We start from the raw sequence: 144,179 nt of genomic DNA on the forward strand, positions 1-144,179 counted from the left end.
TACACCTCCCTCCAGTCCAAAAAACAACCATTCACCACTACTCCCTGTTTCCTGTCCCTTAGCCAATTCTGTATCCACATTGCTACTGCCCCCTTTATTCCATGGGCCACAATCTTGATGATATGCCTTCCATGCGGCTATTTATCAAACGCCTTTTGGAAGTCCATATACACCACATCAACTGCATTGCCCTCATCAACCATCTGTTACATCATCAAAAAACTCAATCAAGTTAGTTAAACATAATTTGCCTTTAACAAATCCGTACTGTCTTTCCCTAATCAATCCACACTCGTCCAAGTCACTGTTAATTCTGTCCCGGATTATCATTTCTAAAACCACCACTGAGGTTAAACTGACTGGTCTATAGTTGCTGGATTTATCCTTACACCCTTTTTTGAACAAGGGTGTAACATTTGCAATTTTCCAGTTCTCTGCCATCACCCCCGTATCTACGGATGTTTGGAAGATTTTGGCCAGTACCGCCGCAATTTCCACCCTTACTTCCCTCAACAACCTAGGATGCATCCCATCCGGACCGGGTGACTTATCTACTTTAAGTACAGCTAGCCTTTCAAGCACCTCTTCATCATCAATTTTTAGCCCATCCAGTATCTCAACTATATCTACAACTCCAAGACCTTTTCTGTTATATTTCTGTAGAGGCAGGAGGAGCTGGCTCCATATAAATACTGCAGACCACTCATCCGCCTTCCCCTTCCTCTCCCAGGACCTACCTGCAGCTGGTGTGATGTCCAAACCGCCTGATATTGCGCCAGTCCGGAGCCGGCAGAGGCTCAGGCCTGCCACCAGCAGGAACATGCAGACGGCTGGAGCACACCGTTGGTCAGCCAACTGAAGGTTAAAATCTACCCCTTACTGTTTTGCATTGATTACTGTTCATTTACCTGTTCTATGTTAAATAAATTGTCTGTTGGTTTATAGCCGGAGTCTCTGTCCGACATGGACAATCACTATAACTTCCTCTAGCCCTACAACCTTACCCATCCTGACCGCTCCATTCTTCTGACTCTGGTCTCTTGTGCAACCTGTTCTCCCCTTGATCTACCATCAGCTGCCTAGAATTCCCCCACTCTACCCTTTCTTCCTTTAAGACCCTCCTTAAACCCACCTCTTTGACCAAGCTTTTTGCCACCTCTCCTAATATCTCCTTCTTTGGCTCAGCATCTATTTTTTCCTTACATCTGTGAAACGCCTTGAGACATTTTTCCACATTAAAGGCACTATATAAATGCAAGTTGTTGTTGTTGTATGAGTCATTGGGTCAGATTTAAAATGCAGCTCCATCTGCGCATTCCCATGGAACATTTTCATAAACTTCCTCATCTCCTAACTCCTCTGGGTGCAAAGGGAATTCCCATTCTACCTGCATGAAGCCAAAATTGAGGTTGAAACTCCCTTCAATGATAGGTGAAAAAAAAGTAAACCAGTGCAAAAATGCAAAACTTAAAATTGAGGGGATTAAGAGGGCTGTCGTATGTGGTTTTAAGTGGCATGTGCATTCAATCAATTGCTCCTTGCACCTGTGGGAATCCTGCGAGTTTAGAATTGGATAGCTCTCTCTCTCTCTCTCCTTGTTTGACTGCTTCTGTTCGGTAGGATATGAATTGTGCAACCCTCCTGAATAAAGCATCAGTTACCTAGTTACTGATAATACATCATAGGGTTGAGGCTAAAGTTGAAAGTGTCAAAGTGGATGTGGCTAGAATAAGGGATCTCAAAACAGACTGGCCTGCTGACCCTGATAGCATTCATTCGAGGGTACTCAAAGAAATAGGGTCTGTGCTCTGCAGCCCCATACTTATATATTTAACAGCTTAGGATTGTTCCTATGGACTGTAGGGAGGCCCATGTGGTGCCAATATTTAAGAAGGGCAACAAGTCAGAACCAGGAAATTATAGGCTCATTAGTTTGACTTCAATTAGGCAAGTTGCTAAAATGGATCATTAGAGGTACAGGGGTTGAACTTCTGCAAGGGTTTTCCCGATCATCTACTATAACTTTGGTGGAAGATCCACGGAGAAATGGCTTAAGCAGCATTTACACCATTTCCTCTGGGTTTCAGAACATCTTCTCCTGAAGTTATAGCGGACAATTGGGACGGAAGTTCAATCTCATACTGCACAAGCATCTTGACAGAGAAGTAGGTATTAGAAAATCTCAACATGGCTTCTGGAAGTTACTGGGTTGGTAAATGTCGGTAGCTCGGTCGACATTGTGTATCTTGATTTTCAAAAAAACTTTTGACAAGGTGCCACACAAAAGGCTACTAAATAAGGTTGAGTCCTGTGGGATTAGCAGCAGATTTTGAGTTATATAAGGAACTGGTTGCATCTTGTAGACAGAAGGTAATTATTAGTGGTAGTAGTTTTGCATGGAGACCAGTTATCAGTGGAGTCTCACAGGGATTGGTGTTAACGCCATTGCTTTTCATCATCTTTATCAATGACCTGGATGAAGGCATTGGGAGAACTGTACCAAATTTGTAGATGATAAAAGGATTTGTACAGGTGTAAGAAGCTTAGATGAGAAAAATAGATTACAGGCAGGTTTAGATGTGATGGGGGAATGGGCCAGATGTCTTTTAATATGGATAAATATAATGTTGCACACAAGATAAGAGCAACACCAAGCAAGTGTGCATCATGCAGGGTTGCATGCTCAATGTGGCTGAACAAAGGACCTGGGTGTTACAGTGCATAAAACTTTGAAGGTCCACAACCAGTGCTGCGAGCCGTTTGCAAAAGCAAATAGAGTGTTAGGGTGTATTGCCAGGATGATTAAATACAAACCAAGAAATACAACCATCTCTGCCCAAGACCTTGGTTAGGGCTCATCTAGAATACTGGGGCCGATTTGAACTTGGGGTGTAAATCAGTGCCCCTAGAAGTTGGAAACAAAGTGAGGCCCAGCCGAATTTAACCGCCGGGCCTCATTATCATGTTGCAGAAGACCAACCTGTCTTCCCATTGTACCTGCTGTCCATTGACCCCCTAGCTGGAATATGGGTGTGTGAATATTAAATGAAAACAGGTTCAGGCTCAGCTGTGATACCCCCTTAGACTGTTGAAACTCAAGCCTAGATTTTCCAATATCAGTGTTATTTATGCCAGATGCAGGAGCGGGCAGGAGCGTGATTTCTCACGGCTGCAGGCTGCCACCAGAGACCCAAGAAAACAATCCCTGACAAGGTAAGTGAGGAGGGAGGGGGTTTCTGGCACGATCCCCTCTGAATCTGCACCTGTAACTATGGGGGTGAAATTTGTCATAGTTTCTTACGCTCTATCATCATCGTTTCGACAGACACTCCATTTATGTGCATAAAGGGAGCTTCCGCCAAACTTCTACCAAAGTTATTACGGCAGAGCAGGAGAAACCCGAAGGAAATTCACCCCTTATCTTAATTAGCTGACCACAGAAAATTGAGGTTTAAGCAGCAAGTTTCCACCTCGGTCCATACGAAACCCATCAATAGCCATTCTGGCATAAATAACACTGACATTGGAAAATCTAGGCTTGAGTTTCAACAGTCTAAGGGGGTATCACAGCTGAGCCTGAACCTGTTTTCATTTAATATTCACACACCCATATTCCAGCTAGGGGTCAATGGACAGCAGGTACAATGGGAAGACAGGCTGGTTATCCCCTGCTTAGCTCAGGCATGCCGAGGGCAATTGTCGTGCACCAACCACCAGGTAAGATATCCTAGCAACAAAAAAAATTAAAAAGTAGTCCAGAAAATGAAAGACATTGGGCCGAATCTTGCTGGAAAAATAACGGCGTGTTAATGACCCACGCCATTATTAATGCACAAATCGGCCAGCAAATTCAGGGGATTAAGAGATACAGTGTGAGTTGTGAATCTTCAGAACTTGCAGGTCGAATTATGCCACTCCGCTGTTTTCTTTGTACAAATGGCATCTCGCCCTTAGCCTCCACGCTATTTTTACGAACTTGCTGGATTTGCATATTAATATCCCATTAAACTCACTGCAGAAAGTTAGGGCTGGAACTTAACAGCGTAAGTACCTTTTTAACGACATGATGATTGTTAATGCAATACCAGTCAACCTCTCTGGCCCAGAAAGGGAATAATTTAAACTGTTCAATTTAATTCCTGGATGTTATTAGAGATTTTTAAAATGTCAAATTTAAAATTTTTAAATTTTTTCTTACTTTTCCTTCCTGACTCTTTTCTTTCTCTCCCTTAATCCAATCCTTCTTTCCCTCTCTTTATTTCTCTTTCTGCACCTGATATGACTCTATTTCATCCTATTTCCTTCTCCATGGTTCCTCTGTTTCTTTCTCAATCCTTAAATCTCATTGATACACTGTTGGTCCTGCCGTTCACTGAGGTCCCAGATGCTCCATTGCCTTCACTGCGCTGTTATCAGCTCGCACTTTCAGCAAGTTACGGCGCAAATAAATTTTGCGCTGAAGGGTGCAGGAAAATGTCTAACTAACAGCGTATTCCGTGAGATGCCCCACTCCAGCAAGATCTGGCCCAATAATATTCAGGAAAGAAAACATTGAAATTAAAAAAACTTTTTCAAGTTAATGTTGTTCTATTGTTTGAGTGTAAAAATATAACTGCAGTCCTCGGTGGTGGAGGGGGAGGGGAATAAAATGCTCAGAGTTCACCACAACTATTTGGTTAAAGACAGTCTGCACCACACTGTCATTACACAGCAAAATATCTTTTTCTTATGTTTCGAAGAAAACAGATGGATTCAGCCAAGTAATTTGGTGTTTGTGGTCTAGCTAAATGTTTTCCTTTGTATAATCCGCCACCTCTTTCTTGTTGCTTTCATTGGACTTGTCTAGAGTGACTACTATGCATTGATTGTTTTTTCTTCCACCTTTTTTCAGCAATCTTCTCTTCTTCCATCATCCTCTCCTGAAGATATTGAGTCGTTGCTGGGGTACGATTCCATAGACACCTCCGGTACCTTTCCTAGCTGCCTATTCTTCATTTATGAGCTTATACTGTGAGTGGTGACATAGGAGGAGGGAGCATCACGGGCAAGCTTGATCCCGATCTCACTTGAAATCCAGACGTACACACTTCCAGCAGGATTGCAATCAGAAGCAGAAATCCTGGCTGATTTTTCTTCCCTTTCCCAAGCCCGAGGGCACTGCAACCAATTGTGATACCCTGCCATTACTCCAGCCAAGATCAGCTGACTCAGCACAGACCAGGGATCAAGTCTGGTATCTATCTGGGTCAGTATAGCCTTATCTGCTGATCCATTGAAAGGGCATCTGTTCATTTTTAACCATGAGCTATGCAACTGGAATTCTGGGAGTCCCACTCCATCAGTGGAAGTTCAGTGGAGCAGAACACCCAGCCATCCATACCCAAAGACACAGACCCTATCCAAAATTGGTGTGTCATTTGCACAGTTGTGGGGGGCTGCCAGCATCAGCAAGGGCACTTCAGCAGTGCCCACCCTAATGTGGCCTTGTACGGCAGAGTGGCTGACAACTGCTTCACCTGAGGTCCCCCGAGACTACACCACTGCGTCCTGAAGTTATCAGAAAATCTTAAACTCTTCTTCTCCACATGGAGAGAACTCAAAAAGAATGGATGAGTATCTTTTCTGGTATTATTTCTCAACTGTCCTGGATGCAAAATATTAAGGATAATCAGATAAATAAATTCAACTTCAGGTGTAGTTTCAACTTTGCAAGGTCTCACAAGAATATCATGATTCAGGATGGGAAAATGGAAACAAGATGAAGAAGTAGCAGTAAAGCAGGAAAAACAGTAGCAGGAAGGCAACTTAGAAGCATGCAAGTATAGAATGACATTTTAACCACGTGTACATGGCCCACTCTGCTTTTTTTTAAAGGGACAAGACAATCCAAACCAATGAACCCGAGTTGGGCAAAATACTGCAACTCAGTGATTGGGTAATCCAAACTGAACCCAAATGAGGTTTGGAATTCATTTTGGATACCGATCCCTGCACACTACTTGGTGTTTACATGCCATTGCAGCATTATGTCAAAGTATTTTCTGAATTACATGCAATGAAGTCTGTTGAAGAAGTCTTCCTGTTCACATAATTTCATTATCTGTCAACATTTAACAAAACGTTCTGTTAAAAGACCTGGATGAGTGGTGCAATGTTGAAACACAGCCAAAGTCTCCAGACCTTGATATTTTTGTAAGCACAGGTCCTTCTCAGCCTCATCTTGAATTTGATTCTGGGATATCTTGTTAGTCTTCAAGTAAACTGCATGAAGGAGCATGCTGTCATTCCAGCTACTCAATTAGTACAGGGTGTTAATAACTGGCAATAGTGCCTTACCATGTACATGTGGATACAATATGTCAATTAGGGGTATGGCATCAAATTCCTGCCCATTTGTTAGAAATCTGCAGTTATGTGTGTGGGGGGTGGCGGGTAGGTGAGGGTGGCCAGCACATATTTTTGTAAACTTTAGTCCCGATTTTAAATCGGGGAGGGAATCGGGCGGGCGGGGACTGAAGCAAACAATAAACCACCCCGACCTCAACCGCATGAGGCCCAAGTAATTTCAGCTCCTGGGCCTCATCCGCAAGCCCCCTGTCAGTTGTCCACCCAAAAACCGGTGGGAAGCATCAGCTGACCAGCGGGTTGGAGTGGAATGTTGGGTGGAGGAGACTGTTGGTGAGGTCCGAAGGCACGGTCCGAATGCACTGAGGTAAGTCGTGCGGAGGGGCTTTCGGTGGCAGGTGGGAGGGCCTTGTAATCGGAAGGGTGGGAGCCGGGGGCAGGAGAAGCCTAATCTTTTCTTGAGGGACCTGGCTCCTGTTCCTCCTGGCCCAAGGAAAGTAACAAAAAGGTTTAAAAACTTATCGCTTTGGGCCTCTTCTGGCCTCGACTCTTCAACCCGCCAGCTTCATCTGCCGAGAAAGCCACAACAGCTTCCTCACAGGCCACGGGTTAAAATAGCAGTTGGGTCCTGATGACATCATTGAATCCTGTTCTGCATATTCAAAGAAGGATCCTGCTGGTTTCTGACATGTCTCCTTCCCACCTGTTTGGTAGGGAGCAAGACATCAGCGGGTAAGCCTCCCGGGTGATTTTAACTGCCTGCCCGCCCAGTTTCCAGCAGGCGGATAGGGTTAAAGTCGCCCCATTGATATGGTTGAAATTCTCAGCTATACACCATATTAACCAGTGAATGGGTTAAAAAAACAAACATTTTTCACCTATTTGCCTTTTAGCAAAGGGCCAAATGTCCCTTCATCCCCTTTAATCCAGTATGAGATTTCTTTACATTTGTCTCCACTTTAAGTCTAAGAAAGAAGGGCTAAATTATAATTAACCTTAAAAAAAATGCAGCTGTTTTCAATTAACACTTAAAAATCTGTTTCTCACCCTAGACACTAGTGCTAAACCATAGGGAGGGGTGAAATTCCTTTTTTTTAGCCAAAAACAGGAGAATGCCTGTTTTTCTCCATAACTAACAATTTGCTTTGGATACTGTCAGAATACATAACTTTGAAACATATGAGTTCAGAAAATTCCAATATTATGATGAGAAACAAGAAATCGCCCAGAACAGCACAGATGCAGGGAGCTGCATGGTATGGGCCCAGCTACAGAATGAAAGGAAAGCACACTCCTGTGCTCACTGGCCTACATTGGCTCCAGCAACCATTGCCTAAATTTTAAAGTTCTCAATCTCGTGTTCAAATCCCTCCATGACCTCGCCCCTCCCTTTCTGTCACCTCCTTCAGCCCTACAATGCTGCAAGAACTCTGTGTTCCTCCAACTCTGACCTCTTGTGCACCCCCCACTAGCTACCCCCCAGCATTGGCGTCCATGCCTTCAGATGTCTAGACTCTAAACTCTGGAATTTCCTCGCTAAACCATCCTGTCTCTCCAACTCTCCTCCTTTAAGACGCTTTTTAAAATCTACCTCTCTGACCAAGCTTTTAGTTACCTGTCCTAATATCTCCTTCTTTGGCTCGGTGTCAATTTTTGTCTGATTACGCCCCTGTGAAGCGCCTTGGGACGTTTTACTACGATCAAGGCGTGATATAAATGGAAGTTGTTGTTGTTTAGCCAAATGGTGTAGTTTAGTTGTAAGTTATCCATCAATAATGTTGCCATGTATCTGAATTGACACCAACATAAAATCTACTTGGGGGATAGATGTTTTTCAAAATAGCAACAATTCAGTGCATGTAAATCAGCTCAGACATATTGCATTTCCAAGGTCAGATTTTTGACAATTTGAGTCCAATTTGACTTCAGAAATTGAGCATTACATTATGCAAATTCTCCAAAATAACCTGCTGCAAAAAGAAAAGGTGAAAAAAAAACTGCTGGCCTCTTTCTGCATCCATAGCATTTTGTTCGTTTGACATCCTTAGCTTGGCGTCAATCATGTTGCTTGCCAATTTTGGGTATCTACCATTTACAAATAAGGCTGCTGGAAATTCTACGTGAAGCACTATAGTAATTACATCAATATAGAATCACAGAATCACAGAGAGGTTACAGCATAGAAGCAGGCCATTCGGCCCATCGAGTCCATGCCAGCTCTATGCAAGAGCGATCCAGTTAGTCCCACTCCCCGTCCTTTCCCTGTAGCCCTGCAAATTTTTTCTTTTCAAGTTCTTATGCAGTTCCCTTTTGAAGGCCATGATTGAATCTGCCTCCACCACCCCCTCGGGCAGTGCATTCCAGATCCTAACCACTCGCTGTGTAAAAAAGTTTTTCCTCATGTCACCTTTGGTTCTTTTGCCAATCACTTTAGATCTGTATCCTCTGGTTCTTGACCCTTCCGCCAGTGGGAACAGTTTCTCTCTATTTACGCTGTCTAGACCCTTCATGATTTTGAATATCTCTATCAAATCTCCTCGCAACCATCTCGTTCCAAGGAGAACAGCCCCAGCTTCTCGTCTATCCATGTAACTAAAGTAACCAAATATTTCTTTCTCTGGTCTGAGCAACACATTTCTGGGGTACGGTAACTGTATATTGTAACACTTTAGCTGGTAGTCCAAAAACAAGATCATGGGCTCAATTTTAAACTTAAATTGCGGGTGCGTTGGAGGTGGGGGGGGGCTGTGAAAAAACAAAAATGCAGAGCGGGTTCGGAAGCCGGCTCCAACCTGCCGACTTCTGAGTTTCCCACAGATGCACCTGCGTTCACGCGGGCTTCCCGAATCCGAAAGTCCCACTGGCAATTAAAGCCGGCGGGATGATAGTTAAAGAACCAAATGTACCTCATTGAGGTACTTAAGACACTTTACTTGTGACATATTAGGTAGTTAGAACAATTTTTAACTTACCTGGGCGGCTTCCCACGTGAAACTAGGCGTGAAGGGCCGGATCAGGCAAAAATAAACAAAATTAATTAAATAAAAAACCATTGCACAAAGTTAAAACACAAAATCAACCTACCTTTCCACCCTGCTCCGATGTCCGATGTCTTCCTCTCCGATGTCCCTCGCATTGCAGCTCCTGTCGGCAGCCAGCCTGTTAATCAGGGACTGCCGGGTGAGAAACCCGGAAAGAAATTTAATCACCATCAATTACATTGCGATCGCGTCGGAAACGGTAAGTTTTTTTTATTTGGGTTTGCCACGCGCACCTACCTTCACCCCCCCCACCCCCTCCCCCCCCCCACTGCCAACCCGCCACCATTTCAAAATAGAGCCCCATGACTCTGAGGTGACTCCTTCTCTGCTTCATATGCATGGCTTCCTTGGCTAAAACAAAGCTCTTTACCCCAAACTATCAACTGCAGTTGACTCTGAGTGTACAAGTTGCCCAGTCAGACCCAGTGTCCTGTCCAGTAAATCCTTGTTATCTCTTTTGCCTAAAGACACAAAATGTAATTTTTTTAACTGCATTTAGTTCTCCATCAGTGGCACCCTCACCAAATAAGAGAATGATTTTGTGAAGTCTCAGCACAAGGTCATCTTATGTTTCCTTTTTTGATATTTATCTGGGATTTGCAAATGAAGTATTTTATATAAATCCTGTAAACTTAAAAAAATAATAATCCTGGCTTTGGCATCTGAATCAATGTGTGAAAGTTTGATCAAAATATGTCACTATCTAGGTGAATTACTTCAGGATTGTAAACATTCAGAATAGCATTGTTAAACATTGATGGTTCGCCAAGATGCACTTTTTTTTATTCGTTCATGGGATGTGGGCATTGCTGGCTGAGGCCAGCATTTATTGCCCATCCCTAATTGCCCTTGAGAACGTGGTGGTGAGCCGCCTTCTTGAATCACTGCAGTCCGTGTGGTGAAGGTTCTCCCACAGTACTGTTAGGAAGGGAGTTCCAGGATTTTGACCCAGCAACGATGAAGGAACGGCGATATATTTCCAAGTCGGGATGGTGTGTGACTTGGAGGGGAATGTGTTGTTCCCATGTGCCTGCTGCCCTTGTCCTTCTAGGTGGTGGAGGTCGTGGGTTTGGGAGGTACTGTCGAAGAAGCCTTGGCGAGTTGCTGCAGTGCATCCTGTGGATGGTACACACTGCAGGCACAGTGCGCCGGTGGTGAAGGGAGTGAATGTTTAGGGTGGTGGATGGCGTGCCAATCAAGCGGGCTGCTTTGTCCTGGATGGTGTTGAGCTTCTTGAGTGTTGATGGAGCTGCACTCATCCAGGCAAGTGGAGAGTATTCTATCACACTCCTGACTTGTGCCTTGTAGATGGTGAAAAGTCTTTGGGGAGTCACTCCCTGCAGAATACCCAGCCTCTGACCTGCTCTTGTAGCCAGAGTATTTATATGGCTGGTCCAGTTAAGTTTCTGGTCAATGGTGACCCCCAGGATGTTGATGGTGGGGGATTCGGTGATGGTAATACTGTTGAATGTCAAGGGGAGGTGGTTAGACTCTCTCTTGTTGGAGATGGTCATATACCTGGCACAAATGTTACTTGCCACTTATCAGCCCAAGCCTGGATGTTGTCCAGGTCTTGCTGCATGTGGGCTCGGACTGCTTCATTATCTTAGGGGTTGCGAATGGAACTGAACACTGTGCAATCATCCCCATTTCTGACCTTATGATGGAGGGAAGGTCATTGATGATGGTTGGGCCTAGGACACTGCCTTGAGGAACTCCTGCAGCTAGAGATGATTGGCCTCCAACAACCACCTTCCTTTGTGCTAGGTATGACTCCAGCCACTGGACGAGTTTTCCCCCTGATTCCCATTGACTTCAATTTTACTAGGGCTCCTTGGTGCCACACTCGGTCAAATGCTGCCTTGATGTCAAGGGCAGTCACTCTCACCTCATCTTCTGGAATTCAGTTCTTTTGTCCATGTTTGGACCAAGACTGTAAATGAGGTCTGGAGCTAAGTGGTCCTGAGTCAATGTTGAGGACTCCCAGAGCCATTCCCTCCTGACTGTATATCACTGTACTGCCACCTCTGGACATAGCCAGGGATGGTGATGGAAGAGTCTGGGACATTGGCTGAAAGGTATGATTCTGTGAGTATGGCTATGTCAGTCTGTTGCTTGACTAGTCTGTGGGACAGCTCTCCCAATTTTAGCATAAGTCCCCAGATGTTAGTGAGGAGGACTTTGCAGGGTCGACTGGGCTTGGTTTGCCTTTGTCATGTCCAGTGCCTAGTGGTTCGTCCAGTTTTATTCTGATTATGACTTTTTTTAGTGAGATTGTACAACTGAGTGGCTTGCTCGGCCATTTCAGAGGGCGATTAAGAATCAACCACATTGCTGTGGGTCTGGAGTTACAATCAGGCCAGACCAGGTAAGGACAGCAGGTTTCTTTCCCTAAAGGGCATTAGTGAACCAGAAGGGTTTTTACAACAATCCAGTAGTTTCATGGCCACCATTACTGATACTAGTATTTTAATTCCAGATTTTATTTAATTAATTGAATTTAAATTCCCCAGCTGCCTTGGCAGGATGTGAACTTATGACTCTGGATTATTAGTCTAGGCCTCTGGATTACTAGTCCAGTAACATAACCACTATGCTATCGTACCCAGTTTGTGATTGATGTGAGACATATTGGTACAAATGGTGTGAGGCGTATTGGTACAAATGTCCTGTAAATCACCCCAGTTGCATAATGTTATACTCAAATGTAAAACAACCCAAATATGAATGTCTCCTAGAACTCCACTACAAAAAAGCCTGAAGAAACATCCATCACCCTTGTATAAGATGAGCTTCTAGTCATCGAGATTTTCATCTACATGTAGCTGGCATCCAGAAATACATTTTATCTCTGCCATTTCTCATTTTAAGCATCCGACTTTTGTCAGTTGTAGCTTGCTATCCTAGCACCGTGATATTTAAATGGAAGTTCTGTCTCCGAACATCAACCCTAGCTGTTGATTTTAAATCTTCTTTTCCCATTTCCATTGTGCCGGACTGTCTCCAATTTTAAGATGACCAGGATCAAAATTACAAAGCCTCTGTCCACCAAAATGCTCACCTTCACGTGGCCGGCATCCAGAAATGCACATTCTCTCTGTTCTTTGTTTGGATCAGCTCAATAGCCTGGACAAAGTTGGGAGGGAAAATTGTTATTTAAATATCGCACCTCTGTAGGAGCGAAGCAGAGCAGCGGTTAATCGGAATGCACTGGTATGGTCCACCATCTTTGGAAAAATTGCTTCATCAGGAATGAAACTACCCACCTCGTATGAGGCTAAGGGGAGGACACAAACAGTCTTATATGCAATGGAATTACCTGTCGCCTACAGGCCTGTTCCACTGGGAAATGAAGTGGAGGCGAGCAGTGTTAGAATCAATAGGGGTGAATGGTGAAAAGTTTAAAAGGGACTGTAATGGATTGATTCACAACATACAGAGCACTCTGGCTAGCCTACTACTGCAACAGGAAAAGTAATGGAAGCCCAAATATGAATTACATTGTGATTAGCATTTTGTGAATTCAAACAATTCCCAATAATCCCTTTTTTTTATACGCAATCAACAAAGGGGCTGGTTTAAAAAAAACCCTGGATCGTGCAATCAGAAATGTGGAATCTAGTCTAATGACTTGTAGGAAAATCTGTGTCTTACAGCCTTGACTTCACGTACGCTCAGTCAGGTTCCTTCTGATCATACATGGAATTACGAGTTCTGGCCATAAAACCATTGGAACCAGGACTCAGGTTTCAATGCCAAAAGAAAATGAAGTAAAGCTGAGGTTAATGTGCTGCTGGTAATGAGTGCTAAACACAATAACTGGTTTACAATCAGATTCAAGCAACACATCAGAATCAGAATTGGACAATTCAGATTGACTTGAGTTGTCTACATTCAGATTTTAAAATTCAGCTCCTGCCGCAGGCTGCTGATTCAGACAAAGGAAAAGGGGGAATAAGAGATTTCATTCTAGAGCTTACATTTTTGTTGTTGTTGCATGATTTGATCCAGATTGGAAGCAAAATGTGAGAGTTTCAGATTGGCAGAACAGGCTGACACCTGTGACATCAGCAGGGGTTAGTCAGGTTTAATCCTTTTCTTTGCTGATGAAAGATACAAAAACCTGATTTTGACAGAATGTTGTGATTGTACAGTATCACGGGGGTAAGGTAGGAGGTAATTACAAACATCGTATCCAGAATCAAACTCTCCTCGCACATGAATAAATCTTACTTTTCGTGAAATACAAAACCTCATCTACCACATTTGCAATTCATTACTGAATTAATTGATTCCACCCCCCCCCCCCCTGTTATTAATACAAGATGTCATTCCCTGAGCACATGCTGGATTCATCTTTCAAGAAGAATGAGAAAAAAAAACTTCAAATGAGTCATTTTTTCCAGTCCTGCCTAATTTAAAACTTGCTTAGAATCCTAAACAAAAGCCTCCATGCTGGTATTTTGCAGCTTAGCTCCACGGTGTCTGGTTTCAGGCAACAATGCCAAGGTCATAATTTTCGGCCGCTGACGGGGCCCCCAGATGTCTTTGGTAAAATTAATCGCAGTTTGCCCGAAGGTCACCAGCAGGTAATCCATCAGGAAGTAATTTTAAATCACACTCCATGGCAAAAAACAAAAAGTAACCATTTTGGCCCAGTTCATGCAGAGGTAACATGAAAGCAAGCTTGGCTCTCCACTTTCTCTGCTGCTGGCAAGGGTGCAGCCTGTCTCTATGATAACATTTCCGCGTCAAAGATTTTGAATAAAAGTAAACTTCTATTTCCTATAATGGGCATATTTGCAATTCACTATTTTTTTTAGAAAAAAGTAAGGTAATTGACCACCATTTTTAATTCTAGTAAGTTGTCATTAAAATGTAATACTGCAGTTCTAAGAATTAATGTATAGAATCACATATCTGAGTGCCAAGATAGTCCTGCTTTTCTCTGTCTGAGGCAAATTTAACGTGCCAGTATTTTAAGTGCATTCTGCTCTTGGCAATCGTCGTAACATGAATTTGGTTCTGAAATATAGCTTTAAGCTCTCTGACTCATGATTCTCCTGTGAGAATTTATGTAATTTTGTACTTCCTTTACTCAACAGGGATCAGAAATCTACGCCACCCATTAGAAATATATACCGAGGGTACTGAGGTTGAATTCAACTGGAGCGTTGAGCGCTTCTTCAGAAAACAACTTTGTAACTTCAAAACTGTAGTCAATAGCTTCCACCCCCTTTCTGAACCACTTACTGTATCTTGCTCAAACAAAGTTTGGCAGAATCGTGCAGACCTGATAGTGTTTTTGAGAAATGCATTTTGGTCATGCAGGTTTAACAGCATAGATTAAAGGTTTAACTTCTCCTTGCAAATTGCATTCAGAAGAATAAAGGTGCCTTAGAAATCCAATTGTTACCATTTCACATTACTAATAGTAATATTGGACTGATCTGCTCAAAGTCACACAATTAACACGGGTTGCGATTAAGATTAAAGCTGTCTTTCAGTAGCTATGGATCGTTTTTTTTCTACAAAAGGTAGCATTACAATAACCCATATCTGAAAATAAATGCTCAAGAAACCCCCCAAAAAACCTAGCTACTCCCCCTATGACTCTTTTGGTAAGTGAAACCAACTCATAATGACCAGGAAAGTGCCAGGTTTGGTTCTTGTGCTGAGTTAGTTGATCTTAAGTTGGGTTTATGGTAGAGGTGCTACAATCAGAGAATCATACAATCATAGAAAGGTTACAGCACGGAAGCAGGCCATTTGGCCCATCGAGTCCGTGCCGGCTCTATGCAAGAGCATTCCAGCTAGACCCACTCCCCCGCCCTATCCCTGTAGCCCTGCAAATTTTTTCCTTTCAAGTACTTATCCAGTTGCCTTTTGAAGGCCATGATTGAATCTGCCTCCACCACCCCCTCGGGCAGTGCATTCCAGATCCTAACCACTCGCTGTGTAAAAAAGTTTTTCCTCGTGTCACCTTTGGTTCTTTTGCCAATCACCTTAAATCTACGTCCTCTGGTTCTTGACCCTTCTGTCAAAGGGAACAGTTTCTCTCTATCTACTCTGTCTAGACCCTTCATGATTTTGAATACCGCTATCAAATCTCCTCGCAACCTTCTCTGTTCCAAGGAGAATAACCCCAGCTTCTCCAGTCTATACACGTAACTAAAGTCCCTCATCCCTGGAATCATTCTAGTAAATCTCTTCTGCACTCTCCCTAAGGCCTTCACATCTTTCCTAAAGTGCGATGCCCAGAACTGGACACAATATTCCAGTTGTGGCCGAACCAGTGTTTTATGAAGGTTCATCATGACTTCCAAACTTTTATACTCTATGCCTCTATTTATAAAGCCCATGATCCCGTATGCTTTTTTAACCCCTTTCTCAACCTGCCCTGCCACCTTCAACGATTTGTGTATATATACCCCCAGATCTCTCTGTTCCTGTACCCTTTTAGAATTATGCCCTTTAGTTTATAATGCCTCTTCTCTTTCTTCCTACCGAAATGTATCACCTCGCATTTTTCTGCTTTAAATTTCATCTGCCACATGTCTGCCTATTCCACCAACCTGTCTATATCCTCTTGAAGTCTATCACTATCCTCCTCACTGTTTATTACACTTCCATGTTTTGTGTCATCTGCAAATTTTGAAATTGTGCCCTATACACCTAAGTCCAAGTCATTAATATATATCAAGAAAAGCAGTGGTCTTAGTACCGACCCCTGGGGAACATTACTGTATACCTTCCTCCAGTCCGAAAAACAACCATTCACCACTACTTAGCCAATTCTGTATCCATGTTGCTCCTGCCCCTTTTATTCCGTGGGCTTCAATCTTGATGACAAGCCTATTATGTGGCACTTTATCAAACGCCTTTTGAAAGTCCATATACACCACATCACTGCATTGTCCTCTTCTACCTTCTCTGTTACCTCATCAAAAAACTAAATCAAGTTAGTTAAACACGATTTGCCTTTAACAAATCCGTGCTGGCTTTCCCTAATCAATTCACACTTGTCCACTGTTAATTCTGTCCCGGATTATCGTTTCTAAAAGTTTCCCCACCACTGAGGTTAAACTGACTGGCCTATGGTTGTTGGGTTTATCCTCACACCCTTTTTTGAACAAGGGTATAACATTTGCAATTCTCCAGTCCTCTGGCACCACCCCTGTATCTAAGGATGTTTGGAAGATTTTGGTCAGTACCTTTGCAATTTCCAACCTTACTTCCCTCAGCAACCTAGGATGCATCCCATCCAGACCGGGTGACTTATCTACTTTAATTTTCAGCTAGCCTTTCTAGTACCTCCTCTTTATCAATTTTTAGCCCATCCGGTATCTCAACTACATCTTCCTTTACTAAGACTCTGACAGCATCTTCTTCCTTGGTAAAGACAGATGTAAAGTATTCATTTAGTACCTCGGCCATGCCCTCTACCTCCATGAGTAGATCTCCTTTTTGGTCCCTGATCGGCCCCACTCCTCCTCTTACTACCCGTTTACTGTTTACATTCTATAGAAGACTTTTGGATTCCCTTTTATGTTTGCCACCAGTCTATTTTCATGCTCTCTCTTTGCTCCTCTTATTTCCTTTTTCACTTCCCCTCTGAACTTTCTATATTCAGCCTGGTTCTCATTTGTGTTATCAACCTGACACCTGTCATACGTCCCTTTTTTCTGCTTCATCTTACTCTCTATCTTTTTTGTCATCCAGGGAGATCTGGCTTTACCTTTACCTTACCTTTCCCCACCTTTCTCCCTCGTGGGAATGTACCTAGACTGTACCCAAACCATCTCTTCCTTGAAGGCCGCCCATTGTTCAATTACAGTTCTGCCTGCCAATCTTTGATTCCAATTTACCCGGGCCAGATCTGTTCTCAACCCACTGAAATTGGCCCTTCTCCAATTGAGTATTTTTACTTTAGAGTGGTCCATGTTCTTTTCCATAGCTATTCTAAACCTTATGATACTATGATCGCTGCTCCCTAAATGTTCCCCCACTGACACCTGCTCCACTTGGCCTGCCTCATTCCCCAGAACCAAATCCAGCAATGCCTTCTTCCTCATTGGGCTGGAAACATACTGATCAAGAAAGTTCTCCTCAACACACTTCAAAAATCCCTCCCCCTCTTTGCCTCTTATTATTACTATCCCAGTCTATTTAAGGTTGGTTGAAGTCCCCTGCTATCACTGCTCTATGGCTTTTGCACCTCTCTGTAATTTCCCTGCAAATTTGCCCCTCCATATCCTTCCCACTAGTTGGTTGCCTCTAGAATACACTCAGTAGTGTAATGGCATCTCTATTGTTTCTTAACTCTAACCAAATAGATTCTGTCCTTGACCCCTCCAAGACATCCTCTCTCTCCAGTACTGCAATATTCTCCTTAATCAATATTGCCACCGCCTCTCCTTTCTTTCCTTCCCTATCTTTCCTGAACATCTTGGGCTCTAAATTGGGCCATGTAGCGCCCATTGTTTTGGTGCTACACGGCCTCTCTGACATCCAAGTTGGCGCCTTGGATGCGCACGCATGTTTCCTGTGTGATGTGCGCCAGACACCATCTTGATATTGAAGTTAGTGCAGGCACAGATAATGAATGCTGGAATCATGTAAAGTAGAGAGAAAATGGCTCCAATCAGTGTGCCACGCTGATTTAAAGTGATAGACACCATTTTGGGTCTTAACGCTCAACTCAACGCACAGTCTTAACCCCGACCATCTGAACGTGTCTTAGAGTGGCTGGAGGACCCCGCATCAACGCTATTTAAAGGGACCATGCAGGATTTACAGGTTAGTGGCTGGATCATTGCTTCTGGCTGCCGAGACTGTTTTTGGAGGTCTCCTAGACTTGAATACTAGGACGTGGGGACACAGCCTAATGTTTAGAACCAGGATGTGCAGCAGTGAAGTTGGGAAATGCTTCTACACGCAACGGGTGGGAGACGTTTGGAACGTCTTCTGCAAACAGCAGTTGATGCTGGCTCACTTGTGAATGTTAAATCTGAGATTGATAGATTTCTGTGAACCAAGGGTATTAAGGGATATGGGGCTGAGGCAGGTATATGGAGTTAGGTCACAGGTCCACCATGATCTCATTGAATGGTGGTACAGGCTCGAGGGGCTAAAGGCCACTGCAACTTGCTGCCTCTTGATATGTGCCACCTTCTCCTGCAAGAAAGCAGGATGTGTGTCTGGGTGATGTACCTGTCATGGTTGAATAGCTGCCAGTGAGTGTGGCCTGTGAGTTGTGGGTGGGCGGCTTGAAACAGTGGTAATGTGTAAGGGCGAGAGGAAGCATCTGGTTGTCAGAGTTGAGTATTGATGGAAAGAGTGAGTTTATTGGTATGTGGGTGATGGAGGTGTAGTGCGTGGTGCAGTTGGTAGGAGACGCCACTTCACAGTTGACCTCACTCACCTTGACCACTCAGGTCAAAGCATCTTCCTGCACTGCAGCCATGTTCATGATGCTGTTCACCTGGCATTGACTTTGTCCCCCGATGCCTCCCACTGCCTTTTGGATATATGTCTGGAGAGCCTTTTGTCCCCCCACCTCTCCTGCGGATATAGGATGTCCCTCCTTCTGTCTACCTCTTGCACCAAGGTTTCTAGTGCGTCAGCAGAGAACCTTGCTGCATGCACTCTCGCAGGCCTGGTACCAACTCAGATCGGCAGATTGGTGAGGTCTGGCGTGCAGATTGGAGGATGTGGGAATTAGTAGTGCGCAACTTTATTCAATGTTTTAACAAAGCTCATCAGTGTGTAAACATAGGGATGGGACCTGCATCTATGTTTTACGTGTGTGATGTCTGATCTCCGTTCAGACTCCGTGCAAACAGTAGACTGTTATTTTCAGCAAATAACAGCTACCAGCTACCTTTAAGAGATTTCTAAGAAACATCCTCCCTTTAAGAGATTGAGCTCCCCCTGATGGTGGAAAGTGCGAATTGCATTGATTCCACGTGCATGGCCTGGAATGGAACGCTGATTGCAGGTAAGTCCTCGGGTGGGCCGAAACTTGTGCCCTGCCTTCATAGGGGTCATTGGGTGCGGGATAATAGATCATAATGCTACCTACGCTCAAAAACGACCCCTATCCAATGTTTTTCCCTCCTTGTATCCAGGAATTATTAGTACCCAATCCTGCCCTTTTTTGAGCCAGGTCTCTGTTGTTGGCACGGCATTGTAGTCCCATGTGGCTATTTGCACCTGCAGCTCACCAACCTTGTTTACCACATGCACTGTAAACCAATCTTAGACTTTCTTGTACTCTCTTTTAGTCTGATCCCACCTAATTGGCTGCAGCGCCCTGGGCTCAGGAGAGGGGAAAAAAATCAGCCAGAGTTTTCACTCCTGATTTGTTGTTCAATGACTTCTGCTGGAATGCTCACACACGACTACAGGATTGGGTTTAACTAAGATTCAATGGTTGGTGGAACAATCTGTTAGCAACCATTGGTTTACCACTCAAGCAGTGAAGATGTCTAGGGTCTCATGTGAAGAATGGCTATTTGGGAGAGGTACTAGAAGCCGTCAGGAGAGTGGGAAAGAAAATTTCCAATGGGAAAAAACCTGTCTAATTTGTAATGGAGGCTCAATGTAAACAGAAATTGAATTGTTCTGCAAATTTTCCCCATTTTTAAAAATATTTCCCTCATTGCTAGTCTGAAATTTTAAGAACGAATGTCCCAGGTCTGCTGTGTACATATTGGGGGTAATCTTGACTTTGGGCGATAGTAAAACGGGTGATATCGGACATGAATGTCAATGGACATGAAAATCGGGAGAGATGTGTAACAGCCGGCTGATCTGATATCGCCCGTTTCACACTATTGTCCAAAGTCAAAATTACCCCTATTAGTTCCTACAGACATTGGGGAGAAATTGGGTGCAATCTTGTCCCAGGCACTGGAAGTTCACATTTCTGATTTATTTAATTGCTCCATGGATCAAACAGCTTATGCATCAAGCTGATCATAAGCAAATGAGTCCAAGAATATGTGTTTATATGAGCTAATTGTGGATGTGCAGTTTAGTGAAAATTTAACACAAAATGCCAAGCTTTTGTAGATGAAGAATTAGCACCAGTAGTTTTTAATACTAATGGTGAAAGTCAAGCAGAAGTAAAAGTACCAGTATAGCATGCAAAATAATATTTGTTATTCCTCGTCAGGAATTTCAACAGAACCAAAAGAGCAAAAAGCAATGCAGGTGAGAGGATTTGATTTGTGTTTTGTTTTGGGATGTTTTTTAAATTTTTCTGGCTTCTTACCAGGTTGCCATATCTGAATGACCGATCTAACAGCCCCGCCGCACATTAAAAAAATTAAAATGGCAGTCACAGACAGGCTGAAAGCAGCAGGCAGACAAGAAACAGAAACGTGTTTTCTGATGACTTAATCTACTGTACAGATTGTAAAATCACCGAACAGGTGCAAATAATTGCCTTGGAAGCATTTTCTCGGTTAGAAGAAATGAAATAAAAGTTGCTGCTTTACCCACTTATACAGCTGATTATAACTTGGAACCGCAGCGGATGAACAAAAAAAAAAGCTACTGTAATGATCATTATACATACTTTGCTTACTTCAAAGTGATTTACTGCTATTATGTTCTGCTTGGATCATAAGACCATAAGACCATAAGAGATAGGAGCAGAAATAGGCCATTCGGCCCCTCGAGCCTGCTCCGCCATTTAATGAGATCATGGCTGATCTGATTTTTACCTCAACTCCACTTTCCCACCTTTTCCCATATCCTTTGACTCCCTTGCTGATCAAAAATTTGTCTAACTCAGCCTTGAATGTATTCAATGACTCAGTCTTCACAGCTTTTTGGGGTAAAGAATTCCAAAGATTCACGACCCTCTGGGAGAAGAAATTCCTCCCCATTTCCGTCTTAAACGGGCGACCCCTCATTCTGAGACTATGCCCCCTAGTTTTAGATTTCCCCATGAGGGGTAACACCCTCTCAGCATCTACCCTATCGAGTCCCCTCAGAATCTTGTATGTTTCTATAATATCTCCTCTCATTCTTCTAAACTTCAATGAATATAATCTTTCAATCTTTCCTCAGAAGACAACCCTTCCATACTCGGAATCAACCTAGTGAACCTTCTCTGAACTGCCTCCAATGCAAGTATGTCCTTCCTTAAATAAGGGCACCAGAACTGTATGCAGTACTCTAGGTGTGTTCTCACCAGCACCCTGTACAGTTGTAGCATGACTTCCCTGCTTTTATGCTCCATCCCCCTAGAAATAAAGGCCAATATTCCGTTTACCTTCCGGATTACCTGCTGCACCTATATGTTGACTTTTTGTGTTTCATGTACGAGGACACCCAGATCCCTCTGTACCGCAGCATTTTGTAGTATTTCTCCATTCAAATAATATTTTGCTTTTTTATTTTTCCTCCCAAAGTGGATGACTTCACATTTTCCCACATTATATTCCATCTGCCAAATTTTTGCCCATTCGCTTAACCTATCAATATCCCTTTGCAGACACTTTGTGTCCTCATCACAACTTGCTTTTCCACCTATCTTTGTATCATCAGCAAATTTGGCCACAAGACACTCTGTTCCTTTATCCAAGTCATTGATATATATTGTAAATAGTTGAGGCCCCAGTACTGAGCACTGCGGCTCCCCACTAGTTACAGATTGCCATTTTGAAAATGACCCTTTTATCCCGACTCTTTGTTTTCTGTTAGTTAGCCAATCCTCTATCCATGCCAGTATATTAACCCCAACACCATGAGCTCTTATCTTGTGCAGTAATCTTTTATGTGGCACCTTATCAAATGCCTTTTGGAAATCCAAATATACTGCATTCTTTGGTTCCCCTTTATCCACCCTGCCCGTTACTTCCTCAAAGAACTCTAATAAATTTGTCAGACATGATTTCCCCTTCATAAAACCATGTTGACTCTCCTTGGTTGTATTATGAGTCTCCAAATGTCCTGCTACTACTTCCTTAATAATGGATTCTAGCATTTTCCCAATGACAGATGTTAGGCTAACTGGTCTATAGTTACCTGCTTTCTGTCTCACTCCCTTCTTGAATAGGGGTGTTATGTTTACGGTTTTCCAATCCGCGGGGACCTTTCCAGAATCTAGTGAATTCTGGAAGATTACAACCAATGCATCCACTACATCCAATACATTAGATCCATTAGATTAGAGGAATTTAAAAGAATATTCCAAGTTTACATAGTTACATAGAGTCTACAGCACAGAAACAGGCCATTCGGCCCAACTGGTCTATGCCGGCGTTTATGCTCTGTGCGAGCTTCCTCCCACCCCTCTTCATCTAACCCTATCAGTATATCCTTCTATTTCTTTCTCCCTCATGTGTTTATCTAGCTTCCCCTTAAATGTGTCAATGCTAGTCACCTCAGCTACTCCTTGTGGTAACGAGTTCCACATTCTTACCACTCTTTGGGTAAAGAAGTTTCTCCTGAATTCCCTATTGGATTTATCCTGATTTTTCATTTGTTATTTATGGGCTCGATTTTCGGACGTCCGAGATGGCGGGTTCGTGGCGCGGGGGGGCTCCGAAAATCAGGGATTCCCGGGGCGGGTCCGGAGCCCGGCTCCAACCCGCCCACTTGCGGGTTCCCCAGTGATGCGCTGACATGCGCGCGCAGCCTCCGCAATTAAAGCTGGCGGGATCCCACTAAAACCAATTAATTAGATAGTTCAGGTCATTAGCAGACCTGATTTGGAGGATATTTTAGGAGGGGTGGGATTTTCAACTCAACTGAGCGTGTTTCCCGTACTGGGGGAAACACTCCCAGTTGAAATGGACGTGTTGCAGCCACCAGCCTGTGGCAGCTGAAAAGGTCCATTTGACAGGTGCGGGGGAAGACCCTCACTCATTGCAGGAGGCCACTCTGTCACTTTGGACAAAGTTTGGCCTCCACCATCCTCCTCCTAACACAAAAAATCACAAACTTGCACACTTACCCCGGTGTGCAGACACATTTACCTACCTTGCGGACCCCCTCAAACGTACATCTTCCGGATGGGGGCCGCCATAGCTGCAGTCATGACCTCCTCAGAGGACGAACAGCATCACCGGCCACGCCGTCCACCTCTGACACGTGGAGCTCCACAACACAGTGCTGTGACACATCCACCTGCACAGCAGGAGGGAGGGCAACCACAGAGAGAGATGCGTCGCAGAAGGCACCACCCTCACCATAGGGTCTACAGACCGAGGCTCAGCTTCCTGGACCTCTCTGAGCAGCAGTGCACACGGACATCTGCAGCCTCCTTCATGCCGAGCTGCTCCCGGCTACCCCGAGCACCATCTTCTTACCTGTCGCTGTCAAAGTCACCACTGCCCTCAACAACTTCTCCTCCGCATCCTTCCAGGGTGCCACCGGGGACATCGCCGACATCTCTCAGTCGTCTGCACAAAAGAGCCCTGCAAATACACCTACATCCGCTCTGCAGTGACACAGTGGGTGGCATCAGGTGTGGGTCTTCATGGTGATCCTCAGGAAATGGCATTATTGCACAAACCAGATAAGATTTGCAAAGACGTGGCAGTAGTGGTGACAATATAATATGTAATGTGAGTTGATCAGAAATCAAATATACGTAAAAACCATGACAAACCCTCATACACCTTTGTGCATCCCCTTCATGCTCACGACACGTTTGCCTTACGCTTCCTAATACATATGTGATGCATGCCCTGTGGCTGCAGCACAGGTAGTGGCAGGTTGAGTGAGGCTGACCGTGAAAGAGATGCATCAGAGGGTGAGTATGAGATAGAGCCATGAGACTGTATGAGGATTGGGTTGAGTGGTAGTGGTGGGATGAGTACTGGCGAGGTGAGTAAGTGCAGGTAAGATGAGGATGAGCTTTGAGTGGGTGTGAGGAGTGATGTGATAGAGTAGTGTTGGCTGTGCAGAAGGAGATGTGGGGTGGGGGCGGTGATGTGGCAGACGGAGTGTAGGGGAATGAGTAACTTTGGCTGACCTACTTAGGTGATTGAAGCGCCTCCTGCACTGTATGCAGATGCGTGATATGTTGGTGGTGCTGGTGACCTCCACTGCCACCTCGAGCCAGGCCTTCATGGTGCCAGAGGCAAGCCACTTCCTCCCGTCCGCTAGGGAGAAGATATCTGTCCTCCAGTAGGACCTGGAGTCAGGTATCATTAAACCTGGGAGCAGCCTTCCCCCTGGGCTGCTCCATGCTGTAATTTTGGCTCCTTTCTGCAGCATCAGTCAGTGGAGGATTGCCCCTTTAAATAGGGCTCCTCCAGCTGACAGCCTATGATGCGGCTGCGCAGTCCGCCCGCTGCGCAGCTTTCCAGTGCGAAACCCGGAAGCCAAGGTAAGTGCCTTCAATTAGGCTGCGATCGCGTGCGGAGCACCCCAAATTCACTGGGCGCATTACCCACGCGCCCAGTCGACCCCCCCGCTGCCAACCCGCCTCCCTCCTAAAATCGAGCCCTATGTGTCTGTAGAATACTTTACTATTTCTTTTTATATTCCTTGATCATTTAATTTCATAGTTCCTCTTTGCTTTCCTAATTGTTTTTTTTACTTCTTTCCTCTTCGTATTCCCTTTGATCATCCTTACCTTTATTGTCTATATACTTAGTGTATGTCTTTTTCTTTAGTTTCAATTTTGACCTTATCTCTTTATTCATCCATAGTGCTTCATTATTGACTCGTTTGTTTTTGTTTTTTACCAGAATATATTTCTCCTGAACTCTGTTGATCACCTTTTTAAATATTTCCAACTGCTGTTCTATCTTTTTGTCAACAATTTTTTCCAGTTTACCTTCCCTACTTCCATTCTCACCTCCATAAAATTAGCTTTTTTCCAATCTATTTCTTTGGACTTTGTCTTACTTATGTCTTTCTCAATCATTATTTTAAACCTTATTATATTGTGATCGCTATTGGCTAGATGTTCCCCTATACTTCTCTTATCTGCTTTGGTTCATTTCCCAGCAATGATTGCTCTCTTGTTGGGCTTCTTACATACTGGGTAAGAAAGGAATCCTGAACACACTGTAAAGGTAAGGAAGGAGTCCTGAAGTTTGTTTCAGACGCTGAACTTTTTCATTTTTTCTCCCAACAAATACAACTCATAAAGCAACAAAGTCAAACAGGCCTGGTATACTTTAATTCAAGTTAACTAAGAATTGCATTTGAACTTTTGTACCAGAACTAAAAAATATATAGGTTCAGCTCTGTAATTTAGTGCTGCACAAACCAAATTTAGATTTGTTTACCATCTCAAGACTCAGATTGTGCTGGATTTCTGTGTTATGTGTTGGTTGGTAATAAAAAATATTTTCAAAGCATGTCTGCTTGGCTCAGATGGTAGCTGCTCAAGTCACCACCCCAAGAAGAGCCACACATGCAGGAAGAAGTTTAATAACTTCACAAGGGTGGCCAAGGTAAGCCAAGGCACTCTTGCCAATACACATTATGTACCACCCATATATCTTCAGTCAGCTCCTTAACTATCATACTCTCTCTCTCTGTCTCTCAGCATCTGGGTGTCATTAATACAAAGGGCAACCTCTGAAAACACTCAAACACCTTCTTTACTCAAAATCACTCTTTGAACTCACATTGCCTGCCATAAGGGCTACTGCTAGTCGTCAAGGACACTTGATTTAAAGGGACAGTGCACTTCCACGTCTCTTCATCATGACATGCATGCACTCATGGTGGGGGGGGGTGAGGGGGTGGGAGGGAACGTGTCCATGCACCTCACTTGCCCTTAATGTTGTCTTCTCTCCCTCCAATGGAAAAACTGGCCTACAACCAATGCCACAGAAATACAACCAGGGAAGAAGAAGCAGTGCTGAAGACCTGGAGCACAAATGAAGAAGAGGCACTGCAAACCATGGGTGGTCAGATGGGAAAGCTTGTTGGAGTGGGCTAGATTGGAGGTGAGGTAGCAACAGAAGATTGGTAAAAGCTGAGAAATGCTTATTATAGGTAGTCGTTCTACAGAGCGGCCTTGCGCCTGCTGCCTTAAGGCCTATTCCAACGCCTTCACATCAGGGAGCTTCAGACATGGGCCTAGTACCGTTTGCAATTACACGAGAAGTGTGATTTGAAGGACCAGAAAATTTTAACTGCCGGGCCTCAATTGAATCCCGCCGGCCAGCTGCTTGGTCATTTTCGGGCGGAAGCTGCCTGGCAGGGAAGAACAAAGATTAGGCAATCCTAACAAATGTGAATGGTGCAGACCCTCATTTGAATATATTAATTAGGCCCCAGCAGGCAGGAGCTTTGACCATCTAAATCATGGACCGCCAGACAATCATGATGGATGGGCCTCTGGCAGTAAGTCAGCGATTTCTTTTTTGGATTTAGATCCTGTTACTGTTCCATTCACACCGAAAGAGAGGGCGGTAGAGAGACAAAAATCGGCCCCAATATCTTTTATGCCATTATAAGGTTCCTTCTCATTTGTCTCCTTTCAAGGCTGAAGTTTTTCTAATCTTTTCTCTTAATTCTTCTGACATTAGGGATCAACTTCATGGCCCTTCTATGCACCACTTTCAGAGCTTGAATATTTTCCTTGTTCCTCAGTTCATGGGAACTGTATAAATTGGACTGTTTTTCTGGCCGCCTGGCAATCCAATTATAAAGTCTCTATTTGTGCTGACACCCTAAAACTGCATAAAGAGTTCCTTTCAATCGTCATAAATATAAAAACATATGTTGTGCAACTTGTTTTCTCTTTTTATAAGATGCAGCTGGTGACAAAAAAAATCTAAAATTGTACACATTGTGCTTTGATATATAATATTAGGTAAAGTTAAGATTGACTGTCACTAAACTGTTATTAATTAGTGGTCATTCTTTTAATATAATATGGCATATATTTAGGGGCCAATAATGTGATGCTCAGCACTCATCGCTCCCATGTGCACCGATGTGTACAGAAGACATATGAGGTGCTGAGCCTGCTGTGCATACACTGCACATGGCATAGGATAATGCATTGGGGAAGTGACTGTAGCACCAATGGCCCACGCACTAGGCTCATTTAGGCCTCAAAATATGTTAATGAGGGCCATGTCCCATTATGAAGTCTTAGGACCCGAACAACACTGCTGGAGTTTAATTGCCATATGAAACAGGTGCTGGATGTCCGGCTCGTTCAGCCATGTTGGCTCCTGTCTCTTATAGGTGAGTCTGCTTGGTAGTTGCACCAATTAACTGCATGTTGACCCAACAATTTCATTGTTTATTTCATGGATTTTTTTTATATCAGTGCAGCTCTTCAATTCTTTGTGTTGAAGGTTAAGGGAGTTGGCCTAGGTCATAGGGGGAAGCATTGATTGTTTATTTTCACAAGGTTTCTTTTGGTTAAAACCAGAAGACTGAAAGCAAGGAAAATGAAACAGCTGGTTTAATGATATTGTCAAAATGGTTAATGATCAGTGAGGCTTTTCAGTTTCTGTTTTTACTGATTTTCAAACCTGCTACTACTGATTTTCAACTGAAAGTTGACAAGCTTGGCATTCCACGTAATTCTCAGAACCTTCACGATCTTTGTGACTCCCACGAGATTTTGTTCTGTGTGCTTTTCCAGATGTAAAGAGCTGTACAGCATGGACAGAGCATCCGGTGTATTTAACTTGTAATGTTTCCTCTTGCCTCTTCTCTATTACGCCATCAAAAACACCAGAGAAAAGACAATAATGAGCAAATGTGGAAAGAGCTAATGTTTTTCTTGTATTGCTGTCTTTGAAAAATGCGGAGGCAGAGTTGTCCCAATGCACCTCACATCCAATGAATTACTTATGAAGTGTGGTCACTGTTGTTATGTAGTCAAACACGGCAGCAAATTTCAACATACCAAGGTCCCAAACAGCAAATGAGATAAATGGCCAATTAATCAAGTTTTTTGGAGTGTTGATTGTTGAGAGTGAAATGTTGACCAGGACACCAGGAGAATTCCCTACTTTTCTTTAAATAGTGCTGTGGAATTTTTTTTGTTCACCTTAGAGATCCATGAAGATAGGGGACTCATCCAAAATACTGCACCTCTGACAATGCAGTACTCCCTCAATACCTCACTGAATTGACTACTGAATTCACAATGATTTAGTCAAGGTATGTGGGCAATATTGCTCCCTTTAATGCTGAAGATCTGGAAACAAACCAAAGGAGGATGGCCTATTTGAGACTGAAGCCACCCTCTTGTAAAAGGACAGGTACCAATGGCATGGATGGAGGTTGCCCACTGAGTCAGTGCAGTCATCCATGTCTCTCATACCTGGCTGCAAGCAAAGAATAAGTTTCCTGGTATCAGGAGGAAGGCAAAGGCAAGTGTGTTCATTTCTTGTAGGGCCTATCAAGCATGACACAAATCTATGTTGGGAAATCCCACATCCTTTGGGCACAACCATTGACCTTTGCCAAAAGCCTTTCATTGTACTTAAGTTGCACAGCACATCTATCTTGAAGGTGGAAGTGGCAACTAAGGAACAACAAACAGATGCTTAGGCGTCCAGCCCAAGGTGCTTCTCTGCTGTTTAAGGAGGATCACTTTCTGGGAGGGGGAGGCAGGAGTTTCTCAGTGAGGTCAACAGGAATGTTCTTCTCTATGAAAAGGGAAAGGGGCAGGATTCACAAATGTGCGTGGGACTGTCCTGTGAGAAGGATATATCCTCTGTTTTGGAATGATTAAACTTGTATCCTGAGAATTGGCCAAACTTCAAACTTTCAACAGATAAAGGAACAATTTTACTCACAATGGAGCTCTCATAAAATCAATTCCATTTTGCCAAACAAACAAAAATCTTATTAGGGGATGAACTAGCATTATAAGTAATAGATGTCAAAAAGCAGCACATAAAAGGAGTTAGCAGAGCTGGTTTGAGCTTTACTTGTATATGTGCAGTATAAATATGAAGGCCAAAGCCCTGGTGATTGCAATGCCAAATAATGTGTTTATACAGGTTTGGGCATGAGAAACCTGTGTAAGTTTTTATTTCCAGTACGTAAGAGAAGCTTTAATAAGAACAGTTGCTTACAATAACCGACAGCATCGAATGTTGCCAAAAAAGGCATTTCAGACACCTCACTAATTGATTAAGAATGGCACCTCTGTTGTTTATACAAAGTTGTTCCTTTCGAGATGCTCTGTCATTTACTTGTCAGTTTTCCTTTAGCATTAAACTATAAATTTGTTGAAGTGATGACAGTATTTGAAAATTGGGTAAATCTAATAATTGAAGAGAGATTCAAACAGCAGTTTCTATTTGTCAGTGTTTGCAGTGATAAATTCCATATCTAACCAGTTGTCTAGCCTGAGTTATTCTTGTTCCACATGGTTACTTTCAGTCATACATACTTATCTGATATTCCACCAAATAGCAAGCTCTTGGCAAATGCACTGTCTAGTGTGGAACTGAGCCATACATTCCAAAAAGATCGCAGGTTCAGCCTCTGGTTTGTGTTGACTGGGCTGATGTCTGCTGTGAAGGTGGTAGGTGGTAGGTGGTAGCCTCAGTTTTACCTGGTTAACATCCAAGATTCAGCCAGGTACTCCCATTGCTTCCAGTTTCTCTGTGACGACCTTGCAAGGCACTAAGTTGAAAGTTTTAAAAATGTCAATGAAAGCAATGTGAGTGCACTTCCCTTCCTGCAGTCTTGAATAATAGCCACAACGTCCTCCATTCTTTCTTCACCAGACCAAAAAATCCATCCTGTTCCCTTTTGATTTCAGCACATCCAATATACATGCTTTGATGATTTGAAGAATCAGCCTACCAACCACTGAAATCAATAAGTTTTCTCAGTAATTTTCAGCCTCATTAGAATTCCCCCTTTTGTGGATAGAATGCGGAACTGCACACTGGACCAATGAGCGATGGCATACTCCAAACAGAATCCTTTTCCTCAGCCTCAGAAAGGCAATTGGAAGGTGTTTTTGTGGCATTGATCTCTCAAACCATTAATGTTACTCTCCCTCTCACACACAGTAGTTATTAATAATTTGACAGGAATGCCATCTCCTCCTGCCACCCCGCCATTAGCGAGCTGACATGGTGCAGGTAGTGACAATGTAGTGCCTGTAATCATAATGTAGTTCCCAATTGGATATGTGCAATTGTACCTTCTGCCCTCTTCACTGATCAAGGAGGACTCAGTCAACCACAGGCTACACCTGATGAGCATTATATACCTCAGCACTATCACTACCTCACTTGAAAAAAACAACTGCTTAGATATACAACTTGATTGGATAACAGCTCAATGCTTGTATTCGATAATGGTTACAGCTAACCATGGCAGGGGAATTTGTACCTCATACATGCCCAATGTCCTACGCTACCATAAATCAGTGGTCAGTGTGAGGAGATACTCTCCACTAATGGCACTAGTGGCATACCACAGGAGCACTCAGATGGCATTCATGTCACCAGTTGTTCTGTTATAAAGCACTGAACCCTCAGCAAATATAGCAGCAGAGATGCCTGGAACTGATGCAGGCTCTTCAGGGTTAGTTGCAGATACAACCCCATACAGCTCTGCAGTTGGCTATGCAGCATTCCAGCTGTGCCAGTCCTTCAACTGGAGAGCACTTAGTAGTAGGGCACATGCATAATCAACATGGAGAAGTTAGCACACAAAGGTAAAACACAGCAGCAAAATACAATAACCATGTATGCCTCAAACAATGAACAACTGAATAAAAGGAATCCACAATGAAGACGATAATATGATGGCTATAGCACCAATGACCCACGCACATCGGACGCAGAGGTCTGAGGACAGCAACGTGCCCGAGGGGCTCATCGTGTCCCACTGTGGGTAACAAGCACAAAGGGGACTGGGAACCTGTGCACAAATTGTGTGCTGGACTCATTAGTTAAGCAGCTGTCCCATAATGCCTGAGCAGCAATCTGGGTACAAGCTCCCATTCCAACTATGTGTTGCCCCCTTGTGCCACTTGTTCCCCCTTACCTGATGCCCCTCCTCCATGCCAGGAAAGTACCTGATGCACAATGGACAACCAGTAGCCCTTCAAAGATAGCTGAATGTGGCACATATAAAGACTGACAGGTCTGAGAGTGATTTATGAATTACGAAAGAGTAGAAGTAGTATTATTATAATCAGCAATGATGTTAGCAGCAGGGTTTTAAAAACAACCAAGGGGAGGGTATGTCTGTCTCTGATGCTCTATCACTTTGACATTCAAAGCTCTTTTCCAGGGGTTATTGTTTGACCTAGTCATGTTGGGGAAAAAATTGGATAAGGGCCGTTTTCTGGCGGGGGTAGTGTGATGCACTAGTACCCCGTGCCCAATGGCACATGAACTTCATGCTGCCTGTTACTTATCATGATATCTCCGTGCAGCCTCTCAGCAGCGCGGGTAGCGCTGGCTGCACGGAGAGAATGAGGAAGTTGGAAATGGAGCGTTCACAGCACACGTCATCAGCAGCCTGCACCTCTTAAACATGCAGGTGCACATTTCAAATGGCAGGTACACAGTTCACTAGGAGGAGAGAAAGATGGTCACAAGGATAGCAGGACCAGCGCGAGAGAGGGCTCCACGCTCCTCCTCCTGGTGGAAGGGTAGAATGAAAGGAGGGCCAACATGTACCCGCAGGTGGCAGGAGTCCCTCCAGACTGCAGCTCCGCAGGCATTAGCAGGCTGTGGCACAGGAAGTCAACGCCAGGAGCATGGCACCACTCATGTGGGTGTAGTGCCGGAAGAAGTTCAATGATTTGACACGAGTGGTCAAGGTGAGTGAATGCAAGTGTCAAGTGGCACATCCTACCAACTGCACCACTGCTCCACACATCACACCCCCCATCACCCACGCATCAACAAACACTATCCATCCATACGCAATGCTGCATTCGGCATGCTGCATCTCACCCGCACATAGTACCCCACTTGCAGGCCACACAACCACCACTCACAGGTCACACATACTGGCAGCTATTCGATTACGACAGGCACATCACCCACACACCTTGCAGGATACTCACTGACACACTGTCCTCTGTCTTGCAGTGGAAGGTGGCGCATAACAGCTGGCAGCAGGAGGGACCTGAGGGTGGTCGGGCATGTTTACACGTCCTCATCCCCCTAGAGGAGACAGTGCTTCAGATCATTGGGCGGGCCATCGGTGCAGCCGTGACAACATGCCACGGCGGAATTCCCAACAAAGTGGGGGGTCTCTGCTTACCTAATGCTCCTCCTTTCCCACATCTCCCTCCTCCCATAATCTTTTCTGACTCACGTGCTGCAGATGCTGTCGGCACTCACGTCTTATTTGCTCCTTTCCCCATTCCACAACTCAACCTGTTTCCCTTTGTCATTGCAAATACCCAAGAACACGTGGCAGCACCCTCCAAGGAGGAGGAGGAGGAGGAGGAGGGGTGAGGGGGGGACATTGAAGCCACACCGTCACTCGATCTGACACTTGTTTCCACCAGCTCAGAGACTGACACTTCATGGCCTTTAGAGGCTAGTTTAGAGGAGGGATCTGCATGTGGTGAGACACCGAGCACAAATGTGCAGGTGCCAGGGCGAGGGGAACAGATACCACAGGTGCCAGCTCGCCGGAGGGCGAGGTCGCTCACTAGTTCTGCTTCAGAGGAGTCAGATGAGGACTTTAATGGACCAGGCTACAGAAGATGGATGATGGGTGTATACCACTAAATGCTCGGGGCACTGGAAAGCCTGCCAGAAAGCCTGTGCACAATGAGAAGGGGCATGGAGGAGTTCAGCTCCAACTTGGCACAGGGCTTTGTACAGAGCTTGGAGCCCATCCTTTCCAACATGGAACGGGTGGTCACATCCTTCAGCACACCTGTGGAACCCACCATGATACAGCGTCTGATGACCGATGTCACAGCTTCCATTGCAGCACAAACATCTGCCATCAAAGGTCTGACTGCTGCATTTGGAGCTCAGACTGCTGCTATAATGGATCTGGGGACCACTGTGGAACGGGGCTTCCAGGGCGTCACAGCGCTCCAGCAATCCGTTCTCCAGCTAATCACCAGGATTGCTGAGGTGCCGCCCCGGGAGAGTGGCAAAAGCGCCGTGGCAGTCGGACCTGCTCTCCTCTCTCAGGACGACAGCATTCCTGTTCCCACCCCTGCTGCCCCTGTTGTTGCCTAACGGCCAGCCAGGCCAGGCTGCTGCTGCCCATGCTGAGATGGTGCAGTCTGAAGCCGGGCTCTCCTGGCCCAGAGATGCTCGAGGTCGTCCTCCAAGGCCATCTGCACACTCCTCCATTGAAGGCCAGCAGTCTCCCACCACTCATGCTCGAGCCACTGGGGAAGCACCTCGTAGGAGCACTAGGATAGGTAAAGGCTCACGAACAACAGGCACTAAGGCAATGCACAAGGGTGAATAGTTCTGTTCTGTTTGCATAATTTTGTTTATGCATTGATAAATGAGACTTTGAATTTGCATTTGGTGGTGGTTTTTATTTATGCGATGAGCTGAGGGGGAAACCAATGTGATCAATGATGGCAAAGGCTGGTCCCTCATGGTGGCAAGGTTGTGCAGCGTGCAGCATACCACCACGAATCTGCCCATCTGCTTAACAGAGTACAGTAGGGCTCCTCCAGAACAGTCCAGGCAGTGGAAGCGTTGTTTGAGGAGGCCTATGGTATGCTCCACGATGTTGCGTATGGCAGCATGGCTCTCATTATAGGCCTGCTGTGCACATGTGCATGGGTTCCTGACCGGAGTCATGAGCCACAGTGTGAGGGGATAGCCCTTGTCACCCAGTAGCCAGCCTTTGACTTGCCGAGCCGGGTGAAAGACAGCTGGCACATTGGACTGCCGCATGATGAAGGCATCATGATTGCTCCCAGGGCATCGACCTCCATGATTCAATGTGTGTGGTCACACACCAGCTGCACGTTCAGGGAGTGGAAGCCCTTACGGTTGACGAAGACGGCCGAGTTGAATTGCGGGGCACGCAGGGCAATGTGCGTGCAGTGAATGGCACCCTGCACCATGGGGAAGCCAGCAATGTGAACGAACTCCCGTGCTCGCTTGTTCTGCTTGTCTCTGTCAAGAGGGAAGGTGATGAACCTGTTCCTCATCTGGTACAGTGCATCTGTGACCTCCCTTATGCAGCAGTGCACTGCATACTGCGAGATGTTGCACATGTCGCCAGCAGAGGCCTGAAATGATCCTGAGCCGTAGAAATTCAACGTGATAGTGACCTTCACAGTCACAGGCAATGCTGTCCTTGCCCTGCTTTGAGGCTGCAGTTGTGGCTGCACCAGTTAACAGATCTCGGTCACAGCTTCCTTGGTGAACCTCAGCCGTTCGATGCAATCCTCCTCGGTCATGTTGAGGTAAGACAATTGGTCCCGGAAGGCCCTCATTGGGTAGGGCCTCCTGCTCAGTTCCCTCAGCCTCCTCGCCCTCCCTCTCATCACAGTTTGACCTGCTAAGTGTGGCCTCTCTGCAGGCTCCCAGTCATGCTCAATGCCCAGCGGGAGCCCTAGCAGACCGCCCATAGGTGCCAGGAATGTTGTTCAACCACGGTTGTAACTTTCCAAACCGTAAGGCAGTTCCTGCCAAAGCACTCTCAAAAGTACTGCAGGAACTCTCAGTAAGCATAGGAAGCTTCAAAAAACACTTATTACTCCACCAGCAGCCAGAAACAATAATCCAGCAACTAACCTGCAACACCTGCAAGGCCCATTAAATAGCGCTGATGGGGGGTCCTTCAGGCACTGTAAGACACGTTCAGATGGTTGGGGTTAAGACTGTGTGTTAAGTTGAGCGTTAAGGTCCAAAATGGTGTCTATCATTTTAAATCAGTGTTGCACACTGATTGCACGCATTTTCTCCCTACTTTACATGCTTCCAGCTTTCGGTACTTGCGGATGCTGACCTGGCACTCACACAAGTGCACTTTCCAGCACAGGACAGCAATCAAGCGTTTTGTGATGAGCAGAACATCGATATGCTTCAATCAAATTTCATCATCGTCCTAATGTTTGGTACACAAACAAACAAAAAGTCAAATACTTTTCAGCAAAAGTTCCCTTCAACAGTTGTGTGTTTTTAGGTGGGAAACATTTCTGATTAAATAATTAAGGCTGAGGATGGCTCAGTAGCTTAGTGCATTATCTGGTACGGGCAGGAGCAGTGACTAATAGTGATCAGGAGCAGGAGCCCTGTCTGATTATTACTTGAGTCAATTGCACTGCTGCTACTGTGACCTAGTTGAGATCAGTTTTCTCAGCACAGACCTGAGAATGAATTGGGGCTGTTTCTGGTCTGTGTGGCTCACCGAGCTACCAAGGGGAGCTATAACTGCTCTTATGACACTTAAGCAAATAAAGAACCATCATACATACCTTAATAAGAAATGAATGAAACAGTCCCACACCATAACTGTGATCCATTGATCAATGCATACAGACCCAGGCACACCTAACAGGGATTCCCCAAAGAGGATTTTGCAGGTTCACCAGAGAGGCAATGTTGGAGTTGTGCCATCTACTAGAAGCTGATCTGCAGACAACTGTGCCTCAGGCATGACCAATAGCATTGAAATTGACAGTCCACCTTCAACTCTTATGCATCTGACTCTTTCCAAGTTACCATCTCTGTACCAGTCAATTAACAGTGAATGGATGCAAAGTAGAAGGAAAAGTTGTGAGACCCGTTAAGGTTGGGCCTCTGCCCCTTTATATTTCCCAGGGATTTCCTAGGGGTCCTTCGTGTGGTTATGCTCCAAGCAAGTGCAGCCATGTATATTAGTGGGAGTAGTCTAATGCGGTCTCCTACCTCATTTCCTAAAGATATGCCCAGATGGGCAGCAATAGGAAGGACACCCAGAAGAAGTGGGCATTAGGCCTTCCACCTAGTCTAGTAAGCCACTCAGCACATGTGGCTAATTGGGAATACAGATGTGGCTAATGGCATCTCTGATTAGTAAATAAAAATGGGTAATAGACACCGTTGTTGGGCATGTGATCTCAACACATGTTCGCACGGTGTATGCATGTGTACTTTAACCGTTTTGTGCATTTGTTGATAAAATGGCCAGATGAATAGCAGAGTGTATGTGTATTTTGATCATTATGAGTGCTTTACTTCCTTGGTTACTGAATGGTGGTAGGAGTTAATAAATATACATATTTTCAGTTAAATTTTCAGTTAATCAGAGAGAGCCAGCATGGACTTATGAAAGGTAGGTTGTGCCTGACAAACCTGATTGAATTTTTTGAGGAGGTGACTAAAGTAGTGGACAGGGGAATGTCAATGGATGTTATTTATATGGACTTCCAGAAGGCATTTGATAAAGTCCCACATAAGAGACTGTTAGCTAAGATAGAAGCCCATGGAATCGAGGGAAAAGTACGGACTTGGTTAGGAAGTTGGCTGAGCGAAAGGCGACAGAGAGTAGGGATAATGGGTAGATACTCACATTGGCAGGATGTGACTAGTGGAGTCCCGCGGGGATCTGTCTTGGGGCCTCAATTATTCACAATATTTATTAACGACTTAGATGAAGGCATAGAAAGTCTCATATCTAAGTTTGCCGATGACACAAAGATTGGTGGCATTGTAAGCAGTGTAGATGAAAACATAAAATTACAAAGGGATATTGATAGATTAGGTGAATGGACAAAACTGTGGCAAATGGAATTCAATGTAGACAAATGTGAGGTCATCCACTTTGGATCAAAAAAGGATAGAACAGGGTACTTTCTAAATGGTAAAAAGTTAAAAACAGTGGATGTCCAAAGGGACTTGGGGGTTCAGGTACATAAATCATTGAAGTGTCATGAACAGGTGCAGAAAATAATCAATAAGGCTAATGGAATGTTGGCCTTTATATCTAGAGGACTAGAGTACAAGAGGGCAGAAGTTATCCTGCAGCTATACAAAACCCTGGTTAGGCCGCACCTGGAGTACTGTGAGTAGTTCTGGGCACCGCACCTTCGGAAGGACATATTGGCCTTGGAGGGAGTGCAGCGTAGATTTACTGGAATGATACCCAGACTTCAAGGGTTAAGTAACGAGGAGAGATTACACAAATTGGGGTTGTATTCTCTAGAGTTTAGAAGGTAAGGGGTGATCTGATCGAAGTTAATAAGATATTAGGGGGAACAGATAGGGTGGATAGAGAGAAACTATTTCCGCTGGTTGGGGATTCTAGGAGTAGGGGGCACAGTCTAAAAATTAGAGCCAGATATTTCAGGAGTGAGATTAGAAAACATTTCTACACACAAAGGGTTGTAGAAGTTTGCAACTCTCTTCCGCAAATGGCAATTGATACTAGCTCAATTGCTAAATTCAAATCAGAGATAGATAGCTTTTTGGCAACCAAAGGTATTAAGGGATATGGGCCAAAGGCAGGTAAATGGAGTTAGATCACAGATCAGCCATGATCTTATCAAATGGCGGAGCGGGCTCGAAGGGCTGAATGGCCTACTCCTGTTCCTATGTTCCTAAGTTCTCATCTCCCTTGAGCGATGCACGAAAAGGCAGCAGCATGAGTCAACAAAGGACGGTAGAAAAGTACCTGTGGTTAGTCAGCAATTTCTCTTGGATAACACTGCCCTAGACCTCCTTGGATTGGAGAAGCTGAGAGAAGCAATCGGCAAGGCCATGGATGTTCCTGAAATGTAAATGACCTTTTTCTTACCGGTACCCCATGAAACTTCAGGCCTTGAAGCCTTCTGGCCACTGTTTTTGGACAACAGCCAGAAGGCACCAAAGCCAACAGTTATTCCCGCTGCTGCAGTGCTCTCATGCCTACAGAAGGGTTAGATTTCCACCCTTTATTGGGCATAAGCCACTGCCAAAACGCATGTCTGTGCCCGAGTGTGTTGGGCTTATGCAGACGACATGAACCCGCAAATACGAATGGGTTCAGGTCAACTGAAGAGCATGAACTTGTGCCCAGGTAGCAGGGAATGGGGCAGAAAGGAAAAGTAGCTACATTATGTACCCATTTCAACAGTTATGAACATACGAACGTACAAAATTGACAGGCAGGAAAAGACCAACTGGTCCATCAAGCCTGCCCCACACCATGATGACCGGGCCATCATTGCTAAACAACTCTTCTCACCCCGCCACCTCCCACCCACTCCTGGAACCATGTAATCTCTTGGGAGAGGCAAAAAAACCGAGAAAAAACACAAGGCCAATAAGGAAAAAAATACTCTGGAAAATTCCTCTCCGACCCCCTCAGGTGATCGATGCCAGTCCAGGAGATCACACGGACCAAGTATTATCTATAAAGACACTTACCTCCTAATGATGCGATCTCTGCCCCAGTCAGGAACTGGTCCAGCTCCCTCTTGAAGTCAAGCAGAGAGTCAGCACCTACCACCTTAGTCGGCAATGTATTCCAGAGGCTCACTACTCTCTGGGAAAAGAAGAACTGCCTAACATCCAGTCTATTCCTACTCTAGCATTGTTCATCAGATGTGCTTCAAAAGTTCATCTTGCCAATGATGTTAGTATCCCATACCCTGCTGAAGGGTTGAGAAATGGCATGGGCCACAGCTCTGACTTTGAGCTGGGTAATAAGAGAATTGCTTAACTTTTGAGACCAAGAACATTGTGTTGTTGCTCTGCATCTAAATTGGCAACAAAGTAACAGATTGTTGTGGCTGAAATGTTGCAACAGCTTGTCATTCTCATGAAGTTTACAATGATTAGAAGTCAGAATTCTGGTCTGAATTTATTGTGGTCAGACATTGATTCCCACTTGTAGATATTCACAATGTTTTTCTGCTTTTGACTCATAGGACAAGGCAGTTGAGAAGGACAGTTATAATAAATGAGTCAGAGGAAAAGCAAATCCCTCCATTAGGGAATTAAGAGCAAAAATTCCACCACTCTGTTGCTCCACCAACACTATTGGTATGCTGTAGTGAAAGGCTACACCCGTCCTGATAATTAAATAAGATGTTCATTCCACACAATCTGAGATGATTAAAATATTTAAAAGAAAAAAATGTAAAAACTGTTGGAAGGTTATTTTGAATCGTCCTGCCATCAGGGACAATCCTAGACTTCCAAAAGGCGTGTGATAAAGTCCACATGAAAGGCTACTAGTTAAATACTGCACAGCCTCCAACCAGTTCTGACCTAAAATGTCAATTGGGGTCCTAGTTACGTCATAGGACCCTGATTTCCATATTAAAAGGGGCCTATCACCTGAAACAGGCACACACTTTGGGCACACGGCGGTAGGCCCCTTTCAAAATGGAGCTGGCCGCATCACCAATGTTAACAGAGTGATAAGCCCATCGGCCCCATTTTGAGGCCATTACTGCCCCATTTATGCCAAGCGAAGGCAGTCAAAATCGACCCCATGGTGTATGGTGGCTGCAGTCTCCTAGCAGCAGATAGCACAGCCTTGCATATTGCATTGTACTGGTCTAAATCATGCAAAGACAGTTCCCCATTGTCATTGCCATGTAGATGCGACAATGCCTGCACATTTGGTTGCTAGTATCTTGTCGGGTATGACCAATCAGATAATGCTGGCTGATGACCACCCTGGCATGCCATCTTTCATACAGTACTATGATTTACTGTGATTGAGGTGCCTCCAACAAATAATCCAGCATTATAGTTAGTTGGGTGTTCATACATCTTATTTATGCTATTTGGTCTGTTGTTCCAATGCCTTTTGTGACTAGGCTCCTACGCATGTACTAATCCTCTGTCAAAGTGAGGTGTGTGCGCTCCTGTCTGCGGATACTGGTATGGTGGAATGGCTGGTTGACCACAAAACACTTCTGGTCCCTGATCTGATGGGCACCCCTGTGTCAGTCCTCCTCTTCTTCCTCCAAAAAGCTCAGATATAGGGGAACTCCCACCAGGAAACCCATTGTTGGCAGTAATGCTGTTAGCGGGGAAATAAGAAACAGCAGAACAATTAGCACAAAGGCTCATTAGAATATAAGTGACAGCAAAAAACCAAACAGAGAATTACAAAAATGGTCCTAAAAGTCAACGGAAATGAAAATCAGGAGGGATGTATAGTGGGTGGCTAAATTGATATCGTCTGTTTTACACTATCACCCAAAGTCAAAGTTACCCCAATGGCTCTGAGCCTACATGAAATCTGCATTACTATCCATTTGTTGTGAGACAGCATTGAGACAATTCTCCTCATTTGCTCCCTGCTCTACCCAACATTCCTGTGCAGTGATTCCTCCGACACCAAGACAAATGTAAATACCAGAGGTGACCTGGAGTAGTTCATCTGCCAGTTGGTCTCTCCAGTGTGTTCAGGCTACAGATAACTGGAATATGTCATATATAAGAGTCACTCAAAACTAAACAATGTTTGCTGAATCTTGTCACTGAAGAATATTGAAGTGGCAACATTCAGACTAAGTACTGTTAATATTGCCTTACCCTCACTATAACACAGATAAATCGTAATGTTAGATAGAATGGTGTTCATCTACAGGCCTGTAATTAATAAACAGTGTATAAAACCCATCCTATGGTATGACCTCAGTGGAACCACAGTTTGGATCCCAAGGGACAATATGTAAGAGTTGGCAAGTGTCCTTGGTTCTGTTAGAAGAGATGCTTGTTTTTTATTATGAGCCCACACCCCAACCAGGAGGACCGAGGCTCACCCAGGGCCTCGAGCTTCATTTCAATAATTTGAGCCAGCTGCCAGCGTCTGTTGCTCATCCAGAGGCAACTCGCCCATTGCCAGATTTCCAATTTCGGGTCATGTGCCTTGCCGGCAACGGCCCTCAGGTAAGCGGGAGGAGATGGAAGAACAGGATGGGGTCCAATTGCGACCGGCAGTGGCCATCAGGATTGCTGATGAGCCGGGTGGGGCACTCCTGCTTCACCTTGCTCCACGGGAATGTTTTTTTAAAAAACTTACTTTATGGTGGTGGTCGCTGCTTAGGCCAAAGTGACCACGAGAGAAGCAGGCCCGTAGCCTACTCTGTTCATTGCTCACTAATTCAGTGCATGAGTCCTGAAACAGGCATTAGGTCCCTCATTTACATATAGGTGCCTGGGCAGCCACCTATGCCAATATGGTGGTGCTCGTACCCCTGGCTCTTTTCAGGCGGGGGACATTGCTCCCCAAAATTGGCCCTGATTCTACCTGTGTCCAATTTCTACCCCAAGGAGTGAAAATAACAAGGTTATGTAAATTACATTACACATGGCATGATGGGAAACAGATGAACTCACCATGTTTCAATCCCAGTAGTGCTCTTATGTTTAAAGGCAAAACTGGCACATAATTGGAGTGCACAGTGTGGAACAGCTGGTGAAGCATTTAATATGAAAAAAACCCACATCATTTGAGGAAAAAATTATCAAATTATTCTGCAGGGAGAATCTGGAAGACATTGGAATTTCAGAGATTTAAGAGCTATTGCTATGTACTATAATCATATATTCTATGACTTGTAAGATGTTACATCAACATAATCATACATGTCGATTGTGAAAATACTGTACCCAAATGGATGTGTGCTTATGTACTCATTGGGGTACAATTTAATTTCACCATAATCTGGTGGAGGGGATTACAGAAGCTGCCCAATTTTCATTCCATGATTTCAATGGACTGAAAATCGAGTGGCTTCTGTAATGGGTGGGCAATCCGCTCTGCCAGATAACCACCCATGTGGTAAAGATGAAAATTCACCGCACAATATCTCATCTGCTCTCTTCAAAGAGCTAGGAAAACCCAGTAGTTTGCAATGTACTGGAAGACCACCACTCAGTTGTGCACCAGCCATCACCAGCACCAGCATTTGAAGCAGGCTACACACAAACACAGATACACACACAGTGGGAGAAGATCATAGTGAAGTTGAAGGGGAAGCACAGATGAGTTACTGAGCAATGGTGATGAAGGAACGGCACCATGGCAGTCGGTAAGATATCAGCTAGTCCAAGGTGGAGGTCCAGTTGGGTTCCTACTGGCCTGTTTTCCAACAGAGGATGGTATTAGGCACATAATGGGAAGTTACCGTACACACAATTTTGGATGTTGGAAGTACGGTTGTCTGCACAGTAATCTGCCACTGATTATATGGCAACACCAGTTGCATCTGCAAAGCCAACTTCAGTTATGCAGGGTAAAGGCACAGTGGGGGCATCTCTGTGTGGGTACAGAGGCATGCACAAATGACAGTAGGCACCAGCTGTGAAAAACCGGGGGAGAAATTCAACTCAAGACCGCTTGTTTTACGCCTGAGAAACGGGCTACCGGCAGTTGGAGATCGGGGATGAAGGGGGTTGGGGGGGGGGCACTTCGGCTGCCCCATTGATACCTAAAACTGGCCCAGCAGTTGTAGAACCCCGATTGCAAAATTCAGGTACAAATGGATGGAGTGTGCCCTACACAGTCTAGTTGTACCGTGTGGTGAAGAGAAAGAAAAAGGTCAAAGATTAATTTTATGGGGCCAGGAGGAGCAGGAGTGCTTTCTCCAATGTAGTGTATCCACCAACAGTCACTATGCACAGAAATCTTCTGTGTACTATTCACTTACTTCAATGCTGCAGTGATACTTTGAAATCTAAACTCACTAACATAGCACTGACCTGGAGTAAACTACTCAATTTTTGATTTGATTGAAAAAGAAAGAAAAAGATTTGATTGCAGATGTGAAATGTTGCACCAGTTAATATTAATGATCATAATAAGCAAAAATCTGACTTTTTAACTCAATTTTCACTGAAGTTCCTTAATTTGTTTTTGCGGGGTTAAGAATCCTCAAGGCAGTGCTTTTTACTGATGTTGCACAACTTTTATTCATATCTAGGGAGAGAGTGAAGTCAGCAAATGTAGGAGAAATATATATAAACCCTACAAGCAATGTTGACTAACCCCTTCCATACCACTTTCACAACTCGTAGCTACATTGCCAATCCGATGCAGCGTTAAAAGTGTTACGAGCTGTCCAAAAATTTGTTTTGTGGCCCTCCCAGGGGAATTGACAGTGGAAAACAATTTACATTGCACCTTTACAAAATGTCAGTATTAATTTAGTTGGGAGAAAAAGCAACAGAGAGAAAAAGAAGAGAAGTGGTGCATTGCCTTTTTAGGCAACTTGTTTTTATCAACTTTAGCAACTGCTACCTATCATGTATTATGTGGTTTCTGTTTGGTTCAGAAGAACTGTGTAGTATCAGCAGTGACTGGGTGATTTGTAAATTGATTGCACAGCGAACTCCCTTGCATACTCTTTCACTCTCAATGCTGATAAAACATTGACATAACAAAAGAATATTGTTCATATCAGTTAAAACTTTCCAGTTTTCTATTTCATCTCCCAAACAAGAATGAATGCAACAGGGATTTTTAATTAAGTTTCCATCTGCTGACTTTAGCAGTACACTCAAATTGCTGGTTGCTACAACTGAGTCCAACAATGTTTTTAACTAGTAGATGCCACAAATAGTGTTATATAACAATTTTTTTTTTCAACATGAAATCAAATAAGAACAAAGTACACCCTGACATACACAAAAGATTACAATGCAGCCAGAGGGCCCATGACATTTATCTGCAGTATGTGCAATGAGGACTGGTGGACCTATGGTGCCTGTCCAAGCAAGATTTGCAAGCATGCAAATGAATACTTTTATTTTTGAAGATGATGCAGGTTTTATTAAAGTATTTATATTTCACTAATTCCCAAAGTCATCCTTTCCAGTACTGTCACTCATCACATGGATCCAATAGAAGCTTTCACTGTGTAAAAGACTGATTAATGAATAACATCTATCCTTCTATATGTAATCCAAAGTTTGTGGTATTTTGCTTTTACATTTTAACAACTCGCCACAAGGGGAGAATAGATTTAAAAATATTCATACATGAGAGTGGTATTTGCTTTATGTCAACAAGCTGTCTACCGTCTGTGCTTATAGTGACTATCCATTGCAATGTTTTTCCATTACTGCTCATTGCATCCAGTAAATCATGGGAATCTCCTCCGTGGCATTGAGCCTTTGCTGTCAGGGAGGCATAGCCCCATGATGCACCTTGCCAATCGCATATCCACAAAGCATTAACGTGTGTTCCACGTTTGAAATAAAAGGTTTTAACAAGCCTGCAGCCTATATGTGAATCCAGACCCACAGCAATGTGGTTGATTCTTAATTGCCCTCTGAAATGGCCAAGCAAGCCACTCAGTTGTACAATCTCACTAATAAGAATAAAATCAGACGGACCATCCGGCATCGGACCACTAGGCACCGGACACGCCAAAGGCAAACCAAGCCCAGTCAACCCTGCAAAGTCCTCCTCACCAACATCTGGGGACTTGTGCCAAAATTGGGAGAGCTGTCCCACAGACTAGTCAAGCAACAGCCTGACATAGCCATACTCACAGAATCATACCTTTCAGCCAACATCCCAGACTCTTCCATCACCATCCCTGGGTATGTCCTGTCCCACCGGCAGGACAGATCCACCAGAGGTGGCGGTACAGTGATACACAGTCAGGAGGGAGTGGCCCTGGGAGTCCTCAACATTGACTGCAGACCCCATGAAATCTCATGGCATCAGATCAAACATGGGCAAGGAAACCTCCTGCTGATTACCAACTACCGCCCTCCCTCAGCTGATGAATCAGTCCTCCTCCATGTTGCGCACCACTTGGAGGAAGCACTGAGGGTAGCAAGGGCACAGAATGTACTCTGGGTGGGGGACTTCAATGTCCATCACCAAGAGTGGCTCGGTAGCACCACTACTGACTGAGCTGGCCAAGTCCTGAAGGACATAGCTGACAGACTGGGCCTGAGGCAGGTGTTGAGCAAACCAACACGAGGGAAAAACCTACTTGACCTCGTCCTCACCAACCTACCTGTCGCAGATGCATCGGTCCATGACAGTATCGGTAGGAGTGACCACTGCACAGTCCTCGTGGAGACGAAGTCCCGTCTTCGCACTGAGGACACCATCCAACCTGTTGTGTGGCACTATCACCATGCTAAATGGGATAAATTCAGAACGGATCTAGCAGCTCAAAACTGGGCATCCATGAGGCACTGTGGGCCATCAGCAGCAGCAGAATTGTATTCCAGCACAATCTGTAACCTCATGGCCCGGCATATTCCTCACTCTACCATTACCAACAAGCCAGGGGATCAACCCTGGTTCAATGAGGAGTGTAGAAGAGCATGCCAGAAGCAGCACCAGGCGTACCTAAAAATGAGGTGCCAACCTGGTGAAGCTACAACTCAGGACTACATGCATGCTAAACAGCGGAAGCAACATGCTATAGACAGAGCTAAGCGATTCTACAACCAATGGATCAGATCAAAGTTCTGCAGTCCTGCCACATCCAGTCGTGAATGGTGGTGGACAATTAAACAACTAACGGAAGGATGAGGCTCTGTAAACATCCCCATCCTCAATGATGGCGGAGTACAGCACGTGAGTGCAAAAGACAAGGCTGAAGCGTTTGCAACCATCTTCAGCCAGAAGTGCCGAGTGGATGATCCATCTCGGCCTCCTCCCGATATCCCCACCATCACAGAAGCCAGTCTTCAGCCAATTCAATTCACTCCACGTGATATCAAGAAACGGCTGCAGTGAGTACCATCCACAGGATGCACTGCAGCAACTTGCCAAGGCTTCTTCAACAGCATCTCCCAAACCTGTGACCCCTACCACCTAGAAGGACAAGAGCAGCAGGCACATGGGAACACCACCATCTGCACGTTCACTTCCAAGTCACACACCATCCCGACTTGGAAATATATCGCCGTTCCTTCATCGTTGCTGGGTCAAAATCCTGGAACTCCCTTCCTAACAGCCCTGTGGGAGAATCTTCACCGCACGGACTGCAGCGGTTCAAGAAGGCGGCTCACCACCACCTTCTCAAGGGCAATTAGTGATGGGCAATAAATGCTGGCCTCGCCAGCGATGCCCACATCCCATGAACGAATTTTTAAAAATGATCTCCTTGGGGTAGATTTTGACTTTGCGCAATCGCACAAAGTCAAGATCTACCCCCTTAAGTACTGAGTCTCGGGGGAATAGAACCTGTGCTAATATATTGCTGTATCATCTTCTGTGAGGTAATGTGGTAAATGTGGTATATTGCTGTTGGTGGTGAAGTATAATTTCAACAAACTATTGCTAATTTACAATATCCATACAATATTGAACACAACTTTCATTGACGATGGCTAGTTCATCAAATAATTAATTAGGACAATTATTAAGAGCGTATTTTTGTATGAGCTAGAATTGTATTGTCTTTTTTGGTACTAAATACTTAGGCCCTGAAAAATCGATGGACCCACGATCACTCAAGTTATGTAGGGATCCAGTGAACTCCAGTGGGCTCACAGGAGTCAGGGGAGTTTCCCTGTTTAGCATACCAGGGGCAAGTGCTCGCTCCAGTAAGGATGCATTTAGGGTGCCTGCCAGGTCTGAGAGCCCAGAAGTCTAGTGTTGGAGTGCAGCCTCATCCCCCTACCACCGTCTATAAGGGACTTATAGATGCCCCCATGGCTTCCTTACAGAGGGCCATTTTAAAAATGAAAAAGAAACATTTTATGGCGTTGATCCTGGTGTGGATCCCCATCTGGTCCCCGCATCCACTGGTGGTTGGGGAGATATGCCAACAACACGCCATGTCCCTCTGAAGCCCAGAGCGTAGAAACTCCTAATGTAGGGCGTCTAAGCTGCAAAGTAATGTCAGAAACCATTATTTAAGTTTTTTTTCCTATTGGCACTTAGGTTCTCATTAGCCTTATGTCTATAGTTATATATTATTTTTTTGTCCCCAGTATTATTACTGGCTTCGGTGGGTTTCCCGCTGTGTTGGAGATGTTGGGTAGGTCAGGCTGCATGAGAGGTGCTTTGTACCCACCTACCAGTAGTTACATACCCTTATCTACTGACAAAGGTGACCAGACCCCACTTTCACAGACAAATGGTGCATACACAGGCTTCAATTCTGAGGGGAGGTAATGACGGCAGGCCCAGCAGGCACAGATATGTGTTAAGGCCTGATTAACCGCTATGCTGGATGGTTCTTCAAAAGTGACTCAATCTCACCATGTCATGCTTTATGAATGTAAGGAGTCGCACAACACCAGGTTATAGTCCAACAGCTTTATTTGAAATCACAAGCTTTCGGAGCTTTGCTCCTTCGTCACGTGATGAAGGAGCAAAGCTCCGAAAGCTTGTGATTTCAAATAAAGCTGTTGGACCATAACCTGGTGTTGTGCGACTCCTTACATTTGTCCACCCCAGTCCATCACTGGCATCTCCACATCATGCTTTATGAAGGCATGCCAGGGTGATAAGTCGCCAGCAAAGCCTGATTGGCTGCAGCCACCAAGGTGCCACCAACCAAACTTGCAAGCATCGTTACACCTTTTGGCAACGACTGTAGGGGACTGATCAGCAGAAAGCCAGAGGCAGAGCTGTGTCTTCTGCTGCTAACATGCGCTTTAAGGCTGGCACAGCCAGTGACAGTGCCAGTCATTTACAGCCTCAAGCTTGCCTGCACCTTCCTCCAAGCATGCTGTAATGTGGACTTACGAATGTGGGATGATGAAGTGACACAGAGGGCAATCTTCTTTGTAACCAACTCATGCAGCGCCACCTCTACTTCAGCCGCCGCCATTAAACAGGGGCTCAGATGCTGGGTTGCTCCACAGCTTGTTTACAGATTCATGCCCATACATGGTGCTTCCCTATCCTTCGTTTCTGTCTGTCACTTCTTAATCTCCTACCCCGTCAGCCTTGACAGAGGCATCTAATGGGTTAAGATACTTTTTGAACCTTTCAAAATTTTTGTCACCCCATCTGATCCTTCCCTTTAATTGTCTACAGCTGGGGAGTTCTTTGGGGCAGCACCTGCTCCGTCTCCGTAACTTTGCCGCACCTCCGATGAATTTACGATAGCGGAATGGGGGCAGCTCTGAGGAAATTCTCTGCCTACAGTTCCTTAAATTCCATTTTCACGCAAACTTCTGCTCCCACTACCACTGTGCACCCCGCACCTGCCCAAATTTGCACCTAGATCTGTGAATAATTAGGCAAAGAATCTGACCCAAGAAAGTTGAGAGCCGTTAGCACCATACCATTCTTACACCAATAGGTCTCTAATATTTTGCTTATGCCAAATAACGGAAGTCTGCGGCTTCAAAGTGTAGAAAATGAGTTAATGGCTCATCAGGCTGAAGACTATGTGGAGGATTCATTCAAGTGGAAAAGTCTGGAGTAGCTCAGGCTGTTTCTGTATTGAGGCTAGTAGTTTGTTATCCAGCATCCATTTAGTGTCATTGTAAATATCCTCAGATAGAAAAAAAAATGCGAGGCAGAAAACTGCTGGGATAACTCAGTGCCAAATTGAAATGATTGTCACTAGCTTTGTCTGGTTCTATTGAGCGATTATTTCATCTAACCTGGCCTTTTCCTGTTCCTTTCTGAAGTGGATTTTCATCCTTTGTTCACCATACAAAAGTCATTTTCCAAACCAAAAACAAAGTACTGCAGATGCTAGAAATCTGAAATAAAAACTGCTGTTAATAGTCTTCAAGCCAAATCTGTCCAGGTCAGCAAACAAACACTTTCTCTTAATAAGTTGTTTCCTTTTTCATTTCTTTCTGATGCCTTTGCAATTCCCACAGTTTCTGATCCTCATATTTTTTTGATGACAGTTCAGGCAAGGGTGTGATGTGTAAGTCGTACTTGTGGGATTCTGAGGAGTGTTCAGTGTTACTGGTATAAAATATTCAGATTACGGGGTCACTTGTGCTGCTGGTGAGGGCCCTCACCTGCCTGCAGCACATTAGGGTTGCAAACTCTGGAAATACTCAGCAGGTCAAGTAGCATCTGTGGAGAAAGAAACAGAGTTAAGGTTTCAGGTCGATGACCTTTCATCAAAACTTCCAGACGTCACCCTCGTGTATCTTGGAGCTTTTGGTTCATACTAGAGCTTCCAATTTGTGCTGTAGGGTTGTCAACCCTCCAGGATTGTCCTACAGTCTCCAAGAATTGGAGATTAATCTCTAGATCACTCCTGCAAGCAACCAATGAGAAAAATCATAGGGGTATTAAAAGTAATTGTGTTTTTTCATTTTCTTTGTACACTTTCATTTATTAGTTATAAAAATATTGGCGATGGGGAAGAAAGGCTGTTTGACCAACTGTCAAGATTAATCCAATCGATTAACAAAAAGTCTGTTCGCTTTCCAATTAGTGGTGGAAGGCATTATGCCCAGAGGATGGGCCAATAGCGGGAGTGTTGGAGTGGGGCGGTTCGAGGTGGGAAGTCATGTGAATACACCCAACCAGAGTTTGCAACCCTAATGTGCTGTGGGCAGGTGAGGGCCCCCACCAGCAGCACAAGTGACCCCATAATCTGAATATTTTATACCAGTAACACTGAACACTCCTCAGAATCCCACAAGTACGACTTACACATCACACCCTTGCCTGAACTGTCATCAAAAAAATACATGAGGATCAGAAACTGTGAGAATTGCAAAGGCATCAGAAAGAAAAGAAAAAGGAAACAACTTATTAAGAGAAAGTGTTTGTTTGCTGACCTAGACAGATTTGGCTTGAAGACTATTAACAACAGAACAATAAACAGTTGCAGCTGTATTTTAGCAAGTGTATAAAGGGTTTTGCAGAATTCGAATGCATTTTTGCAGAAGTATCATATTGTGGATGCCAGGAGTGTTCAGCAGACTCAAGCCACAACTTTAAAAATGGCTTTTCCAAAGTAAACATGCGATTTGAAATCTCACTTGTTATTGTGTGCATGTTGGTCTGTACTCAGCCTTTATTAAAGATAGTGATGCATCAGTTATTCTACTGATCTAAGGTCCTGTTAGGACTCGTACATATGAATGTTCTCGAGAAAACTGACTTAGTGATAGAGACCAGAAATTGATGAGAAATAGAAAATTTTGGCCTAGAAATCGGTTTGGGCCGGACTGCTGGAACAATCCCTGGAATCGTTTTTTCACTCAGTAATTGTACGCACAATGAAAGGGTTCTATTTTTAAAAAGGTGTAAAAGCAAAAGGATTTGGGGTGATTATTCACCATTGACAACATTTCCAGTTAATATGAAGCTGTTATCAACAAGGTATTTGATTATTCCAACATTACAAAGACCATTGGGTCAGGCTGCATTTTGATTATTGTGTGCAGTTTTAAGCACCTGCCTTTCAAATTACTTTGTTGTATTAGAAGGAGTTCAGTGCAGATCAGCACCAAAGCCATCGTCTTCAGAACCTGCCACAAGCTCCAACCCCTCCCACTAATTTTACCCCCCTCAAATGCCGTGTCTCAGGCTATGCCAGACTGTACGCAACCTCGATGTCCTATTCTACCCCAAACTGAACTCCCAACCCCATTTCCCCTCCGTCACAAAGTCCACCTACTTCTACTCACTGTAAAATTGCCCGCCTCCACTGCTACCCTCATCAATACTTTTGTCAGCTCCAGATTCAATTTTCCAATGCTGCGCTGGGACAACCTCCCATTGTGCATCCTCTGTACATCGGAACACAGGAACAGGTGTAGGCTGGTCAGGCCCTCAAGCCTACTCTGCCATTCAATTAGATCCTGGCTGATCTCTACCTCAACTCAATTTACCTGTCTTTGATCCATATCCCTTGATACCCTTACCTAATAAATAGCTATAGATCTCAGTGTTGAAAGCTCCAATTGTCCTAGCATCCACAGCCTTTTGAGGGCAAGAGTTCCAGATTTTACTACTCTTTGTGGGAAAAAGTGCTTCCTGATTTTGCTCCTGAATGGCCTATCTCTAATTTTAAGATTTTGTCCCCTTGTTCTTGATTCCCCCGCAGGGGAAATAGTTTCTCTACATCTACCCTATCGAATCCTTTTAACAATCTAAACACCTCGATTAGATCACCCCTCAATCTTCTACACTCAAGGGAATACAAGTCAAGTTTATGCAACCTGTCCTTATAATTTAACCCCGGTATAATTCTGGTGAATCTGCACTGAACTCTCTCCAAGACCAATATATAATCTCTCAGGTTTGGTGCCCACAGCTGAATGCAGTACTCCAAATGGGGTCTGACCAAGAATCTATCAGGACTTGAATTAGCTTCAGTGCGGCAGCACCTTGGCTGCCTTCCTGGTATGGGCAACAGGACACAATGAGAAGCTGTGTCAGCAGTGCCTGAGGTTTAGGGAGGTTGGCATTTTCACTGTTATTAAGGAAAAGCCTTTCACTAACAGTTGGTAGTTTATTTTTTGCAAGATATGCTAAGCAATTGCAGATTGTTAATAGAGCCTTGGTATACTGGGCCATGGCAACAGTCTCCAGTAAGAATGGCTAGCAAACATTCTCCATCTTCACTGCACCTGTGTTCATAAACATCACTGTTTCACATATTCTAACTAATTCTTTATCTGTGACCTGGGTGCTATTGGGGCCCCTGAGTCAATGGGTACAGCAGACTGTCAGATGAGGAATTCCACCATTGCCTTTCCTCCCTCTGGCTCAAGGTGACCTTGCTGAGACGTGGCATATATTACCTGGGCAAATAGCTTCTTCTCCTGATTGTTGTTCTTGTCTAGGAGCACTGGTTTCATGTCGGCCACAATCTGAGCCTTCTTACTCTCTAAGTGTGAAGAGACCAACCTAATGAGGTGCCTCAGTAAACTTAGTGCTCCTACTCTCATTTGTTCATTGTTGTTGTCTAAATTGTGTAGGAGGAATTCAACCAGTGAATCTGCATAAGCTAGGGCCAGAATTGTGAAACAGCAAAGGACCTCACTATGATTCTTCATAGCAAAGTAGTCACTAAAATTCACTGGAATGCAAATCTGCTGGTGGAGATTGTTAAGCAGACTGTCCATCTGTGTTTTTAGCCCCAGACACCTCATTTCCATGGCAGCTTCCAGTACACGGCACAGAGACCGTGTGATGAGAAAATGCCTTGGATATTTCTTGTAGCTAGACAGAATGCCTGGAATTATGTTGAGTAGTTCTTTCTCGAGTTTGTACTTAGGCAGCAGGGAGGTCACATAACCTAGAGACTCCACAATTGGGATGGTCAATTTGGACGGTTCCTTCTCGAGCCACTCCTTGAACAGCAAGCTATAGACAATATGCATTGTGGTTTCAAGAGTCTGCTGAGTCAAAGTAGGGTCTGGGGCCTTCTCCACATTTCTCAGATAGATCTGGGTGCTCTTGTTAAAACTACCCACTGCTAAGGCGGTTACAGATTTCAGCTCATCCCGTTTTAGTCCAATGAAAACTGGAAACATAGTCCCTAAAATTGATTTCAACAAAGGCATCATGCCATACAGATTTTCAGTGGACTTCTTTGTCAAGGTCGTCACCATGTATACATATGGAAGGTGGCCTTGCTTGAAATCCTCCATTGTCAACTGGATAACTTCATTAATAAACCTGAAGCTCAACACAACCAGGAGATTGCAAGCAGCTTTCGGCTTTCTGCATGTGCCCCTGTTAACTTAGTCAAACACAGTGTAGCCAAAGAGATAACTTTCTTAGCTCACCCTTTGTCAATTTGATGAAGCGTGTCCCTTGTAATCATTGTCATGCTCTCCAATATTACAACACTCTGTGTAGCTGGCAGCATGGTGTGGTTGGACAGATACTTGTAGCAGGTCATTAACATGCTTTTGGGGTGGTGACTCCTCAGTTCACATAAGGTCTTTGATAAGTTTTGTTGAGAATATAAGTCTTTATCAGCAGCCACCTTTAAGAGGGCAATGCAGAATCATTTCACATTGTGGTTTCAAGAGCCTGTTTAGCCAAAGTAGGGTCTGGGGCCTTCTTCACATTTCCCAGATAGATCAGGGTGCTCTTGAAAAAGAATCAAAGATGACATGTGGAAAAACTTTTTTACACAGCCAATAATTATGATCTGCAATGCATTGCCTGGATGCAGATTCAATTGTGGCTTTCAAAAAGGAATTGGATAAATACTTGAAGGGAAACCATCTACAGGGCTATGGGGAAAGAGCGGGGGAATGGGACTAACTGGATTGCTCTTACAAAGAGCCAGCGCAGGCTCAATGGACAGAATGGCCTCCTTTTGTGCTGTAATGATTCTATGATTTTAGGAATCTTTCTATAGCCTGAGACTCAAAGGCTAAAACTTCAGTATTATAGCGTTCACTCTCACTAAGGCTTAGAATTCAATCACTGAGCTGTCGGATATACTCCTAGCAGCTCGATTCTGTATTTTGTTGTAAATTATAACTACTCTTCAATCTGAAGAAACTTCTACTTTTTAACCATATAAATAGCTGATTATAAATTAAAGACTGTCTTTATTGACTTACTCACAGTCTGAACTCTCCTTGGATGACTTTGTCTCTTTACTCTCTGACGCTGTTCCTCTACACAGTATTTCTAACTACACAGTATTTCTCCAGTGATCTTCTCAGGTTTAGATGGGTTGATAAACTCACTTGTTTTTAAACTCTCTCTGTGTTTCTTTCATATGTAAAGATACACGTTTTGTGCCACTTTGCTGTTTTATATCCATCCCTATGGGTTGTCATGGTTTTCATTGTGAAGCCAGGTGACATATCCATCAGTTGTGATGTGGGCCTGGGTCATGTGCCCATATAAGTCCTGCCAGCTGTTTGTGGTAGTTTAAGGTGGGTGTGGGTTAATGCGCAGCCCAGAGGTACAGAACATACTGACAAGGTGACAATTGCCCTTGGCAGCGATATCGGATTGTGCAGCTGTTTGTCCCTAATTCAGACCCTACAGTACCAAGACTTTCAAAGTACTTGTGCCAAAATATGCAGAAATGGGATTGTAGGACAGATGCATCTAGTAAAATGCCCCAAAGTTGAGATGTTCATTGAATAAATTCAGTTTTAAATAACTTAAAGATAAAAAATCGACTACTCATTACCCTTTAAAGTTTAGAATGTTAAAAACATAGGGTGCTAAATTGGACCGTGTAGTGCCTGTTGTTACGGTGCTATGCGGCCTCTCAAACATTCAAGATGGTGTCTTGGCTGTGCACGCACGTTTCTGACATGATGTGCGCCAGACGCCATCTTGGTATAGGAGTTAGCGCAGACGCAAATACCAAATGCCGGAAGCATGTAAAGTAAGAAGAAAATGGATACAATCAGCAACGCTGATTTAAAGTGAGAGACACCATTTTGGCACTTAATGCTCAACTCAACGCACAGTCTTAACCACGACCATCTGAACGTGTCTTAGAGTGCCTGGAGGACCCTCACCAGCGCTATTTAAAGGGACCATGCAGGATTTACATGTTAGTGGCTGGATTATTGCTTCTGGCTGCAGATACATTTGTAATTGTTTTTGGAGGATAGATAGATTTCTGTGAACCAAGGGTATTAAGGGATATGGGGCTAAGGCGGGTATATGGAGTTAGATCATATGTCATAGGTCCAGCATGATCTCATTGAATGGCGGAACAGGCTCGAGGGGCTTATTGCCACTGCCACTTGCTACCTCCTTGAATGCGCCACCTTCATCAGCAAGTAAGCGGGACATGTTTCCGGGTGATGTGCCTGTCATAGTTGAATAGCTGTCAGTGTGTGTGGCCTGTGAGTTGTGCGTGGGCAGCTTGCAACTGTGGTAATGTGTTAGGGTGAGAGGAAGCATCTGATAGGAAGAATTGAGTACTGATGGAAAGAGTTTGTTGGTATGTGGGTGATGGGGGGGGTGTAGTGCATGGAGCGGTGGATGCAGCTAGTCGTGCAGTTGGTAGGAGACGCCACTTGACAGTTGACCTCACTCACCTTGACCACTTGTGTCAAAGCATTGAACTTCTCCCTGCACTGCATCCATGTTCATGGTGCTGTGCACCTGGCATTGACTTCATCCTCGCTGCCTCCCATTGTCTTTTGACCATATGTCTGAATGGCCTTTTGCCTCCCCTCCGCCCCCCCCCCCACCCTCGCGGATATAGAGTGTCCCTCCTTCTGTCCACCTCTTGCACCAAGGTCTCTAGTGCATCAGCAGAGAACCTTGCTGCATGCACTCTCGCAGGCCTGGTACAAACTCAGATCGGCAGATTGGTGAGGTCTGGCATGCAGATTGGAGGATGTGGGATTTAGTAGTGCGCAACCTTTATTCAATGTTTTAACATAACTCATCAGTTTGTAAACATACTGACAGGACCCACATCTGTGTTTTATGTGTTCGATGTCTGATCTCCGTTCAGACTCCGTGCAGACAGCAGACTGTTATTTTTAGCAAATATCAGGTACTGGCTACTTTTAAGAGATTTTAAGAGTCATCCTCCCTTTAAGAGATTGGGACTCCCCCTGCTGGTGGAAAGTGTACATTTACTTGAATCGATGTGTAAGGCCTCGATTTCAACGCTGCTTGAAGGTGAGTACTGAGGTCGGACAAAATTCTCGTCCTGCCTGCACAGGGGCCATTGGGCCCGGGTTAATAGTGGATCGCGCTACCCGCATCCAACAATAGGCCTTAACCAATTTTTTTTCCCCCCCCCCCCATAATTTCCAGGCACTGGCAAAATAGGGTAGCAATAAGGGCCCTTTGCTCCAATAAACCAGTCTCAAATAATATTGTCTGCCATTTGTATTTTAGTATAAACGTTGATTTTATAATTCCCTGAGCAACACAATCATGTGGGTAGATTTTCATCCTCTCTGTCTGTGCATTGTTCGGGTAGAGCAGATCGCCCACCCTTTATGGAACCTGTCTGATTTTCATTCCATTGAAATCAGTGGTGTGGTGATCGGGCAGATTCCATATTGGGCGGGCGAACTACTGCGCCATATTACCACCTAGGCAGTGAAGAGAAAAATCTACCCCGTGGTTTTGTACATATATCAGTCTAAACAAATGATTCACACTCTTTTTATTTGTGAGCTGACAGGAAGTAAACTCTGAAGGGACTGAAACTGCTTCATGATGTCATGAGAAAGTTTCTGTGACATCAGCACAGTGATTTGTGACATCAGATAGAATGTCCTGTTTCTTTTGTATAAGATGGAATTTTGATTTTTAGAACACAGAGAGTAATTCCCCCGAGTAACTCCCACTCCCCCCATCTGCAATGTTTAGTGAGACTGGAACCAAAGGTTCAGGTGAACACCCTATTTAGTGGCTCAGACTGGAGACATGTTAGTGGTTTGGACTGTGTTATTGTGGGTAACTAATAAAGCTCCTGTGGCATTACTCAGGGACAGTTTGGGACGGGGAGTGACTTTCTGATGGTACTGCAGTCCTACAAGAGCAGTTTATCCATCATAGTATTACACTAAATTTACTGAAGGATATATCACAATCGATGCAAAGTGTAAACCTTTCACACCTTACTGATAGTAAAACATACAGGGCCTCATAAATAACATCTTTAAAGTACCACTGACCTATCATTTCACAAAACTAGCTTACGGCGGAAGTAACTTTCTTCCTTCCTCACCAAAAGCTTACAACCAGTTCTTTACATCACAAAATATATTTTGTTGCTCTGGCGCCCAGGAGCATTTACAATAATTTCTTAAAACATGTGGTATCTGTACTGGGGCCACAGCTCTTCACTATATTTATAAATGATGGAATAGAGAGCTGTATATCTAAGCTTGCTGATGGCACTAAGTTAGGTGGCACAGTAGTGTAGATGGGAGCAGAAAGTTGCAAAGGGACATTGATAGATTAAGTGAGTGGGCAAAATTGTGGCAGATGGAGTTCAATGTGGGAAAGTGTGAGGTCATCCACTTTGGACCTAAGAAGGATAGATCAGTGTATTTTCTAAATGGTGGAAAGCTAGGAATTGTGGATGAGCAGAGAGATTTAGGGGTCTAAGTACAGAAATCACTAAAAGCTAGTGGACAGGTACAAAAAATAACTAAAAGGGCTATTGAAATGTTGGCCTTTATCTCAAGAGGGCTGGACTACAAAGGGGAGGACGTTATGTTAGAGCTGTACAGAGCTGTGGTGAGACTCCATCTGGAGTACTACATTCAGTTCTGGGTACTGAATCTCAGGAAGGATATATTGATCTTGGAGGGGTACAGTGCAGATTCACCAGAATCTGGTAAAGGGGTTAAATTATGAGGACAGGTTGCATAGACTAGGCTTGTATTCCCTTGAATATAGAAGATTAAGCGGTGATCTAATTGAGGTGTTTAAGATGATTAAGGAATTTAATAGGGAAGATAGAGAGAAACTACTTCCTCTGGTGGGAGAGTCCAGAACAAGGGGGAATAACCTTAAAATTAGAGCTAGGCCGTTCAGGGGTGACGTCAGAAAGCACTTCTTCACACAAAGGGTAGTGGAAATCCGGAACTATCTCCCCCAAAAAGCTGTTCCGGCTAAGTCAATTGAAAATTTCAAAACTGAGATTGATAAATTTTTGTTAGGCAATGGTATTAAGGATTACAAAACTGATACAGATCAGCCATGATCTAATTGAATGGCAAAACAGGCTCGAGGGGCTGAATGGCCTACTCCTTTCCTATGTTCCTAAGTTCCTACACAACTGAAGCATAACTTCCTCCCCTTTGTATTCCAACCCCCTTGAGATAAAGGCCAACATTCTAATAGCCTATTTGATTGCTTTTTGCACTAACTTTCAATGACTTGGACTCCTAAATCTCTTTGTTCCACTACAGTTCTTATTTTCTCACCATTTAGAAAATTCTCCGATTTATCTTTCTTGGATCCAAAGTGGATGACCTCGCATTTGCACATATTGAACTCCACTTGCTGTAGTTTTGCCTACTCACTGAATCTGCCTATGTACCTTTGCAACTTCCTGCTCCCATCTGCACTACTTATGGTCCCTTCTAACTTCGTGTCATCTGCAAACTTGGATACACAACTCTCTATACAGCTCATGTGCAGGTAGCTGCTCACACTCATGCCAACTCTAAAGCTGCTCTTTTATAGGAATGTGTTTTTCTAACATTAGCTATGATGCAATTATTTGTTTGCCTTCAGCTTCTTGCTGAAATTACCAGGCTTGAGCCACATTTATAATTCACACAGATCGGTCGATGACTGTCTGAAAAGTTTTCATCAGATGAAAATGATGCTTAACAAATAAAGGTATAACTAAAAAAACTTTTAAATTTTATTCCAAACTTTTATTTTCTTTTGTTTAAACGTCACTGTTTTGCAACAACATTCCTGATGTACATTTTTTTTTAAAAAACAGAACTGAAAGCCTTTTTCTACCTTGTTTCTGTCAGATTGGAAAGACAGACAGTCTGTCAAAGTAGATTTGTATCAATGTACACATATAGTGACTCTATTCTTCTCCAGATCCCTGGAGAGCTGAATGATGTTCCCAGACTTCATGTATTATCTGACTTTAAGATGCACAGTAATTACTCAGGGCAGGGCTGTTCTATGGCCCCCTTTGTCTACCCACAATAGAGCTGTTCTTCCTGAGTTTTTAACATGCATTAGGAAGGTCAAAAATTAGCCAATGTGATGAAAGAACTAAATATAGAGAAATAATGGTCCTACTTTCTTTGAATGAAACTAGTACTGTTGTCAAATCTAAGGTATCTATGTTTAATCAGATGGGCGTATGCTAGCTTCCTGACAGGTAAATGGTAGAGATGTTTCATTCGAATGTTAGGAAAGAGATGCCCTTCATTAATGGAAAATTGCGGAAGTGTTTGAAGTATGGTTGTATATTTTAGTCATGAACACCAAGTGACCTAATACTTGTGCAGCTCCACCATGTGCAATAATTGTACCATGTATATGATTTTAAGAGTTATGGGACTACAATCCGGAAACTGCAGCCACATATTGAGATCTCCCTGATCTCTATGAACATGAAAAAAATCCACCAACCTGCTTTTAAAGGAATAGGCCTTCACAGATGGGCTCCCACATTCTGAATTCATAAGCAAATCCCAAGCACAAGTCAATATTGTTATCCTTACTATGGCAATTGCTATATTTATGCCAGTAATGGTCTTGAATTAACACAGCCCCCACTTTGTATACAGCAGCATTAGGGCTACTGCTGGACCACATTTTCATGTTGGTGCAGTGCTGATATTTCACTGACTGAGGATTGTGTTTTTTCTCTGATTTTCTGCATGGGCTTCTGAAGATGTTGACTCTTGGTAGGATACAATTCCACAGACACCAGGAGGCTTCTGATACCTTACTCAAGTGACCATTCTTCATGTGTGAGCTTAGGCAATGAATGCTGGTCATCTATTTGACAGTGGATAGCATCACAAGCAAAATCAGTTCTGTCCTCACCTGATATCCACACATCCATACTTTCCAACACAGGTCACTGGATAGCAACCAAGATCAGGAATCTAGGGTGATTTTTTAAAAATTTCCTAGCCCAAGGGATTCTGAGGCCAAATGTCATGCCTAGTTGCTGCCCAGCTAAGATCAACCAACTCAGCACAGCCTGAAGGTCAAACTTGAGGCCTTCTGATCTGTATGGTAGATTTACCTACTAATCCATTGGGAAAGCATAACAATTATATTTTAGCTGTTGCCTTACTTTCTACTTTTGTCAGGAGCAAGAAAAGGTTCACACAGTGGTGGGTTTCTGACCTCATCATGGATTAGGGTGTGCTACACCAAGTATCGATACATAGGTGAAGGTTTTCAGGCACGTCTGTCACACTTCAGGATCACAGTCTGCCATTTCCTATGTCACACTTAAAAAGACAAGGGTTCGTCCGCCAGCACCTCCCCTCCCCTCCCCCCCCACCCCCTTCGGATCCGCAGGAAATGTGCACCAAGCGCTACCGGGGCAGAGACCTGGCATTATTAGCAGCCAGGAAATCTAACAGAGGTCTTCTATTTTTTTTGATTACACCTCTGTAAAATGCCTTGGGACACTTCTCTATGTCTCCATAGCACAAAAAGGAAATTGAAGCACTGGAGAAAGTGCCGAAAGAATGACTATAATTGAGAGGATACAACTATCTGGAAAGATTGAGCAGTCTGGAGGTTTTCTTTGAAAAACAGACTAAGAGGAGAGCTGATCGAGGTCTTTAAAATTATGGAAGGGTTCGATAGGGCGGATGTGGAGAAATTGTTTCCACTTGTGGGGAATCGAGAACAAGGGGGCATAAATATAAGATAGCCACTAACAGATCAAATAAAGAATTTAGGAGGAATTTCTGTACACAGAGTGGTAACAATGTGGAATTTGTTGTCACATGGAATGGTTGAAGCAGATTGCATTGATGTATTTAAGGGAGGCTTGAGGCATACACGAGGGAGAAGGGAATAGAGGGATATGGGGTCAGGATGAGATGAGGTAATTAGAATGGGAGAAGGCCCCTTTTGGATATAAATATTGGCATAGATCAGTTGGGCCATATGGCCTGTTTTGTGTTGTAGATTCTGTGGACTTCTCTGTAATGTTAAAGGTGCTATATAAATGCAAGTTGTTCCAACTGCAAATCTTATTCTGCATCTTTTTCAGATTACAAGTTGAACAAGCCGCAGATCATTATTCAGAGTCCTTTACAGAGCCTCGTAAGTTATGAATATCATGAAGTATTTATTTAATTTTGTGTACTTTCCGTGGAGCCAGAAAGGACACGCTCTTCAGGGTAGTTAGTATACATCCAGTAACTCCTGACTTGCAATCCAGAAATTCCATGCTGTAAACAAAATCCACTCAGTGCTACCAAAGATGGTGACAGGCAGTGAGTTCAAATATTATTAGTGTCTAAAAGCTCAGTCTTCACATAGAAAATCTATTAGTAGATTATAATTACAACAATTAAAGGAGCACGGCCTCATGAAACTGTTTGGGAGATGACCTTTTTCCTTTATTTTTCCATTTCTTCCCCCACATTGCTGGATACAGTTCCATAGGTGTAAACATCCCTCCTGTACATCATCTAAGTGGCTATTTTCTCATGAACCAAAGCAATGATTGTTATCAGGTTATTCAACCGTGGAAACCATCACAGCCAAGTTTAACTCTGCCCTCACCCAACATCCATTCGCACACACACTTTTCAACAGGAATCACTGAATAGTGATCAGTAGAAGGATCAGCTGGTTTTCCTCTGTCTAGCCCAGGGACACTGAAATAAATTATGACGTCTCTGATGCTGTCCCAGCTGAAATGAGTTCCTCAGCTCAGAACAGCCTGATATTTGTTTCCAAGTTCATTTGGATGCAGCCCAATGTGGTGGCGGGTCTCAGGCCTGTAGCCGCCACATTTCAAATTACTGCAAAGATGCCAATACTAGATCAGACTCTCACTTAGTATTCAGCTTTGTTAATGTATAAAATCTTCTGACAGTTCAAAGATTGCAATGAACATGGGCCTAAGTGTAAAGCTGCAATAAAAACAGAAAATTCTGGAAAAGCTCAGTAAGTGAGGCAGCATCTGTGGAGAGAGAAACAGAGTTAACATTTCAGGTCGAAGACCTTTCGTCAGAACTGGAAGATGATAAAGAGTTAAAGTTATCAAGCAAGTACAGAGCCAGGGAAAGGGGGGGAAGGTGGGGTGGAGAGGAAGAACAAAGGGAAGGCCTGTGATAGGGTAGAGGGCACGAGTGATTAAATGACAAAAGGGATGATGGTACAAGGCAAGGAAGGTGGTAATGGGACAAGTAAATAAGCGAAAGATCGGTCTAGAGTAGCTGTGAATGGCAACAGCAGAACCATTACCAACACATGCTGTCTGAAAAAATGGGAGCAGTGGTTATGATCTGAAGTTATTGAAATCAATGTTGAGTCTGGAAGGTTGTAAAGTGCCTAAATGAAAGATGAGGAGCTGTTCCTCGAGCTTCCGTTGAGCTTCATTGGAGCAATGTAAGAGGCCGAGGACAGAGAGGTCAGAGTGGGAGTGGGACAGGGAATTAAAATGGCAAGCGACCGGCAGGTCAGGGTCACACTTGTGGACTGAGTGGAAGTGTTCAGCAAAGCAATCACCCAATCTGCATTTGGTCTCCCCAAAGTAGAGGAGATCGCATTGTGAGCAGTGAACACAGTATACTAAATTGAAAGAAGTACAAGTAAACCACTGTTTCACCTGGAAGGAGTGTTTGGGGCCCTGGACAGTGGGAAGAAAGGAGGTGAAGGGGCAGGTGTTGCACCTCTTGTGCTCGCACGGGAAGGTGCTGTGGGGAGGAGAGCGGGTGTTGGGGGTGATGGAAGAGTGGACCAGGGTGTCGCGGAGGGAGCGGTCCCTTCGGAATGCTGAAAGGGGAGGGGAGGGGAAGATGTGTTTGATGGTGGGATCGCGCTGGAGGTGGCGGAAATGGAGGAGGATGAAATGTTGAATGTGGAGGCTGGTGGGATGGAGGTGAGGACAATGGGGACCCTATCAGGGATCTGGGAGGGAAGGGAAGGGGTGAGGGCAGTAGTGCGGGAATTAGGACGGACACGTTCAAGGGCCCTATCAACTTTAGTGGAGGGGAATCCTCGGTTGAGGAAAAAGGAAGACATATCAGAAGCACTGCTGTGGAAGGTGGCACCGTCAGAACAGATGCGACAGAGATGGAGAAACTGGGAGAAGGGAACAGAACCCTTACAGGAACTTACAGCACTTGCTGTCCGAAAAATGGGAGCAGCAGTTATGATCTGAAGTTATTGAAATCAATGTTGAGTCCGGAAGGTTGTAAAGTGCCCAAACAAAAGAGGAGGTGCTGTTCCTTGAGCTTCCATTGAGCTTCATGGGAGCAGTGTAAGATGCTGGGTTATTTAGTGTAAAGCTGCAGTTCTACACCATTTTAAAAAATAATTTGGTAATAATGTAAACTTTGCTGTAATTTATTTACCTTTAGAAGTGTCACTTAACTTTGTGGATGAGACTGGATCTATAGGATCCAATCAGACAACAGGTTTTTGTCCTAGTCACACCCACATGGCTGATTAACAGTTCTAAAGATAAACGGAAAACAAACTTTGCAATAGAACAACTCATCAATTAAAAATGAATTGGCAACTGATTTTTTTCCCAATTACGTTAACCTAGGAAGAGTGTCTTACAATTAAATGCATAGAATAGTACAATTTTACAGCACAGAAAGTGGTTATATTTCAGAAAGAGCCAATTCCACCTCCAATGGCTCTCCAAAATCCATTCCCCTGATCTTTCTTTTAATTCTTTTTTGAAATATTTATCGATTTTCATTTTAAAAGCTGTTATGGATTCTGCTTCCACCACTGTTTCTGGTAGGGCATTGCAAGTCCTAATAACTTTCTGCATAAAACGATGGGGGTTATATTGGATAACCCCCAAAAACGGGCGCTGAGATCGTGGTGCACGATTAACCCATGCTGTTTGTTGCAATGCAGGCAGCACCAGCGTTGTTCATTGTCTGCACGCGTCTGCAGGGGTCCCGACATATTTCCCATGTATATGAGTAAAAACTATGGTGCCTTTCAAAATAACACCAACTAGTCAATCAATAAACTGTCCCATCAGTTGCTAAACACTGCATGAAGGATGGATGTGCAGTGTGAATCAAGAGATATGTCCACGTCCCCACTTAATGCATGAACATACCGCTGAACTACACAATGAAAACAGTTCTTAAAATCAAATCTGCTAACTTGCACTTTATTTATGATAATTTATGAGTACGATTGGGGAAGAAATAGGCTGTGCCCCAAGAACTTTCAGAAAATACCACCCCAAAAATGCCTGGAATATACAAATCTAGCACTACTTAAAGGCAGCCTGCATCTCTTAAAGGGTAGATGCACTGTGGCTAATGGAATTGGTGTCAGGAAGGGGATTGCTTGGAAGCTGTTTTGTGAAGATATCTCAACCTGCAAGAGAGCACGCACCAAGGTTTTCTGATAATGCACTGGAGGCCTTGGTGCAAGAGGTGGCGAGAAGAAGGGACATCCTGTACCTGCAGGGGAGCAGGAGGCACTCCAGAAATATGCTCAGGTGGCAAGAGGAGGACATAGTGGTGGAGGTCAATGCCAGGAGCATAGTACCAAGAACATGGATGTAATGCAGGAAGCAGTTCAATGATTTGACACGAGTGGTCAAGGTGAGTGAGTCCAACTGTCAAGTGGCATCTCCTACCAACTGTACCCGAGCCTGATCCACTGCTCCACGCACTACACCCCCCCATCACCCACTTACCAACAAACTCTTTCAATCAGTATGCAACTCTTCAAATCAGATGCTTCATCACACCCTCACACATTACCACTGTTGCAAGCTGCACACCCACAACTCAAAGGTCACACGCACTGGCAGCTATTCAACCATGACAGCCACATCACCCAAACATCTTGTAGGACACTCACTGACGCACTTCCCTATTTCTTGCAGGAGAAGGTGGTACATAACAGCAGGCAGCAAGTGGCTCCATGGAACATGAACCTGCTGTCCTCTCTCAAGATGATAGCATTCCTGTCCCACCCCTGCAACTCTGCCAGTGCCCTTGCTGTTGCCTGTCAGCTAGCCAGCCCACTCCCTGTTGAGTATTGAATCTTATTCAAGTATAGGAAACCTCCAAAAACAGGTACAAATGCATCAGCAGCTAGAAAAAATAATGCAGCAACTAACCTGTAACTCCTGCATGATCCCTTTAATTACCACTGGTGGGGGGTCCATCATGCCGTTTAAGTCCTGTTCAGCCAGTGCGAAGTTAAGACAATGCTTTGGAGTTCCAAAATAGTAGCTGGAAGTCTTTTTTTTAAATTTCAAAATATACTTTATTTCATAGAATTTAAAGGAACACACAGTAAATATCACAATTCCAAACCAATACAATTCAAACCAAAACACTACAGATCATACACAAAGCAATCTCATTATTACAATTCAAACACAGTACTTCTTATGATTCATGGTGTACAATACAAGTTGGGATGGCCTTTCACGGTGGTCCTTCCCCGTAGAATCTTTGCATAGGTCGCACCTCGCCTCAGTGCGTCCCACAGCACGTACTCCTGGTCCTTGGAGTGTGCCAGTCTGCAACTCTCGGTTGTGAGCAGCTCCTTCAGCTGGAAGACCAACATGTTTCGGGCGGACCAAAGGCCCTCCTTCACCGAGTTGATGGTCTTCCAGCCGCAGTTGATATCTGTCTCAGTGTGCGTCCCAGGGAACAGCCCGTAGAGCACAGCGTCCTGTATTACCAAACTGTTGGGGTTGAACTGGGACAGATACAAATGCATTTCTCTCCACACCCTCTGCACAAAGGGGCAGTCCATCAGGAGGTGGATGACGGTCTCCTCCCCACCGTAGCCTCGAGGGCAGCGTGCAGTGGCGCTGAGATTCCGTGCGTGTTGGAAGGACCGCATTCGGAGGGCCCTTCTCACCACCATCCAGGCTACACCCTGGTGCCTGTTGGTCAGTTACGGCGATGAGACGTTCTGCCAAATGGCATCAACCGTCTGGTTGGGGAAGAAACCGATCGAGTCCACCCTCTCTGTTCCTTGCCGGACTCTCAGAACGTTCCATGTCGACCACTGTCTGACGGCTTTGTGGTCGAATGGGTTCCTCCTCAGGAACTTCTCCACCTGGGACAGGTGGTGGGGTACAGTCCAGCTGGATGGGATGTCCTGCGTCTGCTCAGCCAGCGTAGCCAGACCCAGCCTTCTCAGTGTATTGGACAGGTAAAAACTCAGCACGTAGTGACGCTTGGTGTTTGCGTACTGGGGCTCTACACACATCCTGAGGCAGCCACACACAAAGGTGGCCATCAGGATCAGAGCGGCATTGGGGGCGCTCTTCCCCACTTGTCTGGGGGCTTGTACATTGTGGCCCTGTGGACGCGTTCTACCTTGGACCACCAGATAAAGTGGACAATAGCTCGGGTGACTGTGACGGCAGAGTTGTGGGGAATGGGCTAGACCCTGGCAATATAGAGCAACACCGGGAGTACCTCATGCCTTACCACCAGGTTCCTGCCAATTTTGGAGAGGGATCGCCCCACCCACATACCAAGCTTCTGTTTGGCCCTGGCGATCCGCTCCTCCCAGTTCTTTGTGCAGGCCAGGGGCCCCCCGCACCAGATCCCCAGCATCTTCAGGTAGTCGGACCTGACGGTGAAGCGGACAAGGGACTGGGCCTGGCAAAGAACATGGCCTTGCTTTTGCTTCGGTTCACTCTGGCCCCCGAAGCCAGCTCGAAACGGTCGCAGTTGCCCATCAGTGTGTGGACCGACTGCTGATCAGAGCAGAAGACAGTGACATCGTCCAAGTACCGGGAGGTCTTAATCTGAAAACCTCTGCTGCCTGGGACCGTCACCCCCCCCCGTTACCTGCATCCTTCCTGATGGACGCGGCAAACGGCTTGATACAACATATGAACAAGACCGCAGAGAGAGGACAGCCTTGCCTGACTCCTGATCGGATCAGAAAGCTCTCTGACTCCCATCCCTTGATTAGGACTGTGCTACGGATGTCCACATAGAGCAGTTGGATCCATTCACAGATTCCCTCCCCAAAACCCATTTTGGAGAGCACGTCCGTCATGTACGTGCAGGATAGTCTGTCAAAAGCCTTCTCCTGGTCCAGGCTGATGAGGCAGGTGTTCACCCTCTGTCCTGCACATAGGCGATTGTATCCCTGAGCAGCGCAAGGCTATTAGAGATCTTCCTGCTGGGTACAGTACAGGTCTGATCCGGGTGGATCACCCACTCCAGAGCAGACTTGAGCCTGTTGGTGATGGCCTTAGATAGCATCTTGTCGTTGACATTTAGCAAGGAAATGGGTCGCAAGGAAAGTTTTGATTTCTTCCCTCTCCCCTTCCCGTTTATTGATGAGGGTGATGATGCCTTTCCTCATGGGTTCTGACATGCTGCCTGCCAGAAGCATAGCAGTGGTCCCTTTAAATCAGTGTTACACACTGATAATCTCCCTACTCTACATGATGCCAGGGTTTATTAGGTGCGCATGCGCAAACCCTTTACCAAGATGGCGTCCTACGCACTACACGTCGGAAGTGCACGCGCGTGTCTCGGTCGCCATTTTCGGGGCTTGGGTGTTCATGTAGCGCCTAAAAAACGGGTGCTAAATGGCCCAATTTCGCCCCCGATATCTCCCAACCTCTCCCTTCATGATGATCTTAAATTTATGCCCTCAAGTTAGTGATTCTTGGACCGGTGGAAATAGTTTGTCCCCATTTACTTTATCAAAACCCTTCATAATCTTGAACAGCCACATTTTGGAGTCGAACAGTTTTAAAATAGCAACCTGCATCAAAACATCAAATCTAGCAAGATAAAGAAGAACTTTTCTACAAAGAACAGTATAAATTGATTGTTATTTCCTGCCTAAATCCATCTGGCCTACATTAAATAAAAAAACATGGCCTCAAGCTCTCAGGCACCTGAATTCTAATTGTATAATTTTAAATAATGGCCGCATTCAAACAAATAATGATGTCATCATAGAGCACAACGTCCGGACTCGACGCACCTGTGTTCTGCAGTAACAGTATTTGTAAAAGTTGGGGTCCTGTATGTAAATCAGTCATTTAAGCTTTTCGTTACCCCCCCCCCATCCCCCGCCAATTTTATCCCACTCTCCTGACGGTGCTGATTCTTTCTGGGGTTGAGCCCCAATAGAGCTAGTCACCATCTTGCACCTCACCAGTGACAACTGTTCATGAGTGAGCCTCGAAAGTGAGCACAAGTAGGCTATTCAGCTGTATGTGCCATCACAACTGAGCTGGAACCTGTACTCATTCAACATTCAAACATGTGCACTTCCGGCAGGAGTCATTGGATAACAATCAGAAGTGAGAAGCCTCGGCTATGTTTCCCCTCCCTAGCCTGAGATGAAGAGATCAATCGTACAGCCCCCCCCCCCCCCCGACTATCGCCCTGGCTGAGATCAGCTAACTCAGCACAGACTGAGGGATTGAAGCTGGGACTTTTCTGATCAGTACGGCTCAGTTTCCAAACCGGACAGTTTATTTACTAACTGAACCATTAGGCTCACCCGTCAACTTTTTGTTTTGTCTGAAGTCGGGGCTGAAATCTGGCAGCTTGTGAACGTGAATGGTGTGGAAATGTTGGTGCTAATTACATTCACAAAAAAAAGACTGATACGTTCCAGTGCAAAGTTCAAACTTTGACTGCAAATCTATATAAAGGGTATATTTCATTCGATATTAGAAAAGGTCCGTTGTTAAACATAAAGTGCAATTAGTCCATTGTTTGCTGGATACCATGAAACGATGTAGTGTCAGAAGCTATTTATCAATTCACTGATCCAGATTATTCAACCATAAAACTGACATCCCTTCAGGATACAACAACAAGGGGTTTTTTTTCCATTTGTTTTCTTATTTTCATATGAAAAAAGCAGGTTACTGAGACGAGCAGCTGTCACTCTTAATACCTTCAGAAACCTTCTATTGGGAAACCTGTAACATCATCCGACCAGCAGCTGTTAACCCGTATTGCAGGCATTCAGCATTCTTCAGAGACTGCCTCTTGTTGTAGGAATCTCTCCAGCCAGCCGGCAACCGACATGAATCTCTGATTGTGCAACAACAGCCTCACTTTGTATGACATGGCCACCAAACAGGAGAATTTCTATATAGTTGCTTAATTCATTATCGTGTATGGATTTCAGGGAAACAACACTGAGGGGAGAGGGGGGGTTCAGGAAACTTGATCCTCCTCAGCTGTCATCCTGCCCCTCCCTCAGGAAATACCTGTCTGGAGGGGGGGTGGGGATTGTCGGTTGTTGTAGGGGTTAGAGTAGGAAGGGAATCAGACAGAATGAGCATTGTCAGTACAGGCCAGTGTGTCAGGGCTGTATGACAGACTGCTATTTCCTACAGGCTATTCTGCAAATTCTTTGGCAATCAGGCTTTCAGTCCTTGCTTGTCAAGCTGGCAGCAAGAGTCATCTCCGCCATTCTTCAGTGAAATCAGTCCAGTTCCCCTCCAGGTACAGGTGCGACTGAGGCTGCGGGTAGAGCCAAGTTTCCTAAAGTAAATAAAAACAAACGCGGGATGTTTACATTTTCCACGTTTAGATACTGTATTCCACGGTGATGCGGTAGACGCTATCAGACAAGCTATTTAGTCTTCTTCTGGTGCAAACACAGTTTGTATGCTTGTGTCTAAATGGTGTCAAGTCAAGTCATTTTTTTTAACACAGTCATGGCCAAAACAAAGGCAAAAGTCTCCAGTCAGGCATTAAAGTGAATTACATTAACACTAATTCCTTTCCTTCATCTTCTTTGCACCCCTCCTCTCCTGAAGGCAGCGGATCATCCTGGGATACAGTTCCACAGGAACTGGAAGTGCTCCAATAGCTTTTTCAAATAACCATTGTTCACATGCGAGTCTAGAGAGTAAGTACTGACAAGCTATTCAACAATGGGGGAATCACAATTTAGCCCGATCTTGCCCTCACCCGATGTCCACTGATAATTACATTGCAGCAGGGATCGCTGAATATTAATCAGGATCAGGAACTGTGGCTAATGCCCCCCCACTTTGCTCTGAGACACTAAGACCAACTGCAGCACCCATCTGCTCCCCTGGCTGAGATCAGTTTATTCAGCACTGAGAAGAAATTAAACTTGGACCTTTTTGGTTTGTGTGGCTCAATATCACGCAATGTGGTTCATTTATTTACTCATCTAGCCTTTGGAGGAGTTAGGGACATTCATTTAGTCAGAGCATTTAAAAGAAAAGAAAGAACTTGCATTTACATAGCACCTTTTATGGCCTCAGGACGTCCCAAAGCGTTTCACAGCCAATTAAGTAACTTTCAATTGCAATCACAACATATGGAAAACACAGCAGCCAATTTGCACACAGCCAGGTCCCACTAACAACGATGAGATAAGTGACCAGATAATCTTTTTTTTAGTGGTGTTGGTTGAGAAATAATGCATAATTGACCATTAGCTGATTAGCTGAATGCTGCATGTTCAATCTTGATTGACAACAATCAGGCCCTATTGAGAATGTCTTTATGACTAGGGCAAGTGTCATTTTTTTGGCAACGCAACATTCTGTGTCAAATCCCGCAAAATCAAGGGGAGGCATTAACTAGATTCAATATAAATTAAAAAATGGTGATGGGGAAACTAATGAGATTAAAGATGGACCAATCTTCGGGACCCGATGGTTTCCACGCCAGGGTATTAAAAGAAACAGGTGAGGAAATTGTTGGTGCATTAGTCATGATCTTCCAAAACTCTCTCGATTCAGAAATTGTCCCTTAGGAGTGGAAAATTGACACTGTCACTCCACTATTTAAGAAGGGTATGAGATAAACTAGGAAATTATAGGCCTATTAGTCTAACGTCAGTTGTGAGGAAGTGACTCAAATCTGTTATTAGGGACAGAATGACTGAGCATTTGGACAAATATGAACTGATTGGAGAGAGCCAGCATGGATTTGTGACGGGTAAGTCACGTCTAACGAACCTAGTTGAATTTTTTGAAGAGATAACTAATATGATAGATAAGGGAGTGTCTGTGGATGTTATTTATATGAACTTCCACAAGGTTCCACATAAGAGAAAAAATGAGAGTGCATGGAATTGGAGGCAACCTATTGGCTTGGATAGGGAATTGGTTAGGAGGTAAGAGACAGAGAGTAGAGATAATGGGTACGTACTCAAATTGGCAGAATGTGACTAGTGGTGTCCCCCAGGGATCTGTACTGGGGCCGCAGTTTTTCACTATATTTATAAACGACTTGGATGAAGGAATAGAGAGCTGTATATCTAAGTTTGCTGACATTAAGTTAGATGGTACAGTAAATAGTGTAGATGGGAACAGAAAGTTGCAAAGGGACATTGATAGATTAAGTGAGTGGGCAAAATGGAGGCAGATAGAGTTCAATGTGGGAAAGTGTGAGGCCATCCACTTTGGACCTAAGAAGGATAGATCAGTGTATTTTCGAAATGGCAGAAAGCTAGGAATTGTGGATGAGCAGAGAGATTAAGGGGTCTTAGTACAGAAATCACTTAAAGCTAGTGGACAGGTACAAAAAAATAATTTCAAAGACTAATAGAATGTTGACCTTTATCTCAAGGGGGTTGGAATACAAAGGACGTTATGATACAGCTGTATAGAGCTTTGGTTAGACCCCATCTGGAGTACTACATTCAGTTCTGGGCACCAGACATCAGGAAGGATATATTGGCCTTGGAGGGGGTGCAGCGCAGATTGACGAGAATGATACCGGGACTAAAGGGGTCAAATTATGAGGTTGCATAGAATATTCCCTTGAATATAGAAGATTAAGCGGTGATCTAATTGAAGTGTTTAAGATGATTAAAGAATTTAATAGGGAAGATAAAGAGAAACTATTTCCTCTGGTGGGAAAGTTCAGAACGGGGGGCATAACCTTAAAATTAGAGCTAGGCCATTCAGGGGTGATGTCAGAAAGCACTTCTTCACACAAAGGGTAGTGGAAATCAGGAACTCTCTCCCCTAAAAAGCTGTTGAGGCTAGGTTAATTGAAAATTTCAAAACTGAGATTGATAGATTTTTGTTGGGCAAGGGTATTAAGGGTTACAGAACCATATCGGGTAGATGAGTTAAGATACAGATCAGCCACGATCTAGTTGAGTGGCGGAGCAGGCTCGAGGGGCTGTATGGCCTACTCCATGTTCCTATGTTCCTAAGTTCTTCGCATAGTGCAATTTGCTCTCTGGGTGGCAAGATGTTTCTGAAAGGTGCTGAAAGCAGACAATAATCACTCAATTGGAGAGAGCATGCTTTGCATGCAGCATCTGGGGCTGTGTGCATGAGACAAACAGAAGCAAGAGAGAAAGGCAGCCATGATCAGCACAGAAGAAGATAGAGTGGTATGAGGAGGAGGCACTAAGACAGCAAAACCTGGCCTGAGAGATACCAAATTGTTCTCATGAATTCCAGTGTACTTTGCCACAGTAAATCATAATTCATGAAACCTTCTAATGTGATTGTTGGTAAGCAATTCCCCTCCCCCCTCTGAGGCAAAGCTCACTCCTGCTGTGTGAGGCTGGGCAGCAATTTGTGAAAACTGTAAAAAAAAAGTGTCACAATCAGTGGCCTAAATTGTGATGAAATAGCAATGATGTGTGGTGCCAGGAGATTAGTGCTCAATTTGCAATCCAATACTTGAGATTAAACTGCTTGTCCTCAATTTTCAGGTACTATACAGGGAAACATCCATTATTATTTAGCAATAGTGTAGTGGTTATGTTACTGGACTAGTAATCCAGAGGCCTGGACCATTTATCCAGAGAACATGAGTTCAAATCCTACCATGGCATATTTGAGAATTTGTGATCTGTGTGAAACAACCAGAAATAAAAAATTGGTATCAACAAAAGTGACCATAAAGCTGTTGGATTGTTGTAAAAGCCCAACTGGTTCACTAACGTCCTTTAAGGAAGGAAACCTGCCATCCTTACCTGGTGTGGCCTATATGTGACTCCAGTCCTACACTGACATAGTTGACTCTTAGCTGCCCTCTGAAGTGGCCTAGCAAACCATCCAGTTGTATCAAACTGCTACAGTTGTTCAAAAAGAAGGCCCAACACTACCTTCTAAGGGCAACTAAATGCTGGCCTTGCTAGCGCCACCCACATCCTGCGAATGAACTTAAAAAATGCTTGTGACAGTTTGGAATTTGCAGCCATTTCTTCCACAAGAAGATTTAGACATAATTGATTTTAATGTGTTTTGAGCAGAAGCTCCCAGAAAGAGAGTAGTTTCCCCAGACAGCCCATACTGGGTTGACAGTGCATAGGTGGAGAGAGGTGATTTAAATGCAATTGTTTTGCACAGATCCCAAACAATGGCCAATTCTTCAGTAATGTCTGTAAGCAACTTGTCGTGGACAAACTCTTTTGATTTCTGTAGGGGAAAAGAGGAAAGCAGCAGAAAGGCTGCGATAGGAAACAAGAGTACAGAAAGGCTGCAAGAAATAACTTTGGCACAGTTGGTATGACAGATAACAGAGGGAACCTATCTGTCTATGTTAAGTAAGAATCCCCTCCCCTGAAGGGGGTTAGTGTACGTGTGTTCTTTATTTTTGTAATGGTACGTGGACAGAAGTTGAACTGATTGCACCAAGTGATCTTCATCATAGCCAGGTGTTCTGTATGTGGAATAAAGCAGTTTACATGCTGAACCAAACAATGCCTCACCTACTGTTAACTCAGCCTGCCTTCAGAGAGATTAAAGGAGTACACGTGCTTAAAATACGGAGTCCTGGTCCAGATCACAAGGGAGTTTCCTCGTTACACTCCTGGAACCCGCTATCGTGCTAGCAAATATAGGGCAGTGGGAGTCAACTTCTGTAAAAAAAGCAGGCAACCTGACCCCTTGAGGGAGCGACTGACACCACTGAACCCAAGTAGATATCACTGGCAGACCCAAATCGTAAAAATGCTGTATGCTGGATATCTTTGGCTTTCACTGTCTAACATGTGACCCGATCTGTTAACTGCTGAAAGTTGCAGAAAAGCAGGAGTTAGCACATTTCTGAATACTGTGGATGTCAGTTAATGCCCTTTCCCCAGCATTTAAATGGAATCCTTGAATTATGAACTGATTCATTCACCATACATTGAACAGTGTTTGCTCAATAGCAGCGACTGCATAAAGGAAGTGTTTTGCTCACCATTAGAGCACTCCTATTAAAAGACTTGCTTTCATTGGTCATGCACACAAAAGGATTATTTTTATAGGATTCCTGTTAGTTCTAGACAAGGGTTCAGGTTCCCAGAGTTAGGAAAACGTTTACACAGTGTAATCTGTAAATTTGATAGTTTTTGAAGAAACCACATCACAGCACGAGTCCTGTTTATTAGCCATATACTAATGATCAAACAATTAAGTCGTAAGCAGCAGTGCCCCTTCTCATTCACAGGACCCTCTCAGGAAGTGCCATTAAAATGAAGAGGTTAAAGCATGACTGTGCTCAGTTGGGGTAGACGTTTTTCATGATAAATTTTGAATAACAGTGAATTTTTGCAGTCATTCTAATCTTATCCTTAACTCTTTCATTACCAAGAGCCCTCATTTTCGAGGTGAACAGACTTGTGCTCTTCAATGTTTGGAGTGTTCTGTCGAATGCACACACCTCAACAATGCCCAGGCAGAGAAATAAATACTGTCTGAGAGATGTCGTTTTTAACAGTTTCACATCATTTCTAAAATCCTTTCCAGTTTTGTTTTTCATACAACCCAGCATGAGCTTTTGACATAAAATTGTGTATAACTGTTATAGGCCCAGTGGCAAGAAATTTATGTCAAACATTTAACAGATTAATTTGCAAAGGGAAAAAAGTGCAGTTAACCATAGATTCTTGTACCATCCCACTTCAAGCATCAGATACTGAATAAAGGCATCAAGATCACTACTTCACGCATTCAACTATTATCTTGTTCTCTAAAACCATTCAGGATATCTAAGCCTTCTGAAACTTTTGCAAATGCATAGTTATTTAATGATAAAAGACTGATGTTTAAAAAGCCTGCCACTTTTGACAGAAATAGTCTCCATTGGGTATACGTGAGTCTCACATATGTGCCTGTGGCAATGGTTCACTGTGTGCTCTTCAACACCCATCACATCTTACTTAGTGTATGTCCAGAGGTGCTTTCACATTCTTGCTTGCCTTGTTCAGATCACAGGTTTTTGTAGTTCTATGATTCTGCCACTGAGATAAGTGGAGAGGAATTTTCCAGAGTTTTCCTCCTAATTGTCCTCGGTTTTTATCTGGTTTTCACCTTTCCCAGGAGATTACATGGTGGGTATCTGTATTATGATGCATGGAGCATCATGACTGTATGGCACAGTCTAGATCGACCAGTTGGTTTTTGCTTGTCCAAAATGTTCATATGTTCGTAAGATTTTAACTTGAAACCTCTTGGTCTTTGTGGTTTAGTACCGTCGTGGCGATCAAAACTAGTCCAGCTGACCACATTGATTCTGATCTATATTACAGGTTGGCCTGTGCTGATCTGATTTCAAACAGAGCAGCAGTAAAGGTGCTACAATTGCTGCCTCAATGCATCAACTCTTGGTAAGGGAAATATCAGTCAGGGTTCTCCTTCCTAATTGCTATCCTGTGATCTTTTTTGAAAGTTGCACGGATGTTGGGTTAGGATGGGATTGGGTTTGGAAGTGATGTCCCCCTATGGTTAAACAGTCTGCTGAGACTCACTGCCAAGGATAACCTATGGAAAATGACCACTTAGGCAAGGTACTGGAGGCCTGCTGGTGATTGTGGAACCATGCTCAGTAAGAGGCCACGTTTATATTGCACTAGTCCCACTTGCTCGCATTGCATAAGCATCACGCAGCCAGTGGTAACACCAAAGTCACTTGCCAGAGTAGCTAACATTGATAGCTGGGAAGACCCACTGATGTTGTTAACATGGCACTATGACCTGTGCTGATGCTGTACACTTGCTATCAATGAAGAGAACTAAATGGAAATCAAACTGCGATCGTGGAAACACGGGACTGCTTATTCTTCTCAAACAATCAAATGTAAAGATACTTTTTTCTGGCAAAAAATCTGCCCACTTATTCCCAGAGGGCACAAGAAGGCTTGGATCCTACCCGCGTATAAAGTCAACAAAGTTTCTAAAGCATCACAAAAGTGCACAGGATTACTGTAAACAATTACCTCAAAAGATTTGTCTATAATGAAAGCCAAAGACAATAAACAACAAATAAAACTATAAAGATCAAAGGGAACTTAGTTGGTTTCAGCAGATGGGTGCTTTTCCTGGTCATTTTTCTCCTCCTAAACCAGTGCATTGAGATCAATTATAGCATCTCTTGCCCACCACTAATGCAATCAGCTAACTGGGATCAAACCCAAGGTCTTTCTGGTCTGTGTGGCTCAGTTACTCACTGGATAAACATACTTAACTATTGGAGGAATCCTGAGCAGATGATTGTTAAATATTTCAATCTCTATAGCAAGAGAGACAGAAACTTTTCAGAGTTCAGTCTCTTAAATACATTAAAAAAACAGTTGCTCCAGTCTGTAAAAGTAATGTGAAGCACTTTTCCTAATAGTGCGAAGTTCTTTAATCTGCTTGGTAATATGTTTAGAACCAGACTAGAACTAAAACCATATCAGTTTGTAAAGTCATGTAATCACATAGAAGAAAGTTCTAGGTTCGTACTACTCTGCTGCAAAGTAAAGCTCTCTCTACCCCACCACAAAAAGTGCTTTAACTCCAGCTTTGGAAGAGCATTTCCTACTGCACCAATGGTGGCAAGCCAGGACTTGGTCAGTCAAGAACCACTGCACAAAGTTGCCAATAAAATGGCTCACAATGACAATGAACCTCAAAAAGGCAAAAAGGATGGGTGATGTGAGAATAGGCAAACTCATATTGTTTTAATAGAGGGTTCTCTTCTGAAGCTGGATAGAACATTGGGCCCTGAAAATCTGTGACCGATCTGGCATACTCCCACTTTAATTTTGTCAGGATTACACCCAACAGCCGGTGACTAGGTCGGGACGCAGATATGCCAGGTCCCAACGAAGCGCCGAAGTTTCCTCATTTCCTCATTAGCGCCCACCTACACCAAATATGGCAATCAACATAGAAGGGGGCACAGCCAAGGGCAGGGACTTTGAACACCAGGCCTTAATTGAGACATGGCATATGGTTGGTGGAGGTATGTCTGGTTGGACCAAATGTATCTCCTTGAAAGGGGCAGAAGTGCAGCTGACCTGGAAGTTCAGGCTGTGATGGAGACCTGGACCCACATAGAAAGAATAATTTTTTAAATTAAAATATTGAAAGGGATTTTCTAGGGCAGCTCTGTGTTCTTTCAGGCAGTTGGGGGGGGGGGGTAGTGCAAATACCCTCCTAGCACAGTAACCTACACTACTATCTGGCTTCTTTTATATGGTGGGCACCCTAGATGCACCTCTCGTGGTGTGGACTCCCACCACTTGCAGGCGATTTAGGGAACCTCCCCTAACCTTGGAAACTTTGCTGGGGTCAATGGTGGAGGTTCTTTGATGGAGGGCCCAATCCCAGCAACAGGTTTTTGGGGCCATAGATTTTCAACTACGATCCCTAAACCTTAGGGGTTTTCTCAGGGAATCCCAGGGGATCATCCAATTTCTGTATTTCTCCATATTTCTCGACTACACGTTACCTCTGTTGCTTAATATAATAATAAAAAAAGTTTCCTGTAATGATAGCATGGTTTTCCTTTCCATAGCTAAGGCTGTCTTTTGAAAGTTAGGACAAATGCCCAAAAAATGTTCCTTATACCAGCACCAGCATCTCTCACATAAAGGTCACAAATAACATCCTCACATTAATAAGGGCAAAGACTTAACCAAAATATTTTTTTTAATGAAATAAAAAGACGATTCAAAGGCAAACTATCAGGCAAACACTCCCTGTTCATTGCTAATACTTAGAATTCATTTAGTTCAAGTTAATGCAATAGTGTCAGCTTCATTTAATTTAACATCTAGATTTATTCCCAGTTTGAACAGATGGCACTTAAACTACTTTTTTTCATAAATCAAAATGCGTTTTGTTGGACAAGTCCTCTATTTTACAGAAGAAAACAGACAAGTAAAGCAATAAAATACACAAATTTCCTTACTAGAATGATCTGCTTGGCTGATTTACAGAGTCAAACAATGACTTAAATCTGTGACACCCATGTACATAACTCAGCTTTTCAGAATAACAATCCCTGCTATTATGCATCCTTTTAAAAACATTTCTCCAGAGCTAATTTGTTCAAGGATTTACTCCTATATCTAAATGACTATCCTCTACACATGTTTAACGCTTGTTTGTTTTACATTTATAAAACACTAACAGTTATGTGAAAGGTAAATGCAGCAGAATTACCCTCTTTAAGAAAACAGCATCTGGCCATCTGTAGATGTCTAATTTTGAACTGTGAATAAATTAATCTTGAAAAGTGGCATTGTACTTGATAAATGTTCTAGCTTTCTCCCAAGCAATTTAGTAAATTTTGCTTATTTAAGGATTGTCCCTTGTGGTAGCAGGTCATAAAATTTCATCTAACAGTCGGTAGGTATTCAATCTGAAGCCAATCTGTTGCCATTTAAGGGGCCTATTCAGCTCGTTGTGCAAATACCAGCAGCAGTCCTGTTTTATTATACAGTCCTATAGTATTCAAAATGCAGAGGTGGGAGGAGGAGGAAAGAAGAAGATCACATTAATACATTCTTAATTTTGTTTTTACATTAATGTAGGAGCACAATAGGTCTTTGTTACTCTGGAGCTGTCTGTGCCCTATGTGCTATTTATGACAGTGTTACTCACTATCGTTTTACTGTGAGCCACAATCCCAACTAAAGTCTTGCTCATAGGCCACTCTCTGGTACAGAGAGTGATGGGATACAGCTCTGTGCCAGTGAATCTCCACACAATTTCAATCATGTCATTGTGGACTGTTACTCAGTGGAGGCCAGGCACTTACTCATCGGAAGAGAAATAATAAATTAAATTATAACAATTGTTCTTTTAAATAGCTCTCTCTTATTTATCTTTTTGAAACGTGGGGTTCACTATATTATTTTTTTCTCCTCTTTATTTTGCCTCCTCTCCTGAAGGTCTGACTCCTGGTGGGGGTTGGTCTAATGGGGTCAATCATCCTCCAGCACCTTATACAAGTGGCCATTCTTCATGTGTGAATCTATCCAATGAGTGTCAGTAGGCCATTTAACCTTGGAGGGACATTAAATTCAAACATTTTAGCCCTGAATTTCCTCTGGGTTAATGTTGCAATGGGGGCTTTACTAGGATGGGGGATGGGGGGGATGGGGGGGATGGAAATTGGGACAGGATTGGTTTACACTGGGTCTGGATTCTTCTAAACTACCTCCTGTTTTGTGATAGTAAACTGAGTAAAATGTGTTCTTAAAGACTATCACCTAAATCCACTACAAAATATTAAACCTGCACCTGCATTCCTCTCCCAAGAAGCTGACAGTTCTCTTTAAGGCCTGCCAAAAGCCTATCCATCATATTTAAATGGAGTCATAGGGGTGCAGCTAATCCTTCCACCCCATTCCCCTTAATTTCCTGCCAAAACTTGCCTCAAATAATTACCACTGCTACATCAGTGGCAGTAGGAGCTACTATGAGGCATCCTCAGGCAGATATTCCACTGAGGAGGTCAATTTATGTGCTGCTACTGAAGGTTAGTGATTCTTTGCCCGCATGGTGATCTTGTTTAGTATTTTGGGGTGCTACATCTACTCAGCTAAGCTCAAAGTACTGCTTTTCTCTCTAGATTTAGATATCTCAATAGGAAAAACTGTATTTTTAATCATATGAAGAGGAAGACGATGAAGACGATGAAGACATGGAAGAGGCTAGGTTGGAGGCATTACTGACGTTGGCAATGAGGCTCGAGCCATTTTGAACTGGGGCCTCATTTTAATCTCGTCAGCGAGCTGCATGCCCTGAACTGGCATCCCGCTGCAACTCACCAGTGCAATATTGGGCAGCTCGAACGCTGCGCCCGTGGATCCCTGAAAGTTACAATCAGGGTTCTAACTAAATCATGGGACAATCATGTCTCACTGGTCCCAGCTTGTGAGAGGATTGGTGGCTGATGAAGAACAGGCCATCTGCCTGACATCTTGCCAGGAGGCATCAAGCCAGGCCTATTAAAAAAGGGACTAGGAATACAAAAAATAGAGGGAGAAACTTTGGTAAATATCCAAGTAAAAAAATTGTTAGCAATCTGAAATTTGAAAAATGTTTGCTTTCTAAAGGAGTGGTCAGTTCCAATGGTAACAGCTCCGACATTAATTTGCATCTCTTGCATATTTGTAAACAATAAAGTGGCACATTCATGCTCTCAATTGGAAACTTCAATAGATGCATCACATCTATTCCAATATAATTATAATGTGGAGATGCCGGTGATGGACTGGGGTTGACAATTGTAAACAATTTTACAACACCAAGTTATAGTCCAGCAATTTTATTTTAAATTCACAAGCCTCCGAAAGCTTGTGAATTTAAAATAAAATTGCTGGACTATAACTTGGTGTTGTAAAATTGTTTACAATATAATTATAAACATAGTAGTTTTGTATAAGTGCATATTGTACAATTTTCATGTTGAAACATTATCAAAATAAGATAGTCTTCACATATGTAAAACAGCCAAATGTCCAACTGGATTCATGCTGAAGCTTGAGCTCGTGTGAAGTTCAAGGCTTTGCTGTCTTGAAGGTGAATTTCCCTTTTGTGTTCAATATCAAGTGGTATGATTTGATGTTGTTTTCCTTCACCCAAGTGTGAATGCAAAAAGGTTTGCAAATGAGTGAGAGGAGGATGGACACGTTATAATTGGAGCAGTGTGTCACATCCTCTGTCCAAAATCTGCTATTCTCCTGAGCCATGCTCAAAAGGAGTCCCATTGCATATGTAGGTGAGACCTACTTAAAAATGGTCTTAATTATGTGCACTGGCTGCCCTTTTCTCCCCAGACAGAAAAACCACTGACGGAGCTGGCCAAATCCTGAAGGACATGGCTGCCAGAGTGAGCTTGCGGCAGGTGGTGAGAATCAACACGAGGGAAAAACCTACTTGACCTCGACCTCACCAATCTACCTGTCGCAGATGCATCTGTCCATGACAGTATTGGTAGGAGTGACCACCGCACAGTCCTTGTGGAGACCAAGTCCCATCTTCAAACTGAGGACACCCTCCATCATGTTGTGTGGCACTACACAGTGCTAAGTGGGATAGATTAAGAACAGATCTGGCAGCTCAAATTGGCGCAGTGGGCCATCAGTGACAGCAGAATTATATACCACCACAATCTGCAACCTCATGGCCCAGCATATCCCTCACTCCTCCATCACCATCAAGCCAGACAAACCAACCTTGGTTCAATGAAGAGTGCCAGGGGCAGCACCAGGCGTACCTGAAAATGAGATACCAACCTGGTGAGGCTACAACACAGGACTACATGCATGCTAAACAGCGGAAGCAGCATGCTATAGACATAGCTAAGTGATCCCACAACCAATGAAGCCTAATGCCTGTATCAGACGAGGGCCCTTGACACCTTTTTTGAGGCCTATATCAATATGGCAGGCAATGGACTTCAAGTGTGGAATGCGACCTGTGCCCGCCATGTTGGATGCTTTGGAGCTGGTTTGACACCTGTAAAACGGGTGCAACATCATCGAATTTCTAGGCCCTATTTTAAAAAAATATATATCGGTTGATTCCACCTTCATTCATTGGTCCACAGAAATCCAGCCACAGCACAGGTGATTTGATTTTGCTTTATTCTAAAAAAATTTTTGTTGGTAATTGTGAGAGCAAGAATGAAATGTACAGAAAGCTAGTTTAACAAACATCCCACTATTTGATATGAATGTAGATAATCTGGAAACACAAAGAAGGTCAGTCAGTGTATGAAACGAGAAATAAATACAGAAAATGCTGGAAACACTCAGCAGGTCAGGAAGCATCTATAGAGAAGGAAACAGAGTTAACGTTTCAGGTCGATGACCTTTCATCAGATCAGAGAAAACAAAAAGATAGGTTAACATTTTAGGTGAATAACCTTTTTTATCACACTCATTTGAATCTGTTTAATCTGTTCTTGGGGTTGGGGATAGAGGAAGAAAGGATTTACATATATGGACAGAGTTGTGCGTGGTCTTGCACAGTGCAAGGGGAAAAGACACCACTAAATATACACATTCAAAATGATTTGTAACCTTTCAATAATTTTATTGACTGTAACTTGTGGTGGAGTCTGTGCAATGTTGCCTGACTTCTCTCAGAGATTAAAAGAATTTTAAATCAATGTTATGCTGAACTTGTGCCAGGGTTCATGTTTTTTAAAAGACCTACTGGAAACGTGACAGAATTACTTGATGTGTAAAGACTGGGATGATTGTGATACAAATTGTTCATTGCATGTTTGCCACTTGATGAATGTTCTGACTGAATTTTTATTTTCATTAAATAAATACCATTATTAAACAAAACATCATAATGGCATTTTAATAAATCATGTTCTATTAATTGTTTCTAACTGCTACCATATTGACCAGTTATACATCAGCAGCATTCTCTTGGGATAGCTATGAAATAACATGAAAAATATTCTACTGATACCAATTCAGTGAAAAATATACAAGAGGATGTTCTGTTTTCTATGTTTAACTATTAAGTGCATGCAAGCCAATAATAATTGCATAGATATTGTTACAGAGGCAACTTCAAGCAGTTGGATTCAGTACCTCAGGCTAGGAATGGGAAATCAACCAGGATTCCTGATCACTATCCAATGAATCTTGGTGGGAAGTGCAGGAGCATGGATGACAGGCGAGAACAGGATTGGACTTCTCTGGGATGCCCACCAAAGTGAGATAGCCTGGCACACTCAATATCTAAGCTTACACATGAAGAATGAGCACTTAGTCGAAGTACTGGAGGCCTACTGGCACCAGTAGAACCATATCTTTGTGGCTTTAGGAGAAAATGGGGGGAAAAATGACCTCAAGACCACAGCAGTACAGCATACACTTCAGATTACCTATAGAAGATTAATACAATCAGAAAACAGTATGTTTCTCATGTCACCACCCATCAGGTCAAACTCTTTTGGCTGTGCTCCTGTCAGGTGGTTCGTGGGAGACTGTGATGAAATTTGGCAGTAGGTCCAACCAAAAGTCAATATAGACTTCTAAGAAAGAGGCCTTTCATGGACACTAAGTAAAGAAGGATTTAGCACAAAAGAAACGGTGATATACTGTGCCAAAAACAGAGGAAGACTGTCCAACTAAGAGAAAGGGAGGGGGGGAAGATAGTGTAATTTCTGGCAATAATGGACTCCAACAGGTCACCGTTCAGCTCATGGAAAAGCAATCTCCCTACACATTTATTGAGCTAATTTCCCTGGTAATTTCACATGAGTGTTGACATGGCCCAGAAATTCATTCTACAATGAAACATCCTCTGGCAGAAAAGGGCCAAAGTGTGGGTGGCAGGGGAATGATGGGTCCAACCTCTCTGTCATGTGACATTAGGAAAATAACTGCTTTATAGTGAAAAAGGAAGCCAATCGTAAAGCCAGGAGACCCCTCATACTGTCTCAAAGTCAATAACAATAATGTTCAAAATTCCTGTAATATAATTCTACACAATGCCTCATTTTATAATAATTTAATGACTTACTTGCTAATATGTGGGTCTGCAACCCTACTTGAGCAATAAATGCCATTATTCAGCAAATTTTACAGGTCTGTACTTAAGTAGGTACTATCCAGAATTAAGCACATAATCAGTGTATTATTAATACAAAGACCTATTTTGTGAACACCCTGCAAACGGAAAATCTTGGCAAAGCATCGCTGATGAAAATGTTGGAAAACCATAATTTTACAGACCTTCAAAAAATTAATCAAAAGTGGCCTTGGGAGCATTTCAACATTCTGCTAGCAAATCTTTTCATAATGTATGCCCAAAAAAGGACAACTAGCAGCACTCAAGTATTACAAATTCAGCAACAAACTTCACAACAGAAAGAAAGACGTTGTTTTAAGAGCTCCCCCCTTTTGAGACAACGACTCATGGTGAGGTATTCTCCACAGGTGCAAGCAATCCTTCGGTACCTCTCCCAAGTGTCAGTCTGGACAAACAGGGTTGCCAGGCTATTTGACAGTGCAAGCAAGCTCAATCTTGTCCTCACCCAATGACCAACAGGAGTCACCAGACTGTGATTGAGCCCAAGACCCTTGGCTGACTTTTCCTCCGACCTAACTCACGGATGCTGGGGCCAATTATGGTGCCCCTATTAGAGCCCTGGCTAAGATCAAATAACTCAGCACAGATCAGAGATCAAATCTGGATCTAGTCTGTCTGATTTCTTTTATACAGAAGTAAATCAATTATTGTCATTTTCTGGAGTACAATAATGTCACTGAAAATCTTTAAGGGTTATGAAACTTTAAATATTAGTTTCCTGTGGACTTCTTATGATTATTTGACTTTGTCCCGGTGATGATGGTTATTTCTGGAGCAGTAATTAAAGAAAAAAATTATGATAACTAATGGTTTAGGAAAAATGTGATGTTATTCCTGTGGAATCCTGGGAAGCTGGAAGCACTTAACTGCAAGTATTACATGTGCAGAAATAACCAATAGTTTGGTCAAGGAGCCCACATCTGGTTAGTCTGCCTTGAAATGGGGTTAATGGTCTGACAGAAAGCAGCCTCTGGACTGAGTCAGCAGCAGAAGTAGGTTTATGTACACCAGAAATCTCAAATACAGGAAATGCAATTGTTATGATAGCATAACCATTTGGACTGGCTATCAACCAGAAAAAACAGACTTAAAAGGAATTGTTTAACATTTTTAACAAAATATAAATTAAAGTTCAAAAATATACATACATGGTCTTATTTGAACTGTGTTTTTTAACCACTTTATACTGCATTATTTAATATGATTAAAAATAACAAACTTAAGGATAATTTTTATACAGCTCAACAATGGAACTATAAGTTGTTTCTAATATGAAGGTGTATGGCAAGTTACTCCAGGATTACCAGAGAGTCTGGGGTTATGTAGGGCTAAGCATTAACTCGCTATTGGCCATGATATTCTCCTCCATCCTCTATCGCTGTCTGTCTCTCTCAGACCCTTCCAGTTGATTCCCTCCCCCCGCCCCCAAAATCTCTCAAGGTTGCTTTACGTTAATGAGAGAGATTGTACACAAATGCTGGTGGTGGATGTAGTTATTGAAGCACATCCTTGAGGGAATGATGTTAAATATACAGTCAGAACCCTCTACTGTGGCTGTTACAGAAGTAAATTTTCAAGGTATAGCTTCCCTGTCCTTATGTGAACTTTTCTTACTGTAACATGATGGAGTATCCCAGGAAACCAACAACAAAAAGAGAAACCAGAATAAAAGTTCTACATGCTGATAACCCCACCCATGATCCTTTATTGACTCATACATGAGTCCAGTAAGATAAACGCAATGGTTAAGATGTATATTTATCATGGATTACTTTTAGCAGACCACGGACAGTTTGGGCACAGGGCTGGCTCTGTGCTGAAATCTAGATAGACATGGGACAGGAGGGTGGATTTTAACTGCCAGCAGATTTTTGGCAGAAAACCATTGCTTTCAGTTAGATTCCCGGTTGCCTGCAGCAGATTGTACTCATGGCGATTTTAAGTGTCAGGCCAAATTAACATATCACCAGGTGGGAAGTGGGTGGGAAACGGCTGCCGGCCTTCGGAAATTCGGGCAGCCCTTGACCACCTGCTGACACTCAGGTAAGTGTGGGAACCAGGGTTCCGAGAGTTGGGGGGGTGGGTCATATTAGGGAGGGGTTGGGAGTCCGGGGCAGGAGAGGCCTAAATCTTCACTGTGGAGCTACACTCCTACTCCTCCTGGCCCCAAAAAGGAAAATACAAAACTTACCTTGAATGTCCTCCTGTGCTTCCGATCCTCTTCTCATTTGACTTGGAAAGCTACAGCGGCTCCCCATCTTAGGACAGAGTTAAAATCGCGGTCAGGTTCCCGTTTATGTCATTGGACCTAAATCTGCACATTTAAATCAGGAGCTCGCGAGCTTCAGTCAGGTGCCTTTGCCGTCTGCTGAAAAGTGCATGTTAAAATTTAAGACGGCAAGATCCAGGCAGGATATTGGCGGGTTAGTCACCCGTTAGATCTTAACTGCCTACCTGCTCGGTGTCCGGCGGGTGAGTGGAGTTAAAATCGACTCCATAGATTTCAGTTCAATTATTTTATTGGATTGGGGTAAGTGTACGTGTTAATGATACTTTTGTGTTTCCAATGGCCATTGGGTAACCTGGTGTAGCTGTAAACCAGGCAATGTTTAAAAAGTGTTACTCATCTTTGAGAAGCCTATTCCTATAGGCCAGACTATCCACACACTGTCGCATACTCGTCAAACTCAGGAGCACATTGGTCTTGTCAGTGCTCCCTCTGCTCTCCTCCCATTCCTGACAGAACTGATGAAAAAGAACAAATGATGGATTGACTGTGCAAGAGGGAACATCCTGAATCATTCTAGTGTATCTCCTCGAAGATTGAATAAGGAGCAAATTTGAAAACATGCAGAAATATATCGCTGGCCATGACAATCCATAATGGATGTGGGATGTGGCGAAATTAGAAAACAAAAGAAAAAGTGCCATGTAGCCCATATTGTTAAGATTGGGTTGGGAGGAAGCACCAAAATGCTTGTATTTAAGGTATGTGAAGTTTAGAGCTCACATTCCCTTAAAGTTTTATTCCTGTTCTAATTCTGCACTCAGTTCCATTCAGTTAATTTCTCGTATGTCAGAACAAAAACCTTGCTGATACTGGTTTTTGCATTCATTAGGGTTTCACTAAGTGTCACTTTAAACTTCAAATTAAATCATCCCTGAACAAATCAGGAAGAACGTATTTTTAATCCTTAGTGTTGTTTGACTCTGTCTCTTTGGTCCACCGCTGTTCTAGGTCATTTCCAACAAATAAGGCCAACAATTTGCTGAAATTGGATAACCAGCAAGTTATGCCAAAATCTTCCCGTCAGTGAGTTACACCGAAATCTCCTGAGAATCTCATTAGCATACGCCAGAACATAAAAACCAGCATAACACAAGTGGATTACATTGTAAAGAATCAGGGCTCTTGGAAAACACCAAACTTACCCCATCTTCCTTCTTTAGACCCTCTATGTGTATGAAAATTAAAGTTTGAGGCCATTAAACTATCATTTTAAAAAAATGAATTCTGGAAGTTTTTCAATTTTAATGCAAATCATTCTGATGCCATAAAAATGTATTCAAAGATACAGAAAATACATTGTAGGCCTCAGTGGGGAGAAATTTTAAAAATTGCTTAAACCAATCGGAATAAAACACCAGAAATATGACTTTGGGTCCTGTTGGGCTTAAAATTTAGAACACGTACCAGAACTGGTGCAAATTCAGGAAATTCACAAGAACTAGCACTTTTGCATGGGGGTGGAACAATGTTAATATGAAGCAGAGGGTTTCGGCGGAGATTGGCATAAAGGATTGAGGAAATTCAGGCATCGTGTAAAAACAGGCGTAAGTCACTTGCACCCAAATTTCCTTGAACTTTTGCACTGAAAATCAGCATTTCGCTGTACTTACGCCATTGCCATTATAATGAGTTCCCAGCAGCATTGGCGTGTGCAGTGTCTGAAAGCCCCAGACCCGACAGGAAACAGCAACACAGTTATTACAGGGCGGAAACCAGTGTAAACAGGATCTGCCTCAATTTTCAGGTCTCAGTGAGTACAAATGCCATTCTAGCACTAAAGAAATGCTGAAAAAAATCAAGCACATGCAGGGCCAATGAATCTGAAAGTGACAAAGGCATATATGAGGGTTTCAATGGCAGATGGTCTGAAGTATGGGAAGAGGTGAACTATAACATCCCTTAGGAGTATTAGTGGGTGAATCAGCCACCTTCTTTTGCATTGTAAATGCCCCCACAATCCATTACTGGATTGTTTTTCCCACCCAACCTTGTTCCATCCACCAAAAAAATTAACAAGCGAGGAGCGGTAGTGGCAGGAAAGAGTATTGTTTTAAGGAGTAGAGAAGCTGGTAAAGAAGACTGGGTGATCATTGGCAGACAGGGCAGGAAGCAAAAGGTCAGGGTAGAAAGGGGATCATGTGTGGAGCTTGATTTGTCTAATAGACACCTGTTTAGGTACCAGTAATGTGGCAAAATGGTTGACAGAAAGGAGATCTTGAAACATTTGCCTGAGGAAGGAGAAAATCTCCGAAAGCTTGTGAATTTAAAATAAAATTGCTGGACTATAACTTGGTGTTGTAAAATTGTTTACAATTGTCAACCCCAGTCCATCACCGGCATCTCCACATCATGACAGAAAGGAGGGTAACCATGAACGACCACAAGGAACTGGGGAGCGAGTACAGGCAGTAAGAAAGGCGAGTGGTGATTGTCAGGGATTCTATAGTCAGGGGGTAGTTTCTTTTGTAGACATGATCCAGAGTCCCGAATGGTATGTTGCAGCCCCGGTGCCAGCGTTTGAGACATCATGGAGAGAATGCAAAAGGTCTGGAATGGGAGGGCGAGCAGCCAGAGGTCGTGATTCATGTGAGAACCAATGACATAGTTAGGATTAGGTTCGAGGCTCTGCAAAGGGATTTCACGGAGCTAAATTCTAGATTTAGGAACATAGTAATATCTGGATTACTCCCAGTGCCACACGCTGGATCAGTCAGGGAGAGAAAGATTAGGATTGTCAACATGTGGCTGGAAGGATGGTGTCGAAGGGAGAGTTTCAAATTGCTAGGCCATTGGGACTACTTTTGGGCTGAGGGAAGTCTGTACAGGCAGGATGGCCTTCATCTAAACCAGAGAGGAACCCCCCCGTGTCCTTACGGAAAGGATAAATAAGGTAGTGGGCAAAGACTTCAACTAATTAGGGAGATGGGACGGGAAAACCCACACTGTAAGTCATCAGACCATCAGGGCATAGGGACAAGTGGGGGCAGTTACTCAGATTAGGGTTTTATACATGAATGCATGTAGCATAAGAAATAAAATAAGTCAATTAGAAGCGTAAATTCAGTTTAAAGGATATGATGTAGTAGTCATTACAGAGGCCTGGGCCTGGATTTTTACTCCAAGTAGTGGAGAGAGTGGGGTTGGGGGTGGGGGGGGAGGATTTCCGGATGGGAAACCCGGAAGTATGGTTTTCCCGGACATCCTGAGCATTTTGATGTCAGGACGTCTTTTAAATATTTTCAACATGTTTCTCGCGCGAAGCCAGCCAGATTGACAGGCTGGCTGTCAGTCGGACGGGAAAGCAGCCGGGGAGCGGATGCCAGGTAAGTTGGACATCAGGGAAGGGGCTCTGTCATTGGGGGGGGGAAGGGGGGGGCGGCGGAGACATCAGGGGAGGGGGTCGGTCATCGTGGGGGGGAGACATTGGCGGTTGGAGACATCGGGGGCGTGGATAGATCAGGGGGGTCGGAGACATCGAGGGGTCAGACATGGGGGGTGCGCTGGTCATTGGGTAGGGGGCTGTGGATAGATCGGGGGAGGTCAGAGACATCGGTGGGGGGGGGGGTTGGACATGGGGGTCGGACATGGGGGTCGGTCAATCGTGTGTGTCGGATCGCGGCAGGTAAGCTTGTTGGGCCTGGAGGAAACACTCCTGCTCCTCCTGGCCCACAAGCAGGGCAATAAAATCACTCACCTGTTGATCCGAGCCTTCCCACCTCCTATGACATGGCGAGAATCAGAAGACCCAGGAATCCCAGCCCCCAGGAGTTAAAAATAAAAAAGCTATTAAAATGGAGGCCCACAGCCTCAAAAGATTTTACTGACCGACCCGCCTCTTGAGAGAAGGTTGGTTGTCTGCCCCATGACCTGCCTCCGTTAAAAACAAATGTGGGCGGGTTGGAGGTGAGTTGGGGTCGGGTTTTATATTTTTACAATTTATACCTTCCCACCCGCCTCTAACCCACCCACCCTTGGGGGTTAAAATTACCCCCCAGGTACAACCTGTGCGTAATTGGGAGATAAATATTCCAGGCTATAGGATTTTTAGAAAGAACAGGGAAATTGGGAATAGACACAATTACCACATAGAAAGAAAGGATTTTAGTAAGGTTGATCTGGCAGTGGATACACTATGGGTAGAGTTAAGGAACAGAAAAGGATGCAAGACTCTGGTAAGAGCTGTTTATGCACCTCCTGATAGTAGTGATGTAGTGGGGAGGCTGTATAAATAGAGATCAGGGAAGCATGTAACTAAAACAACGTGGTTATGATGGGAGATATTAATTTTTACATAGATTTAAATAAGCAGAACAGCTCAAGTAGTAAAGGCAATGAATTTCTAAAATGTATTCAGGACAGTTTTCTAGAACAATAGTCTAGAAATGTGTTGGCACCACACCTGTTTTACGGGTATAAAATGGGCACCTCAGTGTCCATTATGGCTAAGGGTGCGGGTGTGCTCATTCCCTGCCCAAGGTGCGCTGCCCGCCATATTGGATGTGGCTCCTCTGTAGGCATCCATGGTGCACGTTGGAAATATGTAAAACGCTCAGTAAAATATTTAAGTAAGGTACCTATGCATCTTGTAAGATCCTTTTGTGAAATTGGGCTGACTCGCCATGTGATAAACTTGCTCCACAACTCATGGCACTAATAAGTAGCAAGGACCCTTCAGCAGCACTATTTAAAGGGCTGAACCACGACATATAGATTAGTTGCTGGTTAACTTTTGGGCATTTTGGAAAACTGGCTGTAGGGAAGGAAAAATATTTTTTCTGTAGTGTTTACATTATACACATGTATCTGTGACCGTGACCATGGTGTATTTTCCCTCCCAATCCTCCTTGACCTCTCTGTAACCTTTGACGATGTTCACCGCACCATCCTCCTCCAACACCTCCCCTCCATTGTCCAGTTCTCTCTACCACTGATTTCTGACTTCTGAGAAGTTTTTACTGGTGCTGCATTTTTTGGCTGCTTTCAAACCAGTTCTACTGCAGTCATGGGTGGTCTGGTAGGGCTGACTTTGGGGCTGGAGAACAAGGGGAAGCAGCCAAGAAGACAGAAGAGAGCAGGAACAGCTAGAACAAAAGAGAGGAGGCAGGCACTGTGCAGGAGACCATACCCATAGCACTTCTCCTACCTCAATTTCATTGAGGAGCAATATCCCAAGCACCTTTGCTGGGACAAGAAGGCTATCGTCAAGCTATGTCACCTGCTGCAGCCGTATCTTGAGCTTCAGTCCAGGGCATGGACAGTACTGCACGTGGTGTCAAGGTCACCGTGGCCCTTATCATTTATGCAACTGGCTCCTTCGGGATTGCAGTAGGTGTCATCAACAACACCTCACAATTTGCAGTCCACCATTGCATCAGGGAGCTCACTGAGGCTCCCTATGTCAGGAGGAACAGCTACATCTTTTTCCCGATGGACAGCAGGATGAGAAAGCACTACACTTTGTCTCCATGGTGCAAGGTGCCATAGACTGCACCCATATTGCTGTAAGTGCTCCCATCACCATCCTGGCATCTTTCTGTTAGAAAAGGATTCCACTCACTCAACATCCAGCTTATTTGCCAACACAGGCAGCACGTCTTGCATGCCTGTGCCCGGTTTCCTGGCAGCAGTCATGATTCCTTTATCCTGCGCCAGTCCTCTGTGCCGCCTTTATTCCAACCAGGCCATCATGTCACAGACTGGCTAATAAAGAATGTCCCCTTCAGACAGGGCTCATGACTCCTGTCAGGAACTCGGGCACAGCTGCAGAGGTGGTATATGAGAGCCAAGCTGCCACCAGAAACGTTATCGAGCAGACAGTCAGCGTGCTCTAGCAATATTTCTGTTGTCTGGACCGTTCGGTAGGAGCTTTGCAGTACAGCCCTGAGCTGGTATCCAGATTTGTGGGCACCTGCTGCATGCTGCATAATGAGGGACCAGCTCTTACCACTACCAGGGCAGCAAGAAGTGAAGGAGGTGGAAGAGAAGCAGCAGGAGCAGGAGGAGGAGAAGAGCATGAGCAGCTTTGACCACCAGTGCCCCTAGCTGACAGAGCTCTTATAGAGCAGCTCACCCAAGAGCACTTCATGTGAACCGTCCCTCCCATCTCCAGTACACTAACAGTGCCGCAATCCTTTACACCACAGTCCTTGCAGTTTGTCATTGCAGTGTGTGTAAGGTCGAGGATAGATCCTTCAGGTCTCCAGAGGTAACACTGTGGGGTTGGGAAGAGAAACTATTGATAGAGATGCTCTAACTACAATCACATAGGTAAAAGTGGAACCAAGTGAGGGGAGTCCCATCGAACTGGACAATGGAGGGGAGGTGTTGGAGGAGGATGGTGTGGTGAACCTCGTCAAAGCCTACAGAGAGGTCAAGGAGGATGAGGAGGGAAAATACACCATGGTCACGGTCACGGTTACATGCGTATAATGGAAACACTACAGAAAAAATGTTTTTCCTTCCCTACAGCCAGTTTTCCACAATTCCAGCAATCTCCAGGAGGATTCTTTGCATTTTTTCCTTACCAATCATTGTTTCTTAAACTAAGAAAAATTCCAGAGAGACTTGTATCTGGGAGAGTGGGTAAATCATCTAATTGATGTGATTCTCCTGAATCTTCTGAGAGACTGCTGGTTACGATTATAAAGGGGTATCAGATTCATGACACATTTGTGTTATATTGATGTACCAGTCTACTAACTTTGCAAATACTGTAAAGCAAGCAGAGAGTGGGGGGGTGAATGAAACACATATCCAGGCTTGTTATTTACCAGTTCTGTTGCGACATCACTTTGACCTGAAGATATTGTCTTCTAACATGTTATTCCCACAATAATTTATGACTACTTAACGCAGGTAATAATTATCATTTTAGATGTTTGTAAGTAGGCAAGACTATAATTGAGTTTTTAAATGTTTTAACTCTTTTTGAGCACTGCAATAACAGTGCAAAACCAAAATCCAAAATCCCAGATTAGAATTTAGTTTAATTACCAGCATATTGTGAACAAAACACTGTTTTTCATGATTGTGTTCTTGTTTTTATTGTTTTTTTTTGTGCACATCAAGCTGAGGAGTAGAACTAATTTTTCCTCACTGTTGGTGTATAATGTCAGCATCAGGCAAAACACAGGTCAGGTATCATGACCAAACTTACCTTTAGCTAACCTTACTCTGCATAAACCGAATGTGCCGTAAACCAATCTCAGATCAACATTCTCAACCCTATCAGAAGAACATTTTTATTTCCTAACCAGCTATCATTTTGGGGTCAAAAAGAGTTAAAACATTTAAAAACTCGTTAAAGTCCCTTTACCTGCCTACTTATAAACTGTCTAAATATTTAAAATATCCGTGCCCATTTTATGGACCCGCATCCAACCTCCATGGAAGTTCAGGCCACTGCTAAATTGACTGGGGCCTTCTTTACGCCGGACTTCTAAATTTGTTTGTCCTAGATGGAGCTTGTGACTGACATTTCTGAATCTTGAGCAGTCTAACTGTCAGTCCTTAAAGGGACCTCTGGAGGCCGCTCAAGAAAGGCGTACAAACTTGGAAATTTTTTTGTATTTTGTGGAGTGGAAAGGAGCAGGGGTGCAGGAGGACTCCCCCTTGCCCCCTCCCGATTGTCCCACCCCCCCCCACCAGACTTAACTCTGGGCCTCAGTGCAGGCCAAAACTTGTACGGCCCCAACAGGCAAACTACGTCGAGGTGGCTCATTGATGCCTGCAGCTCGCCTGATTTATTCTGATGAGGCCTGATGACAAATTTACTTTGGTCCTTGGGCCTCTCTGTTCTGGCGCATTGCCGCTGCATGAATCACATAGAATTACATAAAATTACATAGAATGTACAGACAGAAACAGGCCATTCGGCCCAACAGGTTCATGTTGGTGTTTACGCTCCACACGAGCCTCCTCCCTCCCTATTTCATCTAACCCTATCAGCATATCATTCTATTCCTTTCTCCCTCATGTGTTTATTTAACTTCCCCTTAAATGCATCACATCCGGTTTGGGGAGCTAAGGAATTTAGGCCCCTCTGAGCTAATTCAATGTCACTTAATGGTGAATTGGGGCAGTTTCATTCTTTAAGCTCACATCCACTAGAAAATGGGCTGGGGCTGCTGAAGCTTAGTTCACATTGATATACATTTTTGTCTTTAGCATTCCCATGCAGAGCATTTTGGAAAATTGGGAGCAGACTGCCCACGATCCTCCATCTATTTTGAATGGATGGAAATCATGGCCAGCATGTGCCTGATTTTTCCAATTTGCACTCCAGCTGGGTGAAGCCCTGCTCTTGTTGGATTCAATCTCAGGCCCAGGTTCCTGTGGATTTTTCTAATTCCTTATTTTCTAACCCCTCCTCCTATCCTCTCTTGTTGGTTTCCAAGGATAGCAGGGGCCCTCTGGAACCCTTTTCAAGTAGCTATTCTTCATGTGTAAGTATAGACAATGAGCGTTGGAAGGCTACTCAACCATGGAAGGATCACCCTTGAACCCAATCCGGACCTCATCCAATGTCCATACGTACACTCTCCACATGCATTTGCATTCTAAGGGTTATCATGATGAAGAGATGGAAATCTGTTGCGTCCTCTTATCTTATTAGATTGTTCACTCTTTGGAATCTTTTTCTGCCTGAAGAGATTCAACACAAAAGAGGTGGTTTTATTTAAACTTGCACAACTCAATTCCATAACAGGGCCTATTATGAAAGATGATTGTAAGGGTTCCTACGACTCTGTGTAATGCAAACATTTCAGATTTCTGGCACTGAACTCTCCTCATACATAATGTCGAATGTGCAATATTAACCTAGTTTACCTGTTGCCTTGGAGTCTAGACTTCAGTCTACATTCTGTGGTTTATACTGTCAGGCATGTTATTTAGTGTTTGGAATACATTTGATTCACTTTACTGGCTCTAGAAAATAACGTCACCTAAGACATTTCATGAAAATACACTCACAAAATATGAAATGGAATAAAACAAAGCTATAAATTCTGAGCCTATAAGGCACTGAAGTACACATTTTTGAGGAAACATTTAAAATGTTCCTATGTCTTTTGTGACTTCTAACCTAGTAATGCATTACAGCTATATGCCTGCCCCTGTGGCATTAAATCTTGAAAGGATGCTAAAGTTATTTGGTATGTGTCTGTCTGTGCCTTTCAAATATTGGACCCAATAAACTACTGTATACAATACCGCAAGACTTTCAAAACCCAATAAGTGACAATTGCAGGTATCGGGATTCAGCTATAGTCACATAAATGCAGAAACACTTTCACTCGCTCACTAATATTCTCATTATCTTGCCATCTCCATTAACATAATACTGGGGTGGGGGGTATTATTGAATTCTGTCTGCAGGCCATAGTTCAAAATGGTTCACATTTCATTATAGCGTGGATGAATTCCAGATGTGGTACTGTGAGTAATCAGTATCGAGTCTGGGGGTAGTGAATGTGTTTTATGCAGCTGGGAAATGGCTGTCACTAAAATATGACTAATGTCTAAGTAGTGCACTTATATTACCGACTAATGCACGTTACTCTCAGCCAAGAAATAGCAAAAACCATGGGAAATTAATTCATTTCAATCTGCTGGTGCCAATGATAATAATGCTCAGAAATACCAATAATATTTTATGAAGTCTATTTTATCCTTTTTTAAAAAATTAATCTCCATTTCATCTCTATACCATAAAGGCTTGGGACATAATAATGTGTTCAAGTACCATGATTTTTTGACAATTTTATGTAATGGGATTGAACGAGAAGTGATTTGATACGTTACAATTCTATTGGGAATATTGCACAGGCATGGAAAGCTAAGTATGTTTCCCTTTGACTGGAATGTGCTGTTGCTGAGCAGATAAATGGTTGCAGTAAAGATCTGAGCTGGGGTGGGGGAGGGAGAGAATCATGGTCACAATAAAGATTTCAGCTGTCAGGGGAAGGAAGAAATGGCTGCACAGAGGGCAAAACCTGCTGGAAAAGTCACAGACAACTGGAGTTATTGGGGAAGGGGACAAGGGAGGAAGGAATTTAGAGATCAGAGCCACCATGAAAGGGAGTAGGTTCAAAATATCAGAGACATCAGAGCTACCCAGAAAGGGAAAAGAAAAGATGGGGCAAAGAAGTCAGAGTTGTTGGAGAGGTAGGCCACAGAGGTGAGAGCACATGGAAAAGGGGTCAGAAAGGGTAAGGGGTCAGACCTTTTGGAGAAGGGGCAGGAGAGATCGAGCTTGGAGATAAAAGCTACCGTTGAAGGTTCAGGTCCACTGATAGCGGAGTTACTGGAGAAAGGGCAGGAAAGGTGGGGTAAGAAATAAGGGGCCACAGAGATCAGTACTGTGGGAGAAGAGAGCAGAAGAGACAGGCACACAGAAATCAGAGATGTTAGTGAAAAGGGGAGGAGAAAAAAACAATTATTAGGTTGCATGCTGCGCACAATCGTATTTTACAAATCTTTGCAAATTACATCTTCATGAAAATGAGCTTAGATTAATTGTTATGAAAGCTAACAGGACTATTTACAATAGTGGGTAAGAGAAAAGACAACACCCATTCAATAACTCATATGATTTTTGATTTGCTTAATTTATAAAAGACAAAGAAATGTTACCTTAATTCTTAAGTCTTAAAGAGCTTAAAGATAAAAGATTAAATCATCTGAAGTTGTGCATTATTGGATCTTGTACTTCATGAATGATGTGATTGGCAGTTGTTATCTAGTTCCTATCATTAAACTACCTCAGGTTCACCATTACCCAAAAACAATGCATGGATAGTGTCACATTTCAAAAATGGTAAATTATCAATGGATATATTTTCTGCTGTTAGCTAATTTCAGCAAAAAATTAGACATGCATATAAATCGAATTTGCCCGTTTTATACTTGTGTAGAAGAAAGAAATATTTTGCTCATACAATTTGGCGTCTTTTGCGGTGAGTGCTGATTCACTGATCATTGATCCTTTTTTTGCTACAGTCTCCTAGGAGACTACATAGTACCTAGGGGTGATTAGTCTCTTGATGTAATGTATAATGCATCACAACTATATGGGACAGACTAAATGGACCAACTGGTCTTTTCCAGTCTGACGTTTTCGTATGATCAGATGTACGTAAACTACCTGAACTCTTTTTTTCTCAGAAATACAGTTTCCCTTGATTAACACTTAATATGCTATATATCTTTGAGCTCCCTGAAAGCTCTGTACTGCCCAGCGTCCCAGCTCACACACATGAAGAAAGGTCACTTGAGGAACCACATCGCTGGAATTTATGGAAAACTACACCCTAGCATGAGTCAGCACTTTCAAGATGGGAGAGGAAGAAAAAAATAACATGTCAACCCTAATGTGATGGGTACCCAAGCCAGTATAAATGCAGGGCTAGAGCACACTTGTTTAAAACTGTCTTCTTTATATGGTTAACGATAGGGAATGCCTCAGGAAACTAACACTTTCCTCATGTCTCTGCTTCTTTGTAGCTGTCTACATTTACTCCAACATATGGCGGTTGGTTTTGAGTTGACCATTGGTGCTGAGCTGATTATAGGTTGATAAAGCAGCACTGGGTTTTAGCAGACCATTTTAAGGTAGTTTTGACCACAAATGATTCATTAGCTCTTTTCACTAAATCTATTTTTAAAACTGGATAACTTATCATTACAAATGATAGTCATTCCAAATAGCATCAAACCCATGTTTATTCATTGGGGTAAAGATTAATTAACCCAAAAACTCAATCATATAATTTGTGATTTTTTTTTAATGACAGAACAACTCTGTCCTTTAAAATAGTCATTATATGGAGTTTAGTCACCCAACTGTAAGCTAAATATAACCACAGATTTGTTTTCCTTGCAGTTTTTCATAGATTGGCTGTTACCTTGTTTTTTTGTAACGGTGGAACACTCAGCAGTAAAATACAATGGCCCAGAAATTCTTCCAGCGGTGAACCAACAGTGTTTGGCACTCCATAGATTTATACTAACCCACTAACTTACCGCGGTCTTTACTGCGTGCACTTCCTCGAACAGGAAGCGGAGAAGAGCCAAGTGTTAGTTCCAGTGAAGCTCTCCTCGATCAAACAGATTGCAGCATTTTGCTGCAAGCTGGAACGTAAAATCCAGGAAGTAAAAGGTACAACACTCAAATCATTTGTAAAAACAGTTCTAGACAGTGAAAAAAATTTTAATGACCGAAAACTATTAAAATAAGGAGTACAAGGACTCCACATTTTTAAAAGCTAATTTTCAGTTGTTTGGCAATCATTAAAACTTAGTTAAAACTTAGTTTAGACCTTGTATTTTTAAGCATACCTGTTTTGTGGCTACCTTAGTTACTTTCCAGCTGGGCAGAAGAGCAAGTTGACGCTGGTCCATTGAGTCCACTGATTCCAGCCGGCGATATCCCATTAATGCGAAGCTGTCATAACGTCGGCGAATCAAGAGGAGCAGGTTCCGGATTTCTGCGTTTTACTGCGCATGTGCGAACGCCGGAACTTGCTCCTCGATTTTGCCACTAACAATGGTGAGAGCTCATCGTTATTTTTAAAGCAATTTCCGGCCAATATTGCACAAGTAAAGAAACGACTCAAGACTTTTGAAGTCGAGTGAATTACCACAGTTTTCCTCACAAGAGATACCAATTCTGTATTGCTCAATAGGTTTAGAAAAAAATTAAGAAACTTTAAATGTAAGCATACAAGGTTTATTAAAAGCGTGCAAAGCGTTTTAATCATTCCAAAATAAATACGAAAAATACTGGACAACAAACCAATCAATCGGAATCTGTTTGGCTGGGTCCCTTCATCGGAACACATTTGAAGAGCCCCATTAAAACAGTAATCTACTTTCTCTTTAAAATGCTGATCGACCTGCTCTGCACTTCCAGCAGGTTTTCTTTTTATTTCAGATTTCTAAGATGTAATTTTAACCCAGCTTGCCTGGCAAGAATGGGGTGGGCTAGGAGTTAAAATCATATCTGGGGACCCCCCATCCCCCGCAATTTTAATTCACCAGTTTTTGCATTCGGGACAGGCTCCCACCCCAGGCAAGCGGGGGTGTAATTTAAAATCTCAAAGTCACATTCCGATGATGTCATACACACCACCACGTGATTTTAACTTAAAATCACCAAAGCCTCTGTCGGTCTCGGACCCGCCAGCAAAACCTAGTGGGATTGGTGTCTGAGAGTTCCTGAAGCAGTATAAAAGTTGTGCGGGGGTGGGTGGGGGAATCTCAGCTGCAACTCACTGGATCACAAGATCTTTTGCTGTCTGGTTTTCCAGGAGAGGTTCCAGTTCCACAATTGCTATTTCCACACTTTTGTTGCCTTACAACACTGTAGTCAGCTTTCGCTACTTATTAGAGTTCCATTTTGCTCTCTTATTCTGCATGGAGCAAGACGTGGAAAAGAAGGAGTAGGCGCAGCCTCAGCAACCACCACCGACACCTGGGCCACTCAGAAGACAACCATCATTGTTTTAAAAGGGTCAACTGATTGCCACATCACCAAGTTGATTCAGCAATGGCATGTGCAATACACAATAATTCACCAGGACAGATTATAGGTACCAGCAGTTATTCTCTATACCATTAATAGCACTAAAATTCACAAATCAATGAGCAGTCAGAAATGCACCCATATTTGTCAGAAAAATCTTTGCTAGATTAACCATGCTGAAGAACCAAATTATACTTGCTTAGAACATTATACCAATTTGAGGAACTGTGAAAAATTAACAAGCTTTCAAGATTGTACATAGTATATATTATGGTTGCTATTATAATGTCTTCTTTGTCAGTGACAGTGTACAGAAATGCTGTACAACCTGGACTACTGGATGCAGTTAGTGCATGAGTATATGTCAGCAACAGTTTGCAACCTGCAGTGCAAATCATTGAACCGTCTGAAAAGAAATTACATAGTGCAGTCAGATAACAAATCATCATCCAGGGATCTACACTAATTAACTACTTTGAAAATACTTACAAGATGTGACATACAGTAACTGCGTGACAAAACAGCTATGCGTAATATTGGTTACCAAAGCCATTAGCATGCTGATGTAGTTGAATTGCTCCTGCTGGCTGCCTAGCTGTCATCAGTGGGATTTCTAAATGACAATTAGCAGCTCCATGTTATCAAGGAGTTCTCCTTCCTAAACTACCTATCATGTTGGCTTTTATTGCTAGGGGGATAGAATATAAAAACAAGGAGGTATTGCTGCAGTTATATAAGGTATTGGTGAGACCGCACCTGGAATACTGCATACAGTTTTGGTCTCCATATTTAAGAAAAGACATACTTGCTCTCGAGGCAGTACAAAGAAGGTTCACTCGGTTAATCCCGGGGATGAGGGGGCGGACATATGAGGAGAGGTTGAGTAGATTGGGACTCTACTCATTGGAGTTCAGAAGAATGAGAGGCGATCTTATTGAAACATATAAGATTGTGAAGGGTCTTGATCGGGTGGATGCAGTAAGGATGTTCCCAAAGATGGGTGAAACTAGAACTAGGGGGCATAATCTTAGAATAAGGGGCTGCTCTTTCAAAACTGAGATGAGGAGAAACTTCTTCACTCAGAGGGTGGTAGGTCTGTGGAATTTGCTGCCCCAGGAAGCTGTGGAAGCTACATCATTAAATAAATTTAAAACAGAAATAGACAGTTTCCTAGAAGTAAAGGGAATTAGGGGTTATGGGGAGCGGGCAGGAAATTGGAAATGAAGCTGAGTTCGGATCGGTCAATGCCCTGTGGGTGGCGGAGAGGGCCCAGGGGCTATGTGGCCGGGTCCTGCTCCGACTTCTTGTGTTCTTTAGATTTGTGGTTGGGATCAGATCAGCCATGATCTTATTGAATGGCGGAGCAGGCTCGAGGGGCCGATTGGCCTACTCCTGCTCCAATTTCTTATGTTCTTATGTTCTTATGATCTGGAATTTTGAAAGCTTAAGTTGTAATCTATTTTCAGCAACTGATATTTCTTTATTATTTTCATTGCCCTTCCCTATATATTTGCTTTTTGTCAACCTTTGAGTAAATTTTGAACTCACTGGTGAGGGATGTCAGTACTGGGGAAATGAACATTTTTTTTTGCTTGACACTCTCAGCTCATGTACAGAACAGAATGAAGGGAGAATCACATCAGCCAGAATTCAGTTCATGCACAACTGTAAACTAAGTATCAGAATGCTCCTTAAGACAATGGGGGCGAGTTTGAACTTTTGTCCAAAGCGGTAGTGAAGTGGCTGGAGCATCCGCTATGCCCGCCCAATAGCTGCAGCAAGAGGCCTGACCAATTCTCCTGGTCGGCCTTCATTTCCATACCAACGGCGTGCTGCTCACAATGCACGAGGGATGAAAATCTGGAGGAAGTAAGTGAAAGCGGGGGGGGGGGGAAGGCAATCCTGGGGGAAGGCCACGGAGGATCGGTCATTGTAGGCGTCAATTTTTGTACCTCATTAATGCTCCTCCTAAACGTTCAAAAATAACTTTTACTTCTGAAACTTACCTGTTTTTGAGCGGCCTGCAGCAGCCTCTTTAAGGACTGCTGGTTAGGCCACTCCACACCTGGTACCACTGGGCACAGCATACGCGGTTCATGCTATGGCCATTGGTACCTCAAAATTGCAAACGGGGGCCTGCAACTGGCATAGGACCCTAAATGGCATCAGCAATTAGGCTCCTGCCTGTTTTAAGCCAGAGCACTGGCTGCTCATTTTGAGGCCCACCTGAAAATTGCATTGGACAGGCTTCGGGCGCCCAATGAATTGGCAATTTTTTTTCCAATTTTCAATTGCCGGCCACCCCATTTACACAGAAAATGAGGCAGGGGGCAGTTGAAAATTGCCTTCAATGTTTTGTGAGGAGTCTGAGGCACTTTTGAGTTTACTGCATGACTGCAAAGGTTCACTCACTTCCATCAGCACAGGCCAGATGTTGAGTCTAACGTGTTGAAAATATTTTTTGCTCAAAACTCTTCAGCCCTGCTTTTTATTACCAGAAGGTCTGTTACAAAACACAGTGCTATGATCACATCTGTAATTTAACATATTACAATTAAAATGAACAAAAAAGTTATTTTACAAATGAATGGGTGCGGTCTCTTGTATTTGATAAGGATATTCTTCTAAAATAGAACAACTAAGCTGGGGAGTACAGTAGAATATACTTTATATTTTCCTGCATAGTGCCCATCGGGAAAATGGCACATCTTTATAGGCATGCAAGCAGTCCGCAACTGTATTTGGGTCTCTATCATTTGAAAAGAAGGACAAGTACTCAGACTTATCTTCAAAAGCACCGTTTGTGCAAATTCATTCATTTTGACAATAGTGATGGTATATTCCAAAAATCCGTAGGACAGTGCATCTTGGTGTAAATGCCAAGAAGGTGCCCGTCCCAGCCTCCTCCACTGACCCCGCTACAGGTCGCAGGGTCGGGGGGAGGTCTTGTGATTTAAATGCCTTTGGTGGGCTAGAGGTGCATCTAGGGTAGCCTCCACCAAACAGCCCAGCAAAAGAGGGCTGGATTGTTGGAGTTCCTGCCCGCAGCCCGTCCACCTTGTATCAGTGGCCTTGTCAGGGGTAGATGGAGGCTCTGCCTCCACGAGGTCATGCCAGATGATGGTGGCTTTGCAATAATTGCCCTCATTGCCCCTGAGTTAGGAAGGTGAAAATTGGACAGAGTTGCCAGTCCTGAACATCATCCAGCAACCCCTGAAGTGATGTCTTGCCCAGTCAAAAAGCCCTCCAACACATACGGTCAAGGCTCACATTGAAGGGTTAAATTATGAGGACAGGTTGCATAGACTAGGCTTGTATTCCCTTGACTATAGAAGATTAAGGGATGATCTAATTACAACGTTTAAGGCGATTAAAGGAGTTGATAGGGTAGATAAAGAGAAACTATTTCCTCTGGTGGGGGAGTCCGGAACAAGAGGGCATAACCTTAAAATTAGAGCTAGGCTGTTAAGGGGTGATGTCAGAAAGAACTTCTTCGCACAAAGGGTAGTGGAAATCTAGAATTCTCTCCTCCAAAAACTTTTGAGGCCAGGTCAATTGAAAATTTAAAACCTGAGATTCATAAATTTTTGTTAGGCAAGGATATTAAGGGTTGCACAACCAAGGCGGGTAGATAGAGTTAAGATGCAGTTCAGCCATGATCTAATTGAATGGGTTCGAGGGGCTGAATGGCCTACTCCTGTTTCTATGTTACTATGAATAATGGCCAGTTGGGTGAGGTACCAGAGAGTGCCTAGTACCAGTAAATCTCTACTCCATCAACGTGTCAGTGCCTTCAGAAAAGGAGAGTAGAAAGTTGATGAGGAAAATCTCTTTTTCAGATCTGGGACTGATAGAAGCTGCACCCGAACCATTGACATTATGTCATAGTATCATTGTAGGCACAGCACAGGAGGAGGCCATTCAGCCCATTGTGTCTGTGCCGGCTCTTTGAAAGACACATTAAATTAGTCCCATTCCCCTGCTCTTTCTCCACAGCTCTGTAAGTTTTTTCCCTTCAAGTATTTATCCAATTCCCTTTTGAAAGTTACTATTGAATCTGCATCCACCATCCTTTCAGACAGTGCATTCCAGATCATTACAACTCGCTGCATAAAAAATATTTCCTCGTGTCGCCTCTGGCTCTTTTGCTGATCACCTTAAATCTGTGTCATCTGGTTATCAACCCTTCTGCCACTGGAAACAGTTTCTCCTTATTTACTCTTTCAAAACCGTTCATGATTTTGAACACCTCTATCAAATCCCCCTTTAACCTTCTCTGTTCTAAGGAGAACAACCCCAGCTTCTCCAGTCTCGCCACATAACTGAAGGCCCTCATCCCTGGTGCCATTCTAGTAAATCTCTTCTGCACCCTCTGTAAGGCCTTGAAATCCTTCCTAAAGTGTGGTGCCCAGAATTGAACACAATACTCCAGCTGAGGCCTAACCAGTGTTTTATAAAGGTTTAGTATAACTTCCTTGCTTGTGTACTCTATGCCTCTATTAATAAAGCCCAGGATCCCATATCTTTTTTTAACAGCCTTCTCAACTTGTCCTGCCACCTTCAAAGATTTGTGTATGTGCACCCCCAGGTCTCTGTTCCTGCACACTCTTTAAAATTGTACCATTTAGTTTATATTGCCTCTCCTCATTCTTCCTACCAAAATGCATCATTTCACACTTCTCTGCGTTACATTTCATCTGCCATGTGTCTGTCCATTTCACCAGTCTGTTTATGTCCTCCTGAAGTCTGTTACTATCCTCCACATTGTTTACTACATTTCTGAGTTTTGTGTCATCTGCAATCTTTGAAATTATACCCTCTATACCCAAGTCCAGGTCATTAATATATATCAAAAAGAGCACTGATCCTAATACTGACCCCTGGGGAACACCACTGTATACTTCCCTCCAGTCTGAAAAACAACCGTTCGCCACTACTCTCTGCTTTCTGTCCCCTGGCCAATTTTGTATCCACACTGCCACTGTCCCTTTAATCCCATGGGCTTTAATTTTGCTAACAAGTCTATTATGTGGTACTTTATCAAATACCTTTTGTAAGTCCATATACACAACATCAACCGCATTGCCCTCATCAACCCTTTCCATTACTTCATCAAAGAACTCAATCAAGTTAGTCAAACACGATTTTCCTTTAACAATTCCGTGCTGACTTTCATTTATTAGCCCATACTTTTCCAAGTGCCAATTTATTTTAACCTGGATTGTCTCTAAAAGTTTCCCCACCACCGACGTTATGCTGTCTGGCCTGTAATTGCCGAGTTTATCCCTCTCCCCTTTTTTGAACGGGGTATAACATTTGCAATCCTCCAGTCTCCCAGCACCATCCCCATATCTAAGGAGGATTGGAAGAATGTGGCCAGACCCTCTGCAATTTCCACCCTTACTTCCCTAAATAAGCTGGGATGCATCCCATCTGGACCGGGTGACTTTTCTACTTTGAGTACTGCCAACCTTTTAAGTTGTAAACAATTTTACAACACCAAGTTATAGTCCAGCAATTTTATTTTAAATTCACAAGCTTTCGGAGGCTTCCTCCTTCGTCAGGTAAATGTAAACGAAGGAGGAAGCCTCCGAAAGCTTGTGAATTTAAAATAAAATTGCTGGACTATAACTTGGTGTTGTAAAATTGTTTACAATTGTCAACCCCAGTCCATCACCGGCATCTCCACATCATGACAACCTTTTAAGTACCTCCTCTTTATCTATTTTTATCCTATCCAATGTCGTTACTACCTTCTCCTTTACTGCTACAAGGGCAGCATCCTTTTCTCTAATGAAGACGGATGTGAAGTGTTCATTTAGAGCCTCAGCCGTGCCCTCTGCCTCCACAAGAAGATCTACTTTTTTGTCCCTTCTCAGTCCCACGCTTCCTTTGACTACCCTTTTACTATTTATATTTATGGAAGACTTTTTGGCTCCCTTTTATGTTAGCCGCTAATCTATTCTCATAGTCTAACTTTTCCCCTCTTATTCCCTTTTATGAATCTCCTCTGCACTTTCTGTATTCAGCCTGGTTCTCTACTGTATTATGAACCTTACATTCATCATAAGCCTCCTTTTTCTGTTCATTTTAATCTCTATATCTTAGTCATCCAGGGAGCTCTAGCTTTGAATGCCCTTCCTTTCCTCCTCATAGTGATGTGTCTGCTCTGTACTCAAACCAATTCTTCCTTGAAGGCCTCCCATTGTTCAATTACAGTTTTGCCTACCAATTTTTGATTCCAATCCACCTGGGCCAGATCCCTTTTTAACTCACTGACATTTTCCCTCCTCCAGTTAAGCATTTTCACATTTGATTGCTCCTTGTCCTTTTCCATAACTATTATAAACCTAATGATATTATGATCTCTGTTTCCCAAATGCTCCCCCACTGATACATGCTCTACCTGACCCACTTTATTCCCCAGAACTAGACCCAGCACTGTTTCCTTCCTGGTTGGGCTGGAAACACACTGTTCCAAAAAGTTCTCTTGAACACATTTCAGGAATTCCTCCCCCTCTTTGCCCTTTATACTGTTACTATCCCAGTCTATATTGGGATAATTGAAGTCCCCCATTATCATTACTCTATAGTTCCTGCATCTTTCTGTAATTTGCCTGTAAATGTACTCCTCTAGCCCCTTCCCACTATTTAGTGGCCTATAGTACACACCAGTAGTGTAATAGTCTTCTATTGTTCCTTAATTCTAACCAAATAGAGTCTGCCTTTGACCCCTTAACTACATCATGCCTTTCCAATGCTATAATAGTTTTTTTGATCAATACTGTCACCACCCCACACCCCTTTCTTTCCTTCCCTATCTTTCCTGAATATCTTGTAGCCAGGAATATTAAGTACCCGATCCTTCCCTTCTTTGAGCCAGGTCTCTGTTATTGCCACTACACCATAGTCTCTTGTGGCGACTTGAGCCGGCAGCTCACCAACCTCATTTACCACCTACATGCACTTACACACATTCACTTCAAGCTCATCTTAGACTGCCTCGTATTTGCCCCCTGACTGACCCCTCCTATTTCTGTACTATTCTTTACTCTAGTGCTTCTTGTCCTTCCCAGTCGTCTGTGCACCTTGTTTCTCCTCTCTAATGTTTCATCCTGGTCCCCATCCCCCTGCCAAATTCGTTTAAACCCTCATACAAAGAGCAAAACTCAATTCATAATTACAGCTAAGAACTTCTCAATATTAATTTTAAAATGTTACAAAAAGAATTTTAAAAATACAAAATGAATTAAAGCATAAAAAATACACTAACTATATGTCTCAAAGTTGACATGTTAATTTAGGAAATATTGTTCTCATCCTGCTATAGTTTATTCGGCACAAGGGTAACCATTTCATACCAGTAAAGTTGCCAATTTTGGCACAGGTAGCTTAATTCTAGAATTGGACAGTTCTGAGCACACATTTTATTTTCTAACAGATATATGTTGAGCTTGATATACGTAGAGCTATAGCTGGGGTTGAGTCCTAGTATGGAGCTGACCACACACATACACATTGAAGCTATTCTTGCATCAAGAAATTCTTTTTTGTAAACTCTCATTCATGTATATAAACATATGCTGTTCATTATACTGTGTTTACTTATGTCATATATAGTTTGCTCACCCTTAATCTATTGAACACTCCAAAGGTTTCCCCTCAGAATTACTGCAGACCTCATTAAGGCCATCTTTATCCAAACATCAAAAAAATTATTTGTCTAATAATGATTGTAAGCTAATAATAATCTCAGTTAGTATATTGGTACTATTATTTAAAGCAATATTGTGGGCATTCACTCTAATCTATGCAATTTATTACTCATTTTGATTGCATCTAACAAAATTTATTTAGCGACATAAAATGCCCTCTTGGACAACTTAAACAAAAAAAGTTTGTAGAGAATAATTTGCAAAACTGATGACATGATGAAGGGATCTGGGGGGAGTGGGGGGGGGAGGGGATGATGTTTCCACTTCTTTCCGTTAGTTTTGCGCCCAGATTCCAGCTCAATCCGGGCGGAATCGGCCAAACCAGTGCAAAAGATCAGAGAATTTAAGACGTAGTTGAGTTACACCAAAAACCACTTACGCTCGTGTTTTCCGTGATCTTTTACACTGGTTCAAGATTGAATTTCCCCGAATCAGGTCCCACACACAAAGCTGGTCACGCCCCCAGGTCAAAATTCGGTCTTTCCGCCGATTGTTCTGGTTAGTGAAGGCTCTTCAAATTGTGTTTATTTTCTTAGGCACGCAGGCACCAGTAGGCACCTTTTAAAAGTTTTCTCATATCAAAAAATGTAAATTTACTAAGAAACTGACTAGTGTACCATCAGTGAAACTAGTAAATGGTTCAGTATAGTTTTTGAAGTCATTTTCAGTGATTTTAAATCAGGTTACCCACTGGGCACTCTTATTAAAAATGCTTATTTTTGCTGATCAACCTATTTTCAGCTGCATTAATAAAAGTGCACCAGGTTACCACTCTTAAATGTATCAAGGAATACTTTTTAATGGAAAGAAAATAATAAGGAATGATTATTTACCATTACGCTGCCCGATTGCGCTGGTTTGTGATTGTGCAAAAGAATTTTAGCAGAAACTTGAGGCGTGACCTAACCAGCACAATTTCAGGCACATTTTGGGTGCAAATTCCTGGAGCGGATTACCGATGGATAACTGCAAGTTGATTTCCCGCTTGGCAGAGGCAACAGACAGCCTCGGTGATTTTAACTGCAGGGCCTCATTTAACTGCTGCTGTTCCAGTTCCCACCCATAATGAGCGTCAAGAGGGCACAGGCAGATGAAGATTGGACGGTTCTTGGCTGCCCAATGGCTTCCTGATAAGTGGCGGGGAGGGTCTCCCGGGTTGGGAAGGGGCGGGGGGAGGGGGGTGTCTGGGACTTTCCTTGTGGGGCCCAGAGAAGCACTCCTGCTCCTCCAGATCCCACAAAGAAAGGTTTTAGACTTCCCAGAAGGGCCTCTTCAACCTTCAAACCAGCAGCTGCAGACCTGCTTCTCCCTAACTGGAAAGCTCAGGCCCCGGTTAAAATTACATTGGGCTCCTATTGACATAATTTGACCCCAATTTGCATATATTTATGAAGCTCCCATCTGCTTTAGGCAGGCGCCTTATCTGCCTGGAAAACCCTACAGGTTAACATTGCAAACGGTCGAAAATGATCAGGATCTGAGCGGGTAAGCAACCTGCTCCTTTTTAATGGCCTACCTGCCCGATTTTTGCCAGGTAGGTAGGGTGAAAATCGACCCCCTTGATTACAGTAATAAAAAGATAAATGACTAAATCTACTACCCAGTGTGGCACTAAGGTCTTTGGACCAAGAAGGCCCTATGCTTGATTCCCAGTTTGTGCTGATTTAGCCGATCTCAGCCAGGGTGAGAGTGGGGCAGTAAAATTGGCCCAGTTTCTCTGGGTCAGGGAGGGGAAAGTCAGCCAAAGTTCCTACTGCTGACCCTGCTGGATGTGCATGTGTACAGCCATCATGTGAGAGCAGGATCGGGCTTGTTCATTATACCACCCGCACCCCCCCCCCCACCCACAGTTGAATAGCCTACTTTCGACATTCATACATAAATAATCCTCACTTGGGTGAGGTATTCAAGGGCTGCTAGAACCCATGGGTCCATACCTCAGTGAGAGTCACCACCTTCAGGGAAGGAGGAAGGGAAACCTGGAGAGAACTGGGGGGGTGGGGGGGAACCATAGTGTTAAAATTTGACAGTTGTAAATGGTGCTACTTGTTGCATTATGTTAACAGGAGATTAGCTCTCTTGTATCTATTGTAGATACATTTTTTCAGACTGGTACTGTGTTTAATGTTGGTATAGCACATGATCTCAGGAACATATTCCTGAACCACAGCCTAAAGCCAGGTTTATACTAGGGAGCAGAGAACTGGCCTTCATTCTGATATTCAAACTGTTTCAGTCCAATATGTCTCTGAGCTAGATTCGTAGTGGTAAAACAGCTATTTCCTCATGGAAGTCAATGTTCAGCTCTAAGTTTCTGGTCCAATTAAAAAAAAAATGGAACCTCAACTGACCCTGAAATGAGCAACGGAATGTTCTTCGTCCAAGGTTATCAAAGTAATCCTATCAAAATCAGATGGGATTTACCCTCACACCAAAACCTCTTGTTCCAGTTGTTTGATTTGGAAATGAATCAACAATCTGCCCTGAAGGTATATCCAGCATTAGGGATAAACACCAAAACCCAGAATCCAAATTATGGTCATTTCAGATCTAATTAGAAAGATACAGTTAGCTACTATGGATAGGAAAAATAGGCAACATTCTTGCACAGAACGAACAATAATATCATTAAGGGATGATTCCATGATCCAGGACTCTCAGTGGGGAGCATATCTTGAGCAATCCCAGGTCTGCAGCCGTGATTTTCTATCCACTAATTTTAATGGATGTAAAATCAATGGCTGCACGCAATTTCCTGCTGGGAGTGGAAGGTCATGGAATCACCCTGTCTTGCTACATGTTTCATGGTCTTATAGCTGTTGATGGGTGAGTGACTGGCACCTGTGGTTGGATCAATAATACTAAAAGTGGCCTCATAGTAGCCCTGATGATCTAATGGCCTGCCAGTGTCAGCAGACAGATTGGTCCAGTGTAGCGGTGACTTTATGCAGCCTTTGCTAGTATTGTGTTTATGTCCCATCTCTGCCAGTATACAATATGTATCCATATTCCATAACAAATTAGAAAATTGAGTCTGAGCTTCCTAACCTATTTAGTACTCTGAAAGGGGGAGAGAGTTTCTCTCCTGCTCTGTAAATTTGGGATAAAGGCTTTGCCTTGAAAAATATCCATAGCTGGCCAGCTTATTGTAGTGTGAATTCCTCCTTTTTGTTTTATTCGTTCATGGGATGTGGGCGTTGCTGGTGAGGTCGGCATTTATTGCCCATCCCTAATTGCCCTTGAGAAGGTGGTGGTGAGCCGCCTTCTTGAACCGCTGCAGTCCGTGTGTTGAAGGTTCTCCCACAGTGCTGTTAGGAAGGGAGTTCCAGGATTTTGACCCAGCGACGATGAAGGAACGGCGATATATTTCCAAGTCGGGATGGTGTGTGACTTGGAGGGGAATGTGCAGGTGGTGTTGTTCCCATGTACCTGCTGCTCTTGTCCTTCTAGGTGGTAGAGGTCGCGGGCTTGGGAGGTGCTGTCGAAGAAACCTGGCGAGTTGCCGCAGTGTATCCTGTGGATGGTACACACTGCAGCCACAGTGCGCCGGTGATGAAGGGAGTGAATGTTTAGGGTGGTGGATGGGGTGCCAATCAAGCGGGCTGCTTTGTCCTGGATGGTGTCGAGCTTCTTGAGTGTTTTTGGAGCTGCACTCATCCAGGCAAGTGGAGAGTATTCCATCACACTCCTGACTTGTGCCTTGTAGATGGTGGAAAGGCTTTGGGGAGTGAGGAGGTGAGTCACTCGCTGCAGAATACCCAGCCTCTGACCTGCTCTTGTAGCCACAGTATTTATATGGCTGGTCCAGTTAGGTTTCTGGTCAATGGTGACCTCCAGGATGTTGATGGTGGGGGATTTGGCGATGGTAATGCCATTGAATGTCAAAGGGAGGTGGTTAGACTCTCTCTGGATTCAGGAACTAGAGCACAATGGGAATATTTTTGATTTTATGCAATAGTGTAAAACAGGTGATAACAAATCGGCAGCCCAGTTTACATATCATCTAATTTTCATAGTGTGGAAATGAAAATCAGGAGAGATGTAAAATGGGCTGCTGACTCACCATCCCCCATTTTACACTATCGCACAAAGTCAAGATCTACCCCAATGAATGAAGTGATTCTGCTGAAGTGATGTAGACATACCCCTCTGGAGGTCACTGCCACAGTTGACAATGTAAATAACAAGTCACTAACCATTAGTTGAGGGAAGTGAAGTGAGATGGAGATCATGTGGAATGATTCTGATTTAGTTGTGTAAATATAGCTTACATCAGTACACCAGAGCAAAACATGACATTGCATGAACTTTGCTGGAAATGGTTAAAGAGAGACAATAGTTTGACTGTTTGTCCAAGTACACCAGTTATAAAAACTGATGTGTTTCTTTTTTTCGCACTTATGAACCACAAATGTTAACACAGTACGCCCATATTCTCACCACTCAGACGCAGTTAAGTCCAAACTAAACTGAAGAGAAGTTAAAATAAACTTAGAATGGGTAAGATTATCTAACCATCTCGCTCTTTCTATGTTAGCTACACTGCATCTACCACCTTTGTCACTGTTTTTGTGCCCCTGACCAGAACATTTGCAAGTGGCACAGACTGAGATGGAACAAGAGAAGGGATCAAAACAGTTGGGGATTGGGGTTACTGGATCTTGGGCGGATGCCAGAATCCTGAATCCAGTAACAGTTCTATTTCACACAGACAGCCACAGTATTTTTTTTTACACATCCATAAAATAACACTTGGGTAATGTTCAATGTTGATTTTTTTTTTTCTCTGAAAGATCCAGGTCAAATTGAGCTTGTGTTCATAAAGCTGAAGGAAGTGTTTGTTTGGGAAGATTTGATTTCTTATAAAACAACTTTGTACATTTACCACAAACACCTTAATTCATGTTACCAAACAGTACAAGGTAATAAACACCTCACTAATTCGATAGTTAATTACTTGGGACTGCTGCTTATTCAAAAAGGATACTTTATAAAGTCTGAGAAGCAGTGGAATTACAGTCATGCATCCACTGGATCCAAACTACTTTATCCATCCTTCCCCAATGGCTTCATGGATAAATGAATCACCAGGTGTGGTTCCTGACTCAAATACATCATAAGCTTCCAGGATTGATTCCAGCTCTGTGCTGACTTAGCAACAGCAGAAGTGTTACAATTGGCCTCATTGCACCTGTGCTAGGAAGAGGAAAACAAACAGCCAAGGCTCCTGCTCATGATCACTATTTAATGATCGCCAATGGAAAGTGTGCACACGTGTGAACATTGGGTGAGGTTTGAGCTCGTCTATAATGTCCTCACGCTCAAATAGTCTGCCAATACATGAAGAATTGCCACTTAGAATCATAGGCTCCAATATTTAGGAGGAGGCAGGGAGGGAGCGAGGTGGGGGAGGGTCATAGCAGCCAGGAAATGCGGGTAATGCGGAGGTCCTGCCGAATTTTAGGGCAGGACCTCATTTTTAAAAAATTTTCTCCGTTTCCCGGCGAGCGGCCATCCAGATTGAGAGGCTGGCCGGCTGTTAGGTGGCCAGGGAGCGGAGAGGAGGGAGGGAGAGGTCGGGGGCGAGATCATAGATGGAAGGTCAGGAGTGAGAGGTCATGGATGGAAGATCAGGAGAGATTGTGGATGGAAGGTGAAGTGGGAGGCGGAGAGATCGTGGGGCGGGGGGTAGATTGGGAGTGGGAGATCATGGGGGGGTCAGCGGATCACGGGGTGGGGGCTAATCGCAGCAGGTTTGCTTGGGAGGCTGGGGGGAAGCATTCCTGCTCCTCCTAGCCCATATGCAGTGCTGGAAAGGCACTTATCTGCTGGATCCAGCAGTTCTTGCATCTCTCAAGCTGTCATTAAATGCAAAGCTTTGTTAAAATTTGAGGCACGCAGCCTCATTAACATAATTAATTACCTGACCTGTCTCTCGAGAACAGGTTAGTCGCCCGCCCCCAAACCCGCCTCTGTTGAGTGAGCGTTTGGAGGCCAGTTGGGGTTGGGTTTCTGATTTCTGAAATTTTGCCACCCCCCCAACCTGTCCTGGTGGTTTAAAATTCCCCCCCATAGAATAATACAGCACAGAAGAAGACCATTCAGCACATCGTGCTTGTGCCAGCTCTTTGAAAGAGCTATCCAATTGGTCCCACACCCCTGCTCTTTCCCCATAGCACTGCAACTTTTTTTTCCTTCAAGTATTTATCCAATTCCCTTTTGAAAGTTACGATTGAATCTGCTTCCACCACGCTTTCAGGCAGTGCATTCCCGATCGTAATAACTCGCTGCATAAAAGAATTTGTGAAAGATAGGTTGTGCCTGACAATCCTGATTGAATTTTTTGAAGAGGTGACTAAGGTAGTGGACAGGGGAATGTTAATGGATGTTATTTATATGGACTTCCAGAAGGCATTTGATAAGGTCCCACATAAGAGACTGTTAGCTAAGATAGAAGCCCATGGAATCGAGGGAAAAGTATGGACTTGGTTAGGAAGTTGGCTGAGCGAAAGGTGACAGAGAGTAGGGATAATGGGAAGGTACTGACATTGGCAGGATGTGACTAGTGGAGTCCCGCAGGGATCTGTCTTGGGGCCTCAATTATTCACAATATTTATTAACGACTTAGATGAAGGCATAGAAAGTCTCATATCTAAGTTTGCCGTGACACAAAGATTGGTGGCATTGTAAGCAGTGTAGATGAAAACATAAAATTACAAAGGGATATTGATAGATTAGGTGAATGGGCAAAATTGTGGCAAACGGAATTCAATGTAGACAAATGTGAGGTCATCCACTTTGGATCAAAAAAGGATAGAACAGGGTACTTTCTAAATGGTAAAAAGTTAAAAACAGTGGATGTCCAAAGGGACTTGGGGGTTCAGGTACATAAATCATTGAAGTGTCATGAACAGGTGCAGAAAATAATCAATAAGGCTAATGGAATGCTGGCCTTTATATCTAGAGGATGAGAGTACAAGGGGGCAGAAGTTATGCTGCAGCTATACAAAACCCTGATTAGACCTTACCTGGTGTATTGTGAGCAGTTCTGGGCACCGCACCTTCGGAAAGACATATTGGCCTTGGAGGGAGTGCAGCGTAGATTTACTAGAATGATACCTGGACTTCAAGGGTTAAGTTACGAGGAGAGATTACACAAATTGGTGTTGTATTCTCTAGAGTTTAGAAGGTGAAGGGGTGATCTGATCGAAGTTTATAAGATATTAAAGGGAACGGATAGGGTGGATAGAGAGAAACTATTTCTGCTGGTTGGGGATTCTAGGAGTAGGGGGCACAGTCTAAAAATTAGAGCCAGACCTTTCAGGAGTGAGATTAGAAAACATTTCTACACACAAAGGGTGGTAGAAGTTTGGAACTCTCTTCCGCAAATGGCAATTGATACTAGCTCATTTGCTAAATTTAAATCTGAGACAGATAGCTTTTTGGCAACCAAAGATATTAAGGGATATGGGCCAATGGCAGGTATATGGAGCTAGATCACAGATCAGCCATGATCTTATCAAATGACAGAACAGGCACGAGGGGCTGAATGGCCTACTCCTGTTCCTATGTTCCTAAGTTCTCCTCATCTCCCTTGAGCGATGCACGAAAAGGCAGCAGCATGAGTCAACAAAGGACGGTAGAGAAGTACTTTATTAAAATGTGGGATTGCAGCACTTGCCTTTCAACGTTGAGGTAATTGGTTTGAGTCACGGTGTAAATGAAATTCACTCCAGTGAAGCAGACATCAGTCCTTGGGCAGGCAGTGAGATTTAAATGGCGCATGGAAGTGAGACATTTTATCACTGAGTAATGAAAACCTGATGCCAATCTCACTCAAGTTGAATAACATCTCATGGGAGATGCTCACATTGCAGCATTGGCATCGACCACTAAGAAGCTGGTGATCCTAAATGTCCTGCTGTCTCCATGGGAGGAGAACCCAAAGAGCAAGAGTGGAGCCTTGTTCAGACTATTCTTTGAGGGGTGGGGAGATATACAGACTCTAATCACACAATGCAGACAACTTATAGAAAAATCCTTTGGTCAGAATCTTTCCTTTGTGCAAAAATAATATTCAATGAAATCTCAAGAGAATCCAGAAATAGTATGCAACTAATTATGTATTATATAGAGAATAATGGATACCTGGAGGAATGTCAAGACCGTAAGCTAGTTAAGGGATTCAGATAATAACATAAACTGTAAAAGCAAAACTCAAGAGGTTTACAACCATCCTCTAAATCCAAAGATTAAATTACCTCCTGTAAACCATTCCCAAGTGTCATATTTTTCATGATTTATTTACATTTTATAGGATGAGGGCCCTCAACATTACAATAGATTAGTACACTTTCAACCCAGGGAAATCAGTTCAAATCCAGCCCAAGCTGATAGGATGAAAGTTTCCTCTTTCTGCTGGTTATATGAGAGAAACAAGTTGAGCAGTTTCAGAAATGGTGTTTGAAAGACATTGGAGGTAATTCTCTTCCGCAATCATATTGGAGCATGTTGGAAAAGTCTAGCAAGGAAGCCTACCCCTGCCCTACCATGACTTCCCTCCTCCGCCCTGCCAAGACTGTCACTGCCCGCCGGGGAGGGGAGGAAAGAACAAAAGGGAAGGTCTGTGATAGGGTAGGAGGCAGGGGTGATTAAATGACAAAAGGGATGATGGTCCAAGGCAAGGAGGGTGGTAATGGGACAGGTTAAGAACTTAAGAACTTAACTTGTCCCATTTCCACCTTCTTTGCCTTGCACCATCATCCCCTTTGTCACTTAATCACTCTTGCCCTCTACCCTATCAGAGACCTTACCTCTTGTTCTTTCCTCTGCCCCCACCCACCCCCCTTCCCTGGCTCTGTACTTGCTCAAAAACTTTAACATCTTCCAGTTCTGACGAAAGGTCTTCGACCTGAAACATTAACTCTGTTTCTTTCTCTACAAATGCTGCCTGACTTGCTTAGGTTTTCCAGCATTTTCTGTTTATATTTCAGATTTCTAGCATCCACAGCATTTTGCTTTTGATGAAAGAGTTAACACCTGAGTTAGATAATCACAGGAAGCAATGGGAATGCTACATTTGGTCTCAGCACTGGAGGACCACTCTTGATTGATTTCCAATGAACCCTGCGAGTGGTTTGTGGGTGTGGATGTCAGGTGAGGACTACATTCCCAGCCTTACAGGTGAAGTTGCCTGATTAGGTCACTCTGCATAAAGCCTCATCATTAAAGTTTGTACTGTAGCAGTAAGCACATTTCTGCAGTGCAGACTTTTCAGAGCAGCTTGTTGTTGTCCGCTCCAAGAACTGACGAGGTTCTGAAAATTCTCAGGAAAGGTGGCAAAGCCCCTTTCAACTCTTTTCTGTGGTGGCGATAGTCATTAGGCCCGAGTGCTTCGACAACAGTCTTATCTTAACTGTGCGTCATTCCATCTGTTCGTACAGTTAGGCACAGTTACCGGCCAACGGGTTCTTTGATTGTGTCATCAGCATTTACCAATTAAAGACTTTTTAAATCAACAGAAATATTAAAAGAATGTTCGGCAAACCTTTTTTATTGGAAGGCGAGGAGCGAGACATCATTTCCACTACAGTAACATCCTGACAATGCATTGATACAATTAATGTAATTGCATCAGAAATGTTCTAAGTACTTTAATGTTAATGAAGGATCATGCCCCTTTAAACTTCTTTAAAATTCTTTAAAAGGATATTCGATTGAGTAGATACAGAGAAACTATTTCCTCTGATGGGGGAATCAAGAACAAGGGGACATAATCTTAAAATTAAAGCTGGGCTATTTCGGAGGGAAATCAGAATGTACTTTTTCACACAAGGGTAGTAGAAATCTGGAATTCTCTCTCCAAAAAGCTGTGAATGCTAGGACAATTGTAACTTTCAAGACTGAGATCAATAGATTTTTGTTAGGTAATTATGTCAATGGATATGGAGCCATGATCTAATTGAATGGCAGAGTAGGCTCGAGGGGCTGAATGGCCTACTCCTGTTCCTATACTTCTTTATAATAATTCTTTGTAACTTTTTTAAGAATTGAGTCCTAATGACAGTCTAAAAGCCATTGAGCTACTCCGTTTCAGTTTGTGTTTATTTACTGAAATGCACAATCTGGTACAAAGCAAATCATGCTGCAAAAGCAAGCTGAGCAGCCATTGTCTTAACACAACACAATTGTAAGCTCTGAGCTGAATGTTTTTCTTTTCCCTCAGATGGACAGACCATACAATTATGGTTGATTAATTTTCCACCCATGCTAACATATTTTTGGATGCACTACATAGAAGTTGAGATGTGGCGCCAGTGAAGCCAACAGTAATCAGCAGCTTCTCACAAACAATTGCTGGCAGCAATAACATGGTGCTCTTTAAGAAGAAATTGCCAACAGTACCATGTCCTTTGGTTATTTGAAGCTGGCACAGTGACTTGTATCTACAGCTCCGTGAACAGATTTCCTAGTGTTAAGCGACATGGTGTATTTTGTATTGCTAATATCAAGCATTAAGGGGTAGATTCGCCCTCCGCGATTTTGGCCACCAGACAGTGCCGGCAGGAAGCCCTGTCCATTTTGAGGGCCAGGTTTGATGAACATACGGTCGGCAGGCTGAGGAGCAGAAAACGAGTTCCCCGGGACAGCTTGCCGGTGTCCAGGCCCAGAGAAAGGTAGGTACAGAAGGGGTCCAATCTTGGGACGGGGGGGACCTGATACGGTAACAGCCCAGTCTGTACTTGTGGAGCCCCGAGGAAACTCTTACTCCTCCCAACTCCACAGAATAAAATAAAAACTTACCTTCTGGCTCCTCTTCGGCTGCAGTGCCAGCTGAAACTGTACGGAGCGAGCCCAGCACGTGCTCCGCCCAGTCGAGTCCTAAAACAACAATCTGGCTTCTATATCATAGGCCCTGATTTGCATATTAATAGGGCCTACCGCCTGACACGGGCGGGCACTCCGGGCACCCAGCAGTAGGCCCTGGGGATGATGGCATCGGTCACACTGTCAGCAGAAACGAGGCAGTACGTCAGACCCCACCATTCTCAGGGCGCTATCGCCTTGTTTTCATTGGGCATGAGGCCTCAAAATCTCCCCTAAAATTACTGTTGGTGATAGTAATCAACAAATGCTTAATGTATTTGTATAACTTTCTTATGTCTTCTGTTTTAACAGAGGCTTTAGCCCATTTATTTTAAACAGAAATTGTTGATATAGAACTAGAATTTGCTGAGGGTGAGAATGGCAGATGAAAATATAATACATTCAAATGATAATTCTCTGTCTGCTATTTAATGCAGGCTCTCACCCCTTTATTTTGAATGGGTTAAAACCTCTGCTAAAATAATAGACAGGGGAATGCCACATTAATCAGTTCTCCACTGATGTCCCCAGTAATTATTTCTTACACCATATATTACAATTTTACAAACTGAATAATCAAGCAAACGTTTACATTTTTGGTGGGTCTTTGCCACTAGATAGATGTATAACGGGTCATTGACTGTCTTCATTCTCTCTCTCTTTTTTTGGGGGGGTTTGTATATTCGGTGGCTTTTTAGGTGACACCTTTCTGTCTGCTCACTGTGATTGCCTTGGCAACGGGCAGTAATCACCAGGCATTGTTCTGTGATTTTCAAATGCGAAGGATTCGAAAATCTCATTTCCACACCATTCACCTGACGAAGGAGGAAGCCTCCGAAAGCTTGTGGAATTTAAAATAAATTTGTTGGACTATAACTTGGTGTTGTAAAATTGTTTACAATTGTCAACCCCAGTCCATCACCGGCATCTCCACATCATCACTTTGAGGAGCATCAGTGAAACCAGGTGGAACAGCAGAAGAGGCTCAAAAAGGTAAGTGCTAAAATTATTTTTGTGGAACCATGATTAGCAGGAGTGCTCCTCCGGACTCCAGAAGAATAATGTGGGCCACTGCTGCCCCGGGCTCCCCCACCGCGATCACAACCCCAAACCCCGTGACCTACTTTCTCCTTTTTGGGTTGGCCTCTGGACCGCCCGATATTTCGTGAGCCCGGAGTTGATGAGCTGCATCAGGACATCCATTTGGAGCGTGCAGCTCACAGTATATATGTTATTGATGCCCGGCCCCTGAAATCGACCGAGCTTCCGACCGGCACATGATAGGGCACCTGGCTGCACACTCAGCCAGTTGGCCATCTGATAATTAAAATCTACCCGAGTCTCAGCAAGCTATTTGATTAATCTAGTGATTGATAGGAAATTGTTATGAATGTTTACACTTCCATAGCTGAATTTGTTTAATGTGCTGATCGGATCATGCCAACCTTGCCGAGTTCCACTTACTAATGGTTAAGGTGGAATTTCTTAAGGGGTACGAAATTCCAACCTTGTGTGATCTTTGACCCCACTCCATAATTGTTCTACTGCCTTCTTTCTCTCTCATTCACAGTAAACAAAGGCTAGATTTTCCGATCAGATAGTGAGTTGACTCTGTGCATATTTGTAGAGTCAACCTAATTTAAATATGATGGGCAATTCCAGGTGTGGAAAGCACTTGTGATTGGGAGTTTGTCCATTGGTCGAAATGGGACAGAAAATCGTACGTTGCTGAAAAATGTAAAGACCTGTAACAACTTAAATGGACAGCAGGACCCCAAGAAGAGCATTCTGGGAGAATGGGAGGAGATCATCACCAGTGTCAGTGATTCCTCCACAATACCACATCCATAACAGTCCAACAAAAAGTTCAATGATCTCCTGATACTTTTGAGTTCTTTTAAAGAAAGATTTGCATTTATATAGGGTCTTTCACAACCACAGGGCATCCCAAAGCGCTTTACAGCCAATTAAGTACTTTTTGACATACAGGGCTCGATTTTCGCACCCGAGTGGGTGCGTTCGTGGCGGGGGGGCTCCGAAAATCTGGGATTCCTGGAGCAGGTCTGGAGCCCGGCTCCAACCCGCCCACTTCTGGGTTCCCCAGTGACGCGCTGACATGTGTGCGCAGCCCCCGAATGTGGGACTCCCGCCGGCAATTAAAGCCGGCAGGATGCCACTTAAAGTAATTAACTAGGTACTTCAGGTCGTTTACAGACCTGATTGACCTGATATTTTAGGAGGGGTGGGATTTTCAAGTCAACTGTGACTGTTTCCCGTACTGGGGGAAACACTCCCAGTTGAAATGGATGTGTTGCAGCCATCAGCCTGTGGCAGCTGCAAAGGTCCATTTGACAGGGGGGTGGGGGGGAAGACCCTCACTCATTGCAGGAGGCCACTCTGTCACTTTGTACAAAGTTTGGCCTCCACCATCCTTCTCCTAACAATAAAATTCACAAATTTGCACACTTACCCCGGTGTGCAGACACATTTACCTACCTTGTGGACCCCCTCAAACGTACATCTTCCGGATGGGGGCCGCCGTAGCTGCAGTCATGACCTCCTCGGAGGACGAACAGCATCACCGGCCATGCCGTCCACCTCAGACACATGGAGCTCCACAACACAGTGCTGTGACACATCCACCTGCAGAGCAGGAGGGAGGGCAACAGCAGAGAGAGCTGCGTCAAGAAGGCACTACCCTCGCCACAGGGTCCACAGACCGAGGCTCAGCTTCCTGGACCTCTCTGAGCAGCAGTGCACATGGAGGCTCAGAGTCACTCGACATGTAGTCGTGGACATCTGCAGCCTCCTTCATGCCGAGCTGCTCCCGGCTGGCCCGAGCACCATCTTCTTACCTGTTGCTATCAAAGTCACCGCTGCCCTCAACAACTTCTCCTCCGCATCCTTCCAGGGTGCCACCGGGGACATCGCCGACGTCTCTCAGTCGTCTGCACAAAAGAGCCCTGCAAATATGCCAACACCTATTCTGCAGTGACACAATGGGTGGCATCAGTTGTGGGTCTTCATTGTGATCCTCAGGAAAGAGCATTATTGCACAAACCAGACAAGATTTGTAAAGACGTGGCAGTAGTGCTGACAATATAATATGTAATGTGAGTTGATCAGAAATCAAATACAAGTAAAAACCATGACAAATCCTCAAACACCCTTGTGCATCCCTTTCATGCTCACGACACGTTTGCCTTACGCTTCCTACTACACATATGTGATAATTGCCCTGTGGCTGCAGCACAGGTAGTGGCAGGTTGGGTGAGGCTGACCGTGAAAGAGATGCATGAGAGGGTGAGTATGAGACAGAGCCATGAGACTGTATGAGGATTGGGTTGAGTGGTAGTGGTGGGATGAGTATTGGCGAGGTGAGTAAGTGCTGGTAAGATGAGGATGAGCTTTGAGTGGGTGTAAGGAGTGATGTGATAGAGTAGTGTTGGCAGTGCAGAAGGAGATGTGGGGTGGGGGCGGTGATGTGGCAGACGGAGTGTAGGGGAATGAGTAAGTGTACTCACTTCGGCTGACCTACTTAGGTCATTGCAGCGCCTCCTGCACTGTATGCAGGTGCGTGATATGTTGGTGGTGCTGGTGACCTCCTCTGCCACCTCGAGCCAGGCCTTCGTGGTGGCAGAGGCAGGCCACCACCTCCCGTCCGCCGGGGAGAAGATCTCTGTCCTCCGCCTCCTCCTCACCCCATCCAGTAGGACCTGGAGTGAGGCATCATTAAACCTGGGAGCAGCCTTCCCCCTGGGCTGCTCCATGCTGTAATTTTGGCTCCTTTCTGCAGCATCAGTCAGTGGAGGACTGCCCCTTCACATAGGGCTCCTCCAGCTGACAGCCTATGATGTGGGTGTGCAGTCCACCTGCTGCGCAGCTTTCCAGCGCGAAACCCGGAAGCCAAGATAAGTGGCTTCAATTAGGCTGCGATCGCGTGCGGAGCACCCCGAATTCAGTGAGCGCGTTAGCCACGCGCCCAGTCGACCCCCCGCTGCCAACCCGCCTCCCTCTTAATATCGAGCCCACAGTCACTGTTGTAATATAGGAAATACAGCAATCAATTTGCACACAGGAAAGTCCCACAAACAGCAATGTGATAATGACTAAATAATCTGTTTTTTTAGCGATGATGTTTGAGGGATAAATCTTGGCCAGGACACCGTGGAGAACTCCCCTGCTCCCCTGGCTTAGGATCTTTTATGTCCACCTGAGAGGAGAGACAGGGCCTCGGTTTAATATCCCATCTGAAAGACAGCAGTTCCGACAGTGCAGCACTCCCTCAGTGGCGCATGAAGTGTCAGCCTAGATTTTGTGCTCAAATCTCTGGAGTGGGTCATAACCTTCTGATTCATAGGTGAGAGAGATACCACTGAGCCACTTTTTATTCTTGATATTTTGTCATCCATGTTTCAGGCTACTCTGGGTGCATGCTTGCTTCCTTCATCCTTGATGTCTAAATAAAATGCCCAGGATAACAGAGAGAGAAACCTTTCTTATATTACTTCAGCCAGTGATCCGGTAACTCCGTGAGATGTTCCTTGTCTTCAAAAGCAACAGAATAACACTACATTAGACCTTGATTTGGCCTTTAACGGCCAAACAAATCTAATAAACAGCAATAGAACAAGCAAATAGTAGCATAAACAAAATATACTGGGCCTGAAATTCCCGGTCCTGGAAGGGCAATACAGAATATGTGCCAGGCAGGTCGGCCGGAATGTGAGGCAGGACACGATTTTCTCAGGTCTCCTTTATTTGAAGGCGGTTTTTTTGAGGAGGGGGTAATGATGTTGGTTTTGAAAGGAGGAGCGGTAGTCTTTGAGTAAAAGTAGCCAAGGTCACCTAGCAGGGGGACCGGGGGAGAAGTTGAGTGTTAAGAATTTGAGCGGGAAGGGAATCAAAGGAGCAGTTGGTGGGTCTCATAGAGGAGATGGGTGTGGAGGGGGCCTGAGGAGACATGGGGGAGAATCTGCAGAGTGACAGGGGATCAGGGTTAGAGTGCATGGGGGACTGGGAGAGATCCAGAATAGGGGGTGAGAAGATGGAGAGAAACTGGTAAAGGCAGCTACATGGATGGTCTCAATCTTACAAAGGATTCCATGAGTTTGTTACACTTGGTGTTGGAGGTGAAAGTGGAAAGAGGTTTAGGAGACAGTTGATCATGAAGAAAAGGAGACTTGGATTGGTGTATGAGCTGAAGAGAGTAAAGCACAGTAATCCCTGCCGTGGATGACTATATTCAGGGCATTTTTGCCAGCTTTATCCAGCTATTGGTTAGCTTTTGCTATTTTCCAGGCAGACATGTATGTTTCATCTGAGCTAATTCTGTCCATAACTGAGCCTCACTAAAGATTCAAATTATTCACAGAACTGAGTGGACAACTGTAGGAAAGCCATATTAATGCTAAATGTTATAGGAGAGGCTGAATTCCTACCATTAATGTAGCTGGACCTCAGTATTAAAGCCAATATTCGAAATTGGATTTTCAACTCATAAACAAGAACAGCCAGACTCCTGTGCTGATTAGAGACTGGGAGGGGGAGGGGGCATGTTGATAAGTTACAAGATGCCTGAACCCAAGAGACCTCAGTAATGCCTGGAATGTGGAAAATTTCCTCAAAGCTCGTGTGGATCAGATTGCCTGTGTTTTTACAACAATTAAGAAAAATGTGAAATATATATTCTGGAGATATTTTAGAATGATAACTTATGTTTCCCTCTAAAAAAAAATCAGCAATGACTAGTTACATGTAATGTACTCTCTCCATGAAGGGAAAAATAAACATTGAAGTGAACACAAGTTATTTTCACTCTCAGCAAATGTATGACCGGGGGTGGGGGAGGGTTCTTTGACTCACGGATTATATCCTTTACTATAATAAAATTTGTAAGTTGTACTGAAGTGTAACTAGCTTATAGTTAAATCATCAATTAAATAGTCATTAATTTTCTTAATCTTTTGACCTGCTGCACAATGCGAATGATGTAATTGTTTGGAATGTCAGTCATGCGCGGTTTTTGTCGCAACTACTGGATGAGCATTGATCAGACTACGATAAATGAACAGTCAGTCGCTGCATGCAGCTAAGACCGTGTTCCAATTCTCATTCAAAATTACTCTCTGCCACTTGAATGAGTTCAAGTATCCCTGCCGTCTTACAATGTGGTGATCAGGTTGTACGATCTTGGGACTTATCTTTTTTCCGTTATGCCACAAATGAATGCCTGGAAGCTGAAAGCATTTTAAAATAAGCAACCTTAAGCCAAAATAAAGTACAATGACATTACTTTTTTGAAGTTAACATTTATTTACTTTAAAATGAACAATTAGCACAAGAGACAGTATTAAAGTTCCAATCTATAGTCTGATAAATTCCCTTTACTTTTCAAAGGGGGAACTGGTATGGAATCAAGTTCCACTGTGAAGCTACATTCCAGGAATAGTCAGGAATGACCTGCTGTGAAAAACTACATTCAAATTCACCCACACTGCTCACTGAAGTACATTTGTGTGTAGTGTGAACTATTACAATTTTTTTTCTTTCTGTTTGGTTTTAAATTGAAGTTTAAAATTTTAGAGGCAAAGCTCTCCTAATGGATTAATAGATAAATGCACAGCCTGATCTGGTACTGAGCCATAGAGAGCAGGAAGGTCCCAGGTTTGATCCTTGATCTGTGCTGAGTTAGTTGATCGCAGTCTGGGAAGTAATTTGAGCCATTGGGGCAAAATCAGCCAGGAGTCCTGATTGTTATCTAGTAACCTCTGCTAGAAAGCCCACGTGTGAAAACCAGGTGGGGACAGAATCGGCCTTGGGTATGATACTCTCCATGGCTAAGTGACCTGACACTCATTCTCTGGACATGATGGATGGCCATTTAGATAAGGTATCAAAAATTTGTAGTTGCCTGTGGGAGCAGCGCAAGTGTCAGGCAGCGCCTTCAGCACTGGAGATGAGAATACTGGAGAAAAAAATATCCTTTTGGGTCACAGGCGATCATTGTTGGACCTTTTTACCTTTCCATCACCCCCTCATCCTTTAAACCCAATGGAATCAAATATTTTGTATCTAGAGACATCACTTATCTGGTCTCTGTAATTCCAGAAGACGGTAACTTTACCACTAAATCCAGGTACTGTGAAGTAAAGCCATGTTTGAACTTCCATATAAATTATAGCACAGACTGCATTAGCTTTTCTTATGTGTAGCTTGAACTGATGCTAACCTTTTCTTATGGGCCAGCTGTGCTCAATGATATCATGAGCTCAAAGCACAAAGAAGCACTAAAACAACCCACTTAACCTGCCTTCAAGGTGATTAAGGAGAGCAACAATCTTCAGCCATTCAGATGCCAAGGGTCACAGCACGCATTCAACCCTCAAGGTAGGGACAAAATGGAAGATACTAAAATAAATTCCCTCAGGCTATCTCTTTGTCATTACTGCTTTACCCAAGTTATTCAAAAAAAGGAAGTGCTAGTCAGTGAACAGTTTATTTTTATCAAGTCTTCAGGCATTTTTAACCTTTTTTAGTCTAAATTTATTAAATATACATAGATTAGGGTTAGGGTTATGTTTTTGTTTTTTCTTATCCCAGATTGCTGCTGCTTTGCAACCTATTATCTGACATCAAATACTCCATATTTTTCAAGCCAGGTGTTACAAATCCTCTTATCAAATTTAATCTTCAGCCATCAACCTTTGAAACAAGAGGTAATTTTTGCCCCTAGGTTTAGCCTTCTCTGCTAAAACAGTCATTATTCTTACAAAATGTCCTGTCGAGAAAGTTTACAGATAAATAAGCCTGTGCCAGATATTTTGAACCGTATCATCCATGTGTCCTCAATTGTCTTCATCACAGTCCATACAGAGACATTGCTGCGATGATTAAGAGCTTAAACCTATCCCGGCCTTATAGCACCTCCGGATAGAGATAAGAGATAATCTTTACGGTACAAATTATTGCAGCAACAATAGCAAAATGTTGTGATTGGTCAGAGGAATGACCAAAAATCTAATGTGTAATGTTAAGCATGGCATTAGCTGAAAAAATTCTTATAAAGTTTGCATCTGAACAATATCTATTAGCTGAATAACATATTGCTTTTAAAAAAAATAATTTCTCATCACTGCCTCAGGAAGCCTCAAATACTAAATGCTTGGATCTTTCACAAGCAATTGATTAGATATTTGTTCATCCAGAGAATACTTAAAGGAGCTTTGTAAATTATTATATTAAAAACATTCCCTGATGAACAGTTGAAATCAGCCCTCCGAGAATTTCAAAATGACTCTTCATCAATCAGATGAATCAAATTTTTATTATCACCTTTTTTTTCCCTTGCAACTTTACCATAAGTGTTGTCAAACATCAGGAGAGCGCACGATCAGGCTCGGCTGTGATGCTCCCTGAGGTCAAATATCCCACTGACACTCACTGTCAAGGCTCAGCGTCCTTAGTAAAGCAGTGGAAGAAAATTGGGGGAAAGAAACATAAATCACTGCAATTTTCTATACTTTAAAAGGATCTGTGGAAAACTTACAATAAATCACAATTTTAGGACAAACCAAATAACAACAGTCTGTTGATATAAGATGATGATCTAGCCCAACATTTTACTGCACATTGCACCAATGTATGCTTTTGAATTCCCTGAGATGTATCAGCGAATGTCCCAATATGGTAACAGCCTCATTTCTCCGAGGATTAAAAAATCAAGCATTCTGGTGGAAGAAAGTCTAATGAATGAGCGCAAGTGATTGAGAAAAGGTACGGTTAAATTAACACTCAAAGCCAAAAATAAAATTTGGCAAGTGTTTGGTAACAGGTTAATGCACTCCCTTCACTCTAAAGGAATATACCATTCAGAAAAGGCATTACAATTTGATGAAAAGGCTGAGGAAAAAATTCCCAGAAATGCCAGATCCTCAGAGGTCAGAAAAGGGCAGTGAGAGAGGGTTAGAGCAAGGGGTAAGATGGAAGCACTCAAACAAGGAAAGCTTAACTGGCCACAACAGTATTTATCAGACCCTGTGGGAGAAACCAATAACAGGGCCAGGGCACCACACAGTTCCGGATGAACCAGCAGGCCCAGCAACAGCCATAGGCCTAAACCAAGAAACCGCAGCTACTGCAAGAGGTCTACATGCATAGTCAACATTTAGGGGAAACAAAATAGTGCAGCTTCTCCTTCCCCATTAGATTGATAAAGACAAACTTTAATTTTATTTTTTTCCTGACCAAATTTAATTTTTCTGTGCCTTATTTTCCTAAAACCTTCTCTTCTTTCTGCTTCATCTTCCTGGCCCGCACCATGCATTTTGGAGGTAGAGCAAGTTACAAAAAAACTGCAGTTTCATTGGCTGAAAATTGGCTTTAAAGGTCAGCTTTTTAACCAATTGAAATTCCAGAATATAAATGGTCATACTTTAACTCTAACAAGGGAGGAGCACTGCTCAGTAAGTACACTTGGTGACACCCCTGGACAAGTAATCTCATAAACAGCACTGCAAGGGTTAAGATTAGTCAAAAATTGAAAACAACCTTAAATCTCATCACAGGGTTTATATAATGCATAGTTTAGAACCGTCATCCGACCCATCGATGAGATAACTGCCTTCAAATCACTCCCATGTATCTGTTTTACACATACTGTATGGGTTGGGAGGAAATTTTATACCATTTTCATTCTGTTATTTTTCTGGCAGCTCATGCTCTGCTTAGTTGAGGTGCAATGACATGCTTACTGGATGATTAGTGCTTCTGATAGAATCACCACACGTTTACCAATTGATAATCTGTAGTTGGTTACAAAGAAATAGCAGTCAACATGCAGCAAGATATAATTAATCTGCAGGACAGGCAATTATATCAATCATAAACTCGATTCCCTGTGTGTAATGCCGCCAGAGATCAACTAGTATATAATTAATATTTAAAAAGAATCCCACACTTTTTGAAGAACATGAATAATTTTACAAGGTTTTATTCCTTAGCAAAACTGATAAATTGATAAATTTACTTTCTGACTAATCTGCAAATTTAATACAAACACCGAATTAAATAGAGTCTGACACAGTGCATTTTAAATGGCTCAGATAAAAACTGTTTGAATCTGTGATTTAGATAAATTGGTAGCCCCCCCCCCCCAATCCCAGAGCTACAGAAATGCACATTCTTTTAGATGGAGGAATGTTAAAATCATTACTCAATTGTAGTTCCTCGGTAGCAATGTTAAACCAAGGCTGTTTGACACAGTAAACATTTCTGTTTATAACAGAGATTTAACAATCATGATCAACACAACCCTGTAATAATTACATAGCAGCAATATGCTCTTACACAACTCATCAGGGCATTTGAATCCCAGGGTAAACTTGTGTATCGTTCAGTCCACCCTGTTATTCTATGTTGTTTCCAATGTGGAGCTACGGGTGCTGTAATCATTTTTTTGTGTGTATTCTTTGGTGTCACTTAATTGAAATAAAAATTCCAGTCCTCAGTTCTTAGCATGTCTGTGCTTTGCCTCATTACAGCCCTTGGTGATGGATGGGACAAGCTTAACTGATTTTGACCAAGCACTTCTTCTAAAGAGATGACAGAAATGAAAAATGAAACGGTCAAAGGAATTTTTACCACTTTCACTGCACGCAGGTGTGAACAGAAAAAAAAGCTCAACTGTAACTTGGGAAGATCAAATTGATTGTTTTATTAGTAAATGAAAAAAAATAGATTGTCACATTACTCATTTACTTTAAGGATAATAGACTAAAGTTATTTTTTAAATCATTCATTACAAATGCTGCATACTGGCCATATTATTTTGTGGTATTCAACTGAAAATTGTTTTGTGATAACCTTGCAGTGGTTATGACACAGTTGTTAACTGTCAGTGAGTGTGTTGTTATGCATCAGTGACACCGAGCCCATTGGTTATTACCAACTACACGGACAGCTACTGTTTATTAAAAAAACAAGCCTAAGCCTGAACAAAACCACCCCTTAAAGTTTGGGTGTATATAGTAGAAAAAGAAGCTTTGAGTAACATTAGTCTCAAGTAATCTCTTACCAACTGAAGGGACATTGTCACCATCTTAACATCATAAAGAAACATTTTATAATAACTTTCTAAAATTCATTTTCATGAATTTACAGTTTGTTTTGTCAGTTTTCTTCCACTTTATCATCATCTCCAAGTAACTATTCTTCATATTTTTGACTAATCTTAACCCTTGCAGTGCTGTTTATGAGATTACTTGTCCAGGGGTGTCACCAAGTGTACTTACTGAGCAGTGCTCCTCCCTTGTTAGAGTTAAAGTATGACCATTTATATTCTGGAATTTCAATTGGTTAAAAAGCTGACCTTTAAAGCCAATTTTCAGCCAATGAAACTGCAGTTTTTTTGTAACTTGCTCTACCTCCAAAATGCATGGTGCGGGCCAGGAAGATGAAGCAGAAAGAAGAGAAGGTTTTAGGAAAATAAGGCACAGAAAAATTAAATTTGGTCAGGAAAAAAATAAAATTAAAGTTTGTCTTTATCAATCTAATGGGGAAGGAGAAGCTGCACTATTTTGTTTCCCCTAAATGTTGACTATGCATGTAGACCTCTTGCAGTAGCTGCGGTTTCTTGGTTTAGGCCTATGGCTGTTGCTGGGCCTGCTGGTTCATCCGGAACTGTGTGGTGCCCTGGCCCTGTTATTGGTTTCTCCCACAGGGTCTGATAAATACTGTTGTGGCCAGTTAAGCTTTCCTTGTTTGAGTGCTTCCATCTTACCCCTTGCTCTAACCCTCTCTCACTGCCCTTTTCTGACCTCTGAGGATCTGGCATTTCTGGGAATTTTTTCCTCAGCCTTTTCATCAAATTGTAATGCCTTTTCTGAATGGTATATTCCTTTAGAGTGAAGGGAGTGCATTAACCTGTTACCAAACACTTGCCAAATTTTATTTTTGGCTTCGAGTGTTAATTTAACCGTACCTTTTCTCAATCACTTGCGCTCATTCATTCCCAGCGGGTCACTAGATAGTGATCAAGAGAAGGAATCCTGACTGATTTTTCCCCCTCCTTAGCCCAGTGATGCTGAGGCCAACTGCAACACAAGAGTGTCTCCCGAGCTGAGATCAGCGAACTCATTACAGACTAGGAATCAAACCATAAATTTGCATGCAACACTGTAAGCACACAACAGAGGCACTATCAGACCTGACACTTCAGATGACTAGGTGATAAATGAGATGTGCACATTATCTTTTCTTGTTTTGAGCATCGAATATAATGATTCATTTATGTTTCCTAATTCCTTATTGATGTACACGAGCACTTTATTGTGACTTAGTTATGGCAGAAGTTCAGTCATTTCATGTACACTATTGTTAACCTGCAGACCACAAATAGTATCAATTTTTGAGCAAACGGGTGCTGAACGAAGGGCTCAAGATTTTTTTTTAAAACTGTCAGACTTCTACAGTTTGACGTCACACTTACTATTGTATTTCTTAGTAGAAGGTTGCATATTAGTATAATAGCAGTGCGTTTGGTAATTTAAAAGCATGTTTATTCATCAAAAAAATGGTTCTTCAATATTAATAATTGAACCTGAAATTGCTGTTTTGATTCAGTGCACAGGAGCTGTTTATTATCTTCTGAACTGTTGATATGGCTAAGTTCTCTGCTTAAACAATCTGACTAAACAATGCTATCTCCAAATGTCACATCTAAAACCTTATTAATCATTGCAAGGATCTGTGCCATGTAAGAAGATATTTTCCTCAGACACCAATATGGAGGCAACCTGTCCACAGCCGTGTAAAGAGAGAGCACCTGACCCGATTCCTTCCCACCCACGTAATGTACCAGTCAACCCAGTATAGCGTGGGCATTTACAGCTTATGCACAGTAACTGAACATGCCTTGAGCAGCTGTAATGCAAAGTCATGAACAAAGCAAAATAATCAACAGCTGCCTTCTCCTGAGATTTCACTTTGCAAATGTCAATGTGTAAATCAGGAGTCCAAACTGTGGGTGTTACAGGCAAGGTTGCAACGACCCCAAGGCAATCATCAGGTGACAAGGCTGCCACTTAATGATAGATCTCAGATTGAGATGTATCAGAGCAGCTGCTCCCCAACTCATCCTAAGTCCATGAATCTAGATTGGGAGCATCTGCTTTTATGGCTAAACTACATGCTGCCTTTACCAAATGAACCATTGGGGCAGGTTTACACAATCTTTTTCCTCTAAGATGAGGGATTTTGGTGCTTGGAAATGAAACACTTTCCATCTCAAGCACTCTTTTGCCAGGACCAAGCACTCCCAGGCCAAGAATAGCATAGTTAGATGCAGATTGTTCCACTCCACCACAATAACATGCCTTAGCCCCAACTTCAGAAAAGTACTCCACTGCATTAATGTAAATGTTTCTATTTCCCACATCAGCCATCCATTCATTAGTCTAAATTGGAGGTAGTTTTATGCTGTAGGCCCATGCCCATCTAGAAACTGGGTTGAGACTACTCAAACTTATTTCATGTAGAGCTCCTACAGACAGCAGAGGGAAGAAACTTTCATCCTATCAGGGGAAGCTGGGTTTCAATTCAGGTTCCAGAGGTTAAAAAGCATGAACTAACCTAGATATATGGTATAAAAGGAGATGAATTGGCATGGATAGGAAACAAAGGCTTAACATTAAGGAGTGTTACTCGGATTGGAGAAGGGTCGGAAGTGATGTACCCCAGGTGTTAGTGCTGGGTCCACTTTTGTCCATGGCATATATAGATGACTTGGACTTGCACATAAGGAGTGTGATACCAAAATTTGTTAACGACACAAAAGTTGGCAAACAGTGAGGAGGATTGTAAAAGACTAAAGGAGGACAGACAGGTTCGCAAAATGGGAAGACAGGTGGTAGATGCAATTTAATGTGGAGAAGTGTGACATGATACATTTTGGAAGGAAAAATAAGGAATGAGAATATAAAGTCAATGGAAAGATGCTAAAGGGTGTAGATGAACTGAGAGAGCAGGTAAATAAAAGCTTCTTTTATAAATAGGGAAATAGAGTACGAGAGCAAAGAGGTTATGATAAATTTGTACACTGCAATGGTTAGGCCACAGTTAGAGTACTGTGTGCAGTTTTGGGAGCCCCATTACAATAAGGACATTAAAGCCATACAGAGTATACGGCATAGATTCACGAAGACGATACCAGGGATGAGAAACTATAGTTATACAATGAAACTTGAGATACTGGGACTATTTTCACTGGAGCAGAGAAAATTAATAGATTTAATAGAGGTTTTTAAAATTATGAAGGGTTTTGATAGGTGGAGGGGGAAAGACTATTTCCGCTGGTTAGAGTCACAAAGAGAGTGGTTAGGAGAAAAATTTAAATGCAGAGAGTTGTTAGAGCATGAAATGCTTTGCCATAGGAAATAGTTGAGGTAGAGACCATTGCATCTTTTAAGGGAAAATTGGATAAATACTTGAAGCAGAAGAAGATACAGGCTTGTGGGAAGTGAACAGACCTTGGAATTATTTTTCGATTGCTCTAGCAAAGAGCCAATACAGGCATTCTGGGCCAAATGGCTTCATTCTGTGCTGTAAACTTCTCCGGCTCTAAAACAAAATAGAGAGCCTACACATAGATATGAATTAATTTGGTATTTCTGGTAGTAGAACTTTAGTATCCTGATTCTTCTACTATTAAGCTTTTATTAGGTTTAAAATAGAGACAGAATGCCCTTCCTGCTATCCCAATAAGGTCACCATTTTCATTGGAGATAAGTTCAATGAGTTTCAGCATTATATTATTGCCCACCTGCAAACTAGCCTTCTTCCTCAGGAACTTCAGAAACAGTTGTATTTGCCATTCCTTCATCACTTTATCACTGACCCAACTAGAACAGAGAAGACTGGAAAAGCTGTTCAGAGAGAGCAGTGTCCTAAACTTTTTAAAATCAAACAATTTATTTTTTAAGTATTTCTGTTTCAACTTTTTAAAACTGTAACTCTACCTTTCTCTTAATGTCTATCAAAGGGAGAGGTTAGGATTTTTTTTATGCAGAAGGTTGTTGGGATATGCAATGCCCTACTAGAAACAGTGGTAGAAGCACAATCCATAATAGCTTTGAAAGGGGAAGTGGATAAGTATTTGAAAATAAAATTAGAAGGGAATGGGAGACAGCAGGGTAAGTCAGCAGATCTTTCAGAGAGGTGGCATAGGCACAATAATGGAAATTGCCTGTTTTTGCCCTGTTAAATTCAATGATCTCTGCTTTGATTAGCCCCAAAAGTCAATGGGAACCTGGCTGCTCATGAAGATTCAGTGACTCAGAAGCTGTAGAAGCTTGCCTGGCTCCAATTGCAATAGAGTGACTCAGGAGTTGAAAATGGCAATAAAAATATGTATTGAAAGAGTTAACAGACTCTCTTTACATTTCCTTCATTGCCTGACAAGCAATCCTATCAGCACTGTTAGGGTTCAGTTAACAAATTCCAATCGCTAGAGAGATATTTTAACCCTTTATCCAGTTAATTAGATTCAGGCCATGCTTGTAACTTTGAGTTTGCAGTAGGTTTTCATGGTTATGAAGCATTGACTTTTTCAAAAAGTAATAAGATATCCAAATGATTTATTTTTTTTAACCTAATAACATTGCTTGGTCCCTCTCTAGTCTGAGCTGTCAGTGCTATTCACTGACTGCTCAAAAGGGGGTACAGATCAACCTCAATTTTTCCCTCCTTCACCTTCTTTCTGTTCCATAGTAGAGGCTAGTGAATGAGAGTGGCCATAAGACTTGCATGCATGCCCCAATGGCCAGAAAAATCAGTAGTTGAGCTACTGAAATGTCTGCATTGCCCAAATTTTTACATCAACTAAAAGATTAATTATCTTAAAATGTAATTATTGTCTTGCATTAATATCCACTTCATATTTAAGTAACAAATGGATGGAAATTTTTATTCTCCGTTTACCGTCCAGCAATCAGCCAAGTTGAGAGGTTGGCCGGCTGTCAGGTGGGAAGGCCTGCGGTAGAAGGCCCCAGCCAGGGACCAGAGAGGAGGGAGGGAGAGATCGCGGGGGTGATGAGATCGCGGGGGTGGGGGGGGGGAGCAGATTGCAGGGAAAGAGATTGCGAGGGTGGAGAACGCGGTGGGGGGGTGGGAGATCGCGGGGGTGGTGGAAATCGAATCATGGGGGGAGGTCTGGAGATCGCAGGGAAGGCGGCAGGTTAGCTTGAGGAGCCAGGGGGAAGCACTCCTGCACCTCCTAGACCACAAGCAGTGCTGGAAAAGCACTTACCTGCTGGATCTGGCAGTTCTCGCCTCCCTTTAGCTGCCGGGTTTCCCGAGCCCTGGAAAACCTAGCTCGCAGCCGTTAAATCCAAATGGCTGCTAATATCTGAGGCTTCAACAAAAAAAATTCTTATTGAAGATATAGGCACTTTAAAAATAATATTTCAATGCTTTGCTCATGGAATTCTGAATGATGTGTAGTGATCCAGTAGAGAAATCCACTTGACATTGTATTCTGCCACACGTGGGCAATGACACTTTGCACTCTTTTTGATTACCTGCTGGCTTGAATATGTCAGGGTTCCCAGTAATAATGGTCTCAGGTGGGATATATTATACACAGTAGTAGGTTGCAAAATGCCTAGTTTACAATATATATCACTGCACTATCTGCTTATTGGAGTGAATACAGAATTTCATTTAAACAAATTTTCATTTTTTAAAATTTAGTCACAGAGCTAAACACTATCACTCCTTTTATTATCAACTATAAAACTCCTGAATGAACAATTATAATTGATTGTATCTACCGGGAATGTTCTGTTCTGTTCTGTTCACCAGCTAACAAGGTCTTTTGACAAGACGAGAAGAATGGCCATTTGACTGAGATAATGAAGGGCTGATGGTGCCTGTGGAATTATACTCCAGTGTAAGCCTTCGGGGAGGGAGTAAGTAACATCAGTGTGTTTGCACCCTCATCCCGAATCTATCGTGTGCCAGCCTTGGCTCTGAATCAGAAGGTTCGGTGCACAAGCCCCATTCCAGGATTTGAGCATGTAATCTATGCTGACACTTCACTGCAGTCATGAGGGAGTGCTACACTGTGCAAGGTGCCATCTTCTGGATGAGAGGTTAAACTGAGGCCTCATCTCCCCTCTCAGGTAGATATGAAAGATCCCAAGGCGTGATTTAAAGAGGAGTGTGAGAGCTCTCCTAATGTCCTGGCCAACTTTCTCTCCTCAACCAACACCACTTAAAAAACAGGTTATCTGATATGTCTTGAGCAGCATGTACATTTATATGTAGTTAGAGATGTTTACCTGTATCAGTGCTCCTATTTCACAGCCACCAAAACCCTCCACAGACTCCAAAGCAAGAAATTCTGCCATTATTTCCTCTGTGAGTGTCATGATTTCCAGGCCTAGAGGTGTTCCTCCAATGACTTCACAAGTCTAGTTATTAAAAGTAATCCTTTCCTTAGTAGTCATTTTGGTATAATCACATCTTTGTCCAACATCTTGTAAAGTTCTTTCATTCTGAGAGATGAGTTACCTCTTCCCAGGCCAGTCTATGGACCATGCAGTTTGTTGGATTTGTAGTGATTCCAGAAATGGAAACCCACCTCAACAGCAGTTCCTTGATGATTAACTTGACTTCTTGTTACATAATTCTTAATTTCTTGGTGCTCTTAGCTAGAGATGCATTTTGCACAAGGTCTTCCAAGGAGAATTGACCCTACAATTACAGGATCATGATCCCAATGTTTGGCAAGTTAAGCAACTTAAAACTATACTATAATAATGTTTTTATTTAATGGCTAACTTATTGGTGGAAGTAAATGTGTTAAACCTCATTATTCCTTGGGCAGCAATAACCCATCTTTATTTTCCAAATGACCGTTGCAAGCACATATACAAAGATCCCAGTGCAAATGTTCAAGCAGGCCTTGAATCAACCAGGTGCTTTGTTATACACTGGATAGCCAGGTGTTGAAGGATAGAATACTAGAGTCTAGTCTTCAGTTGCTTCCACGTCTTTATTCACTCCACATTACACCCTAGATCAACTCTCTTATAAATGGATACTAGAGAGTTCCCAATTGATACGCACCACCTGAATACAATTAACACTAATTGATATAAATCACATGGATACAATTAACAGATTCCCATCTCTCTCTTTAAATAAAAAAAATAAACTTTATTCTACAATATAAACAAAAATTTCAAAAATCAAAAACTTCCATACTCTGTACAACTTATACTATTCAAATCATTACACTGAGGCGCAACCGTTCTCCAGGACCCTTAATAATTTCTTCGTACATGTACTTCTTTTAGTAAAACAATCCGACAGTCGATGGCTTGAATCCACCCATTTAATTTTAGAGATTTCCTTTCTCTCCAACATTTGTTTCAAGCCAGCAAGGTCAATCCATAATCTTTTCTCACTCACATTTTTCATAGAATATACATTATCCCACATTCAATGGGTATACTATCTTCAGTACTCCCATTGTACAGGATGTCACTCAAAATATTTGCCAAATAGAATCCCATATCCACTGCATCAACAAGAGCCAGTGCTTCGGCAGCCAGAGGACTTTTAACAACCCTTTTTATTTTCTTAGCTTCCCAAGCTAAAGGACAACATTTCCTATTCTCACCCATAAGAAACACTATGAAACCAGCTGCACTAGAATACCCATCAGGAAGCTTAGCGTGTGAAGCATCGCTAATGATAACAAGCTTCATTTTCTTTGGGTCACCTAAGGATGGGAACTTAAGTACATATTTATCTATATTTAATTTTTTGTAATGCTTTATTTGCCCTTAAAACATTCTCTACTATGGATTGTTTCATTGAAGTACTTAACTCCAACACATCAAAACTAGCATCTGGTCTAGTCTGAGTGCACAATCAGTTCAACTGACCAATCAAGCTTCGTAATTGTTCTATCTGTTCTCTAGATATAACATGACCTCTCTGTGTTGACCTAGTATGATTCACCATGACGGGAGTAACACTCTCATGAATATGTTGCCAAATGAGCCAAAAAGATTTTTAAGATTACCTTTCCAGCAGTGGGAGAATCCACTTGAACCTCTGTATCACCCAGTTTCTCTTCAAAACCCCTAGCTACCAACCCTCGCTTTAGCCTTATAAGTCCCATCTGCAAGGACTTTTTCAGTACAAACCCATCTACGCGGCAAAGCTGGTTGACCCTTATCTGTTACCTTAGAATAAACTCCAAATTCTTTCCAACTATCTTACTCCCTTTGTTTTGCCTCTCTTACTCATTTATCCTCAAGTTTATTGGCAGCCACCAAAACTTCACGATCATGAGGACTTCTGCTCCTAGTTCTGTTACGTGACTGTTCTGTGGTCTTTGTTTCATTGTCTGACCTAGTCAAGCTACATTATCCACTTCCACTTCTATGTCTGTAGGGACTACTACTGCAAGATCGCCCTCTTTCATCTCTAGTTCGCGATCGTTTTCTGACATGAGATTCACTTCCAGACTCCCTATCACTACTTGTACTCCACTTTCGTACTCTCCACTCTTTTACCCCATTCTGCCAGTCCATGGACCTCACTTTATGGCCATCATCCTGGACATTCAACCAAAATTTAAACCTACCAGTAGATGTGCCTGCATGTCCCTAAATTGTCGCATCCCTCCATTCATTAGTCCCTTCTGGAACATGTCACCCGTGTACCCACTTTGGGTAATTGTTCTATGGATGTGATAGCTCTGTCATGTGTTTCTTGATCACTAACATTACCACTGTCCAGCCCTTGATCTACCTCAGTTTGTACCTCGGGAACCTCATCAAAAGAATCACTAACGACTGAGGCACAAGGTGCCTCATTTATTTCTATCAACTGCTCAGAGTCCGAGATTTTATAATTAATTCCAATTAATCGTGAGGAATGAATTTTAACAGTTTGATTGCCGTGATGGACAATTACTGGCTTACCATCACGATCTATTACCTTACCAGGGCCTTTCCATTCCCTATGACCCTTTCTTTTATAGTATACCAAATCTCCTGAATTGAACTCAGTCTCAGATGGTCTAACACGATGCCTCAGTGCTCTATGAATTTTCTGATACCTCAGCCTTGATAAAAGCCAGTCTCCATGCATGCATAGTATTTAAATGCTCAGAAAAAATTGCACTAATTGTACTACCTTCTAGAGCAGGAGGATTATCACAAAGAACAGAAGGTAATTTGGGATTGAACCCATCGACTAGTTGGTAAGGGCTATATCCTCCAACCACCTGAAGAGAATTATTTGCATGAACTGCCCATGCTGGGGTGATTGACAATTTACACTCTGTCTGATCAGCCAAAATTTTATGCACTGTGTTATCAATCACAGCATGATTCCTTTCACAAAGACCAATGCTAAAAGGGCTCTCAGCTGCTGTATTCATGACAATTATATTCATATTCTCACATATATCTCTGAACTCTGCGTCAGCGAATTCACCTCCATTATCGGTCAAAAACTTTACTGGTGTCCCAAGTCCAGTCCCTATCCATTTTTCCATAATTTTATCTAAAATAACCTTCTTCTCCTTACTATATATTCATATAGAAATACTAAATCTCATAGCCAGGTCAATAAAATGTAAGATGTAACATTTCTGTCTTTGTCCCATACCTTTAGATCCATGGCAACTACCTCATTAAAGTCACGTGCTAATGGAACACTTACAATAGGATGTGGGGGCTTCTGACTATACTTCTTAGATTTCACAGTTCTCACTAATCTCTTCTATGAGCCTCATATATTCTTCAGCAACTATACCTGCATCTTTTAGCAGGATCTTTAAACTTTGACAAGTTGGGTGGGCAAATTGTCTATGTAACTTTAAGACAATTTATTTTTTTTCTCTTATCCTTATTGCCTGTGCCATTAATACTTGCCTAACACCCTGATGAGAAACAACAGGTTTTATTTAGGGGATACAATAATGCCCTGATCGGGTAAACTGCAAATCAACCGATTTCCAAAAAATGATTGCTTCATCGTGTTCCATGTCAAGTTTAATTTTTGCCTTTTTCATGGAAGGTTTCCCCAAAGCATAGGTATCTCACTAAAGACTACATCCGTACTTATAAAATGGCTTACTCCAGTATCTTACATGGAATTACCACTTTCTCGAGTGACCTCAAGGTGTTGTCATCTCCAAACCTAAAACATGTAGAACTTTTATATTCCTTAACCTTGCATCAGTCCTCACTACTTGGTGAATCAAGATAACATTTTAACCAATCTACCCCACATACAGTTGAAGTACATGCACGAACACTGCACAATTAAAGGAATCGCGACTAATACATTCATCACAGGATTAAAACTCCTTGTGACCAGTATAAGCTGTTCATATTCATCATTATCTTCAACCTCTTCCTCATTATCTTTATCCTCTTCCTTAGAACTACTTCCGTCATGCGTCATTTCAAAGACCCTGCATCTTCGCTCTGGGCAAATTGCCTCATAATGATACTTAGAGTCACATCTAAAGTATCTACTGATTTTTACTTGGGCATTCCTGGGATTCATTCGCCCAATATTACTGTCTCAATTTTGTCTTCTGTTGATATAAGTGGATTTGCTGTACCTGTCTTTAATCCTTCTGTCATATTGACACCTACGTCCGGTCCCTTGAAAATTTTGAAACCTGGGCTGACACCTATGTTTAGTATCTGGATCATTTCAAAACCTGGTAACCATCGAATCTTCCATTCTTTGTGACACAGCGAAGACCCCATTTGTTCCATGAAAGCTGAAGGGAATGACTGTTTCCCCAGAAATTTTTTTAAGGCAGCAGACATTTGATCCAACAGAGTTTCCTTTTCTGAGAACTGGACGCCAGTTAGGACCAGTTGCCTGTCCATATGAGACACCTTAGCACAATCTGGTTATTTAAATGCTAGTACCAATCCAGGGATTCCCAATTGGAACTTTGTCAGCCTTTTGTACAATTTGTTAAAGTCCATGATATACTCTTCCATTTAATGACTGTCCATTTTCCGAAATCTATCAAATGTTGACCAGGCCTCATAGGCACTTAACAGGTCACCTTTCTTGTAGATTTTATCTAGAAATTCTGTTAGAAAGGCAAAACCTTCTTCATTATCCAAAAGATCTGCATCCATCTCAGAAAATACCTTACTTCTGATTTTACTTAGTTCAGGAAGCAACAATGCCAAGGACATGCCTTGTTTTCTCTTTGGCAGAGTAGTAACCTGTGTCCTCACAGCAACCTCATTCTTCCACTGGTCACATTGTTCAAACTCCAAGAACATCGGAGGGAAATCGTATCTCGACGATTTAAACCTGCTTTCTGCCATTTTCCACAACAGCTACTATGCTTTCAAGTTTTGTTTTTCTAACCTCCACCTTTAGGCAACCATTCTCTGCTACAATGTTATAAATTGGATAGCCAGGTGGTGAAGGATACAATACTAGAGCCTGGTCTTCAGTTGCTTCCAAGTCTTTATTCACAGGGCTCCACATTACACCCACATCACACCCTAGATCAGCTGGATACAATTGATACGCACCACCTGAATACAATTAACACTAATTGATATAAATCACATGGATACAATTAACATGCTTCAGCGTTATCCTTTAAAATACATACTCAGTTCAGATTCCAGGTCATATAGGCAGTAGATACTTACATTTGTACAGTGTATCTGTTAGTTCAGGCAGTATGTGCTCCAAAGACATTCAATAATTCCTTCATACCTATGCATAAAGCTTTGCAGCAGAACTTCTGAATTTTCTTGACATTTTATATTACAAGCTGTCAAAGTATTAATATATCTTAAAATACCAAAGTATAGTTTTGTTAGCAAAAATGAGCTAAAGATTAGAGATTTTTCTTCAACATGATGTATGTTTCACTTGCAACTTCTTTATTTCTTTTTCAATATTCAATTCAAAACTTGATAAGCACGCTTCAAAGTGAAGACTTTTGATTATTTAAATAACCAAAAAACAAATGTATTGACCAAGATCTCTCTAAGTTATATGAAAAATAAAAGCTTTGACAATGCATAGTTCAAACTGTTAAGTTTCTGTATGCCTGTTTTAAGATGCTCTAATACCAAGGGACAGTTTGATGGAGTAATAAGCTAAGCAGTTTAATTGCATTATAGTTAGTCAAAGCTGGTTTCTGATTTATCAGTTGTATACAATTTAGCAGACATGTTGGAAGTGGAAAATGCCAATGATTTGGAACATAGTAAGTCAACTAGTCATAAGCAGTATTCCAGCAGAGTTCTCTCTGAGAAAAAATTTGAGTTCTGTGAACTTTAACCTGAAGGTCAATGCTTCAGAAAGAAATGGTTTGATCTCTAATCTGAAATGTACTATAAGCAGCATGTCTTTGAAGATGAAAAATAACTGCATAGCTTTATTAACTCAATGAGCATTCCCCCTTAAACCTGGTCCTGCATTCTTTCTTAAAAAGAGGTCTCCTGCCGTTCTAGTGATATAGTGTCGATAATGTCAATGTGCATGCCATTAGCTCACAGACTGAAGCTGAAAAAAATATATAAATGATGTTAGCCAAGGTTAGAACAGTTTCAGGCACATTGGCATCAGATGTGGTAAATGCTGATTTTCCCAAGATATTTGGGGTAAGAAAACCAGTGAGAAATAAGTTAATTTCTACTTGACCCTTGCAACATGTTTTTGAATGTTTTCACATGAGTTATACAAGAATACATGGCTCATTAATAAATGAAAAACAAAAGTGCATCCAGCTTGCGAAAAGTATTATCATCCATGTCCAGTGTAAGATTCAAAAGAACATTCTAAGGGCAGCCTAATAAAAATTTTCTTTGTTTTCTCGCTGAGTTTTTAGTGCAGATTTGAACGGTTAAACTGAACTTTTCAATATTCTATAGGAAATTCACAACGGTAAATTTTGACGGGTTCCAATGCCAGAAGGCAGAAGTTTAAAAATCAACAACTTAGGAGTAAGAAGGGAAGTTGGGCATAACTTTATCACGCAAAGTACAATAGACTTACAGAATAAGTTACCAGGGAAGGCCATTGAAGCAGGCAATATAAATGGGTTCAAGAAGAATTAATTGGGAGCAATTTTGACTTTGTGCGATAGAGTAAAACGGGTGACAGCAAATCGGTAGTCCCTTTTACATCTCTCCCGATTTTTATTTTCATTGACTTCGCTATCATCTGTTTTATATTATTGCACAAAGCCAAAATCTACCCCAATGTGTTTCCAGAAAGAGGAGAAATTGAGAGATACGGTGAGAAAGCAGTTTGGTGTAAAAATGGACGGCCTTCTTGTTTGGTCTAATAGCTTTTTCCTGTTCCTACGATTTCTTATTTTTTAAAATAATGACAATTCATATAAGATCCATTATGAAATCAGGGCATACTTTACAATTGATACTGAGCTAAGTAACTTGAAGGAAATTTGATTTACATTCTGACAAAATTGTGAATTAAGTTAAAAGTGCATTTTTGTTTCCCATTCACCTGCTTTCCAAGGTTTCCTGATTAAAATAGGTGCCATTTTCTAGTTTTCTCTGTTTTCCTAATTCAGTCATTTTTATTTCTGTCTGCTTCTTTGTTTTCTTCCTTTAGTCTCTTTAATTTTTCTATTTTCATTTTCATAGAATTTTACAATATCAAAGGAGGCCATTCAGTCCACTCTCTGAAAGAACTATCTACTTACTCTCATTCCCTCTGCACAAAAGAATTTCTCCAAACCTCTTCCTTTTTTTGTTACAATACTGCAATGTGTGTGTGAATGTGTGTCTATGGGGGAATTTTAATCCCCAAGAATGGGTGGGTTGGGGGCGGGTGGATAGTTGAAATAATTGATTTTTCAAGGGCAACCACAACCCACTTCCAACACGCCCGCTTCCGGGTTTAACGGAGGGGCATTTCGATGCATGCGAGTAACCAGGAGGAGCAGGAGTGTTTCCTCCAGGCCCAACAAGCTTACCTGCCGTGATCAGACCCCGCAATCATCCGACCCCCCCCCCTGATATACGAGATCCCCCCCCCAATGTCCAAGGTAACCCCCATGTCTGAGACCACCCCCCCCAAGTCTGAGACCTCACTCCCCCCCCCCCTCCGATGTCTGAGACCTCCCAGGTATTTGAGACTCCCCCGGTGTCCAAGACCTCCCCCGATATCTGCCTCCTCACCCACCTAACAATCTCCGACCTCTCACCTCCCCAAAAATCTCTGACCTCTCACCTCCCCAAAAATCTCCGACCTCTCACCTCTCCAAAAATCTCTGACTTCTCACCTCCCCAAAAATCTCTGACCTCTCACCTCCCCAAAAATCTCCGGCTTCTCACCTCCCCAAAAATCTCCGACTTCTCACCTCCCCAAAAATCTCTGACCTCTCACCTCCCCAAAAATCTCCGACCTCTCACCTCCCCAAAAATCTCCGACCTCTCACCTCCCCAAAAATCTCCAACTTCTCACCTCCCCAAAGATGTCTGACTTCTCACCTTCCCAACAATGTCTGACTTCCCCATCCCCCCGCGATCGGCCCCCCCATCCAACCCTCGAAGATCCCGAGCACTCCCCGACCCCCCATCCAATCCCCAAAGATCCCGATCGCTCCCCGACCCTCATCCAATCCCCAAAGATCCCAATGTCTCCCCGACTCCCCCATCCAACCCCCAATGATCCCAATGTCTCCCCAACCCCCCATCCAATCCCCAAAGATCCCATTCGCTCCCCGACCCTCATCCAAACCCCAAAAATCCCAATGTCTCCCCGACTCCCCCATCCAACCCCCAAAGATCCTGATCGCTCCCCGACCCCCCATCCAACCCCCAAAAATCCTGAGCTCTCCCCGACCCCCCCATCCAACTCCCAAAAATCCTGATCTCTCCCCGACTGCCCCCCCATCGAAACTCCAACTAACCTCCATCCTCTCCCTGGCTGCTTTCCCACCCAGCAGGCAACCAGTCTGTCAATCCAGCTGGTTATTGGGTGGGAAACTATTTGAAAATTTTAAAGCAGTTTTAAATTCGGTAGGATCTGCAGGAAGCCCTTACTTCCGGGTTTCCTGTCCACAGAACCACCACCCACCCCCCCAACCCCACCCCCCACCAACCTGCTCTCTTTCCTGGGATCTCCACGTTAAAATCTATGTGTGCAACCAAGGCTTTAAATACAGATGGCATCCAAAAGATGGATTTTATAAAAT

The sequence above is a fragment of the Heptranchias perlo genome, chromosome 4, assembly GCF_035084215.1.
Source record: "Heptranchias perlo isolate sHepPer1 chromosome 4, sHepPer1.hap1, whole genome shotgun sequence".
In the NCBI taxonomy this organism is placed as follows: Eukaryota; Metazoa; Chordata; class Chondrichthyes; order Hexanchiformes; family Hexanchidae; genus Heptranchias; species Heptranchias perlo.